The sequence below is a fragment of the Puntigrus tetrazona genome, chromosome 18, assembly GCF_018831695.1.
Source record: "Puntigrus tetrazona isolate hp1 chromosome 18, ASM1883169v1, whole genome shotgun sequence".
In the NCBI taxonomy this organism is placed as follows: Eukaryota; Metazoa; Chordata; class Actinopteri; order Cypriniformes; family Cyprinidae; genus Puntigrus; species Puntigrus tetrazona.
Window position 1 is genome coordinate 21,116,585 of NC_056716.1, and position 144,179 is coordinate 21,260,763.

Genomic DNA, 144,179 nt, shown 5'->3' on the forward strand with positions numbered 1-144,179 from the left:
TTGTCACACACCCTGGGATATCCTCTCAGCATTAGCAAAGGAGACAAATATTACAAATAAAATTCAAGTTACACCTTTTTAGTTTTATTAAGTAATTAACAACTAACTTCCAGTAACATCTGAATGAAAATGAACTTGAAATTACACTTAAAGGAATAGTTCACCTGTAAATGGAAATTCTGTCATCATTTACTCATCGTGAAGTGCTTCCAAATCCGTATGAATTTTTTGGTTCTGCCGAACACGAAGGAAGATATTTTGAAGGAAGTTTGTAACCAGGCTGTTTTGGGTCACCGCTGACGTCCGTAGTATTTTTTTTTCCCACTATGGAAGTCAATAAGGAAGTCAACTATTGCTATTTGGGATTTTAAAATATGTTTTAAAAATATGTTTCTTTGTACTGTATTATTTAAAAAATAAACTAATTGTTTAAACCTTGAATGAAAATTGCTTTTAGCTAATATTATATTATATATAAACATACAAATATGTTATTAGTGGCTTGCTGATAGTGTAAATGAAACGGTGTTCCTAAGGCCTTTGGTCCAGAAATGGTGTAACGTCAGATTTAAATAAAATTGGCACAGGGTGAAAATCCACAGAGAGGAGCCTTTGCCTTATTTCAGAAATCCACACACACACACACACACACACACTTCCATTGATGTTGTTCCTTCTGCTGCTTCTATTCAGAGCTGTTTGCTATTGAAAAGAGTCTGTCTGAATGCTCCACTAACCTGTGCCCCTTTGCACCAAGCGTTCGGATTTTTCTATACGTTTGTTGGCTTTCATAACTTAAAAGAGCAAAGCACCAGGAAAGAGTCCAGAGTTCTTCCAACTGCAGAGCTATGAACTTTAAATCCGAACTGCTTCTATGCTTAACCATGTGTTAAATACGCATCTGGTTTGAAAGACACACAATCTGCTACACGCAAATATGCATAAACACATACAGTCTGCTCCTGCACTTCTCCAGGATCAAAAGGAAAGCCCAGTTTAAGGTTCTGATCCGGCAGGCTGAGGTGAGATGGATCCACACTGTAGGACGAAAAACCAGTGCTGTGTTGTTGCTTTTTTGCACAGTTGGTGTGAACGCTCAAAGAGCTCACCGGCAGATGGGATTTATAATTATCTGAGGCGCTCAAACGTTCGGGGGTCCAGGAATTTTACAAACACTGATGGATGCAGATACACTCTGGCACATGTGAATATACACACAACACGCATATACAAAATACAACGAGTGTGGTGTGAGGAAACAGTGGAATAGTGTCTACACGACCTAATCCACATTTACACGGCAGCAAAATCATCCACATTTTTAGGAAGCATCTGAATAAAACATGCAGCGTGTTGAGGAGAGATATGCTATTGCTTTTCTAAGTGACTGGATTTAGGATTTTTCAACCGGAGAACAAAAAAATCCCAGAGGTTTCACTGAAAGAGGGAATTGAGGCATAGTAGAGACTAGAACATTATATACTGGGATTGCATCCAATTATTTTTCTGCAAATTGTGAATTTTTGCATGGAAACTGCTAGCTGTGTGCATTAAAATGCATGCAGTTGGCTGAGGTGAGTTTTCTGGAGTTATGCAATGAATAAAATTGTGCTGAAGGCAATTTTTCACTAGTGAAAGACATTTCACATTTAATTTTTTGGCATAAAAATGTCAGGGGTTAAACATTTGGGCACTGACAAGAAGTTGACGGCTTTTTTTACTTAATCCAAATAAAAATAAATAAATAAATAAATAAAGGTAGAAGTGATAAACCCACAGCGGCTTGCATTTTCTCAATCTGCCAGAACAATTTTGAGCACTGGCAGCATTCGTTATGTGAATCTACTGGCAGTATTTAACAACACTATATATAAATGCTTCAGTATGGCACTTTTAACTGTCTAAATGCAATATTTAGCATTGGCCTTTGGAAAATTGGAATTTTCATAAATGTTCTGAAAAATGCACAACATTTGGATGGACATCCCACAATTGAAAATTCGAGCTTTGAGCAACTATCTAAAGATTTATCTTTTCTGAGCACTTAACAGTATTGACAATAAAAAAAAATTAATACAAAAAAATTGAAATGTAAAATAAATACATACATAATTGTTATACACACACAACACTATTGTTAATAAAAAACATATCGAGTTAGATTTCCATATTCTATAATTTGAATATAAAATAAAAATACAAAAATATACTCAAATTGCTTTTCTTTCCATGGTAGGTCACTTTTCTAACATATAAAATCCTTCATTATTGTAATAAATACATGTATATTTTTACAATTTCATATATATATATATATATATATATATATATATATATATATATATAATTTAATTAATTTAATTTTCACATTTTTTCATTTTCACATTTTTCATTACTAAATAATCCCTGTGGAATAAAATATATTCAGTTTGCTTTCTGTGTACATTAGACAAATAAATGAATATTTCATATATTCCAGCAACATACAGCAGACACCCTCATTCTTCTTCTTTTCTTTCTTTGTCACATTAACTCACCCTCTCCCCTCCTGCACACAAACACAGCAAGACAGGACAAAGAGCCGCATGAGGTGAGAGGTTGAGCTCCGCAGTGCAGGGAGGAAATCTATAAGGTGTATAAATAGAGAGTCAGAGGAAACAGCACCCCATTGATCATCTCAATTACGGACAGTGATATTTAATCCACAGTCTCTGCTGCTTCATACGCACAGATTAATATTGATCACGGCTCAGAGATCAACACGCACGCCGACGGCCGCTAGTGATCCTGCAGCAATATCATAACTCTTATTGTTGCACATCCTGAATGAATGCTCGTGGGATGTGAGCTGACGACTCAATAGTGAGACTGGCAGTTTTATTACAGGGGAGAATTTATTAATTATATTCAGACTTTATACATTTTAATAAGGAGGAAGTTTTATTTGGTTCACAGCAGCATGGGGTCTCGCAGCAGTCTTGCAGCTATGTGTGTGTGTGTGTGTGTGTGTGTGTGTGTAAAGGGAGGTATACTTCTCAAAACAAGTATAAATCATGCTCTCTCTCTCTCTCTCTCTCTCTCTCTCTCTTTCCTTCCACTTAGACCTTTTACTATATGATGTCATTCTGCAGAATATCAAGTAATACACACACACCCACAGGACCAGGACTCTCAGACTACACCGTAAGCATGGAGTTGCTGGCTTAAGGATATTTTTCCACTAAAAAAAAAAATTGGCTTTCGTGTTTGTTAAACTTCCAGTATTTTTTTGGGTTTTCAAATGCTAAATGTTTTGTTCCAATTATTCCAATTCAATCAATTAAAATTATTTAGATAGTAATGCAATCTTCTTAAACAATCAGGAGTAATGTGCGATGATTCTGTCGTGTTTCAAAGGATAGTTCACCTAAAAATATCTCATTATTTTCCCATGATTTATTGTGTTTTCCACAAAAAAAGTTATTTTACAGAGTCTTTGGGCTTCTAATCTTTACAATGAAAACAAACGGTAACAACAACAACAAAAAAAAAAGATACGAAAGGGGTCCATATGACTTACATTGTTATTTTAAGATGTAATGTTGTATATATTGATATTGTGATACGTATTAGCTTTTATGTATGTTTTACGTATTAGCTTTTAGTATATATATATATATATATATATATATATATATATATATATATATTATATATATATATATAATAATAATATGTATATTTTATTTCAGCTAATGATTTGTGAATTTTGCTCCAAGACTTTTAAAGACATAATAGCTTTGTCTAAGCTAATTATAACATAATACATCTCTCTCTCTCTCTCTCTCTCTCTCTCATCTCTCACATTAGCGTATATCAACATTTAATGCCATCGATGCCAAAACTGTGCGACAGGCCATTTTTCAACATACGCGAATGAGATTTGAGAGCAACGGCAATGCACTTGTTTGCATGCATGAATCAGCAAGAATTAAACATTTACATTATTGCAAAAAGATATTTAAATTTCATTTCAATGAACCTGAATTAAACGGGTTACTTGACAGAGCTTTTTAGGGTATAGATAGAGCAAATCTCTGCCATCCGATCAACAGGATTGTACATGCTACACTCTCCCTCTCCTCTCTTGGTGAAGTGCAAAGTGATGGATGTCCTGTTGGAGAGGTGCTGCGCTCCACTGACCTCAATATATCAGATATGTGTGAACACACACACACACACACACACACACATATATACACACATACGCACAGGGCTGACATCATCGATAAAGCCAAACAACGGAAGGCCAGCGCCGTAATAAGCTCTAACGTGATTAAAAGTGAATGTGGCAGAGACATCTGGTGTGTATGTGCAGCTCGGAACTGGCATGTGTGCATCTCAAACCTAATTTTTCCATTCATGTCCCGTATGCAGGCGGTTTAATGAGGTTAGTGCGGATTCGAGGGCTGTTCTGTAAGAGTGAGGGAGAGATGATCCATTCCTCTCCATTAGCTCAGTGTGTGAACAGACTGCCTACTGCTAAAATGAAGACGCAGCGTTCTGTGCCGCTTTAATCAAGGGCAGATTACGTTTAATGTACTGCGTGTAATGTACAACAGAGCTAGGGTGCAGGTGACATCATCGGGCAGATTTAAGTAAAAGCAAATTAATGTTAAAATGTAACGTATTATATTAAAGTGAACACGTATTTTTAAAACAGGATGTTCAATGAGAAAAAAAAACGGACAGGGACTTGATTTAATCTAGAGTGAAAATTAGATGGATTGATGATGTCAGCCAAAAAGCTAATGTATTTGAAGAAGAGGTTAAGAAGCGTATTACATTTCAGTGACAAATATTTCTCTCAAGGTAATTTTGAGCAACGGTGATTTGTTCTTATAAGATGAGAATCGCGCATTAAAAAGTAAAAGGTTTCTTTTAATTATGATGCCACAATACTGGGGGAAAAATAACCTGACATTTTGTTTCTCTGCAATGCTTTAAAAACTACAATACAGGAATTTTCAGCAGATGACTTGAATAGCTCTATTGGGAAATAATTAATATTCCCAAATAGACAGATAGATAGATAAATTAAATATATACTTATATTTGGACTAAACTATATTTTAATGTTTAATTAATGGTTTTGGAAACCTTGAAAAATTTCTCTTCACACTTACAAGAACCTCTTCTAATACGAATATTTACCTGTTAATTTAAGTATTTTTTTACCTATTTTAAATGACTATAAAATTGATAGTGATTTTTATTCAATAAAAACATAAATGATATATATATATAATATTTTACAATTTTATATATACTTATTATTATTTATTTATTATTATTTTAATATTTAAATATTTAAATTTGTGTTTCAATAAAAATGTTAATATATAATTTAATTTAAAAAATGCAGTTAAATTATAAAATTCTAATATTTACACACTTTTTCATTTTTAAATATTAAACCATCCAGCTTTTATTTTGTCAGATTGTCAGCTAATAAATACGTACGCAGCCTGTTTCAGACTGAAATGCAGGTCTATGTTCAGTTGCAGATCTTGATATGGTGTTTTAGCATCTCAGAATCACTTCATTGAAATAAATGAACCAAGTGACTCTGAGACACTGAAAGACTGTATCTTCATTAGCTGCACGTGTGTAAATGAACACAGTACCACACTTAACTGTGAAACCTGCAGTGCATATATTTCATTAAAGCACCGTACGCAATCGCATTAATGGCATATTTATTAACATTTATTTTATTTCAATATATCGTGCAGCCCTGATTTTGTTTTAATGTTGATTTTTCTCCCTAATTAAATGGTGTGTAATTATATACATTTACAAAAAAGACATGAACATCTGCCTCTCGGTTACAAAAGCAGCAACACTTTGGAAAGTGGACTTTGGTAAGACATCGAATATATTGCACTCTTGCTCTAAATATCATTTTTTTATAGAATAACTCCAAACAAATCAGAACATGAAGTTTTGCCCAAGCATATTTAATTTACTTGCTACTAAGTGTCTCGGTTAGTGACTATAGATATTCCTCAAAGTGCAACTTTTTTTGCAGCCTGGTAGTTTCCAGGTAGACTGATACAAAACCTTTGGATAGTCAACCAGTCAGAATCGGAGCCGGTGAGTTCATCCAGCTCTGGGCATTGTTTTCTGTGAACGGGGCTGTAGGCGGTCTGTGGGTGTGCTGTCTGAGACTAGCTTTACACTTTTAGAAAACGATAAAGTCAGAACGTCTCCAAAGCAAAGGTGTCCTTCACACTTGCAGAGACTCTTTGAGCGAGTGCAATGTTATAAAGAAGCTGACACACTTTCCCCAGCATCAGTGGTTCTTTTATAAGTGAGCCTCTTGTAGAAATCTTTCGGTGAAGGATGGTATCTCTCCAGTGCCGCATTAAAGCCGACAAGACAGAAAAGAGGTTATAAAATGATGAACACAGAAGATAAAAAATAAATGCTCACTCATCCTAACAGCTCCCTACGGACTAAATAATTGCTTCTCTCAGAAGAGTCTCTCGACAGACAGCTCTCAAACCCTCAGTGTCCACAGCCTGAGTATTTACTACAGACACTATACTGTAGCTTCTGGCAAAGAATTACAGTTAGTGTACAAAAATAACATTAAAGGAAGATAACCAGGCTGTTTTGGGTCACCATTGACTTCCATAGTAGGAAAAAAAATACTATGGAAGTCAATGGTCACCAACTTTCTTCAAAATATCTTCCTTTGTGTTCAGTAGAGCAAAGAAATTCATAACTACTTGACCGTAAGAAAGGATGACAGAATTTTCATTTTTGGGTGAAAATTTTTAAAAAAATTATATATTTATTATTTCAATAGTAAATGAAAGAAACACATTTCATATTAAGCAATGTCTTAAATTGATGATAAAAATAAAATTCTAGAGCACCAAATCAGTATATTAGAATGATATCTGAAAAATTTTGAATATGACACTGGAGTAATGATGCTGTAAATTAACATGCAAAATAACACTGTTGCATTTAAGCTTCAAAACCATGTTCAAATTCAAATAATATTTCAATGTCAAAAGTTTGTTTTACGCTGGTGTGTTTTTCCCTATGCATATGAAATGTTTTCACTGGCAGGATTTGCTTATCTCATCACCTTTGCCACTGCACTCCTGGGCCAAATATGCAAAATGCTACTCAGGGCCAAGAAACTGTCTAGTTTCATGCAAAAAAAAAAAAAGAAGTCCTTTCAAAGGGTGAAATACACCCGGCATTCTCCACTGGGCAGCAACAATCTCTTTGCTGTAATCTGGTATGCAGCTGATCTTTAAGGACAGGCGGCTAGAGGAAACGAAAGAATGAGATTTTTTTTATTATTATTATTCTGAGAGTTCCCCACTACGTTTGACTCTAATCTCCTTAGCCTTTGTGTACTGTTCTGCAGCGACTGTCAGAGCCAATACAATAACCCTATATGCAACTGCACTAAGAACTTCTGTTCACCATGAAACAGTTGCAAAATTAGCATATTGTAAAAGGCAAGATTCAGTTAATCTTATGAATAATTCATAAAATAAAACTAGTTTTAGCTAAAATGTGTGCCAGGCATTTTAGACAAAACCAAAAAAAAACAGTTTACTCAAAAATGTAAATGTTCTGTAACTAACAACAAACAAAATCATCCAAATAATGATAATAAAACCATCATATTTGGTCAAAATACAAGTCCATGATCCATAACATAGCTTTCTCCAAAGAAAAAGTACACCCCCTATTGTTCTCCACCAACATACTTGTTCAGGATGATTTTGGGCTGTGTTAATTTGCAAACAGAGATTGATCTGTGCATATTCATTGATCTGTCCTGATTCATGCATTTAAAAACATCCGTGTTTTTTGGTTTAATGCAAAGCTTTTCACTTCGTGTTAATTGATGGACTGCAGTCATGTTGAGAACTTGTGAACTATTGTGACGTTTTTAATCATCTGTTCGGACTCTCATTCTGACGGCACCCATTCACTGCAAAAGATCCATTGCTGAGCAAGTGATGCAATGCCAAATTTCTCCAAATCTGTTTTGAGGAACAAGCAAACTAATCTTCAGTTCTGATGTCCCTCGGGTGAGTACATTCAGCAAATTTCCTTTTTGAGTGAACTTTTCCTTTTATGCGTTTGAGACGTTCACATTTTAACCCATACTATTAGTTATTTTACCAGCACTCCAATTATCCGAAATGTCCCTAATCATGCCAGTTTGTTACTACTTTTATTCAAATCACATTTACACTCTGCTGTGCTTTTATCAAGAATGATTCGAAGTTCAAGCTATGCATTTTATCAGTTCGTCCATGCATCGGACTCAAACCCATGACCTTGGAGTTGCTAAAACCACTCGCTAATGTTTAAGCTTCAAGAGCGCTAGACAAACGACACAAACAGAAATACCAGCCAATACCAGAACGCATTTAAAAGCCACTATCTGCAGTCGTAATGAGATTCTGATGGTCGCAGAGCTGTACTGCACGTCCCAGAGGATCTCAGACAGATAAGGCTATTGATCTAGACGCAAATAGTACGGAGCAAGAGATACGGGTTGATGATGGAGCACAGTGCACACAGATGCCACTTCTGTGCATATGCAGTTCCCATAAGGACCAGAATTTCCCAGAATGAAAGCTTGCATTGATGAGCTAATACCCCGCGCTGGTAATAGAATGATATGACAGCAGGATGCTGAAACTAATAAAGTATTCATTGTAAAAAAAAGATATTGATCATTGTGAGGATTGTGATGAGTGATTGTAAACTGTAAAAGTGTGTTTACAATAAATAAAATATTTTGACAAAGCAGATCTGAGACCGTTAAGCTAACATCGTCAGTCACAGACAGTTTGCGTAAAATTATTTAGTTTGATCCTGGCAAGATGGCTGAGGAGGAGCTGATAGGTGGAGTCGTATACAGTTATTGTTACCATGGCAGTGGAACAGATGGGTCAGGACAGGAACCGCGTGCGGTGTGGGGCGGGGCGGGAGGGCGTGTCTTAGACTGGGAGTCATCAGACACGGTGTCATAAGTCCATAAATTCTGCATTATTACATGCAGGTGAAGAGTTAAGTGCTATTAATATATTGATATTCAGTTGTTAAATACAAACAGATGCTAATTACACGCTAATGTCTTCCAAAAACACAGTATTACAGAAATAATATATAAAACACTTTTAGTAATACAGTACTTTCAACATGGATGCATTAAATTAACTGTAAATTGTCAAAAGTGACAGCAAGGATGCTTATAATGTTACAAAATATTTATATTTCAAAATTGATTTCAAAAATATTAAAGTGGAAAAACTGATTTTCTGAAAATGCTAGTATGTTATTGCGCTGAACTAAAACTGAGACAAAAATGCACACAAAAATACTTTTTTTTTCTTCAATCTTGATATACTTGTGGTGTTACGAGTACAAAAATGTCTAACACAGTTTGTATAGATTACAGCTGATCCACTGCATCTCAATCAATCAATCAATCAATTCTAAACTGCATAGAAAAACTTTACTAAGTGAAAGAAAACATAACAACAAAAAAAAATTAAATAATGAAGCATAATGAGAGATTTACAAGCAATTCTTAAAAGGGTGTATATTTTTGACCAGGAATTAGATAAAGGATTTTTAGCACAACACAACTATTAAATTCCGTGATAAAAAAAAAAAAATCTGTTTACTCTGATCACTGTCCCACCAGATCTGCTGAGGAAAACAGCTAAAGATGTTCAGTTTTACTTTCCTTTTTGTGTATGAATACTACGATATGACTAGTCCCCTGATACATGCAAATCATAAACAGCCAGTTTTCTGCTCGTACCGTGCGCATAATTTTCAGCATCCCCCCAGATCGACAGATAACTTTGATCATATTTCACCGTCTAGGTTTTTGTGCTTCAAAGGAAAACGCTGTGTGTTGTGATGTCACCGTGACATTGAACCATGTCTGAGCGTCTCAGAGAAATGCGGGAGATGAATGAAAATATGAAGTGCTCACTGCTTTTATTGGAAGACTAATGAGAGCGAGAGGAAAGAGGGCCCTTCATCAGCTAGGCTGGCAGCCATTTACCCGCAGATGTCCCCCTCAGAGAGACGGAGAATGAGAATGACACAGCCACAGTGTTTCCCATGGATTCCTGCTTGTGTTTTATTGTGGTTTGTTGCTTCTTACAAATGTCAAGCATCTTAATTAACGTCCTGGCTGAAATATTAATGCTCGCTGCAGATACATCATTAATATTCATCTGAAGGAAGCCCAAATTCATGTTAATATTTGACGTGTTACCACAGATTTAACACGATAAAGTGTGTACTTGAGTGTGCACTCTGGTGTTATAAAAACATACAGCCGCTGTGGATGTTTAATGAATACATTATACAGAGGAAATGCAATCATCGCTGCCTAAAAACAAGGGAAGATGAAGTGCCCTTAGGAATACTCAACATGTTCAGCTGTCTATTTTTGGAATGGGACTTATATGTGAACGCATGTGTGAATCATTTATCCGTCCTGGCAACATTTCTGAATGATAATAAACAGATAGAAAGAGAACGTGACAAGCACAGGGAGAACTGGAAGTATACATTTGTGCAGTTTATCCATCTCAATCTATCTAAAGATTGATAAATGAACAACAAATGATGGAGAAACAATAACAGATAGAATAATAGAACAATAGAAAAACAGAACAATTAGATAGATAGATAGATAGATAGATAGATAGATAGATAGATAGATAGATAGATAGACACAGAACGAAAGATGGACAGAACAAGAGAATGATAGACCTATAGATAGATAAAAGAAAGAAAGAATGTGCATAATATACAGTCAATATTTATTGAAATTATTGGATTCAAATTTATTTACTTTGTTTGCAGCGACTGATATGGATATATCATTGAATTTTTTTTTAACTGAAACCGAAAGCTTCACACACCAGCATACAAATATTACACCTGGTACCCGTTTCTCCTTTTTAAGTGCACGTTTTTAAGATTTATGCTTCCCGTATCGGTATCAGCCTAAATTCATACTCCACTGCATCCCCGGCCAGATCTTCCAAAGCAATTGTGGGATTTGGATTTGATTCTGAGGTATTCTGAACTCCAGTGTCAGAGGTGATAGAAGGGGATAAAAGAAAATGAGAAATAGGAGATGAAAGCTTATTTGCAGAGCACTTTGCTCCTCTCTCTCTCTCTCTCTCTCTCTCTCCCTGTCGGTCTCACCGCCTTCCCCTCAACCTGTCAGAAAGAGCCGTGGCCTATCACCATGGAGACAGACAGCTGTTACAGGTAGGGCAGAGGGGTGGGGCAGTGACATGCTTTCTCCTCGTCTTTCCAGAGGTGATCTCACACCACACCGCCTCCCTCTTTCAGCTTCAGGACCTCTCTCAACACCTCTCAAAAGCGCAATACACCGACTAGATCATGCTGAAACAGGTGCGCAGAATCAATAATCATCACGCAATTCACAGGCTGAATCCACCTTATTCAGCTCAAAGCAGAGAGTGCGCACGCATACAAAGTCAGCGAAACAAAAATCAGCACTATTAAAAAGAAGCCCATCGTGCAGTAATGAAACCCCACTGTTCGAAAAGCACTCTCTCTGCAAATGTGCGTCCGGCGAACTCTGGCTTTCTCTCAAAACTGAAGCAGTAGTACTAGAGATGACACGCTGGTGCTGATGTCAGGATACCTGTCAGGGGTTTTTCTCTGCAATGTTAGTGTGCTGTGCTGCAATTCGGTCAGCGTTTGGTAGCGGTGCTGCAGAGAGCATGTGCTTCAGCTTTTGTGTGTGTGTGCGTAAAGTAAAAAGAAAAATTGAGCTGCAGTCAAATCCATCAGGTCAGATGTGACAGATAGTTCATAACTCAATCCCGAGGGTGTTTTTAAGTGGATGTGTGATGTTCAGAGTTGTCTTTGTACTCACCATAAGCAGGCAGACGGCGGATTCTGGCATCAGCTGCACAGCCATGATGTCTTTACCGCAAATAAATGTTTAGGTAACGTTAAAGTAGTGTGTCGAAAGCTTAAAGGCAACCGTTGTGCTCTACAACACCTCCGAAATTGTCCAGGCAACGCTCAGTTAACGCTTAAGTAACGTATCATCTACTCTTTCACAGGACACTGTATGATAGTTTCCCACTCCCGTATTCTCTCCCCTTCCGTTCGGAAATCCCAAAGCACTGTTCAAGCTCCGTCCTTGATCCAAATGAAATGTCTCTTCTTTGATCTCCAACAGCCTGTTAGACTCCCTCCTCCCTGAGGACGGAGCGCTGGGACGGACACACACATGCACGCGCTCGCACACACATACGGACCGAGAGGAGGCAGAGACTGCCGTTTCAAATGACCAAGCGGCACTGCAGACACACACGCGCTCTCACGTTCACAAATCCAACTGATACAACCAAACACGGTGCTTGGAGAGAGAGAGAGAGAGGCGGGGGGGAGAGAGAGAGAGAGAGAGAGAGAAAGAGAGAGACAACGCGTGCACACACACCCATCAATGAACACAGAAATCATATCAAGGACCACGAGGCCACTTAGGATATGAGCAAACACACACACTTTACTCTAAATGACCTGATTTGCATGTGCCACAGACAGAGAGCTACTGGCATCAGTTTGTCTAAATGAGAAGAGAACTGAATAATGCAGTATTACTACAGGTCATACTTCATTTAAAGGATTAGAACAAACCTTTAACCATGCATACTTCAAATCGGTGTGGAATCATTTTGTACTTCAGACATGAGTTGTGTCAAATAATAGTGTAGCACTTTTCTAAAGTGATCTGATTTTTCAATTATTTATTTTAACTTACCATTTTTAATTAGATTTAATTATTATTAGCTTTTAACAACCCCATTTTTGGAAACCTTGTCATAATATAATGTTTAATGCACTTAATTTTGTTGATAGCAACAAATGGGATATACTTTCTTACTTATTTACTTGTATTTTTATGTCAATATGTTACAACATTATCCTATTTAAATCAATGCAAAAAAGAAGATAGGCTAAAAGTATTCTGATTACCTAAAATGTGTAATGTAATGGATTACATTACTAAACACAATTTTTCCATGCAATTTGAGATCAGTAATGAATTGCAGTGTGTAAGTAAGTAAGTACCCAGCTCTTTATATTCTGCTGTGAGGAACTACCTACCTAGCACCCACAACACCAAAGCAAATGCAACATGCTTGAAAAGCCATGGAGAACACCTAGTGTAAATGAATATCAACACCTTGGTACAGTAACCACTCAATATAACCACTCACACCACACCATACTGTAGCCCTATGGCAGTACCTTTTAAACAGGAAAGAATAACTTGTGTATTCTTCTTTAATATATAAATGCATACCCATGTTGGTATTTACGTGTATATCTAATATAAATTATATGAATATAAATACACACATTTTCAATAAAAAAAAAAAAAAATAAAAAAATATATATATATATATATATATATATATATATATATATATATATATATATATATATATATATATATATATATATATAAACAATAAATACATAGTACACAAATTAATTCATTAATTTTACTTTATAGACATCTATCTTTGCAACCATTACTCATACACATTAGAAAACACAAAGATCCTAATCAGTTCTAATCTGTGCTTTTGTTCTTGGTGCAAAGAGTGAATGAATGTGTAAGGGATTAAAAAAGGAAAGAGGAAGCAATAGTGAGAGGAGCCTCAGGGGACCTAACATACTTTCCCCAAACATATGATTAGATACAGCGACTCTCCCTCTCTTTTTTCACACATACACAGAATCCACAAGGTGAGAAGGCTGCACTTCGCTCTTTACGTCTACGTCTCTAAGATCTCGTCCCATGCGACACTACCTCAGTGAGGGTTAAAAGCACTATCCTTTTGAAAAGATTTGCTTTCTGTAGTTTTACTGAAGCTCACACACCTGGGTCTCTCTCTCTCTCCACGCACACACACACACTGTTTCTCCTTGGCTGGTTCTTTCAAACCACACAGGACTAATTAGCCCTTCAGAGCAGCAGTGGACTAACAAAGATAAATGAAGTCACACTCACGGTCTGACTGACTGACTCGAGTCGGTGGGGCGGGGGGTGACTAGGGTGTGGCAGAGGGTCTGTGTTGCCATGACTGAACCAAAACACTATCCCTTTTCCTATAGCTCTGCCAACCAAAAACTGTCAGCCCAAACAATACATGCTGAGGTTTAATCCGTGAAGGTGGTCAAGACACGCTTTGGTTTTTATCTGCTCCGGTTAATAAGAACAGACTGTGAAGAATACATTTTGCTTTGATCGTTTTAAATAAAACCACTTAATGCATTACCTAGAACCAATATAGTCCAAAGTATATTCCAAGATATTTCTAAGACATAGTTCTGAAATATTTATGCCACCCCACTTTTAGAAATTTATAAGCTCGTCCTTCTATTTTGTGCCGTAAGCAATGTATTACAAGACTTTTTTTGTGAAGTCCATGCTGTATTGTCTATAAAATCATATTTTAAAAAAGAGCCATGTAAACTACCATTGCATTTTGGGGTCAGTGAAATGTTTGATTTTTTTTAAAAAGCCACTTTTGCTTACCAAGTCTGCATTTGCTTACGAATACAGTAAAGCATTATCTTATATATATATATATATATATATATATATATATATATATATATATAAATTGTCTTTACTGTCATTTTTTTATCAATTTCATGCATCCTAGCTAAATAAAAGTTCTTTCTGACCCTAAAAATTTAAACAATAATTTATATGCATCTCCTTTTAATAAAGTTTGCATATTTAAAAATGATCATGAGCTAAACGGCCACTTACTAGGGCTGTTCAGGTAAGAGCTATCAAACTGAAGACCTCTGGGAATGTTTCGTTCTTTTACCTCCATCCCTCCTCTCAGTGGGGGTTTTAAATGTCAGAAGAAAAAAGATCTAAAAATCACAACTGGAAGAGGGCAAAGGCCAATCCTGATACGCTTGAAGTCAAATCCTGTAGCAGTTTTAACCTGTCTGGAAAATAAACAAAATGTGTCACATACAGGAGTGAAAAAGGTCTCATTTACATAAATGATTCAGCTCCTATAAATGAGCTTTGGCATCCCCGTTTAGAGTCACCAAAAAGACCTCAGACCTCTGTTTTTAATTATTTAAAGTGAATAAATAAACAATATAGCATAATGCATATCGGCTGTTAGTAAAATAATTTGCACATTTAAAAATATTCTGTGACACATTGGACAAATGCAACAAATCTCACCTCAAAGCCAATAAATAACACCCGACTATATACTTAAATTAAATTAAATCAAGTGAAACCTGCTGAGAATATAAAGCATCTTTTGGGATCTGTGAAGACTACAAGTGGGAAGAAAATCAATACTGTCTAGAACTGCAATAAGATTTTATCACGATACCGGATCAATACTCAGACGCCAGGTATTGATTTTAATTATTATTTTTGCTTTTACTTCTTCTATATTTGTACTTTTATTTATTCGTGTCATTAACATAATGCAAAGCTGTTAGATATGCCAATTAGATAAGTGAACTGTCTCGAACCAGGCCAAATGCGTCAAAAATCAAAAGAGCTATTAACGGAAATGCACTGTAATGAAGTGTTGCTATAGAATACATTCTATTCATCATAATGTTCTCACAAGCTATTGAGTGTCAGCTGTGAGAAAAGAGCATTTAGAGGTCTATCATGCAGCCATTCGTAGCCAGATCTGTATTGATCTTGTCACTGGACAAATAAATCATCCACACCTGGCCACATTACACCAGAGGCTGATACAGGATTTACATGCATGAATTGCTATATATGTTACTTATTGAGGTAGGCGTAATAATTTGCAGACCAATCCATCATCAACTGATGAATGAATTATTAATGCGTCACCACCTAAGAAACAGCTCGATACTTTTTTTTCTGGTTTTCTAGACACAAACTGTGGAATGCTAATGTAAAACGTTACATGCTTTCACATTTTCTGTGCCTTGAGAAAGTCCTAAAATCACTTTTAATACAGCAGTAGAGCTTTAGAGGAGAGAAAGAACCCTGTGTTACAGTGATTTGCTTTCTGCGCCCTATTGATTTAATAAAGCATGCAGCGCCCGACAAAGAATTCAATAATAATATCGCACAATAAAGCTGAATTGCATCTCAAAGTGCCTGCATTCTGAGTGGCCGCTGAAGGACACGCTTTTCAAAACTCTTATCCGTGCAAAGCGAAGTGCAGAAATGTTCTTGCATTCAATAAAGCTCACCTTTCAAACAGCAAACGCAAGGCCTTATCCTCAAAAATACAGACTTTTTAAATAATGATTAACTGCAGCATTCGATCTCAAATGAAAAAAGCGCGCTTCGAGAGTGCATTTTGATATCTTGATTTATTAATTCTCCGGAGCAGCGGTTGTCAAACCTGTCCTGGAGGCACCTGATTCCACTCATCAGCTCTTTATATAGAGACTTCAAGACCTGAACTGGGTGTATCTGGTGTAAGGCTGGAAGCAATGTTTTAAAACAAATCTACATTGCCCTCTGCTGGAGCACGATAAATTCATTCTCAGCATAACTGCGCGTGTGCGGTAAATTGAGCGATAAAGAAAACGATTACTTGCTTATACCGGCCACCAAGCAGTAAAAAGGGTTCTGGAGAAGAGTTGGATGTACTATGAAAAAATACAGTCCTATAATTTCCCGAATTCCATTCTTTCTGTTCCTGTCATTGAAGAATACTGAATAAATAAGGATGCATTGGCACCTGAAGTTAGCAACCCTGATTAGCACATGTTAAAAATGATGCCTATTAGCTCCAATAACCAAATGTCGGTTTGCACAATCCAGTTGGATAGCCCTAGATTTATAGATTCAGCATCCGCAGCAAAACCCCCTCTAACAAACTACACTAGTTTGATAAACCACTGTACAGAAAGATTACTTTATCCACGTATTAGACACTTACATTTAAATTAGACACCTATAAAAATGCAAATACGTAAATTAATAAACAACACCTTAACCTTTCCTGAATTGAAGGATGTTTTTTTTTTTACCTGAGGTAAAGATTCGTTCTCAAGTTGCACGTGCGGTCGCTGTCGATAAAAAAGACTTAAAGGTTTTGTTTCAGTGGACCGCAGGTAAATATCTTTATAACTAAATAACTTCAGTTCAGCGCCATTTTTGTATCATACGCTATTTTTATACGCGTCTATCGCGTGAAATTCGTGAAAAGAAGTGAAAGGGTTCGTGAGGCGTCTTGGTTCGGGAGCGTTTGATTCAGAGCCATAAGCCCGAATCATTCAAAAGAGTTCAGATTCACAGACACAGCTACACGAACGGGGACCGGTCATTTCAGTGGAAAATAACGTTTTGGTGTCTGGGAACGAAATTAGAGCGACACCGATGCTCTAAATCGAGTACGCAGGCCTAAATCGTAGTCGCTTTCAAAGTCACTTTCACGTAGACGTCAGTGACCACGCTAAACTGGATTAGATCGTCATCTCATCAGGTGAGCGTCTGAATCACGCTGTATTTTTAACCGGAATATTTAGTCAAATTTACATTTCCACGGGCACAGAGAGATAAGAGTTAATAAGGCAGATGATTCTGTAACAAAAAGAAAATGTAAAAGATGACAAGCTTGGGTTGAGAGAGGTGCATGAATATATATATATATATATATATATATATATATATATATATATATATATATATATATATATATATATATATATATATATGATAGATTTACACTTAAGCGTGACTTTAGATACAAAGCTTTCCAGTTGATTTATTCATTCATAAACTTTAAGCTGATTTGCATGCAGTGGGCTGTATTGTATGTGTGTGTGTGTGTGTGTGTGTGTGTGTGTGTGTGTGTGTGTGTGTGTGTGTGTAGTAGTAGTAGTAGTAGTAAAGTAAACCAGTCTCTCAGCAGCATTGGGAAGCTGCAGTCAATGCCTATAAGAGGCTTTCCAACCGCAATCCCCTGCAACTGTCACAAGCACTCTGTCACTTACAGATGAGACTTCTCATCAGACCCTTAGCAACTCCGTCTCCTTGTTCATGTTAATGAGGTTGTTTGGTTTAGCTAGTGCCAAACATCCCCATTAATATAATTAACTAATATAATTATCATAAGAACCAACTTGTGAGGACATTTTACTCGCATTTAAAAATGCTTATAAATTGCCCAGTGTTAATTTTTTTTTTGTCAAATTATGTGTACAGGTAAGGTAGACATTTCTTGGTTTTCGAGTGAAAATGTTTACCTATGAGGTAATAAAAAGTAATTTATTTTAAGCAGTTGACCTTTTTTTCACCATCGTGTCATTCCAAACCTGTGTGATTTTTCTTTTTTTGTATGAGAATATTCTCTGGATAGTTTAAAAATATATCCTAAGGACATGTCTGTCAAGCTCCATCGTGACTAAAAACACCATAAATGTGTCGTGAAGTACATGATGAGAATTCAAATTTGAGTCTGTTCTTCATATAAAACTACTATATAATTAAATAAGACTTATATTATAGCACAAGTCAGTTTAAGAACACATTTATGGTGCTTTTTTGTCATTTTTCACTCTCAGTTTCAGTTTTTTTTATGAAAACTCTTCAAGAATGAGACACAGAGAGGCTCAAAATAATACGCATAAATATTAACAATGATAATGAAAGCAAAAATTATACGCACACATAAATTGTGTAATATACACCAACAATATTTTTTTCCCCTAGTGTGCATAACAATTGTAATTATGTTTATTTGTTTTTAAAATGACAAAATGTACAGTATGTGTGCAATTACACGCCCCGACAGGGTGTATGCTGAATACACAGTTCATCAAATTCCACAAATACACACCCCATCCTGTTCAGTTGGAGGTTTGCCAGACGGTGGCAGTGTAGGAGCAATTGCCTTCCTTACATAAGTCCGTTAATTCTTCCTGCTTAGTGATGGGGAGACTCAAACATACGTCAAGGGTATTCGAATACCTTGCTGATCTGTCTACAACGTAAAATCCTATGACACAAACACCTATTTGTATACTCGTAACCCCTTTCTCCTCTCCCAAAAAAACATACACAAACCACACACCTTCAATCAAAGCTAATTGCCTTTTCCTCAAAATAAATGGGTCCACTCAAGTGTCTGATGTAAGGAAGGACACTCGTTTACCTGTGCACACAAACAAGGGAGCGTGTTTGTTCAAGCCACGGTTTTGCCAGAGCACTTCTAGCAGAGCGTCTGCATGTAATTAGCCCGTCAAGAGCCGTTTTCTGTTGCTCCAACCTGAAACCTCTCCAGGGTTGAGCACACTCCATCAGTGCACCCTGGGATTTGACTTTGTTTGTGAGAAAGCCGTCTCCAGGCTGTGCGCACACATAGTGACAGAGGCGTATGCGCGCACGCACAGTCAAAAGAGTCAAAATGACGCCCCGAATAAACTGTCGACACTTATTTTAATTGTCACAAATGCATGCTTTCACAGCCGCGTAGCTTTCAAAATCTCACACGTGCACTGCAATGCTACAGTACCTTTGGAGAAATAAGAGGTGGGGCATATAGCTTGTCTATTAGTGAACACAGTGCACCACTAGTTCCTCCCCCCTGTTAAAGCACACACACAAACACACATGCACACTTAATGCTGCAATCCTCTTTGTGAAAGTGACGCGCTTCTGTCAGAAACAGAGCTTAGCTGAAGTGAAACAGGGAGAGAGAGAGAACCAGGCTCATTCAATTTCTGCCTGTCTGCCGTCCTGTGAACTGCTGTCTGAGGTTCTGTTATCTGGTTTTTCTTGCAGGTCGGGACCACGAAAAAAGAGCTTAGAAGATTCTCATTTCGAAGTTTGGGATTGTTGGTTGCTGATCAAATTCTCAACTTCGTCTACAGGTAACCTGCTTTGCACTCGCGCAGCTCCACAACTTCGGCCTGTGGTTTGGAAGATGCTAATAGCTTATGCAAATTGGATACAAATCTAACTGAGGACTCCTAAACCCATCTCTTACCGATTTTGTATTCTTTTGAAGTTTGTGGAAGAGTTTGAATCCGGCGTATCACCTGGTGTGCGAGCAATCGGCTGTGACTGTGGGGTGGTCGCAGGTGGGGGGCGGGGTGGGCTGAGACAACTGTCAGGTGTTTTTTGGAAGGGTCGGTCAGGCTCAAACAGAGCCACGGTGGAGGACGACCCGCTGGATTTCGCTGATATGGATGGGCATGGGTATGACCGCTATGCGGATGTGGACAGAGACAGCTACCAAATTGATTACCGGCGTATCGTGGGAGACATGGAGCCGGCCAGGCCTCGGATGTCTTTACGAGACTCGGATCATCACTTTCATGGCCCGTTTACCCATAATACACTACACGGGCATGGGCACGGGCACGAGACGGCTGCCCAGCGTTACAGTGCTACCCGAATACAGGCGGGATATGAACCAGAAAGGTGAGAACGTACTGTAGTATAGGTCTATTGATAAGAATGAATCTCTTCAGGTCTTGGTTTCTTTTTCTCAAGTGCCTGATTTAACCATTCTGTCATACAGTACCTGATCACAATTAATAAGGATGGACTTATAAACACACAAATATAAATTATGCATGCTTATCATGTATCAATAGTGTGCATATTAACTCAAACTTTTATCTCTACCCATTATGTTCACACACACACACACACACACACACACACACACACACACACACACATACATATATATATATATATATATATATATATATATATATATATATATATATATATATATATATATATATATATATATATATATATATGGTGCTATCAAATTAATCAAATTAATCACAAAATACAAATTTGCATATATGTGTGTGCTATTTTCATATTTGATATGTATGAATACACATACAGTATGTATTTACAAAAATATATATTCAAATAATAATGATATGAATATATTTTACATTATAATACATTAATATATAAAATGTTATATATTTTCTAAAATATATACATGTGCATGTCTGTATATTTATGTATACTTATTAAATATACACAGTACACATACATATATAAACAAAAACTTTTATGTTGGATGTGATTGCAGGCAGGAAAATATAAACATGGTATATTCTTTCATTAATTTATATATTTGTACAATATACATTTGATATATGAAGATTAAAACTGATGACCTGATGCCCGACTAAATAATTATGATTAATAATATATTTTGACCCATTAATATTTAATGCTGTTTTGGGTATAACTCTTGTTGATTGGTCCCCTTTTGTGTATGTATGAGTAATGTATTTACATATTAAACTTGTGTTGAAAATGCAGATGGAATAATAGAAAAATAACAGCTGTAAGTGAATAGGAGTAAAAAAGAGGGGTCTATGTTGTGTCTGTGTTGATCTCTATTTTGTCCAGTCAAAACAAGTGAAGACCGTAATGTGTTATAGATCAGATGTAAATACAGAGTCAGCATAATGATGTATTTTTAAACAAATACGCGTTTTAAGCATTTATTCATCATTGAACAATGAATGAATTCATAACAATGAATTAACAGACTGATGTTAGTTATGAAAAAGTGTTATAACGGTTGTTTCAGCCTCTTAGCTTGAGAATTATTGCATTGGATTTTTTCGTTTTATCATATCAGACGTGTGTTTTCGTTGTCTTCATTTAAAGTAAAAGCGATTTATATAATATTTTGTTGCTGAACATGGGGAAATTCTGGTGCTAAATATTTTTCTCATTCCTAAATAACAGTCGGGAATGTCCACGGCAACGGCCTGTGATGTTGTTTTGACTCTCAGGATACGAGACACCTTTTTAGAAACCCCATGAGACTTCAGCTGGATCTGGCATCACAGCTTATTACCTCATCCCAGCTTGGACACAGACACCTGGGGCTCAGGTCCTTTTCTAAGGGTCAAGCGTGAGCCTTCTACGCCCCCTCAGAGGTTAACTAATATATTTTCTGCCTCAGAACTGCAGATCTTTAGCTTAGTTCAAGGACTCTGTGAATGTAAGACACGACCCATCAGTCTGTAGTGTGTCTGCATGCTCTTCAAAGCTCTTTACACATCTTATGTGTTGTGCAGCATCTGAAATAAGCTCTGCTAACTCTGCCGTGATTCGTGAAGCTTGTTGCGCTAAAACTAAAATCTAAAGGGACTTTGTCATTTTTCCACCGCTTCTTTTCTCTTTCCCATTAGTGTCGGCTCTCTCGACAGATGAGAAGAGAACGTTAACGAAGGATTACATTGATAGAGCACTCTTTAGGTCTAATCTGCAGTTTACAGTATAATTCCCACTAGGAAAAAAACAGCATGTCTGTGTATGTTGAGAGAGTAAGATTAAATGTCCATCAGGAATAGATTCAGTTGACAGCATAAAAACTTAAGAGTCATCTGGGTGCTAGATGCTGCCTGTACTTTAATGGTTAAAGTGATTTTATGGAATGTTTGTGCAGTTAAATGTGGTGCAATTCTAGTGCAACATGCTCTACAAGTCCCGTGTTATAATTAAGGCTTTATTTATCAATAAATAATTCAGCAATTTGCAATGAATTATACAAACCACTGAAGTCCACTGTGTTGTGAAATACAAAAATGCAACACCTTCAGTGAATTAGGATTTGTATAATAATCTAAGCGCCTTGAAATTTAGGTTTTTACGCTCAGAAAAAAATAACCACCTGAAGATCTGGTATTAAAAACAAACAAACTGTCATTTTGACCAAATGTTGTTTTATCCATTATTTTTGTCTTACATATCAGTTTGTTTGTTCTTTTTAATTTAAAAATAAATAGACAAATAAATAGGCATGCAAAAGTACTAATTAAGTAAATAACTGAAAATTACCTAAATAGATGAAATTAAAATAAAAAATAAAGCATAATAATAATAATAATACAATAACATTTGCGTGTCAACAAAATACTCCGCATCTTAAAACTAAATAAATTAAAAGATTTAAATAACAGGTTCTAAATAAATAAAAATTGCTTGGTTCCTGACATCCTGCCATGGGCTGATTAAATACAGGTTTTAGTTTTAAAAAAAAGTATAATATTTTTATAATAATTAATAATATTTGTCCAAGTTCAGCGCATTGCATTCTAAAGATTGCTATAAAAATAAATACATAATCGGCGTATTGCAGGCACGATTCAGTTTATATAAAAAAAGGCCTACCAATTAAACAATTAAAAAACATGTTCTGTCCAATGAGTCTCGAGAACCGCTCGAAAATTAGTTTGATTCGTTTGATTTTGTTCATCGGTTCAGTCGAATCATCGGAGGATTCGACTCGAAAGAACTTTTAGTTTAACGTAACGATTAGTTTATCCTATAATGTATTTTTTTTTCTGGATACGACTGCATGCGTTAAATTGCTAAGATAAGAGTGGCGTATGTAAATCCAGAGATCCAAAAATGATGATTATAAGACGTATAAAAACAGGTTTGGGGAGTGTTTGGCTCAGCCTTTCCTGTTCCCTTTCGAGCGTTGAACTGAGCGGGCACCATGTGATCAGGTTCACACGGTAGACGGTCTCTGGACACACGGCTGCGCGTCTCACCATGAGACCCTTCATCCAGAGCAGCCTCAGCCTCCTCAGAAAGCTGCTGATCCCCGCGTTCATCTCTAAGGCACTTTAGTGCGTCCGTCATCATGTGAGATACTGTACGTGAGGGAGAATATTCAGCAGAAGGAAGTCTGTTCATTGCACTGTTCCGAAAGAGAAAGTAACTAGAATCTGTAAGTTGATTCCTCTTTGTTTTTCTATTTAACTCGCTTATAAACGTTTGGAAATGAGCAGCTAGTTAGCTGCACAGAAAATTGTCGTTTTTAAATTATTCTCATTTTTAATTTATGTGTATTTTTGGGACATTTATGTCGCCTAATTATCAGTAGGCGTTGTTCCTGTGTTTAGCAGACGCCTGTGTGTGTGTGTGTGTGTGTGTGTGTGTGTGTGTTTATTAAACTCCAGAACTTTTTTTTTTTAGCAGGTCATATCGTTATAACATGCAACATCAAATCAATCCTCCTCTGAAAAGGTGTTTTAAAGTTGTTACATTAGTTTCTAGGTACAACACTGTTTGCACGCGCTGTCATACAGTTCATTTTGTCTGCGGGCGGATGAAATTTCACGTTAAAAACTCTCTTTTGTATGTTTGTAGCATGGCGGATTACCTTATCAGTGGTGGAACTGGGTACGTTCCAGAGGATGGACTCACTGCCCAGCAGCTCTTTGCCATCGGCGATGGTCTCACATACAAGTAAGTCTAGGATCATTTGCACGAAAACCTTTTCTGTAATCACTGATATGTGTAGCACAGGTGTATAGCTTATAGATATGTATAGCTTCACCCTGGCACACACACACACATGCACTCTAGGTAGGCATCTTTCTGGACATCTGTCAGTGAGATGGCTCTCAGCTCCATGGCAACCCGCTCTGCATCGCCATAGCAACGCGGAGCTCAAGTGCTCGGTCCCAGCACATGCAACCCGTGTTTATGGGACAAAGCAAAACCACAAGTGCGTGTGTGGTCCCTTTTGTCCCTGCTCGCTTTAGTATCAAATAGAAATTCAAAACGTACATCATATTTCAAACCAGTTCATTAAACCAGCTCGCGCCTGTGCGTGAATATGAAAGTGTTTATGCTTTCCCAGCTTTATGAAAACTTGTTAGCAGAGCAGTGGTTTCTGCGTCTATTTTTGTCTCGGTGGCTGGAGTGTTTAATCTGGTCTAATGGAGGTTTTATGAGCGTTAGGCCACATGGGACGGGACACTCAATAGTGGCTTCTCAAACATCCTCCGGAGATAGACAAATCCTCTCCTGTTTTTTCCTGTATCAAAACATTATCGCGCTTTAAAGCGATGCATATCATTTAACACTTTCTATTTGTAGCCCTGAAACAATAAAAGTGCTTTTAAGTGAAGTTAGATTCTAACAACACTGATAACATGCTTTTGTATATTGAGTTTTGAGTAGCATTTTGAGTTCGGGGGCAAGTGGCAAAACATAAAACATGTCTTTTTTTTTTTTATCTGCACACACTTTGTAGTATAGTACTGCTGCATTAGAAGGAGGCTACGTGTTTGTGCGTGTGACATTGGTGACATGCTTAAGAACATTAACTGGACGTCTCAGTATGCCACGTCTTAAGTAGATTATATAACTCCTCTTGACAGGACCAGAGACTCACTGTACATGTGCGAGTTTATCATTTGCGGCTCCTTAAAGTAATAATTCACAATGAAGCACGTTCATTCACTCTTAATGCTTACCAAGGCTGTATTTATTTTAAAATAACAAAACTGAATTATTATGTTATTTAATATCACCGCTTTCTGTTTTACTTGATTTTAAAATGTAATTTATTCCTGTGATGCAATGCTGAATTTTCAGCATTATTATTTCTGTCTTCAGTGTCACGTGATCCTTCAGAAATCATTTCAATACGCTTTTTTCACGCCGTTGAAAGAACGTTCAAAATAACAGAATTAATTCGAAAAAAGAAACCTCTTGTGATATTAAAAATGTAATCATGCTTACTAAATAAAAGTTAAGAAAGAAAAAAACGTTCAAATGGTAGTCGCATACATCACTGTCATATCTGCGTAAACTAGCCATAATAATACCCGAAATTCAGAATCAAATGGTTTTCCTGTTTTTGACACTGATTTGAGTGTGTTTAAGCATTTTGCAATTTTGATAATGTTCTGTTTCATAAATTGTTGATCTAAAAGGTCATTGTTGCCTAACTCTGCCATCTGTCCTTCCTCATTCAGTGATTTCCTCATACTGCCTGGCTTTATTGACTTCACATCTGATGAAGTGGTGAGTACCGACATTTATCAGAGAGGTCATCAGCAAATGGGTGGAACAGACCTCAAATCGGTTTTAGCGCGGAGGACCGTTTTTGATCACATGAATCTAGTCAGATGCTAAGTTGATGGAAAAGGAACCCTTTAACTCTCATTGAGGCGGAAGATCTGCTAAGAACAGTGTTTGTGTGGATGAGAGGTTAACATGGCTGTCTTAGCATCCACGCAGTCCCTGGTGTTCTGGGCATGTAGTCACAAGCAGCGAAGCTCAGGTGTGTGTGTGTGTGTGTGTGTGTGTGTGTGTGTGTGTTTGCATGTGCGTGAGAGAGACAGAGAGAGACCAGGATGACACAAATATCAGTCCCTCTGGAACCGCAACTTTAAACACATTTTTAATTAAAGATGGAGCAAATTCTCTTTCCTGGGATAGATTATAAGCTAATTATTTAGTTAAACAGGAAACCTGTTGAACTTGATTGCTACTATTTCGACTCGGTTTGTTAAAAATCTTATATATGTTTTGGTTTAGGGCAGTCTGTGAGTCAGTTTAAAATGTTTTTGTGGCAGGTAGGTTAGCTTCCTGCTGATGCAAACGCAGATACACAACACTCGGTTTTCTTTGAACACTTCTGAGATTACACTGAGCTGCGGATAATGATGGGACACAGGTGTTAGAGAAAAAGAAGAAAAATAAGATGTCACGGTGTCTACAATTTGATGAAGCCAACTTGTGTGACAGTGTTAGTTCATTTGTTATTTGTAATTAATTGTAGTATTTGTTATAGTGCTGTCAAACAAAGTAATCCAACATGATCCAAAGTAAAAGTTTTTGTTTACATATGTGTGTGAACTTTTTTATATTATATATTTTATATATTAAGAAAAATATGTTCTAATTTTAAATAAAATCTGTATATATGTATATATAAATTTTAAATAAATAATATATATATATATATATATATATATATATATATATATATATATATATATATATATATATATAATTTTACAGCAGGCATTCATTAATATATTTAGTCATTTTGTTATTTGTGATTTAGTTGTTTTGCTTTTATTTTAATATTTTTATTTTGCTATATTTTACTATTTAATGTTTTTAATTAAAAGAATAAGAAATGGAATATTGTTTACACTTTATTTTGATAATCCATTCTACTAACTATAAGTATCTTATACTACATGCCAATTTCAAGTCAACTAAGTCTAATAACATGTCTAGTAGACTGTTTGGGTAAGTTTAGAGTTAGTAGAATAAGTTGGCGCATACTTGCAATGCTTCTCAGAGTCAGTATGTTGTGTTAAAAGATATGCAACAGATAGTCTACTAATACTCTAATGACTGCTAGCTGGCATGTGGTTACTTACTGTTAGCAAAATGTTGTGCAAAATAAAGTGTTACCAGAATCTGTTTTTAACTTTTGAATGTTTTTATTGTCACTTTTGATCATTGTATTGCAACATATATTATACAAATATTCATTAATATTTTAAATTAGCGCTTTTTTTAATTTACTTTTTAAGTTTTATATTCTGAAAGCATATAACTATTTAAACTATTTAAAAAATCTGGAATTTGATGGTGCTTAACAATGCATATTTATTCTATTAAAAAATTTAGTTTCAAAATATTCACATTAGGAAAATATGCAAAATATCTTCATAGAATCTGGTCTTTATTATCCTAATGATTTTTTTATTGCTACAAATATGCCCATGCACCTTTACACTGATTTACACTATAATAAAAACAGCACTGTTACGTAAAAGTTTTCTCTAAAGAATTCTTTTTAAAGAAAACATTTTTTAAAATTATTTCTAATCCTGTATGTGCAAAATGTTGTTTTACTTGCATTTGGCAGAAGCTCCTAAAATGACCAAAGGTTATAAATTAGCTTTGCTTAGACGAACATGTTTAATTACACAGACAATTTATTCTCCAATGACATTTTTGTAACGGTCATGTGTTGTCATAGGATTTGACATCTGCCCTGACCCGCAAGATAACCCTGAAGACTCCACTCATTTCCTCTCCCATGGACACAGTCACAGAGTCCTCCATGGCCATCGCTATGGCTGTAAGTAACAGTCGCGGAAATGTTACATATCAGTACTTATACTGAATCGTAATTGCTTTTCCATTTGACCCACTGGTTTTGATCCGCAGCTCATGGGTGGAATAGGAATTATTCATCACAACTGCACACCTGAGTTCCAGGCCAATGAGGTCCGGAAAGTCAAGGTCAGTCACATGAGTGTTTTGACGTTTTGGAATCTATTCAGCCAATATCCAGATATGGTGATAGCGCTTTTAGCATAGCTTAGCAAAAATCATTGAATCCAATTAGACCAATAGCATTGGGTACAAAAATGACCAAAGATTTTAGATATGTTTCCTATTTAAAACTTGGGTACACAAGATTTCAGAAGATGAAATGCCACAAACATGAAGACATATAGTGTGTGGTGTGCCGCAAGGTGACAAGGCAGCACACCACACATGTACAGATCTTCATGCAGAGTCTCTTGAGACTTGAGAAGAAATATGTTTTCCAGGACATGTTGTATAAACACTCTGTTGCCACAAAACGACAAGTTGCTCCTGACTCTTTGCGGTCCCAATCCTTTTGTGCTGTGCCGTGACTAAATCAGCCCGATTATTTTGTGGTGTGTACCCAGTCTAAGCTATGCTAAAAGTATTATCGCCAGACCCAGAGATCAGCTGAATAGACTGAAAAATGGTAAAACTCAGGGGGAAAAGTTGTATTTTGTAAGTCTGATGAACTGTAGATTCCTGATATAGGTTACAGATAAAATGATAACTATCTGTAATTAACGTGTTCTGTGTATCTGTTATATTGGCAGAAATTTGAGCAGGGCTTCATTACAGACCCTGTAGTGATGAGTCCGCGGCACACGGTTGGCGATGTGTTCGAAGCAAAGGTACGCCACGGTTTCTCTGGCATCCCAGTTACAGAAACTGGCAAGATGGGCAGCAAGCTGGTGGGCATCGTTACGTCACGAGACATTGACTTCCTGTCAGAGAAAGACTACGACAGGCCACTGGAGGAGGTTTGTGTTTATTTGAAGTTTCTGAATGCTAATTTATTTTGTAATAATTTAAGTGTTTAATTCTAATTTAAGTGATGTTTCGTAATCTAAGTAGTCACTTAACTTCCATAAAGTGTCATTTTGAGTGAAACTAAATGTTCGACACAAATAATAATAGTTTTTTTGAGTACCAAATCAGCTTATTAGAATGATTTCTGAAGAATTATGTTGACACTGAAGACTAATGACTGCTGAAAATCTTGCTATGCCTTCACAGAAAAATATACAATTTAAAATATATCAAAATAGTTTTTATTGTAAATAAATAAATATAATATAAAATATAAAATAAAATATTTTAAATTGTAATCATAGTTTATAATATTAAGAATTTCAGTGTGGTTGTGATAAATGAAATGCAGCCTTGGTGAGCATATGAGGTTTCTTTCAAAACATTTTGACCCCAGACATTTAAACAATGTATATAAAAGAATATCAAAATCATTTATTTTAAATATTTTTGAATAACAAAAAAAAATTCTCATTGATATATTATTCATAATAAAACCAGTTTCTTTTTTTTAAAATGAATTAAACACTCATTATAATACTAATATGCATGAATGATTTTCTTAAATTCTTCAGGCAATGACAAAACGAGAGGATTTAGTGGTTGCTCCAGCAGGTGTAACATTAAAAGAGGCAAACGACATCTTACAACGCAGTAAAAAAGGTATGAGCCTTAACTTAACTCCTGTATATGTTTTGATGTTTAGCACACGCTTGCTGATCACATTCCTGTTTTTCTCTCTCAGGTAAACTGCCTATAGTGAACGACAGTGATGAGCTTGTAGCTATAATAGCTCGAACTGATTTGAAGAAGAACAGAGACTATCCTTTAGCCTCCAAAGACTCTCGCAAACAGCTGCTGTGTGGCGCTGCCATTGGCACCCGAGAGGACGACAAGTACCGGCTAGACCTGCTCATGCAGGCCGGGGTGGACGTGATAGTTCTGGTGGGTCCTAAAGAGAATAGAATGACATTAAACTTGAGCAGAACACAGTTTCTGGAGATCTAGCTTTTTCCATGGCCTTTTCTGCATTCCATTGAAATTTAGGCCATTTAAGATGAGTTTGTTTCTTCATCATAACAGAAATGTAAAATTACATACTCGCCATTGGATACTCTGCGGTGAATGGGTGCCGCCAGTCTAAACAGCTGATAAAAACATCACAATAATCTACGGGTAATCCCTACGACACCAGTTTGGGTGACTTTTTCACTTGAGGAAGCAATACTATTAGTAGACAACTTGCAGTTTTTTGAATGCCGGAAATAATGGCTTAAGGTTAAAAACAACTTGATGGTTTCGTTTCTAACAAACATGCAGCTTTTCACTTTACACATTAACTGATGGACTGATGGACTTCATTTGTGTGGATTATTGCGATGTTTTTATTAGCTGTTTGGACTCTCATTCAGCCGGCACCCATTCACTGCAGAAGATCCACTGGTGAGCGAATGATTTAATGCTAAGTTTCTTAAAAACTGTTCTGATAAAGAAACAACTCATCTGCATCATGGAAGGCCTGAGGGTGAGTACACTGTGTGCAAATTTTAATTTTGGGGTGTGCCATCCCTTTAAGCCAAAAATGAATCGGCGAGTCAAATTTCCAACATGACAGAAGAATATCTTTAGCAACAAACCTGTTTAGCTGACAGAGACAAATGTGTCAAACACGCCAAATGACCCTCAATAATTCTATAGCATTCTATAATCGTACACTTGCAGAAAACATGGGGTGAAGACCTTGTTTACAGTCAAACACCTGCAAAGCTAAAAATAGCGTTTCCATTTTATTTCTTTTGTTCCTTGGGTCAGGTAGTGGAATACAGCACTGGCATGTTTTCACGCTTGAGATTTTCAGTGGTAAACTGTATTTGGCCAAAGGTAGTTTGAATTACACACACAAGAAAATAAAAGTGAGCCGGTGTTTTGCACGTACAGTGCTTGTTATGAGTAAACCATATTCTGATATTTTTCTGAGATTGTTAGGGTTTCATTTGCTATACGGAGGCCAGATTTGGAGAGTTTGTGTTAAAAAAAAAAAAAAAAAAAGAAGGCCTGTAACGAAGCAAGTGTCAAATGTCCTTGAGGTGTGAACCTGAAAATCAAGATGTTTGACTTTTCTTGGAAAATATTGGCAGGTGTTTTGAGGGAAGGGTGGTAATAAAAAGCTGGAATGCAAAATAATAATAAATTAAAAACGAACCAAAAAAAATATGTCGGCCTGTAGGCATCAGAAATGCAGTATAAACAGTGAAATTAAGAAATAATATTGCAATCTAAAATATTACTATTATATAGACTATACAGTTTATTAATGCGATGCAAAGCTGAATTTACAGCAGCCATTATTCCAGTCTTCTGTGTCGGTGTCATTCTAATATGCACATTTGCTGCTTAAGAAATATTTCTTAGTATCGTCAGAATCTAAAAACTAGTGGCTGACTGATGTATTGGTTTTGCTGATTAACCGCACCGAGTGCGTGATACCGGTGAGTTCCCGACTTAGCACTGCACTTTTATTTTGATCGGATAATCATCAAGTGTGGAAGAATAGAAGCGGTTAAAGTGTAAGACTATACGTACAGTATCCATATGTATGTCATTTTAATGCTATAGCATAGACTTTGTGTATATATTCATAGATGTACATCTTTAAGCATGACTGTTGAAACGAATTGTTAACACTTTAAAATAAGACTCCTTTTGTAACATTAAGAGTAACGAAAGCTGAATAAGTATTGTTCCTTGTTAGAGTGTGTTATTATTATTATTACTACTATTAGTATAGTATTTAAATAGTATTTAGAATGTTATGTAACAATAAATAACATAATAATTCTTGCTGAATAAAGTGTCCAACCTATGTTTAGATTCTGTGTCGGTCAAATAATTTTGTAGGTTAGACCTAATATGCAGGAACAGGTGTTTGTTGTTGTAGTTGTCAAATATTGACAGCTTTGTCTGAACAAAGGATGATATCATATTGTGTCATGATGTGCAAAGATGTAATCAAAATGTACTGTTACACCTTTTGGCTACATCTTTAATCAGACACACCTGAACCAGCCAGTCAAGTTCTTCGATTTGACAGGGAATGAATGGATTAGGGCAGGGTACAACCTCAGTTCTACAGGACTGCAGGGTAGAATTGCATCAAGCATTCATTCATCATCTCAGACCGGCAAAACTTGAGCCAAAATCACATTAATCACACAGTGTTGTTCCTTTAAGCTCTTAAGCCTGCATGATATGTAATGGTTTTTCTGTCGTTCTGTCTCAGGACTCCTCTCAGGGAAACTCAGTGTTTCAGATCAGTATGATCAACTACATTAAACAGAAATACCCAGAACTACAAGTGGTGGGAGGAAACGGTGAGTCTTTTTTGCCCCCTTGTGCAGTACTTTTTTGTATAACGGAGTGATATTAGATATATTTAAGATGCGTGGACTTTTAATACGTAAATCGAGTAATAGCATATTCTTTGTGTGTTCTCTTTCTCTTGTATACAGTGGTGACTGCTGCTCAAGCAAAGAATCTTATAGATGCCGGTGTTGACGCTTTAAGAGTGGGCATGGGCTGTGGATCAATCTGCATCACACAGGAAGGTATGTGAGCTTTTGGCTGAATTTTGGAGGACAAACTTGCTCTGGAAATTTCCTAAAAATTATCTAAATGTGAGACAACTTTGAGGACACACTTTAAAGGAAGCATTGTCTTTATTAACTTCTGGAAACAACAAAAGTATTTTTTGGGATTAGTAGTCACCAATTATTATCAATTATCACTTAAAAAAAATTTCCAAAAAAAAAGATATTATCGTTAATGATTTTTCCTAAAATTAAAACTTTCATTTTAATTTTCAAGAAAAAAATATATAAATTACCTATTTATATAGCAATGTAAATGGTATGTAATCATACTCCACAAAAAAGGAAAATTATTCTTAGAATCATGTATTAAAATGGATAAAAAAAGATTTTATTTTACCTTATTTTATGAAAAAACAAAAAATAGGAACTACTTATTTATATAGCAATTAGGGCTGCATGATTATGACAAAAATATAATTGTATAGTTTTGTCGATGATTCCCTTGAAAGTGTAATTGCAATTATTAACACCGAATGATGTTTATACCATTGTTCGAAGCAAATGCATGCAATATTTTTACAAGAACATAAACAAACAGAAAAACCTTTATTGCTTTTTAGTATTAAGCCTCAAATGTCAATTACACATTGGATGGGTTTATTCTGTAAATTAAAAAAAAGCTAAACTATGAATGGTATTATAATGTTATACTAAAACTAAAATTAAAACAATGGAAAAAAAAAAACGAGGAATAACTCAAGTGGGCTTTTATTTGCCACTTGGAAGGATTGCATAATTTTGGCATCCTTAGTTTTAAGTAGATTAGATTAAAAAGCCCTAATAGCAATGTAAAGGTGTATAAATTGTAAAAGGAAATGCTACTTATTTTTTTTAACATTTAATTAGATGTTTTATATCAATGTAAATAAGCGTTGCGTGTATGGTACAGTGATGGCGTGTGGGAGACCGCAGGGCACGTCTGTGTATAAAGTGGCTGAATACGCCCGGCGTTTTGGGGTCCCGGTCATTGCAGACGGTGGCATCCAGACTGTCGGGCATGTTGTCAAAGCCCTTGCGCTGGGAGCTTCCACAGGTGTGTGTTTTTTTTTTTCTGGATCATTTGCCTGAACGATCATTGTTATTAATGGCTGGGATTCGTTTGCCTACATTTTACTGTCTGTGTCAGACCATGCCCTTCCCTTCTGCCTGTTTTGTTTCAGTGATGATGGGGTCGTTGTTAGCGGCAACCACAGAAGCGCCCGGTGAGTATTTTTTCTCCGATGGCGTACGACTGAAGAAGTACCGCGGCATGGGCTCTTTGGACGCCATGGAGAAAAATAACAGCAGTCAGAAACGTTATTTTAGGTAAACACTCCTAAAACTCAGGTGGCCTCACACACATAAAGACAAGACTGGGTGTATTAATGCTCTTCGCTAATTTTATAGCAACAATTACAATTTAATATTTTTAAAGTATAGGAGTAAAACAAGGTTGAAGCGATTATTTATAAATACATAAATGGCATTAAAAAAGTCCAGATAATTGATGAAAAATCAAGGTGTTTTTTTATGCAGGACATAATCTGTGTGTGTATGTGTGTGTGTGTGTGTGTGTGTGTGTTTTTCAGTGAAGGTGATAAAGTGAAAGTGGCTCAGGGAGTCTCTGGCTCAGTTCAGGATAAAGGCTCGATACACAAATTTGTACCGTACCTCATCGCCGGAATTCAACATGGCTGCCAGGATATTGGCGCAAAGAGCTTGTCCATTTTGCGGTAAGTGCGTCATCTGAAAAGACTTCATGAAATCAAAATTGCTATTTTGTGACTTTGAATTCATGTCATTTCGATTTGAAACCGTGCCATAGTGCTGTATTGCAGTCGCTTTTAGAAATAAACTAGCAGCTACTAAATGAGCTTTTAGAAATTACACTCTTCCTTTCAGGACCGAATTTAGACATGCATATACACTGCTGGTGAAAAATGTGGATTTTAGTTGTTTTTAAAAGATATCACCAACTCAACAAGGCTGTATTTATGTGATGAAAGCAAAGTAAAAACAGTATTGTTGTGAAATGTTTTTGAAAAATGTATAATCGGATTTTTAATAAACGTTTTAATAAATTTAAGGTCATTTAATGCCTTATCTGCCCATTTCTGTGTATGCTGATTATTTTAAAAGACCCAGTAAATAATGTAATAATGATGACAATAATAAGAGCTAATATAAATAATTGCGCTCCAACAAAAATTGTGAAAATTTAGCTTTGCCATCACAGGAATAGTTAAATTTATTAAAACACGTTTCTTTTAAAGATTGTGATAATATTTCACAATATTAATGTTCTTACTCTTGTTGAGAACATGCTTATTTCAAAAACATTTAAAAAGTCTTAATTATTCCGAACTGTTAGCCATTATTTTTTTTCTGGGAAAAAACCTAAATATAATGTACTCATTCTTCTTTTAAACTAATTTTTGTTTAATAATTCTCTTTAGAAAAAGAATACTACTTTTACTTCAACAAGATAGTAGTGAATCATGGTTATATGTGTCTATAGTTGTACTAATGCTTCAGAAATATTTTGTTTCATCAAAGGGAATTGAATCATTCTTGAACTCTTCATTGCTTATATCCATGAAAAAAGCGGTCACATTTGTATTCACCAGGCTATAATGTAAACCAAAGGCTATTGGCCATATAAAATAGATAACAAGCTCTCATTTACATCACATTTACATTATTTTTTTGCCAGATGCTTTTACTTACCGGCAGCGAGGGAAACAAGCGATTCATCATAAGATTGCAATAAATACAAGAAGTGCTTGTTATACAAATTTTAAGTCATCATTCCAAAAAAAACTAAGACAGGAAGATAGTAAAGAAAAATAAGAGCATAGAAAAAATGAAGGAAATATTTTTTTCGACTCGAAAAATTTAGTTTGTTTTTACCTACACCTGTGTAAGTCTCACCTGCGTTACATATAGATCAATGATGTACTCTGGAGAGCTGAAGTTTGAGAAGAGGACCATGTCTGCTCAGGTTGAGGGCGGAGTTCACGGACTGCATTCGTAAGTCTCCGCCCACTCATTTAACTCCACCCTCTTGTCCGACCATCGTGTTTCTTTCCTCAAAGCACATACCCTCAAAAAATAGCTGTGAACAGATTTCAAGTCATTAGAGTTCTTGTGGTTGAAATAAAGCTAAAAGTTTAGCAATCCCCTCTCTGTTTTTTTGAAGTTCCTCTCAGAGACCCTCAGTCCATCCTTTCTTACGTTGTCATGGAAAAGTAGAGTTTACATGTGAAAATGTCTTCTCTTCCTTTCTCTTATGCTGTCAACATAGATATTCTTTTGTGCCATGTAAGTATAATAGCGTCTCATGTCTTTTAAATTCTGGTGGAGGGGATTGTGTTGTAAACAGTGGTAAGGTCTGGGCTCTTTAGTGGGCATTGAGACTTTTTTAGTTTCCTCTTACGTATAATGTAGACAAACCTAGTGTCCACTATCCCAGCTGTGGTTGTGTACTCATAATATTATCAGAGACTTGTCTTTAAAAAGGGAGATGGTCTTGAAAGAAACTTACTCCTACATTTAAAAGGATAGTTTATCTTTAATCATAAGTTCATCTTTTATCACCTAAAAATTTCAGAGCAATTTTTTCCAAAGGAAAAAAGGACAGAAAAAGGCCATGCACTAACATTCAAAAGTTGTTGTCAGTAGAATTTTTTTGGTTTTAAAAAGTATGTTATGTTCACAAAGACTGCATTTCTTGATCAATAACAATTTTTTTATTATTATTATTATGTTAAAACAGCTTTGTTTAAATATTTAGTAAAATGTATTGCACTGTTTTGTTTAGATCACTTTTTATGCATTCTTGCTCAATAAAAGTATAATCTTTCTATTATATAAAATTATATATAATCTTATACATATACATACATATATATATATATATGCACACACTTACACACATATAATACTGATCTCAAACTTTTGAACGTTAGTCTATCATAAAAATCATCCATATGACCTGGTGCTATATTTCATATCTTTAGAAGCTATATAATAGCTCTGTGTGAAGAACAGACTAGAATTTGTATCATTATTTAAACATGACACTAGAGTTGACTTTTTTTTTAAAGCCATTGATTCTCATGCATCTCATAACCAATGACAATAAGCAAGTTTCAATATTTGGATGGTCAAATTATATTTCATACTGAGAAACATCTTAAATTGTAGTCTGTTCTTGCTGAAAGACACTTTTCTGATACTTCCATGCTGCTTTTTTGTTTTCATTTTTGGGCGGACTGTTCCTTTAATTGGTTAGGCTGATATGTTTGTAAAAATCTTTCATTTGGACCAATCAATGTACCTGTACTTATTAAGGCTGTGTTGCTTTGCCTTCCTCGGCAGTTACGAGAAGCGGTTATATTGAGCCAGGCAGCAGGGGGCATCCGAGAGCTGGACCGAATGTCCCCTCACCAGCCGTCACTAAACACAGCAGCTGAAAGTGATTTATGCTGTCCTCGACCCTTTATCATTCTTCCTGGTGGCTCTTGACTTTAGATAAACATTAAAGTGAAATAAATTGATTGTAATAAAAGCCAGCAACAGTACTGAATGTACTATGGACTTTCTTGGTTCGATTTTTTTCTTATTATGTTCGGGCTTCCCTGTAAGAAATTAGACTTGGCACTAGAGATATTGTTTTCAAAATCCTATGAATGTACAGCATCTTCTGAAATATCAGGATGCTTACTTGTGCTTATGTAAAGAAAGAGTATGAACATTTATGATCTATGTGGGTTTTTCCAGACTGTCTTGCTGGTTCACTGTAATTCATATTGTCTGTTATTTTAATAGTAACAATATTTTTGTGACCATCGTGGTTTAAGACAAAATCATACCACATTGCCATTAGAGTGTTATGAGTTCAGTTTTAATGTAATAAGAAATGCATTTGTTTTCTGTATTTTTGCTCTAGGACAGTTTTGCAGACTGCTTGTCACGATGCTTTTCAGATTATTTCAGATAGAATTATGCCATTTTATGGACCAGATTATGAGTATCAGCCTTAAAATCAGGTATTCTGTACTGTTACTCGCCTTACACTAGTCAATAATGTACACCGACATTAGAGACGCTCATTTCAAGTTTATTTAACAGTTTCACACACTTGCATCATTTAACTTAGAAGCATTTACATATATAAACATTTTACAGTATGAAAAAGGTCTGAATTGAAGGACAGTCAAAAGCATTTGCTGTAAAAGTGACACTTTCAACTTTGGGCACCGTTTGATAGTTTGTGTTGTCATTCTGAATATTATACAGTTTATAGAATAAAGAATTTTATAGATTGTGTTTCTTATTTTGTTCCTGTAGTGTCCATTTCTATATACTTTGCTTAAATATTTTAGATTTTAATATACTTTTTAAACACTGTAGCGTAATGAGCAATGCAATTGAGAGCATTAAATTGACATTTACAAGCGTAGGCGTTGGAGCATTTACTAGTCACAGAGAAAATGCACATCTCAATAAAAGGGTGAACCATGTTATTACATCTATATGGCCAACAGAGGGCAGTATTTGTGCTGCATAATGGCTGTGAGGGATTATGGGTACAGGATAGAATAGATTTTTACTATCACTAAATGTAATGAAATTAATGAAAAGTAGTATTAAAGTCATGTTTTCCATACATACAACATCTAATTAGCTTGGTTTTTATGGTTATTTTCAGGTCTCATTTCAGAACAATATCTTACAGTATCAAGTAACAGTGCAACCACAAATAAACTGGTTAACACTATTGATAGTGCTGCATTAATATGCAAAATGGTTCTAGAGAATATTTCTCTGTACTGTAGATTTGGAACTATGCTCTCATTTGTTGCCAAATGAGTATTTAGGTGATCTGTGCTGTAAGAGCAAAACCAAAAGACATATCATCATAAAACATGTTCATAAGTGCTAGCTTTATTGCTGAAAGGTACACAAAAGCCTCATGTACAGTAGTTTATTTTTTTTATTAAGTATTTTGATCAAACCAAGCATTTTCAACAAGATTTGTCAAATATGAGAGATGGATTCCATAGGATTTTTCATCGTTGATAGAGAACATTAGTCACTCAGAGGTTGTAGGTTGCTGTTTTCTCAATGTCATGTCTGCTTCTAAAATAATAAAAAATATTCTTTCCATTCGAGCAGAATGCATCAACAGCAAATCCTCTCCACGTGTCTGCCAAGCAAGGTTCTGTTTTTGGAGTTGTTAGGGTTGAAATTACTTAAAGGTGTTATAGTTCAGGTCTGGGCAAGGGCTTCTGGAGGGTCACCTTCCAGCAGAGTTTAGGCCTAGCCCTAATTGAATACACCTAATCTAGATAATCGAGGTCTTCAGGATTAGTAGAACATTCCAAGCAGGTATTTCAGAGGTAAACTGCTGGAAGGTGGACCTTCAAAGAGCACAACTTGACAACCCTGGGTTAAATATTAAATTGGAAGGTATTAAAGGACCACTTTACTGTTTTTGTTAATTTTCCAACTCCCCTAGAGTTCAAAAGTTTTACTTCTTTTGAGATCATTTAGGCGGATAGAATTTTTCTCCTCAGCTTAGCATAGATCAGGGGTGTCAAACTCAGTTCCAGGAGGGTCTGGAACTGAGTTTTAGATGCAGAGTTTAGATGCAACCCTAATAAAGCGCACCTGATCCAGCTAATCAAGTCACTGAGTTTGACATCCCTGGTAAAGATCAATGAATCTGATTAGACCATTAGCGTCTTTCTCAAAAATGATCAAAGAGTTTTACTTTTTAAAACTTTACTCTTCTGTATTTACATTGTGTACTAAGACCGACAGAAAATGAAGTTGCAATTTTCTAGGCCGATGTGGTTAGGAACTCTAGTCTCATTCCAGAGTAATAATCAAGGAACTTGATTTTATGCAGCGCCTGGATTTTCAGGCACTGTGTAAAATCATTGCACCTGCTCCCTGTTTAACTGAAGGTAATTCGATAAATGAGCCTATTTTTTTTTTTTAAATGGCCTGTTCCTTTAAGGTTAATTGTGCAAGTAAGTATGGCACATGCTCTACTTCAGGGGTTCTCAATGACTTTCCTGCAGAGTTTGTCTCCAGCCTTCATCAAACTCTCCTGCCAGGAACTTTTAATCCTGAAGATTTTGATTAGCTTGTTCAGGTGTGTTTGATTTGGTGTCGAGCTATACTCTGCAGGAAAGTGGACCTCAAAGGCAGGCCTTCTGATTTGAGGACCCCTGCTCTACAGCAATCTGTAGGTGAAAAAAGATTTCTCTCCCTATAGGTCAATTGTATCACTACTGATACTGAGCGCATCTATCTGCCTGCAGACATTGATGAATTCAGCCTGAACGGCAAGCTCATCAACATGAGACGTTGTCTCTACATCCACGCTCCCTCTGGAGGACGTAGAACCCAGGGTTGTGTAGCGTCTGTGGAGTTGTTGCCCGGACTGAGCGACCCTGTGTAGGCTGCTCTCGGACTGTTGTGTTGAGTTTAACCCACTGCAATGGACTGAGACGTGAGCTGGTCTCCCAGATATAGTGCTCCATTGCCTGGGGCAGCTTGGGACTGTAGCAGGGTCCACATCCCCACAGGAGGCAGTGCGGTATAGGCTGGGTTCAGTGGAGTTTACCCGACAGGGTTGTCCATCTGGGGGTCCGCGTGTGCTGAGAGAGAGCCTGGAGGACCCAAATAAACTGTGCTGGAACAGAGCCTCACTGTTCAAAGCTTCGTCAATGCTTCGCCTCAGGTCAATTGGTGAAGGGGGTCGCAGATCTGCAGTGGAGTCCGCATCAAAACTTGCAATGGAGGACGCATGGGATACTTTGCTCTTCTTTGTGGTTTGGGTGAGCTGTGTGCAAGATTCGTGCTGAGGGCTGCTGGGATAGTGGAGGTCCAAGCCATCAGATTCGCTGTGCGGAAGCTCCACCAGGGTATAGAGCGGCACGCTTTCGCTTTCCCGTCGTGCTATTCCCTCACACAACCCCAGCTTCTCGGCGGGCCGGATTGACCAGCCACACCGGCTCGAGAGAATGGTGGGTTTGGACAATGTTGTGCCTTCTGTGGGTGGTTTTTTGAAGAGCCAGCTGCAGCCTCCTGGTTTGGAAAGGGGCACTCCGCAACACAGGAGAGGATGAGTGATAACAAGAGCAAGGGTGAGACATACTCCTGTTTCACAGACTCGGCAGCTGAGTTGGAATCCCCACCAGGGCCAGGGCATCAGGCCAACCATGACTCCACCGGTCAACCCTCCTGCATTGAGCATAGCGTAAAGTCGTAGGCTGCCACATGCTAGAAGAAACAGGGCAGAAAATACCCCTGTCTTGACCGCTCTTTCCCACATCCGTGCTTCTGTGAATGGACACCTGCTAGCATGACACGATGGCCGCTCAGGAGAGCTCTCACTTAGCCGGTAAATGTGCTTGACATCGGCACGGGCACAGCAGTAAAGAAGCAGGTATGTAAATGACAAGAGAGAGGACATCAACACGAATGCTGCAGGTGGTAATAGAGGCACGACTTGCAGGGTGGGAAAGAGTTGCAGTATTGCAATGGATGCCATTACTACAGCTATGTGCAGCAGCACTAGGGCGGCCAACAAGCAGGTGCTGCGCTGCAAGGTGTTTTGAGAAAGAAGCTGGGTACAAGAACGAGCAGTTAGCAGTAGAAGCAGGAGACCAAAAGATGCTGTGATACAGGGATAGGCAGCTTCATGCAGCAGTCTTGCCCAGGCTATAGGTAAGCGTTCTTTTTGGCCGTATGGATCGTAGAGGAGCCACAGAGCTCTGCTGGAACCTGTTAGTAGTTGGAGAAGGTGGAGAAGGCTGAAGTGGGCACAGCCAGAGGGCCAGCGCAAAGGCAAACACATCAGGCTGAGCACAGATAGCACAGCCACCAGCGAGAACACACAGCCAAGCCCATATACCTGCAACTCCCATGCTAGGCCCCATGTCGCCATTGCAGCATTCCAATCAGTCAATAGAGGGACCAGTAGAGGTGGGGTAAGGGCTTCAAGGGGTGGGGTTATTACTCCGGAGGGTGTGGTTTCATACACAGGAGGTGGAGTGGACAGAGTGTTGTTAGTTGCAACATTATTCTTTGAGTCAGTTGACTGACAGATCCTGGTCCCAACCAGGCTGCAATCCGGTTGTGTGGAGGATTTGCGCCAGTCATCACCTGGAGATGCTGAAATACAATATAGCTCAGTTTAATATGAATTCTTTTTCTTATGCACTCTCAGAAAAAAAATACAAATGCTGTCACCAGGGTGCTGGAACTTAGGTTCGCTTAGTAACACAATGGTGTGCATTACTACCTTAAAGTTCATGGTTTCTTTTATTTTTATCAGTTTTAAACCTCAGTTTCTGTGAGCTCTTGAAGAGAGTTTGAATGTAGCAATCGAATGCAACATGCATTGTGAATTCTCAACGAAGAATGACAAACAGCTGCAGTGGAGAGAAAAGTTTACCTGAACCTAAACCTAACCTCATTGATGAGTAGTCCCTAAAATCAGATGCAATGATAGATGAATCATACTGATCTACAAGCACCAAACACTTGTATCCCTAAGCTTTACAAAAACTATTGACTGTTGTTGCAGGTTTAGGTTCTGAAAACTATTTTAAAAACTATTTTATGAACCATTTCAGAGTTTTTACTCTTATATTTTAACCGTTAGTTATAGAATGCAGCCTTTTTAAATGCTGGAAGATACTGCAATGCAGATTTTGTCTGTTTATGCACTCATGAGGTTATATTCACAAAACACTAAGCTAATATTCTTTACAAGCTTAGGAAGTTTTTTTAGACAAATATGATAAAGGTATACTTGATACAACACAAGAGGAATTTAAAGAGCTAAGAAAACGTATAACAAACCACACACTGATGTTTCACAGAACAATCCTGTATTTAGAAGTATACACATGATCTAAAAGAAGATTTAAGTTAGGGTGACCACATATGCCATTTTTCCTGGACGTGACCCAGGATTTCTGTATTGCGCCAAAATCTAGATATTTAAGGCAATATAGAAATCCTTGCCAGGACACGTTCGGGAAAAATGGCATGCATTGTCACCTTATTTAAGTAGATTGCTGTGCCTTGCCCCAGTATGTAAGCAAAGGTCGTGTATTTCGGCATTAATAAAAGAAGATACACCTTCAGTCGTAAATATGTAAAACAAGGACTGTGTTTTTCTATAGTGAGATGTGGAACTAGGCTGTTGTAAATGGGTCGCACACTTCAGCTCTGACACACATTCACATACGGCACAGTTAAGAGGGCATTGACACTGTTGCTGTTCTCAAGAGTGTGACTATTTAAAAACTAGTAAGTGACACACTTTCATGACATTACGTCACTTAAAGACCTGTGCGTTGACGTGGGGAGGTGGGGCTTTACGTAGCAAGCTTGTGTTCCTGAATACAGACTAATTTTTTACCATTATTTTGCTCTAATTGTGGATCAAAAGGCACTTCATTGCTTATTGAGTGATTGATGTGTGTTTCCACTTGAGTAACTATCCAGAATGCACTGGTGCTGAATCTCTGAGTCAGCATTAGTCTTTCTCGTGTGTTAATTAAGGTCAGAGAATCTGGCTTGACTTTTCCTCTCCTAAGATGGAATAATTGACCTTTGTGCATAGGAAGAGATTTTAGTATCATTACCCTTAAAATGTCTCAGTAATCAAAAATAACAGCTTTACAGGGAATGGGGTGTTAATGTGTATATATATATATATATGTATGTATATGTATATTAGCTGCACTTCTAAGGCCCTAAGATCCATCAGTAATCTTCATAGCTACAGTTTCATCTTATTACAGGAACAAAAAAGACACGAGTATGACTTTTTTTATTTTCCCCTATTTTTTGTAAATAAAGGCTACATGTACTGTGCATTTTAAAATATTAAAACTAGTCATTTAAAATTTTAATTTTAAACTTTAAAGTATTCTGCAACAAACACAGCCTTTCTGAGCACAAGAGACTCAAGTTCTTTTTGATTCACTAAAAAGAATTGGCTCATATATAGTAATTTGCATTTGAATCAGACTGCTAGCACCAGGTTGTGTGTTTGTTTTTGCATGATTGCCAAAGGACATAACTGGTTACATACTGTATGCAAAACCCTAAGTTTAACTATTGCAAACCTTCAAAAAAGAACAGGTAAGATTTTGTGAATGAATGCTTCAGTACCTGCTTCCGGAAAGGTTTCAGTGACCTTGATCACAGGGTTGATCAATTGGCCATTTTGTTCTTTTTTCACTTGGTCAACATCCTTACGTTCCTCTCTTTCAGGGTCAGGATTTGTCATATCGAGAGTCGACTCTGTCAGACTATCTGAGAGAGAGAGAAAATAGGATTGTAAACCTGTTCTCAAGCAAGCAGAACCGAGAGCTAATGCTAGCTCAAAGACAAACAGTATCATTTGTTTTTGTTCTTGATTCATACCCATAATCCTCAGCCAAACCTTAATTCCGAAAGATTCATATAAAAGAAGCTGTAAATTGCATTAGGTTTCACAATGAGTCGCTAGGGGGCTTGTATCCCACTCACATCTGCAGTGATGAACGGTTTGTTCGCTGCTGGAATACTGATGTTTTCACTGCAGCTTGAGGAAAAGCAAGCTAAGAGCACAATGAGCATGTACTATACTGACGCAGGCATTAGGCAGACGCTATTATGCCAAAACAGCATTACCGAATAGTGCAGTGATACCAATATAATTTTATCACACATCTCTGATGTGTACATTTATACATTTTGTTTAATTTAAAACGTCTTCAGTGTTTCAAATAGTAAACAACAAAACAAATTATTTTCTACTGAGTTGTCCTTGGAGTCTGCACGCAAAAACTAACAACGTGGCACTTTAAATGTCTCTGAGCCAAATCATAAGTGAATCAGAAACATACAGTGCGACCAGAGAAGGATTCACAAACAGATTACTTTCCTGAGCTGATTCTTTTTAGTGAATCAAAAACATACAGCGCACTTGTAGTCCAATTCATGTACAAATGACTCGTATGGATTGATTCTAAGTGGATCAGAAACATACAAGGCAATTAGAAGAACTGGTTTTTAGTTCATCAAAAACATACAGTGCACGTACAGTCAGATTCATGCACAGATTACTCTTTTGGGTAATTTTTTTTATTGAAATCAAAATATACATATATATATATATATATATATATATATATATATAAAGTACTCTTCTGAGTCGATTTTTTTAGTAAATCAAAAGCATACTGTGCCACGAGTAGTCCGATTCATGAACAAATGACTCACGTCAGCTAAAAATGTTTAATGAATAAAAAAAAAAAAACAGTGATTCTTTTTAGAGAATCAAAAACATACTGCATGACCAGAGTCAGATTCACAAACAAATTACTCTTATTATCCAAGTAACTGGTTTGAATCAGTCTGACAAATGAACATAATTCATCAGAATGTTTACAACAAATGACTCATTGTGATTATAGTGTCACTATTTTCAGTGATGTCTGTATTAAACTTAAATGTACTTTAATGCATGTATTTCGTGCATAGATGTACATTCACACACTATCATTTTCAGAGTTTGCTCTGGTGTATCATTAATTTGATTACCTGTAGGAGCATCTGTCAAATCCTTTGTTTCCTCAGATGGCTGCAGATTGTCTGTCAGGCCTCTTGGCAATGTGGTACCATCTAAAGTTCCTCTGGCATATGGTGTCTGAGTAGCACCAGAGGACTTCCACAGTGACCGGTAGGTGCTAAATCTAGTCTCAGCAGGAGTCTGAGATGTATATGTCTCTGTATTCCAAGCAATAGGTGTCTTGGATTTGGTACTCCGGGCCTGAGAAGAAAAAGGCTGAAGTGTTGCCAGTGAAGATGATTTAAAAGATTGTTTCATATTGCCTTGCTTACTAAAATTTGGCCAATCAGATGCCTCTGTTTGAGGTCCCTCTTCATCGTTCTGGATATCTGAAGGAGGTTCAGTCTTAGCGAAGGGCAAAGTTTGGATCCATGGTGTTCCTGAGGCTGGAAGTCTTGACAAACCACGATTCTTCATTGTGACATAGGGGTTTTGATCAAGTGAAGGGTCCACCTCAAGGTGTCTGCTAGTCACTTCTGAGTATAGGACATCGGTTGGACTTATGGCCATTTCTGTTGATCGGGACATCCATGGTGAACTGGTAGCTGGCTCTGGGTCCGTGCTGGCCTGAAAGCGGGCTCTTTCATTTCTATTTAAAGATACAGCACAGAGACTACCACACACTGAGAAACTGAAGACCAGCAGTAGAGCTTCAGTGTGAGGGGTCATGCTGACACTCCTCTGAAGATGTTACTCCTCACAATATCACCAAGTTGTCTCGATTTGACTCACACATTCTGCACTGGCACTGACGAGATAAGAACAGATAAGATAAGCTGGTACCTGTTAACCGAATTTCAAATACACACGCACCGATATTGTTCCAAGTTTTTTTTAATGTTAAACAGCCAATAAGAATAAATTACTTATTTGCTAAAAGAAAAAAAAAATAACATTCACAATTATAAATTAGTATAAATTTATACTTATAAAAATTAAATATTACAAAATAAAATATTATAATATATATATAATTTAATATATTTTAATAAATATTAGAACAATAAAATCCAAAAAAAATAAATTATACAAATTAGAATATATTTATACTTAAAATTTAAATCTCAAAAAATAAATTATGTATGTATATCTATCTATATATCTATCTATCTATCTATATATATATATATATATATATATATATATATATATATATATATATATATATATATATATATATATATATATATATACATTTCCTGCTAAATAACAAGATAAAATCTTATCAAAAATAATACATGCAAATCTACACTTGATGTATATTATATATATATATATATATATATATATATATATATATATATATATATATATATATATATATATATATATATATATATATATTATACACACACACACATATATTTAAAAAAATAATTCAATAAATCTTATAATACTGAAATTGGGGATGCATAATATAATAGTATAATATTTTATTTAATGTATTGTATGTATATATATATATATATATATTTATTTATTTATTTATTTATATATATCTCTAATGTCAAATATATGTATCTTTACATAGAACTGGACTCCAACAGTGGCACTAAGGGTAAAGATTGAGTGTTGAGTGGCATATTGCAGCCAGAGCTTTAAATCTACACACCATCAGTCTTATTCGATCCCCTCGAGTCATGTGACCCAATTCAGAAAAAAAAGGTACCTCACAACAGGACAGCCACCAAACACACAGAGAAATACTTCACAGTGCATACTTTTACACAGATGAACGCTATATATTTTGCTTGCTTATCAATCCTTGTTAACAGCATAACTGCAGATAAATCATGACTGTATCAGTTTGCGATTCCATTAGACTGCTGAGATTTATGTCAAACGATCTGACAGCTGCTGCAGTGCAAGCATCGCTTATGACCTTTTCTTTTCTCGCCTTTTTGCATTTCTCAACACTCTTTCCTCTTATTTCTGCCCCCCCCCGAAGTGGATGCAGCATCTATCATTTATATTTCAGCAAAAGAGTGGGGGATGCTGGTCCACATCACCAACCAGTGCAGCATCCAGTGACACATTTTCAGACAGAAGCGGCTGAACTCACACACACATATTACATGCACAGACACAAAGTTTGATTGTGCCAGAAGAGATGTGCTCACCCCAGGACGCATGGATGAAGAGTCTAAAATAGGAGTAATCCTTCTGCCTCCCGTCCTGCAGCGGAAAGGATTTGATTCTGTCTGTGACTGCGCAAGCATGTGTGTTTTAGTGCTCTCTCTTCCCCTCTCTCTCTCTTTCTCTCTCTCTCTCTCACACACACACACACACATACCCACCTCCGCTTTTTCACAGGGACACACACACATGCTGTCTGACACACCCCCTTTTAATATCCCTATCTCCATTCTCGCTCTCTCTTCAGGTGTCCGATCGCTCTCTTCTGATTTGTATAAGCTGTGCCTCTTATTTTCAGAGCTGGATTAGCCATGTTAGGCGCTCCTTTCTCTTACATCATTGAGAAACAGAGGCATTTACTGCAGTGATGCTCCTAAAAATGGGGGAAAAATACACGTTTACAGATCTATTTTAAGATCTGAATGGAAGAGGATGAGACTGTCATCCCAATTTAGTATAGCAAATCAATGCACAATATTGAACGTCATTTTCTGAATTCCTCAGAGAGAGTCAGAGATCAATATGCAGCAATAAATCACATCTCTAAAGACCACAAGAGTTACTGCTGCTGGATTTTTCCTTACAATGGATTGAGATAAAGCATTTCTCTCTCTCTCTCTCTCTCTCTCTCTCTCTCTCTCTCTCTCTCTCTCTCTATATATATATATATATATATATATATATATATATATATATATATATATTTCATAAATCTATACTTTGCAAAATAAAATAGCATAATTTTTTTTTGAAATTGACAATGGTCCTTTAAGTACAGTTTTTTATTATTTAAAAAATTTATTTGGCATACATTGAAATGATAAAAAATGTAGTGAACACATTTAAAGTTTGCAAAAGAATTTTTATTTCTCAATATTTTTATTAGACATAAAATTATATTATTTAATTGTATTAATAATTAATATTAATACATAATATAATTAAATAATATAATAATAATTAAATAATATTATAAAATTATTATTATAAATTATATATATATAAAAAAATCTTTTTACTTTACCCTGAAAAACAATACATCATCGTTTTCACAAAGTTATTAAGGAGCAACATGTTTTCAACAATGATAATCTGAAATGTTTATTGAGCTCCAAAGTTGCTGATAGTTCAACTTTTCCATCGAAGGAATACATTTAATTTTTTTTTTTATATTTTAGTAATAATTATTTTACTGCAATAATGTCACAATATCAGTGGTTTGTCCGATTTTTAATTGAATTAGTGAAGCTTTGGGAAGCAAAAAAGAAAAAGAAAAGAACAACTCAACAATTCCTCAGTCAGGCTTTCAAACATAATTTGAGCTTTTATGAATTATGGCGACACATTTTATTAGTTGTTCCCATTGGCATGTAAATCTAAGTGGGTAAATGAGAGAGCGGCAATAGCTGGGCAAACACTCCACTTCCATATTCAGAGCATATAAACACTCAATACATATTTAAAGCCATTCCCCATCAGTGAATCCAGGATGGATGGTCTGCTGGGACGCACCAGTGTGTGTGGTCAGACAGAATGAGCAGGATGTAGATCAATCCTTATTAAAACAGACCCCGAGAGAACACAAACTGGGACAGGCCCATAAAAAGCTAGTTGTGAGAGGACTAGTTAGGGATCTAAGCATATAAACAGATTATAATATTTGCTAAAACAGTTAAAGCAATCACCGTATGCCATATTCATCAAGCTGAGACTGATGACTACTAAATGAATCCCGCAGGGAATACAAAGGGTTATTTTAATTTGTTTTCACAGATTGACGTGCACTTTGAATGCATTGCACATTGCATTCTCTTATAGTGTGTGTACAGGAAGGCACCAAATGAGCTGGAACTAAAGGGGGGTTTGGTTTAGAACAATGACCCAGATGAGCTGATCAAACATATGACATCAGCACGGTCCGCAGCCGGATCCCCCCGGGCTAGGGCTGCTTTTACGGCCCCACCGATCATCTGCATCACTGCTGCTGAGAAGAGGGCTTGTTGGGTCGGACCCAGCAATGCTGACTTCTGCAAACAAGACAGCAGCAGTAATTCACAGCATACGTTATGCAGAAACAGTTCATGTACATGGCTGCGCAGCGGGAAGAATGATGAGACAAAATCCGTCGTTTTAAAGGGGAAACAGGTTTTTAATGCAAACAAATTGAAGTCAAGATCAGATTAAGACCTAACCCCAAGACACAGACCATGTATTAATAAATAAATGAGTGCTGTCAAACGGTTAATAGTGATTAATCACATCCAAAATAAAACTTTTTTGTCAACATAATATGTGTGTGTGTGTGTGTATTGTGTATATTTATTATGTAATACACACATACACAGTATATATGTACATACATATACAGTAAAAATATGTATTGACATATATATACATTATATTTTTATTTAAATTATAAATATATTTAAAATATATAGTGCTGTGAAACGAAAAGAAAACTTTTGTTTACATAATACATATGTGTATTCTGTGTATTTATGTATATATTAATACACACACACACACACACACACAAAATATATATATATATATATATATATATATATATATATATATATAAAATAAAAATATTAATTTATTTAGAAACAAAATGTAGAAACATAGTAAATATTAATTTATTATATATATATTATATTTATATATATATTATATTATAAAATTAAATAAATGAAAAATGAATATTTTTTGTACAAGTAAAAAAAAAGTATATATATATATATATATATATATATATATATATATATATATATATATATATATATATATTTTACTTACTTGTACAAAAAAATATTCATTTTTCATTTATTTAATTTTCATTCATTTTCATTTTTCATTACTCATTTTTCATATAAAAAGAACATGTGTAGGTAAGAAAGGTGTACTACTATTTAAAAAAGTTTGTCTTCTTTTCTTTCTTTTTTTTTTTGAATATTAGATGTTATATAGAAATTCTAGAATTAATACCAAAACACAACCATTTCTGTCCTATTAATACTTTATATTTATGCACGTCAGTAGAGTAGTGGTCATGTAGAATAATGATGATTTAACTCATGTAGTTCATTACTAATTGTCTGACATGCAATGTAAGATGAAATGTAATCCAATGAAATGTAAGGATTTGTCTTCGAATGTTTTGGGCACATTACATTCAGCTTGCAGGAGAGTCATTAAATAGGCTACAATTCTGGTCACAATTTTATCATATTATAGAAAATATGCAAACATAGATGTTATGTGTTTGAACGTACTTTTTTACAGTCTTTTACGTGATGACGTTTCAGTTTTAAACCTTTCACAGCTGGATTGAATGCATTTGCAAAATGTGTGTCGACAAAACATTGTTCACCTGCGCCACCTGTTGGTGATAAAGAGCATTCGCACTCAAGGTGTGCTGTGTTTTCACTAATATGTAATACATTATCACTTACTGCACAAACGATTAAAGCGCACTGGTTTTATCGGCCATATGTAATTGCATTATTTATTCTATTAATTAATGTATTCATTCAAGTCATTTATTTGTTTGCACGCGCCTGCTGCGAACTGTCACGCGCTGGTCTGCTCGTGCACGCCAGTATCTGCCTCAGCTCGCGAGTCGCCTCAGCAGCAGGTAATAAACTCATACCGGTTTTTTTGCGTATTTAAACGTATTGTCTGTTCACACATAGGCTTACCAGTAGAGACCCGATACAGTTTATGCAAGTCAAAAAATAAACAAAAATGCTGAGTTTTGGGGATTTTATCTTTTGGTTTTTTCGTAACAGCTAGTCGTGTCAACAAGTAACAGTTAACGTTAATCTTTCCTAAACTACGAAAGGATGATAAATATAATAATGTATCACGAAGAAGCGCAGCCTCATCTTCCAAACGTTTTCTTTGCGGTAGCTTATATTTTGACAGGCGTTTCATTAAGCGCCAATGCGGCTAATTCTGTTAGCATATTTGAATGAACATGATTTTATGTGATTTTCCGCGGCGCCAAAAACATAATAATCGACATAATTCACACAGCAGTGGACGACCAGGGAGACTAGTCCTCAATGATCGAGGGTTATTTTGATCCTGGGTTTTGTTTTTGGATCAAAATATGACTGTAATCATCGACATGTTGACACTGACCTTGAAACACCTGCATAGTTTACATACTGTACGGCTCATTTCCATCGTCAGTACAGTACAATACGAGACGGAACAACTTTGATCCAAGATCTACTGAGCTATGGACAGTAAGACCATAACCATGTCCAGACTTTGCGACCTTCTGCCCAATTCCGCAAACGTGTTAAGGGTGACAATAGTCATACAGAGCGAAAATACTTGTTTTGAACATTTTGTACTCAACTGGTTTCGCTTAATAGACTCATGGACTGGACGCATCATACAGATGAATGAATTTAAACTTTCATCCTAGAGATTTTCTTGATTTCATTAACTTGCTTTTGCTGTTTTTTAAAGAATATGTCAGGGTTGTGAGATTACACGTGATGCTATATGAAAATAGTTTTACTGCAGTCATTTTTCATAAGTTAAGTTCAAAAATATATGACATTTTGACAGAGAATCAGCATTGTATAGACGCGGTGTTATAGATACCGTCATGTTAATGAAGCATCACACCGAATGGAAAGTATGAGTAAGTCAAGCAGGTAGGTTTAGCCTTGTGAGAGCGTGTGTGAGGTTTATACGTACTATGTGTTTTGCTGAAAAGTCAATGTCAACTTGATAGTGGTTCGAGAATCATGCCACTGATGTTTTGACCCACGTCAAATCCACGTGTGTGATTGTTCTTTGACCTTTGATCATTGATCACACACATTCCTCTTTATTTGCCAATGTTGCTGTTCGAGGCCCACCGTAATGCTACTTTTTTGATGTCTACATTATATAAAAAAAAAGGAAGATATGCACCTAAAAGGGCACTTTATGACTTTTATGAAAGTCAGATTTTATAATGACTTCTTTCTGTTGTTCTAATGCTCCATTGATGTCCATTCAGGCAGGACAGCCTCTGGACTTCTTACTAAAGTGACCTTCATATGGTCTTTAAAAATCGGAGCATGTCTGGAAAGGGTTAATATCTTGTTGTACTAATTAACCAGCCCCTCTAGTTTGGATATTAAAAAAGCTAGAAGGTTTTAAGTTATAGCTATACATATCTGCATATGGTAGACCTTTCTTGGATGTAAAAAAAGGAGCCTTTAAACATGTAAACAAGTGTTGACAAACTGTACATTTAACTTTATATTGTTCACGAGGGATGTTTCAAATGAGTTTCACATCAAAACTCATCAGAATGATGAAATAATATAATCAAAAACTTTATATATATATATATATATATATATATATATATATATATATATAATGTATATATATATGTATATATATATATATATATATATATATATATATATATATATATATATATATATATATATATATATATATATATATATATATATATATATATATATATATATACATATATATATATATATATATATATATATATGTATATATATATATATATATATATATATATATATATATATATATATATATATATATATATATATATATATATATATATATATATATATATATATATATATATATATATATATATATATATATATATATATATATATATATATATATACATATATATATATATATATATATACATATATATATATATATATATATATATATTATATATATATATATATATATATATATATATATATATATATATATATATATATATATATATATATATATATATATATATATATATATATATATATATATATATATATATATATATATATATATATATATATATATATATATATATATATATATATATATATATATATATATATATATATATATATATATATATATATATATATATATATATATATATATATATACATATATATATATATATATATATATATATATATATATATATATATATATATATATATATATATATATATATATATATATATATATATATATATATATATATATATATATATATATATATATATATATATATATATATATATATATATATATATATATATATATATATATATATATATATATATATATATATATATATATATATATATATATATATATATATATATATATATATATATATATATATATATATATATATATATATATATATGTATATATATATATGTGTATGTATATGTGTGTGTTCACAAACATGTGGACTTATTGTGTGTGTGTCACGGGGCTCATCTAGGGGTGTTCTGGTCATCTCTTGGTGCTGATACACCATCTGATCTGGATATGAACTGAGAAACAGAATAAGAAAGAATACTTACATTAGCGTAGATGCTGTTCTTTTTACGGCGTAATGAGTACATTGTGTGTTATGGGGAGCGTTCCCAGTTCCGGCTGATCTAATTAATTCAACCTAACAATCCTTCAACGGATTTGAATAGTAGAAGTGTGTTATGTGTAAGCCAGGTTAAAGAGATGGGTCTTTAATCTAGATTTAAACTGACAGAGTGTGTCTGCTTCCCGAACAGTGTTAGGGAGATTGTTCCAGAGTTTGGGTGCTAAATAAGAAAAGGATCTGCCGCCCGCAGTCGATTTTGATTATCAAGCGGCCAGAGTTTTGAGAACGCAGCGGACGTGCAGGGCTATAACGTGATAAGAGCTCACTCAAGTATTCAGGGCTTTATAAGTAATTAACAAGATTTTGAATTCTATCTGACATACTTCCTGGTTCTAGTAAGGACTGCTGCATGCATTTTGGACCAGCGTTTATTTATCAAGCATGCAGAACAACCACCCAATAAAGCATCGGGTCATAAACGCATTAACATTTCTGCATTCGATGTTGAGAGCATAGGTCGCAATTTAGATATGTTTTTAAAATGGAAAAACACAGTTTTACAGATGCTAGAAACACGGTTGACGTCAAACAGCACACCTAGATTCCTAACTGTTGAAGAAGATTTAACAGAGCGACCATCAAGTGTTAGACAGCCTTCTAGGTTATTACACATGGGGATAATCAGCACCTCAGTTTTTTCAGAAATTAACATTAAAAAATTTGTCGTCAACCTGTTTTTTTGCCCGCCCCCTCTTATCACTCCTGGTCAGAGGTATTATTTTACACGCGGTGTTACATTTCAGGGTTTAGTGGTTCAACATGTGAAATATTTAGTGTGAAACCGTTGCTCTCTCCCAGGGGGGAGGTTTCTTCACCATGCTCTGTCTGATGCGTATGAACACACCGAAGTGGTCATTGTCTGAGGAGCAGGGCTGACAAACACACTCTTTTAATTGATTCAGACTTTACTAAAACAATTTGCGAGAATCAAGGCAGTTGATCATGTCTTTCATTCAGAAGATTAGGTATTTCTTTAAAAGGCAGATCTCTAGAATTCAGATGGCATTTAGCAGATTTCTTTGGCGCCGACGGACACGTGAGTAAGTTGGAGTCAGCCGTGCCTGTTATAAAAACGTTTTTTTCCATTGTGTCTTTTCTTTAGCTCACCTGCTGTCATGCTTTCCAGAGTGGCTACAATGGCAGGGGTCACTGCTCACAAGATCAGCAAACACATCACGTTCTTAGCCAGTGACTTGACTGGGACTCCAGCGACTGGCGTTTCACCCGCCAAACCGATTCTGCTGTTGCTGCCGTGGCTCGGCTCCAGACCACAAGCCATCGCCAAATATTGTGAGATTTACTTTCGCACAGGCTTTGATGTTCTCATAGTGGAAAGCGAGGTGAGCCAGTTCTTGTGGCCCCGCTGGGGGCTGGAGTATGGTGGCCGTCTGCTGGAATTATTAGAGAGCGAGCGCTTCTCACAGCGCCCCCTGCTGGTCCATGCTTTCTCCATAGGTGGATATACATTTGCTCAGGTGCTTGTTCATGTGGCCAAAGACACCCAGCGGTACCAAGGCCTCACACACAGGATCAGGGGACACATCTATGACAGCCTTGTCATGGGATCGCTGGAGCATATGGCCAACGGTATGTAAAGTGTTTATTTATATACATCTCAGTATGGCTGTATACTATTATTATATATACCCTAATAGTGACACCAACACATGTAAAATATACAAATATAGCAAGATAACTCCAACAGTGTTTTTTTTTTTTTTTTTTTGCAAAAGCAGATAACTCCACATTCCATTTAGAGTAAGGAATTAAATCTTTTAATATTAACATTTGAAATATATTTATTATTTATATATGATTCCTTAAAAAAAAGAAAGCTTAATAGCAAACAAATACAGCGTATATACTACAATATAGCACCGAAGGGGATGTTAACTTGCACTTGCACTTCCACTTTTCCTTTTTCCATGTAAACCAACTAGAAAGACATGTTTGTTCAATACGCTCACATCTTTTGCAGCATCTCGCATGTGACATGGCAGATTTTTCCCCATCCCGCTGCTCTCGTCTTATGTTTTTTGAGGGCAAAAGCATGTTTTTTTGTAAACTGACACCATCGTGTTTTGAAGTGTACTGAATGTGTCGTTTCCTACCTCTCTTTTTTTGTAATTGAATAGGCCTGCGTAGGAGTGTGGAGTGTGAGCTAATCACATAACAGATGCTTAGCACATACTGGAAAATTAAATATACTACAGCCAAACAATGAGTCACAGACCATATAAATCAGTCAGCTTTTTTTTTTTATCCAGGCTTGATTTGGAATTTGACATTTCTCCAAAATAAACTTAATAGTACTTATTAGATATAAATATAAAGGTATATTTAATTGTTGTTCAAACAGTAAAAAAACATTTAACAGTAACAGTAAAAAAAACCCCAGCATTTATTTTAAATAGAAATCTTCTTGTAGGTTTAAAACATACTATTAATCTTCGAGTAGCTTAAGTAATAAAATAAAAAAAAAACTTTCACATATTTCAGAGCTGAAATCTCTTGCTTATTTATTTTGGGTTTGTTGTCTGTCGTCCAGGTCTGGGTAAAACCATATTCCCCCGGATGGAAGGCATCGTGAAGTCGGCTAGCCTTCTGTACTTCCGTATCTTTAAACACCAGACGGTTGACTACTTCAACTCATCGATCGGTGTTTTCTGGAACACTCCTGTGACTGCTCCGGCTCTTTTCTTCTACTCCGAGAACGATGCTCTGTGCGATTACAAGAGCTTGGAGGAGATGGTGGAGCTCTGGAGGAGCCGCGGTCAAACCGTCGAGAGCAAGAAGTGGAAGGAGTCTGTTCACGCAGGTCACCTCCGCGTACACCCTCAGGATTATCTGTCCACGTTGGAGTCCTTCGTGCAGTCTCTCAACATGGTGCCTCTGAAGGCCAAAATGTGAATTTTGAAGGCAGCTACCGTCTCGTTAAACATCCAAGTTGCCTGAAGTGCCTGATTATATTGTTACATTGACATTCTCACGCTCTGCTCAAATGGTCTTGCAAATAACAATTTCTCAAACTGCTTCAGTCTGTTGAAATATTTATGCAACTACATGAAATCCTTTTCAGCCAAAAAATTCGTACCCTGTCCAGAAAAAGAATCCGAGCTCTTTTTAAAGACTGTAGCACTGGCACATCGGGGATGTGTAACGCTTCTCAATCTGCTGATGTGCGACCATTTAGGTTTATTGCACTACAATATGAAACTCTGGTACTTTATTCAACATCTGTTCAGACCTCAAAACGTTGTAATACTGAACCGTGTATCATTATTTTGTTGTACAAATATTTTTTCTAAACCGTAAACACTTGAATAACACTTGTTTTCAACCTTTTTGTTAATAGTGAATTATAGTTTATGTGATTTAACGTATATAACATAATATGACTTCATAATTTTGAACTTGACTTAACATTTAAATCTGTGGTATGTTCATTTGAATATACTTTCCTTTTGATCATTTATGTTATTTGTCAGCGACAAAAGAAGTTAATAAAAACATGATATAATTACATATAATACGCTGTTTGGCACAATCCAGGTAAACCTCTTTTTTCAGGTACCTATGCATACAATATTGTAAAGACAGTTAAAGTGGGACATTTTTGTATTACATGTTTTTATATTTTTATTTTGTATAGTGTAATGGAAATCTTTAGCCTATGCCAACTTGCATATTTCAAAACAATATTTATGGAAAATTATCCAAGTGTCCTGCTGTACATTGCATCAGTGCAATAATGTATGTTTTTACGTTCTTTTAGCAAAAGTCAAATAAATAATTCAGATTCTTGATGTGTTGTTTGTTTATATAAAATGAAACTAAGACTTAAAAGAAAAGTAACCCAAAAATGAAAATTCTGTCATCATTTTCTCATGTTCGAGTGGTTCCACACCTGTACGAATTTATCTGTTCCGACGAAACACAAGATATTTTGAAGTTTCTAACCAGGCTGTTTTGGGTCACCATTGACTTCCACGGTATTTTTTCCTTTTTTCCTAACCTTCTTCAAAATATCTTCCTTTGTGTTCTGCAGAATAAAGAAATGCATACAGATGTGGAACTGCTCGGGGGTGAGCAAATGATTTTTGGGTGAACCATTCCTTTAAGTTTGGCTAAATTTGACTTGAGTTGTTTTCCTTTAGAGGGCGCTTTTCGACTCTATAATAGCGTAAATGCAGTAATATTATCCAAATAATGTTAAGGGTCACAGTGATTATTACTAATCAAAAGGTGAAACGTAACACACAACGACCTCGTTCTTATAAGTAACTTCAGCAAAGGAATTCAGAGTAGTTTTAATCTGAATAACACAGAATATTTATAGACATTTCAAGGGAACGGAGAACGGCTAAACATAAAAATTACAATTTACCTGGGCCGCTAAGCCCCGCCCACTTTATTAGATTGAATGTGATGTGAATTGAATTCTTCCAATTCTTCCAAAATCTTCTCCAGAGCCAAGTATAGCATCACGACCATTGCTCCGAGCAGTGTTTCTCCGCGCTCCATGAAGACGTAAAACGGCTCTCTTTGTGTTTCCGCTTGGACCAGAGGCATGCAGTGAGCGTCACGCATCTGAAGGAATGAGAAAGCGCTTTCAGGCCTGGTCATGAGCTCAGAAAGCTGAGGCAGGGTTCAGAGATGATCCGCTTCTCATGACCACAAGCCCCCTCGGTCCCAGCAGCGATGGATGGTTTCAGGACGCGCTCCAGTGGCGCAGAAAGCACGCTGTTTGGAGAGACTTTGACGCGGGTGAGAGAAACAAACACTGCTTTTCAAGCGTTTAGCGGTATGCAGAAACGCTGGTTTTAAGATTGTCGAATTGTTTACTGATCGAGGCAAAACTTTTGCGCAGGCGTCACAGGACTTTTTTTTTACAGGGAGATTATGAAGCAGGATTTAAACGGCATAAATTAGCGCGATATGAACTTGGATACGTGGGAAAAATTCGCACTGGTAAACTGGTTAAATTTAGCCAGTGTGTTTGTTCATTTCAACCTTTGTTTTCATCCAGCACACAGCTGCTAATCTGGCTATTGGTGGACTCACATCTCTGTTTGTCTTGGTGAGTATTAGCGACACACACACACACACACACACACACACACACACACACACACACACACACACACACGTGTGTTTAGTCAGCTATCCGCAGTGCACAGACTTGCATTGTTTTATATAAAGCTACTTATAAATACTAGCCTGTAACCAAATCAACGCTCTGCATTTGTTCAGTTTAAACAATTACTGATCACATCCATCCAAATGCAACATGCTAGTTGTAGCTGGAAATTTAACACACATTTTTTTTAACCCCCCTCCTTACTTTTTCAGGTAACCGTCATCAGCTCATTCGTCTTCCCTACACCTCCTCCAACAGCATTAAATATTTTTTTTGTGGTCTGCATCATCATGATCTGTTCTTCTGTATTGGTGCTGGTTAGTTCTGTATATATATATAACTCCTATATATATATATATAACCTTTTGTGGTTTAAGTTTAACATCTCTTGTATAATTTAAATCTTATATAAAAATAAGTTTCTCTGTTTTTTGTAGATATTCTGGTATCGTCAAGGCGATCTGGATACAAAGTTTCTTGGTCTAATTTATTATTCTATAGTCCTGGTTATCCTCCTCTGTCTGTGTGCTAATCTGTACTTCCATGATGTCGGAAGATGACGTGAAAAACAACTTAACCTTTGTAATTCTGTCAAGTACAATAAAAAGCGATTTACTTGTCAGAACTGAGCCGGTTTTCATTGTGTGTGCATAGGCGATAAGATCTATCAAATCTATTAGTTTTCAGATATGTAATATTTGTATTTCTTTTTTGGTCATTTATATATTTTTGCCAAAGCTGAATATTTTTGTGCATTATTTTCTGTTGCTGTCAAGAGTCTAATAAATGAGCATTTCAGTTGCATTAAACATTGTGATTTTTCTTTTTTAATTCTTTTTTTCTGTGGACCATTGTTGACTATTGCAGTCTGGATTCTTTCTTCATGGAGAAAATAGAATTTTGCTTTAGACGAAGTTGACAGATGACATGGTCGTTTTGTCAATATAAAGATTAATAACTTGAATGTTAAAAAAATATATGTTGGTGAGTTTAAATACAGCATAGCGTTTCTTTAAAACGTCTGCCATCTTGTGGTGTGCCTATAAAGGACAAGCACAAACGCGTTGCATTATTTAATTAGTAAATGTAATAGCAGTGTACCGAATGTTGTTCAATGTCCTTATTCGAGCGCATCGCATATATTATTATTATATTCATGACCTTACGTTGAGTAATTATGCAAATAATCTGATCGACACCATCAAACTTTAAAACGTTAAAACACCTAAATAGATTTAAGACACTCGTCTCGGCCTAATTTGGGTAACTCCTTTGTGACGTAATTTCTAAGACTTCAAACCGGCTCCGTCGGATGACGTTCTGCGTTGACGTCGCTCGCCGATATGACGGGACGGTCCCGTTATTCCTCTCCGCGAGCGATGGAGCGCACGAGGAAGACCGCGGTCCTCCACCGAAGCCGTTTAGCGCCGGAACACGCGGCGTGGATGTGTTTTGTTTTCATCCTGAACGCGTCCGCGGCGTGCGCCGTTCACCTGCGCCCGTGTAAAGAGGTGAGAGACGTTTCTGCGTTCGTAATTGCGTTTCACACGCGTTCATAAATCCGTTCTCGCGCACGCTGGCTTGTTTTTCAAGCCCCCGTGGTTTTCCGTACGTTTGTTTGTACTTTTGGGATCGGTCTCTTCGCTGACGCGCGCGGCAAGACGGTGTAGGCTGCTTTACCTTAAGATAACTAAAGTAACAGGTCCTTCAGAGACTCTGCAGCGATTGAAAACCCTTAACCAATGAGAAGCAGGCTGTCTGAATCGGGCAAGTGACTGGTTTAGATGCTCAAAAGATATTATGTATGGCTTTCTTTGCTTTAACATGTAAGAATCAGACTCTTGCACTCAAATGCCGTTGGTGAACATCTAATAATGCTTTTACAAAAAAATGAGTTCTGCAAAAGGCTTCTCGAGGAGCCTTAAATAACATCTCTAGAAGCTTAGAATTGCCTAATGTGACTTCTTAATGTTCTTACAAGAAACTCTGAGTGCTTCTTTCAATGTGGGAAATGGCTTTTGAGGTTTTGATGTTTTAGTCTTACACTATTGCAGTTTGTTTGTATTTTTAGCAATTTATTTTTTAAAAGGTGTTCAGTTTAAAAGTTTGTTCTCAAACCGTTTGGGTATTTCATTACGACGTGCTTGGGTACTGTATCTTGAGCTTTTCAGACGCGTATTGATCGAGAAACCGATATGCTTTTTGTCTCAGTATATTGATTTGGTGTCTGATTTAGTGTTTGGGATGGGCATCTCATTTTTAATACGTATTTGTCATCCAGCCAGCGTTTTTTATGTGTGACGTTATGGCTGAATAAGGTTCAAGTGGAGTGCTAAGCGGAGCTTTTCACAAAGATGGTCAGCCCCGCATGCCCATCTCGAGAGCCTGGTGATATGATGCTAAGAATAGCCTCACTGAAACCGCTTTCACCGAGAGCTCAGTACCTCCTCCGGCCTTTGTGCATGGAAAAAACTGTGCCTGTTAAAATCCGCGCGTGTCCCATAAAGTAAACGACTCACTGCAGTGCTTATGTCTAAGGAACAGTATTGCAGAATTGAAACTATTTTGCTCGCTTATTCACAAAAATCGTATGGTAAATGTATACAGTACATCATCCGGTAAAGCCTGGCATATGAAATAATTGTTTTCTTTTTGTTAATAGAGAATAATGAAGGTTGTCATTTTTTTTTATTTAGAGGCAATTTGATATATATGCAATTAAAGAGATATTGCATTTAAAAACATGGAAACAAGTCGAGTTATTTATATAATTCCTTAATGTACTTAATTGCTTTTAGGGAATTACATGCATTGAGAAGTTCTCAAGACAAAATTCAATAACTGAAATATGAATCTACTAGTAATAAATGTTATTCACTGTACTAGTGGCTGCAAAGAAAGCATCGATTTTGCTAAATTATTATAAGCGAGCTGTGCGTAATTGTGTAATTCGGTGGCACATTAATACAGTGGTAATGGACTAGGCTTTTGTTTGGTAATATCTGAGACTGTTTCCTGTTTTGAGCTGTCTCTCAGTCTGCCCTCCCGTATGTTGACCCTGCAGGGCATTCTGGGTTTTATCAGCTTCCTCCTGATAGCTGCCTTTCCTTCCCAGTCACTCAATAAGCGTTTGAGGATCTGCTGGCATGTGATGTTGAAGAAATGATTAAGAGGTTTTCTGTTGCATGAATCTGTAAATCTGTTCTGTGCAGATTAATGATGGGCATCCCATGACTCATTTTAAATCTGTTTACCAAGAGTTGCTCAGATATATATATATATATATATATATATATATATATATATATATATATATATATATATATATATATATATATATATATATATATATATATATATATATATATATATATATATATATATATATATATATATATATATAAAAAAATTCCCCTCAGATTTGGTCTTTGGTCAGTTGGGAATTTATATGGCACGTGTCTGAGGAAAAAAATTAAAAAATGAATGAAAAAAGAATGAATATGTTTCAGTTTGTTGTACAAGTTGCGGAGAAGAAGCTGCAGTTTGTTTAGTTTCTTTCACAAACATGTCCAGTTTATTCCGTTTCAAAAAAGATGTTGCCCCTTCTTTCAATTCATTGTCGGAGTTTGTTCAATTTCTTCAAGGAACAAGACGTGTCTCAGATGGAGTTCCAGTTTCTTCAATCTGGTTAAGTATAACTCGGACTTGAAGCGCTGGCCCGTTGAGTGAAGGGGAGAAGGTTAAAGGTCAGTCAGTACAAAACGAAAGAAGGTTTAAAAACTCAACTAATGCTAATGTCTGAAGAGGAAAGGACTTAGGACGTGACTCATGGGTTTATTAAGGCATGTTGCAACCTGTTTTAATGCTGTCTGCGTTAAATCCACACAATACTCAAGCGTCCGTGTGCTTTTCTCTCTTACAGTCAAACTTCACACATCCGCACCCACAAAACACAAGTATCATGTTAAATTTAGACGTGTTGCTTGTTTTTGCAGGCGGACTACTACTTTCAGTACACGGAGTGTGACAGCACCGGGTCCAGATGGAGGGTGGCCATTCCTCTGAATCCAGGAGAGTGTACTGAACTACCAGAACCTGTGCAGGGCGCCGACTGCAGTAGGTTTGCACAGTGTCTTAGACAGACTTTGTTAGATGGACAGTGAGTGTTTATTTGCATGTTCATGCACGAATGTGTACACTAACGTGATTCCATGCATTTTGAATGTCAAGTGTGTGAATCTGAACAGCATATCTGTCGCACCTTATCAGCACTGAGGAATTTCCTCTTGGACAGAATATGTGTCCCTTGGCCCATGTATTTTATTTGTATTCGTGCATAATGTGAACAGAGGTTTGTAATTTGAAAAATGACAATCATTATTTTATCAAGTTTTATTGTGCACATTATTAATATCTTCATGAAAATTAATCGAATTAAACATTCTCTGCCCCTGAATTTTTTTTTTGATTTATTCAGACATAACCAAGACCACAGAGGTGGGAAAAAATGTAACCAAATAAAAAATGGTTTATGATTTTGTGAGACCCCTGAGCATAAAATAGCATAACGCAGGTCCCACTCATTACTTGCATTTCTTGCTAATTATTAATTTCATTATTTAAAAAATGTGTTGCATCGTGAAAATGAAAAGCTTGGAATTCTGTCAATGTTGGCTGTAATATGTATATGTTAATATGTACTACCTCATGATATTAGTTTTTTGTTTTTTTATAGAAGAATGTAATAATTTTTTTTATTTTAGTGCTTAATCATGATTAATTGCATCAAAAAAAAATTAAATATGTGTGCTGTGTATATTTATTGTGTATATATTTAGTTAAAATACTTACATTTATATATAATCTATTTAATATACGACTATGACATCTCTTAAATATAAACACTCGTGTGTGTATCCCTTTATCATTTATAATATATATATGTATGTATGTATGTATGTATGTAAACAAAAACTTTAATTTTGGATGCACTTATTTGTTTGACAGCACAAAATTAAAAACAAACTTTATTTGTTTAAAATATTGATTAAATACTCAAAGGTATAGTGTTTTAAAAAACAAACCAAAAAATATTTATTAATTCATTAATTAACCAAAAAAGCTAAATAGGAAACATTCAGTGGACTGCATGTAATGGCTTAACCGATTTAAAATCAATAATAATAATTTTGCTTCACTCGACCCATCTAGTATTTGCATTAGTGATTGATCTGGTCAGTATGTTTTTCTCTTTGGCATAAAATGTATTGTACATTTTGTCACCTCAGCATTCTCGTGCAAAGCGGGGGAGTTTCTGGAGATGTCTGCTCAGGAGTGCACTCAGTGTGCGGCTGGCACTTACTCGCTGGGCAGCGGCCTGCGTTTGGATGAGTGGGACGACATCCCTCCTGGATTCAGCAGCCTGGCGACCAGCCCTGATAACACACGCAGCGGACAGAATGTGTCCACCTGCAGCAGGTCAGTTCCTCCGGAGCAGTCAATCACGTATAAAAGATTGACCACAGAACACCACGTGAATTTAAAATGATGGATTGTGTGTTCTGGTTGGTCGTCCAACACTAAACGCTAAAAAGACAACACGCATATGAGATACGGTTTTACTTGCAGCCTTGTTTTCAATCCAAGTTCTCATTCGTTTGTTCGCATCAACGTATTTGTAATAAAACACTGTATTTTGCCCCTTCCTTTTACTTATTTAATATTAAAAATCCAGATTAAAGCATACACAGACTTATTTATGCAGACTCGCTCATTTCACGGACATGAAACAAAAGTATTAAACCAATCGTTTATTTTTATCCTGTTATATAACTTGAGAATGTAGTCACCGCAGTGTGTGTGTGTGTGTTGTGTATTTGTGTGTGTTTAGCGCAAAGTGGGTCGCTCAGGGCACGTATCTGGAGTCTAGCAGAGATGAGTGTACTGTGTCTCTGATCTACACTGTACACTTGAAGAAGCCGGGGTCAGCGTCCTTTGAGTACCAGTATGTGGATAACAGCATCTTCTTTGAGTTCTTTGTAAGTTTGGATCCCATTTTGGCTGTTTGTGTGCAGGATATTTTAAGACATCAAAAGCAGCCATTCTGTATTGTGCAAATCTTTTTTTTTTTTTTTTTTTTTTTTTTTTGACAGATTCAGAACGACCAGTGTCAAGAGATGGACCAGGATTCAAATAAAAAATGGATCAAATTAACGACTCACGGAGAGTGGGGAACACACAGTGTAAGTTAAAGAACGCTACATATTACTTATACTGCTACTATTGTTTTATTTGCATATACACTTTGCATATAAACTACCATTTGAAAGTTTAGCGATTTAATTTTTTAAAAATTGCAATATTATCTGTATTTTATTATATTTTAAATTGTAATCTATTACTGTAAAGCAAATCTAAATTACAACCTTTACTCCAGTTTTCAGTGTCACGCGAACCTTCAGAAATCATTCAATACGTTGATTTATAGTTCAAGAAACATTTCTTATGTTATCAGTATTAAAAACAGTTAAAAGCATTTCCCAGGATTCTTTAATGAATAGAAACAATGAATTTATTTGAAAATATATTTTTGGCGTAAGTCTTTGTCACTTTCGATGTAATGCATCCCTGGCAAATAAAGGTGATAATTAGGAATAGGTCACGCGAACATCTCGGATTTCATTAAAAATATCTTAATTTGGGTCCTGAAGATGAATGAAGGTCCTATGTGCTTGAAATCATATGAGGGAGAGTAATTAATGTTTCGGCCTAAAAACTTCAGGTTAAAAAAGTACTGTACATACAGTAGTTATTTTCTTTTTGCAATTGTTTCTTAATTCTCAAAAACATTTAATGCACAAGTAAGTCATCCTAAGAGTGAGGTGTATATACACTGTCTTCTTCAAATGAACAGGTGAATCTGAATTCTGGCACTAATATTCTGTATTGGAGAACCACTAGAGTCACACTCGGCTCTAAAGCAGTCAAGCCTGTGCTCCTGAAGAACATACGAATTGAAGGTGAGGACGTGCTGTGAGTGTGTTCTCCATTTTAATCTGGAAAAAAAAGCCGCTCCCCCTCTTTGAAAGATCATATGACACATGTTCTCTCCTTCAGGTGTGGCGTATACATCGGAGTGTTTTCCATGTAAGCCTGGGACGTTCAGTCGCACCCCAGGCTCGTCCTCCTGTGAGCCCTGTCCACGGGACACGTACTCCGGCCGAGGGGCCAGCTCCTGCACACCTTGTAACACAAAAACACACTACGCCTGTAAGTGCATGTGTGTGTGTGTGTGTGTGTGTGTGTATTGAAAGGCATACATCACCAAAAACATCATTTACTCACCATCACCTCATTTTGCTTTAGCTCATTTTTTAGCCTTTTTGAATAGTTTTGCTTTTGTTAGGATTGTCCTCCAGTTCCAAACTATTCACGTCTATATTTTTTTTTGCATCTTTAATAGCAGAAGGCTCTGCCATGTGCAAAAGTAGACCTCCATGCTCAGAAAAAGACTACATCCAGACGTACACCACCTGTGATAAAGATGGAAAGGTAAAATATATATTAACTATTATCACTGTATTTTAGATGAAATAAATAGCATTTTTATGCTTTAACACATGACCCTGTGACCCTGGACTACAAAACCAATCATAAATCAAAATTGAAAAATAAGCCATCCATTGATGTATGGTTTGTTAGGATTGGACAATATTTAGTTGAGATACAACTATTTCAATATCTGGAATCTGAGGGTGCACAAAAACATCTAAATATTGAGAAAATCACCTTTAAAATTGTCCAAATGAAGTTCTTAGCAATTAATATTACTAATAAAAAAATAAGTTTTAATATAATCACAGTAGGAAATTTATAGAATATCTTCATGAAACATGATCTTTACTTAATGTCCTAATGATTTTTGCCATAAAAGAAAAATGTATCATTTTGACATATACCATAGTGTTGGCTGTTGGTACAAATATAAGTGACTGGTTTTGTGGTTCAGGGTGAAATATGTCTTTTTATTTTTTAATTTTTAAAGCATGAGTTTTATTTTTATGTACACACTTTCATACACACACACAAACACAAGCTTTAAAAAATACCAAATCCTTCCACTGGCTTTATAAAACTAATACATAATAGTTATGAGTTATAATATGAGTAATGGAGTAAAATAGAAATATTTTGTATTTGTCCATTTAAAATATAAAAGTACATAAATGCTGCTGTCTCTGTCATACAGACTCAGGTCATATATAAGTGGGTAGAACCTCAGATTTGTTTGGCATCTGCTGCTGGCGCAGTAACACTGCCCCCTTCCGGTCAGCGCCAGCCTTGTCCGCCCTGTAATCCTGGTTTCTATAACAACGACACTGCCACCTGTTCTCCCTGTCCACCCGGGACGTACTCCGATGGGGTCAAAGGTGAGAAACCATCCTGACATCTTAATAAGGACGTATGAATTACGATTATTTCAAAAGCACGAGCATCATTTCAAACAAACAGCCAAAAGATATTAAACGTGGATTGTGTGGCGTCTGTAGCATGCCGGCCCTGTCCAGCTGGCACAGAGCCTGTCCTCGGCTATGAGTACAAGTGGTGGAACATGCTGCCTGCCAACGTGAAGACATCCTGCTTCAACGTGGCCAACAACAATTGTGATGGATTGAATGGTGAGAGATTACACGAGTATGGCGCGGTATTATATTACGGCATATGGCTGTAATGCTTGTTTTTACTGCTAGGGGGCGCAGTTGCGTCGCTGATGAATTTAAATGGAATTTTCTACGTTTTTGTGTGTGTGTGTGTGTGTGTACATTGCGTGCATAACACCTTCATATCTTGAACATTTTGTGTGCTTTAGGTTGGGCGGTGGCGGGTGATCACGTACAATCAGGAGCAGGTCGATCAGATAACGATTATCTCATATTAACTCTCACTGTGCCTGGATTCAAGTGAGTCTTCAAGCACTTGTCCACCTCCACACAACTACACTGTTCAAGTGCCACCCACTGCAAATTACGTTCATTAAAGCTCATTAAGGTCTTGTTTGATTAGCATGGGTAAAATGCAGCGCATGAGCGTTTCTGCTGCGTGAGTGGGTATTACAAGAACAATGTCCTTTGGTGCTCGGTGTGTGTGTGTGAAGTGTTTGTCCTTGCGTAACGCATGCTGTCTGTTTAAAAATGAGTCTCGTATCAGGTTGCCTGTGTCAGTTCGAGGAGCATCCGGCGGTGAGTACGGCCGGATCACTTTTGAGTTTGAAACCAGCTGCTCGGCTGACTGTGAGTTCTACTTCATGACGGTGAGCGTTGCTTGCAATTCTATTATTTTTATTTATTTATTTTTCAAATGAAACACTTTTATCTGATTTTAAATGTGCACTTGAAATATTTAATGTTTACTTTTTAATTGTTAAATGTTTTATGAACACTTTAAAACATTAACCCTTTCTGTCTACAGAAATATGTAAAATATAAAATATATATATATATATATATATATATATATATATATATATATATATATATATATATATTTTTTTTTTTTTTTAAATTTATTTATTTTAAGTTTTACACCTTATTACAGTCACTTAAATTTAGGGTTGGGTTTTGGTTGATTTATTGCAATTTTTCTGTAAGGGTAGAATATGTTTAAAATCATGCACATACACATGAGATGAACATTCACAGCATTTTCAATTTTTTTTTTTTTTTTTTTTTAAAGTGTTCTTTTTAAAGACATTGTCCACCCCATTGTTCATAACCCTTAATTTTATTTTAAAGTGCCATTGATTTTGTTTGTTGGTTCAGGATGTAAACAAAAGGAGCACAAATGTCATTGAATCGTGGGAGGGGAGTAAAAGCAAACAGAGTTACACACACATCATGGCTGAAGACTCTCCTGTTGCGTTCACCTGGGCTTTTCAACGCACCAGTCAGGCTAGTGACGTCAGTACAAATACATGCACACTCACACAGATAGAAATGAATGACAAAGTCGTAATGGTCTTTCCCGCTGTCCGTCAGGTGCGTCGGTATGTAAACGACCTGGTGAAGATTTACTCTGTGACTGTCACTAATGCCATGGACGGGGTGGCATCAGCGTGTCGGCCGTGTGCCCTGCAGTCTCAGCAGGCCGGCTCCTCCTGTGTGCCCTGTCCGGCTGGACACTACATTGATAAAGACACCAACCGGTGCCAGGAGTGCCCTCCTAACACCATCCTGTCAGGGCATCGCATCTACGGCAAAGAAGCGTGCCAGCCGTGTGGGCCAGGCAGCAAAAGCAACAAGGTATTTCAGCTGTTTCTGTTTAAATAAATCTGAATTACTGAAAAGTGCTTCAGGAGCAATGATAACTAATATGTGTGCGACTGTTCTTTCCTGAATGTTTCAATCATAGGAGCACAGCGTGTGTTTTAGTGACTGTTTGTTCACATACACTGACCAGAATCGGACACTTCGGTATGACTTCAGTGCTCTGAACTCCGCTGGCTCTATCATGAACGGGCCCAGCTTCACTGCAAAAGGCACAAAGTATTACCACCTCTTCAATATCAGCCTGTGTGGAGCTGAGGTACAACACCAACACTTGAAATAAGAAGAAATGACATCAAAATAATGTTATTTTTTTCCTTCGTCTTTTGTCAGGGTCACAAGGCTGCGGTCTGCAGAGATAATGTCACAAACCTGCCCAATGAGGACGCTGAAGGCGGTCAGCTGGGCAGTTCAGTGGAGGCTTTTCTCTGTCAATCAACAATTATTCCATCTGATGGGCGGGGCTTAAGAACAGCTCTTTCCTCTCAGTCTATTAGCCTGGCTGACACTTTTCAGGGTAAGATCATTTCAGAATTAAAAAAACTGAAAATTTATTCTGACTTCTCGATAGTGTAGCGTTTGTGATGTGCGTGTCCATATTTCGTTCATTTGAATTGCTTACTAATAAGGCTGCTAAAATTAATATTGTAAGTTATGACGTTAATTAAATGTTTAACAGACTTTCCATTATCTGTAAATAATGGAGGAAAGCATCCTTAACAGCTTATTTAATTCTAAATTAAATCCCGTTGGGACTTCTAACTGAAGTAAAGTCATTTGCAGTTTAATCATTAAAGCTCAGTAAGTATGAAATATCACCTATGAGTAAACATTGCCAGGGTTGCTGTTGTTAATGAGAAGACCACTTGGGGACTGTGGCAACTATAAAACATGTTCATGAAGTGTTTTTAAAATTATTATTATTATTATTTTTATTTTTTTACTATCTGAACTTATTATATATGAGTATATATTGAATGGAATATTATGCTATATATGTGTGTATATTTAGAATATATTTTTAGAATTTTATATATATATATATATATATATATATATTTTTTTATATTCCATATACATTTGATGCTTATGTCTGTATGTTATATCAGAACTTATTAATTATTATTAAAATAAAATATCATATAATGTTTCTTTTTATAATAATGAATAAAAAAAACATGCATCAGTTAATTTCCAATTTTTTAATTAAGCATTATCGGGACCTAGTTGAAACAACAAAATCCAAAATTTTCATGTGAATATTGTATGTCGTTTGTACAAAGGTGAACTCATGTTTTCCTAAAAAGATAATAATATTCTGACATTTTATAATATTTACTGGTCAGAGTTGTTATATCAGACAAGTTCCAGCCATTAAAAATGTGCTGTAGTTTTCTGTTGCTTTAATTCTAAACAGCGCCTGTCATCTGTGTTCTCGGGTCTAAAACTCAGCATATATAAAACGGGCTTCTTGTTTAGTGATAAATACTATTAATTACTTGGATCCACGGGTGGTCCTGCTTACTAAGCACTTCCTGCTTTGCTGCCTGTCACCCCCATGTGTCCTCTAAGACAGGTTGTTTGTGTGTTTATGCCACAGGAGCCACAGTAGAGAAAACTCAACTTAACGGAATAACCACCAGACCAGAACTATTTCCATCTGCATCCGAGAGAATCCCAGATGTCCACTTCTTCTATCGGTACTGGCGTTTACATCATCAAACCTAAAGTGCCTCTTAAATTTCCTCTCATATATGGTTATCTGGGGTTTTAGTTGTAGGGCTTTTTAATAAAGTGTGATGTTTGTTCTTTTCCCTCTATCATCCATTATGTGTTTAATGGTGTCTTTTATTTGTAAAGATCTTCGCAGGTCACAACCTCGTGTCCGAGAGGCAGGAATGCAGTGGTTTCACTGCGCTGTAACCCAGAGAAAACAATGAGAGGAGACATATCTGTGCCCAGGTACACACACACACACACACACACACACACACACACACACACACACATAAACAAGCGCACCGAGGTTAATGCAGTCTAAATTTGGTACAGGGCATCTCCCATCATGCCGTATCAAATCACCTCACAGCAGGGCCACTGCCTTGATGTATTTGTTTTATTTTACCAAATGTGTAGTCATTTATTTTGGTTGCATTTATATTACGTGAATTTAATTATTGGAGATCTTTTCATCATGGCTTAACACATCTGAATAAATTAACTTGATTCAAGTGCTATATATATATATATATATATATATATATATATATATATATATATATATATATATATATATATATATATATATATATATAGAAGTCAAGTTGAATTATTCAGATGTGTTAAGCCATGATGAAGAGTGGGATTTGACTCGTTTAGGCTGTATAGAGTCGAGTCGTTATTTTCAGAGACAAAAACTTTATTTATCATGCACTTTCAGATTTACAACTTTTAGGTCATCTACTTTTCAATACTGTACACACTGCATAAAGGGCAATATTGGAATAGGGGCACTTTAAAAAATGTTTCATATGATTTTGCTTTCGTATCCTTTCTCGTTGCATTTGCGGAGAGATTGCTAGAACCTACGGCCAAAAAAAAACCAAGCAGCGACACAACTAGTGTAAAGGTAGTTCACTTCGGTTAAGTTTGACTTCCTCCGTCTTGTGTCAGCGAGTGTCCTGCAGGGACCTGCGACGGCTGTACGTTCCACTTCCTGTGGGAGAGCTCTAGTTCCTGCCCGCGCTGCACCGCTGTCGACTACCACGCCATTGAAGGAGCCTGTAAGGCAGGAGTGCAGGTACTCCGTCATCAGTTCCGTTGATGAACGGCTGTGTATATATTATTGACTGAGAAATTTGTTATAATGATTGTGTATCAAGCGCAGTTAAAATTGGCTAACTGCAAGTTAACACGTCCTTGAAATCGCATAATAGTCTGGTCCTCGCTGATGTAAGTGATAAAATCAGTCTACTAAAGAAAAGCGTCTGTTGTGACTTGCGTGTATTCTACTGAATTTATCATCAGAAGTTTAGTGTTTTTTCATGTGGTGACACGTATGCGGAATATTCCTCGCGTTAAGCCGCCAAAACAAAAATGATGAAGAAAAGCACAGTGGGTGTTCACGTGTTTGTGACAGGTGCAGCTTGAAAGATGATGATGATGACTGGCTTAAATAAGATGCTTGAGTGACACAAATAAGTTTCTCTTATTGTAACAACTATAAAAGGGAAAAACTTAGTACACTTGCTGTTCTGGTGTTAATACCTTTTTATTTTATTGTTATAATTTTTTTAAATTAATACTTTTATTCAGCAAGGGTGCATTAAATCAAAAGTGGCAGTAAAGACATTTACAAAAGATTCCCATTTCAAATCAATTTTGTGCTGTACAACCAGCACAACTTGTTTTATCATTAAAAATATTATTAGAAAATACAGCTTTGCATCACAAAAATAAACAGAATTTTAAAATAGATTTATATGTATTTGTATTTCTTTTTTATTTAATTTTATTAAGCTTAAAATTTAGCTAAACATCCTTGCATATAAAATTAGTTTTTTAACTGATAAACACTTTTTAATGATAACGAGATGTACTTTTATATGTGGAATCTGACAGAAAATACTGTCAATGAAATATGGGTATAAATGGAATGGATAACAATAAAAGAGAATAAATATGTAATACTCAAGTATGCCAGCAACAATATGAATATAATGTGGAGTAATAATGTAAGAATCATAAAGAATAACTTGTATATAATATACTATAAATGAATACGAAAAATAAGACCAATGTAACAACATTGGAAGTTTGCATTCACCAAACCACCGAACATATCGTAGCTAAATAATTACATTTGCATCCAGACAAAAAACAATGTAATGATGCAAATTTTGATTCTAAGGACACAGTGTTTGTGTGGACTGAACCTCGGCTGTGTACTGGAGGGCTGACTCTCCCGCTCACGAGAACGTCCTCATGTGAGGCGATTGATTTCTGGCTGAAGGTGGGCGCTGGGCTTGGAGCGTTCTCTGCTGCTCTGCTCGTCTCTCTGACCTGCTACTTCTGGAAGAAGAACAAAAAGTATGATTCTTGTTTTTGGAGATATACCACCTTCTTTCTTCGTTTGTGCTAATAATTCTCTGTATTCGCGTTCTGATAGGCTGGAGTATAAGTATTCCAAACTCGTGATGTCGGCCAATAAAGAGTGCGAGTTACCTGTGGCAGACAGCTGCGCCATAATGGAAGGAGAAGGAGAGGAGAATGAGGAGGAAGAAGTGGTTTATGCCAACAGGTCTTCTCTTCTGGCTAAGCTAAAGGCTATTGCTACTAAGGTTAGCTACACGACAACAGATTTCGATGTTTTCCTTTAAAGCTTAAATGATGCCGTAGCCAAAAGAGTGAGCAAATATGATTAGTAATCTCTTCCAACATTCTACTGTCACTCTTTGCTATTTTTGTGCATTAAAGAGGCATAAAGCCCAGAAAAACAAGACAATAAGCTGATTTAGGACATTAGACATTAACACCACTGAACTTCATTGCTATGCTACTTTTTTAAATGTTGCACCAAACGGAACAGCAAGAATAACTCTTCATTTACATTTACATTTGCACATTCAGCCAATGCTTTTATCCAAAGTGCTTCAAGTAAGAGGAACAAAAGCAATTAGTCAAGGAGCCAACAAGAGTTGTAATATTAAAATATATTTACTTGACAACTAAATGCTAGAGAAAAGTAGAAATGCAAAGATTTTTTATATATATATATATATATATATATATATATATATATATATATATATATATATATATATATATATATATATATATATATATATATATATATATATATATATATATATATATATATATATTACATTTTAAAATATATTAAAATAGATTTTAAGATGTAATAATATTTAGTATAAATAGAATCTTTTATTTTATCTTTTTATTTTATTATTTATTTATTTATTTTGGACAAAAACTGCAGCTTTTTAAAAAAACTTTCTTCTTTTTAAAAAAATATTTAAAATATCTTAATTATTCAAGTTTTTTGACCACAGCAGGGTATTTTTAGTGACCTCTAATGGACATTCACGGAAGTGTTTCTAAAAATATGCTTCAATTTCTTAATGATTTTCACATCCACACCCTGCAGTTTCTTCACAGCATTTCTGCTGAAGTGACCTCAGTTCAACCCTCCCTGTACTCTTTTCCCTGCCTCGCTTTTTCTTTGTTTTTCCCTCCTTCACCCTGCGCTAGCAGCCACTGCAGTCGGAAAGTGAGCTGCGAGTGTGTGTGAGGGTGGGTGTGTATATGCCTTGATGTTTAACTCAGGGCAGCTGAAGGAGCCGCTGAGGGACTTCTAGAAACATCTGTAAGATTAAAGACTGTTGAGCTGCATTGGCATATGCGGCGTGTCACACTGTGTTCACGGCCAATTAGAAGAGAGTTTGAGAGGGAGAGAGTTGTATTCAAGCGTCACTCTTCAGAACTTCCATTGTCGCTTAAAAACTCAAGCGTTCAGTCCTGAAAAATGCCGTACGACCCCCCTCGGGAACGTGCTCCGATTTCCTGCGCTATATGGAGTCAGTTTTTGTCCTGTAATTATCGAGGAAGTTAATTAGGAGAATAATCTGTCCAAAACGAGAGGAATTAATCAATCATGTTCCTGGTGACTGGTTCGCCTTAGATAAACCCTGATGAACGGGGAAAATATGTTTTAGCTGGTCTCCCATCCTGGTTTTAGGTGGGTTTGGGCAATTTTCAACAGGCAAACCTGCTAAAAACACCAGCTGGGTCAGGCCGGGAGACCTGGACTGGTTTTTAACCCTCTGGGATCCAGCGTAAAACCCAAATAATCCCTCACTTTTGCTAAACATGGGTTAAAACCTACACATAAAAATGTGCAAAAACAGCTGACAAAAATCACATATTAAAATAATTCTGAAACAAATTTATCTAAGTAAGTATTTGACATACAATATTTTAAAAACAGTGGAATGTGTGAAAAAAAAAATTATACTTTTTCAGCTGTTATCTGAGAGGTATAAACATATTAATAAAATATAGAATTTTATTTAATGCAAATTATTACAATTATTTATTACATTTGTATTATGCATATTAAACCACTGTTATATGAGTATTAATAGCAATATTCTTACTGGTTTAAATATTTTAATAGTTTTTCATCTGCGTTTGTGTATTAGCGTTATAAATTTAATATCGTGTTGACTCGCACCACGCAAGATAGCACTAATTGTGAGGAATTAGGCAAGAAATCATATTGAGCTAATAAGCTTTTAAGAAATAAACGACACACAAACAGTGCAATTAAAAGTTTTATTTTTGCGTGCAACATGTACGTTTTTAGTCAGCGTTTCTCTCAGCTCAAGGGATCTGCCATCTTGAATGGATTTTTCGGCGCGCTTGCCAAAAAGAGTTTTTAAGATGCAGGATATTATTGTTGGCTACCTTTTTTGAACAGGCTTTGCGTAGGGAGCGTGCCGGTGATGCATTAAAACACTGTCCATGTAGGAAACTAGGTTTCATAACCGAACTTATGTGCGACTAACAGCGTTCCAGAAATCCGTGTCATACAGAGGCAGTTGCGGGTCATTTGTCTTTCTGTTTAACAGACCTAGCTGTTTGATTTGCACGCTGGTTGTCCTGGTAACGCGCGGTGTCCGCGGACAGTCCTTGGCCTTCGCGGGGCAGGCTTTTCAAAGGGAGGCGACCTTGACGAAGAGGCCGATTCCGCACTCTGTTTGTGTACATTTGTCGCGCCCGCGTTCAGCGATTTGTTCCCGCTTCGCCCTGCGTTTTCAAAACCGTGTTCCTGTTTCTAGGGCAACAAGACGAGCGGAGAAGCTGTCCAACTGCAATTCTCCAATACAGAAAAGTCTGTGTGGGGATAGAAGAGGGATGCGGAAAAGAAAGGGATGAATGGAAGTCCCATATCACACGTAGTGGCCTTAAGAAAACAAGGGTACGGGTGCCCGAGGAAGGAAGATTGGTTAAACAAACGAGCCTGCGACGCCTCAGGAACCCGGATGGACTTGTTTTTACGAATATTCCTGTCGAGATTTGTCACTATGCAGTTGTGTATGTGTATCGTAAATGCGTGAAAATTCCCTCCCTCTCCAGTGCCTGGGCTTCTCTAGAAGCTTTTTGGAGCGACAGGCGCGACTTTACACGAGTCCTAGCTTGTCAGAGCGAATGTAGCCAAGGGTCACACAAATACACTCAGACGTTAAGCTTTACTGACAGACGCTTCCAATCCCGGCTAAACAGCACTGGAAAGCCATGTAAAGTGTTGTGTTCGAGTGCAGCCAAAATAGACTGTTTTTCTTTCTTTCTTTTTTTTTTTTTAGTTAAGTAACCTATTTGACTGTGACGGTGACATTCCAAATGAAATACGACATGAATAAAGTCTATGAATAAAGAGATTACAGCAAAGCAGGAGTCATTTCTGTACAGCTATTTTTATGATTTTTCGACATACCTCTGTGTTAATCTGGCTTACAGTATCAAGACAAACACGGGAGATTTCAGGAGAAAAGGATTCCTTCAGAACTGTGACTGCAGACTGAGGTGATGAAACATTTGCAGTCTAATTAAGGAACTTAATGAACTGCCGGTGGGCTTTTTGTTCATAAAATTTTAAGAGCCATCGACATGAAATCTGGGGAAATGATCTGCAGAGACCCGTATTGATTCTGGATTGAGGTGTAAACCTGTGGTTTACTGTGCCGTTGGGATGTAGTTGTTTTGTTCGGTCCACTACTACTCTGAAGTGTTAGATATACTGTAGGCAATATTATTCACATGAGTAATTCAGTGATTTTTCTCATTCTGTGTGTGTGTGTGTGTGTGTGTTTGTGAAATTAACTTGTAACTGTGTTCAACTGATGTCAGTTCTTGATAAAATTTGTTTTGATATTGTGTATAATAAATTATCGTTTGCACTCTCAAATGTGTCGAATTGAACCAATATGCATGGATAATTCATGTAAACTGTTTTTGCCATCTGTCTGATGTTTTGAGATGTTTTCATAATCTTTAAATGTTTTTATGCACTATTATACATATTTATAATGTTTTTAACATATATAAAATGTATATGTAAACATTTAAATATTTGTATTTAGATTGAATTATTATTATTGCTGAAAATGTAAAATTCTTTTTATATATAGATATATTATTTTTATTTAGATATATTTTTATTTTAAAGCAACATTTTTTTATATAATTCAGGTATTTCCATCTAACATTAATTTATTTCAGATTAATTTTTACAAAATATTGAATATTTTATAATGTTATGCTGTTCTTAAAAGAATTATGCTTATTTCATTGCTTGATAATCTGCAGCAGCCACAACAACAAACCATAAAAGTAGTCCTTTATTTCTTTGATCGAAATATACAGACGACTTTAGAAGACAGATTAATATTTACCGCATCATCTTTGTACTGTGCAAAAATGATCTTTGTACCTCACCTTGTGCTACGCTATTTGTTTTTGTTTTGCTCAATATAAAGGTTCTTTTTGTAACGGCGCAGGTTTAAATCAACGTGACTGTGAGTAGATGATCACAGAGTTGTCATATTTGGGTGAACTATGGCTTTAAATCTGCAGCGGTGTAGCAAAAGCCTTGTACGTTTAGCTGTCCTCATTAGTTCTCTCACTCGTTCTGAATGTCACAGCTCACTATCTTTTATTCCGACTCTCACTCATTCCTGTGCCTCCTCGTCTCTCGGGGCTTCAGAAATATTGTGGTTGTTGTAGGTGGAGGAGGTCGTGTCTAACCTGGAAAAGTGCAGCGGTTCTGATATCTCCCAGAAAAAGCCTCGACTCGGTGCCACAGCCATTAGAATTCCACCGAGTGCGAAGAAAGTGTGATGTGCACAATTCACCAAAAAACTCCCTCACTATCTCTATCCCTCAGCCATCACTTTAACTCTCCCATTCATGCCGTTCTCTCTCGCTTTCTCTCACCTGTCCTCTCTCTCTCTCCTCAGACGAACTCGTGTGGCTGATAAAAGGAAGAGTTTTCAAAGGCTTCAGCACTTCAGCACTTCCGATGTATTATTCTGGCCAGAAAATCCCTGGCAAAAATTGCATTCCATTTTCCTCGCTCATAATCTCTGCTGCTTCGTCCTCTTTAGAAAGCCAGAAGCCAGCTGATTGGATGTCAGCAGAATAATTTAGTGGAAGAGAGAACACCCGGAGAAGTTTTTTTTTTTTTTTTTTTTTTTAATTTTTATTTCAGCGGGGAACCTGACTCGTCTTTGTGAGACATCTGAATCCATCATGGTCCCAATGACAGAAAGGTTGAGCGTTGAGAAGGTACGTCAATGTCAATGTTTGTGTATGATATAACGATCACCGTTACCCCACAACCTCCACACGAGGAATAAAACAGACAATTCATCATTTAGTTTGTTTATTATGATGTCATAATGTCCTTTTTTTATTGCACACTGCACCATGGGTACTGTTCTATTGCTTTGTGTTCAAACCGAAAAGTTCAGTGTCTTCCCGAAAGTACACGTCCCAAACATTTCACCTCCTTTACAGATCTAAAGGAGGGTATTTAGTCTATTTAAGCCTTACATACAAATTTGAAATCATCCCAAATTGTTCTTGGTACATCCAACGAACATGCCATTCAGAAAAACAGACAGAGAAAGTGTGTCCAGTCACACATTCAAAATTTAGGGTTCGACAACTGTACTGTATTTACTAACAGATGTGACACTAAATTATCCTGTACATACAACAGAAAACAAAGTAATCTTTTTTTAAAACTTGCAGGCCAGCACAGAATCAGTTTAATAGATTTTTTAACAATACTGGAACCTAAGTATTTATGACCTATATTTAAGTATTTTAGTTATAATCTCAGCTGCGTTTAACAGATTTTTCTCCGTTCAGGAAAAAGATAGGCCTGGTCTTGGGTCATGTCTTTAACCATAAGTGATGGTTAACCACAATAAACATCAATAATTTGTATTTTTTTTATTTAATTTGATTAATTTAAAGCCTTTGGCAACTCCTTCTGCCTTTACTGTAGGTATAGAGTTCTTGTTTTTCTCAATTACTTTGTCTGCCAAGACGCTTAGTAGTTCACCCAAAAATGAAAATTTGCTGACAATCTCCTTACCCTCAGGCCATTTAAGATGTAGATGACTTTGTTTCTTAATTAGAACAAATGTAGCATTGCGTCACTTCATTACCAGTGGATAGCCTGCATTCAATGGGTGCCATCGGTTTGAACGAGTTTTTAAACGGGTGATAAAAACATCACAATAAGCCGCAAGATTCCAGTCCATCAATTAAAGCCTTAAAAAGCAAAAGGCTGTGTGTTTGTAAGAAAAAAACAAACAAAAAAACATCATGTCTGAAATTAAAAAATACCACAATGATTGGTTTGTTGCATGTTTGCAAGAAACCTTCCACAAGATGTTAACTGATGGACTGAAGTGGCATGGATTAAGTGTCATGTTTTTATCAGACTCATCCATTTACTGCAGAGCATTCATCGTTGAGCATATAACGTAATGCTACATTTCTCCAAATCTGTCTCTATGAAGGTGGCCTGAGAAATGATTTTAAAATAAGTAAAATTAGCTAATTTTCTTTTTTGGGTGAACCGTTCCTTTAACAGGATTTATATCTCGCTCTCTGCCTACACAGTACACACTCCTCGGTTTACCGTCTGTAGTTCTGCTCACACATCAACCAAACTTGATGTTGAATTCGGAGGGGGAAACCTGTAAGTGTGAAGCAGCCACTAAGGTTATACGATACGGACACTTTCAAAGCCGAGCTGTGTATGAACCTAACCGTATTTAGCACTCCAAATAGGGCTGACATCCGTGTTCTGTTGTGGTGTGGAGATTTATGTCAAACACGAACAGATCTCTGAAAGTTTGCCTTAAACTTTCCCACGCAGTGACGCGTTTAGACACAGCCCGCTGCTTTTGCAGTAAGACCCTCGATCCCCACTCTGAAATGAAATTGCTGCAGTGGGTGAGGGAGGCTCGCTCTCCATTTGTGTCTCTGTGCAGACTGCAGTCTCGGCTCGGCTCCTAAACCGTTTCTAAGCCACTCAGACGAAACCGCCACATTTGACTTTTTCTTCTCTCAAAAACATTCTTAAAGAGGCTAAGGCTGGAACGAGGACCCCTAGCAACTTAACGTGCAGAAAGAGGATGTGTGCAGATTTTGGGGAGGGTGTTGTACTGTAAGCCTCACCACAAAAGCACTGAGTTGCTGAGTATGGGGCAGTGAAATACATTACATAAACCATACTGTTTATCTCTCCACACTCGCTGACAAGTATTTTTTGTAGTTCCTTCATTGGTAATTTATACCAAGAGCAAAATTTCTATTTATTGATCTTGTCTGTGCAAAAGTGACCACCACAGTACTGGATTCCAGCGTCCTATGCATTTGTGAAGCTATTGTGGGCGTTTTTTAGAATGTTACTGTGCTGTTAGGGTGTGGTTGGTTACCAGGGTGTTGCCATGGAGCTGCAAATATGTTTTGGGTGGTATTTAGAATGTTACTGTGCTGTTGTTAGGGTGTGGTTGGTTACCAGGGTGTTGCCATGGAGCTGCAAAGATGTTTTGGGTGGTATTTAGAATGTTACTGTGCTGTTGTTAGGGTGTGGTTGGTTACCAGGGTGTTGCCATGGAGTTGCAAAGATGTTTTGGGTGGTATTTAGAATGTTACTGTGCTGTTGTTTGGGTGTGGTTGGTTTCCAGGGTTGCTATGGAGTTTGGAAGAAGTGATGTTTAGAATCTTACTGTGCTGCTTCTAGGATGTGGTTGGTTTCCAGGGTGTTGCTATGCAGTTGCTAAAGTGTTTTTTTAGTATGTTTCTATGTTGGTTTTTCAGAGCATTTTATGCACTGGCTAAAGTGCTCTGAGTGTTTTCTTTTGTGTTACTGTGTAGTTACTTGGATGTTTTGGATGGTTGCCAGGGTGTAGCTATGCAGTTCCTAAGGCAGTGTGAAACTCAGTTCCTGCAGGGCTTTCAACCCTAATTAAACACACCTGATTCAGCTAATAATTCCTTCAGGCTTATTTGAACAGTAACAGAAAACTACATGGTATTTTTATTGGAGCAGGGTTGCAGCCCTTCAAGAACTGAGTTTGACTCCTCTGTCCTAAGGTGTTTCTAAGTATTAGTCAGCATGTTTTTAAGGTGTTTCCACAGTGTTGCTATGCAGTTGCTCAGATTTTTTAAGTGGGTTTTAGCAAGTTGGTACTGTGGATGTTCAAATAGTTTTTTAAATATTGCTGTGCAGGGGGTACTGAGTTTTGAATTAGGCTACCTATTGATATTTACTTAAGGTTAGGGGTTTGTTGGAATTATTGTATTGTCCTATTTATTCTAGTTATCCTATTGCTCACCAGTAGTAATCAAAAAGGGAAAAAAACTGAGGAAGTGTATAGTTTATGTGGGCTCAGCTGCATACTGATTTTACATATTTGTGTAGTTGCACTACATCTCGTGTTCCTGTGAGTAAGTTTGTCCCCATTGGAAGACTAAATCTGTCATTTATTGGTTACGATTTTCTGTCATCTGATTTTCTCATTCGTGCTGTGTATGCTCATATCCTGGTACTGTTAACTGACACACAAATGATTTGCTTTGCTGCCATGCTGTTGAATTATGAATGTTTAGAGCTTAGCATTTCTAGGTTACTATAACATGTTTGTTTACTATGTCTCTTCATGACGAGCCAAGAATGGATGATCCTACAATGACATGATACAGTTTGACACTTGCATTAGGTAGCGTGATATTGTACAGAATCCCTTGGGGCCATGTGATGGCCGCAAGCTAAAAACAAGCAAACTTTTAACATTTTAGCTCTCCTCAATCTTCAGCTTGTCAAAGAACCCGAGCATCCCACTCTCTTTCAAACGAACCAACAGAAAAACATAGAAATGTATAAAACTTTTGAAATGTAAAAAAAGACGTCTGTAAAAAATGGCCTGGTCCCCTTCCGCCCAAAGGCTCTGAGGAACCTCTCATATTAAAACTATAGGACAAATGATAAGGCACAACAAGCCGATATCGAACAACAGAATACATTTTACATTCACTGCATCACAAAGCATTTCACACATCAGAAACGCAACTGATTATCACCAGTTTTCCACTGAAATGGCACCGGTGCCAGTGTTGGGGTAGACAGAAATATTAAGCAGCACAACTGTTTGTAACACTGAGAATAAGAATTGTTCCTCAAGCAGCAAATCAGCATATTAAAATGATTTATGAATTATCAAGTGACACTGAAGACTGGAGTAATGATGATAAAAATTCAGCTTTGCTAGTTAATAAAAAATCACATTTTAAAATCTATTAATATAGAAAACAGTTATTTTAAATTGTAATAATGTTTCACAATGTTACTGTATTTTTTTATTAAATGCAGCCTTTGTGAGCAGAAGATGATAGAAATATATTTTTCACATTACTTCCTATTTCCAATTATGTTGGAACTTGTAATATTACAATATTTTTACAATTATGTAAATTTTATGTTTAAAAAGGGTATTTGGTGACAATACCGTTGCCCCCTGACAATACTGCTTCATGCTCTGTCCCAAACAGCCTTTCTTATTTTCTTCTGGTGAATCACCATTTATCCAGTCGACAAGTGTGGGGACGGCACCATGATGGTGGAAAAGAGGTATATGTCAACTTTGTGAAGTACCTCACGTGCTCATCTTCCAGAGTTTCCGTTCCCGGAGGCTTCTCGTCACAGGCAATGTAAACATATATAACGTTTTGTAGCACTGCGCATCTGTGCTGCAACATAAACATGCATCACAGCCAATCCAAACGCAACGCTTATGAGATGCAGTTAATGTAATATGCTTCCAGATGTCATGACAGTGTACTAAAATGGTGTTGTAACCTCTGGCATCAAGCCACTGCCTGTGATAAGACGACGTGAAGTTTGAGGCGCGAGAGCTCACTCGATGGTTTTCCTGCTCTGGACCTCATGACCAGCGTAGACTCTAATACTGTCGACTTGTGCTGTTAAAACCATCGGTTAAAGATTCTGTACAAAATGTACAACATAGAAATACACACGTTTTAGGTTATTACAATGAGGCCTACAAAAGAAAACGACCACAAATTCCAGTGTCCAGTATTGCAGGCGGAGCCGTTTCTGTCAGTCTCTACTTTGGCCCAATCAAAAACTGGTTTGAGTTTTACATCATCACATCATGGCCGTTTACAACATACATAATAAAGCTATCAAAACAAAAGTTTTCAAAATCTCTCTATAAAGGATTTTTTTGTTCTTTTGTTTCTCTACAACAATGTAAGTTAATATTTACAACAAGCCCTAAAAATAATTTAATAATCATTGTATTCATACACACTTTCTACACACTGTAGGCAGACCTAGTTCTTGGGCGGAGCACAATGTGTGCTGATTGGCTAACAGTCGCTAAGGAGCAGGAGTCTGGAGGAAGGGGCGAGGTCACAGAGAGGAAGTGGTGGAGTCGACGATCTCTCTGCCGTTGCACACCGTCGGAACGTAGTGGGCGCTGACGGATGCTTAAGAGAGAGAGCAAAAGGAGAATTAGAGGAATGAAACGGACTCGGGTATGGGAATGTAAAAGAGGTGAGGCCTAAGAAGTCGTTTTTACATATTCGAAAGGTTTTCAGAATCTGCTATGTTAATTACCAAAATAAGAGGATCATGCAAAATGCATGTTATTTAGCACTGACCTGAATAGGATATTTCACAAATAAGATAATTAAAATAAGTTAAATAAATAGTCCACATGACTTTTTTTTTTTACATTTATGAAAACTGTTTACCTCCCACTGAATTTTTAATAATTAATACTCCATAGTTGTTTTTTGATTTAGTGATAGTTGTTTAGTTGTTCTTGTTTGTCCTGAAGAGTTCAATTGCCCGATGTTCTTAATAAAAACACTTCAGGTCACACAAATACTTTTCCATAATTGTTTTTGTATTTCCAACAATATGTGATTTTTGAGATCCTTCTTTTCACATTGAGGACAACTGAAGGACTATCATAGAGGACGAAAAACGTATAACGAAAAACAATGCATTAAGAGACAGGGGGTGAAAACATTTGCAATTTGAAAGTCAGGGTACATTGAACCTTCTTTTGGGAAACATAGCTATTTTCTGTAGCCTCCGAAGGCAAGTACCAAAAGAATGTGATATTTAGGCAAAATAAGAAAAATCTTCACATCTCCATTCTGTTCAAAAGTCTCCAATGCATGTTCTCAAAATGACAAATTTCATACTGTGTTTACAAGCTTCGCCGTGAACTGCAGCAATAGGGATGTATGTTAAAATGCAATTCCAAACACAGCCAGGCCAACTTTGCATAAAAGGCACCACAAACTTTTTTTACCAAGTTCACCGACATGCTTTTCCCCTGATTTGATTCTCCTCTCATCACCTCCCTCCCCCTCCTTTTTCCTCATAGCGGGTGACTGTATGTGATCTCTTCTCTGCAGTGTCTTCTCTTCTTTGCAGTGCCTGTCATGTTATTTATTAGACGGATGAAATGTAAATAAAGATGAAACTGTTTACCTGATCTGTTTTTGTGCTTGTGAATAATGCATTAGAGCAGAAGCTGTTGTCTGCGCACACATGTGCTTATTACCCAGCATCAGGCGGCAGAACGGCCGCTCAGCCGCACCTTTCCTCGGGGCTCTTACACAACTGCTCTGTGTGACAATGCTGACATTAAAATCCTCAGTGTAAATTGGCATATCAAAGGGCTGTAATAACTACAAACCGTCTGCGTAAGCACTGCGGAAAGTTCAACACTGGCAACCGGTTGGCCTTGTGCGTCACTTGTATTGTATGTATATAGAGCACAAATGAATTGCTTTGCAGCATTTTCTAATTTTGTGCTATTTTTTGTGGGTGAGCCTGTTTGCAGGTTTGCATAATTGTGTAAGTATATAATATATGTTCACATTAGACCCATCATGCCACAACCATGGCAATAAATTCAACAATAACAAAATTGTTATTGCATTATTATGGCGTTCTAAATTTGTTTAAGCCTGTGTCGGAATTAAATTAATAATATATGCTCTCTAAACATAATTCAACTGATCGATTGAGGCAATTTATTTTAAATATTGAGTTTATACTGTCTCTTGACCCTAGTTGTCCTGGGTAGTTGCCAGTCTGCTAAGTGGAAATTGTATGTCTGATTGCTTATGTAGGTATACGTTTTATTTTTCATTTATTGCAATAACAATTTTATTATCCAGTTTTTTGTGTGTGTGTTTGTCCAAGGCCCTGCTCTTGACCCTGGTTTAAACATGATGGGTGACCTTGGTAGTTGCCTGATAATCTGCTACGTCTGTAGTCTGCTTGCTTAGAAATGTAAAAAACATAAAAAGAAACACTTTACTATAGGTACCAGTTCTCATTATTAACTAGTTGTTTATTAGCGTGCCTCTTATTAACATATTGGCTGTTTATTAGCACTAAAAGTAAATGTAGTACAGTATTCTGCATTGCCATGTTCTATATTCTTAATCTTACCCAATACCTAAATTTAACAACTACCTTACTAACTGTTAATAAGAAGCAAATTAATGAGTTTGAGGCAAAGGTTGTAGTTTAATTGGTTCTTAATAGCGAGCTTAACTGAAGCTTACAATAAAGCGATACTTAAACTTCAAATACTGCAATATATATTTTTGTTATGTGTTTAGATCTCACCGTGGGACGCGTAGCTAGTGGCCGGCCCGCTCACACTGAACCGGTTCATGTTTAACCGGTGACTGGTGACGTTCTTCTGAGGCTGGAACATGATGATGTGGACTTTGGGGGCAAACATGCAGCCCAGCACCACAAATCCACTCAGACTGACAGATATACACATGGTTGTGGTTTGGACCTGAGAGAGAGAGAGAGAGAGAGAGAGAGAGAGAGAGAAGGGATAACCACAATTCATTTCTCACCCTCATTGTCTCTATGGTGACTTCCATTCATTCCTATAATCAGAAGCTATTAGTTGTAACTATCAAGAACCCCCTTGGCTAATAAAGAGGTAGAGCACGGGGGTATAATAACAGTGACATTTAGCAAAGTGCTGCGTAAATAGCATTTGATTAGAAGTAGTTCAACGTCTCCCATTAGCAACGTAATTTTCCTCCCTCCAGTTTTAGATCTTCTTCTTGTTCCCCGCGGTCCCCCGTCAAGGCGTACCGCTGTTAGTGAACGAATAGGAGGACGAATATAACGCTAAAGTGAACAGGAATTTCTCAGCCCCGGGGGAATGTAGACCTTCACTTACAATCCAACGCTGTTCCGCTTAAGGAACGATTTCACAGAGAGCTAAATGAACGGTATGATCCGTTTCAGTTAGGCTTTTATCTCATTATGACTTATCAGCGGGTTCCCCATGCGCGTATGTTCATGTCCTGCTAAAAATATGCGAACCGATAAGCTGTTCTGTTAGTCTTGCTCGTATTGGCTGCAGTGTAATCAGCGTGAGGCATCTTACAAAGCCGTCCTTATTCTGTTGTGTTTTACTCTGTCGGTTCGTAGCTCTGCATGCGTTTGCACTCAGGGTTTCTGTATCTTTCAACTATCCTGTGCTTCTACGGGCATCAGCATTCTGCGCGAACAGTCTCTGAGGGCCGCGTCTCTTGAGCAAAGAGCCTCTCTTTGCACTTCATTGACTGCGGCCTAGTAAGATACGTTTTCGTCCTGCTCACTGCAAGAAATCCTCTTTGCGTCAGCAGGCTGTCTACATGGTCCAGTTTCTCTCTTGAGTGGCAATGCTGTTTGGGTACTTCAAGCTGGTTTGGTGAATGACAAGCTCAGTTATAGAGACTGAATCGCTCTATGTGATATATTTATTGCATCAACGAGCTATTGAGAAGTTTCTGTTGAGGCTAGTGTTTGCTGAAGATTTAAATTTGTCAACAGATTTCTATCTGACAGTTCTGCTTACTTGGTGTAATTCCTAATACACGTAACAGCTATCCGAACAGCAGGCGTCTTGCGGTCCCACAAGCGCGGATACAAGACAACGTTGTCTGTTTTGCATGTTAATGGATTTTTTTCTGGTTCCGCTTTTCAGCTCAGATCAGTTTGCTTCATTCTCACTAAAGCTGATTAAATCTAGCTGTGTTCAGTTAGCTTCAGGTACTTTCATTTGATTTGGGCAGTATTTCTGCTTATGTCAGACAGGACTGGGTATAATTCAGTTATGTTAAGAATCGTTTACCTTTAAATTCATGAGCTGGAAATGTAATCGATTTGGGCCCAAAGAAAGCTAGATTCCTTTCAGTTTGTACAATAACAAATATTGCTTTGTTTAAAGTAAAAAGATAAGTACGATATCCCCCACCATTAGGATTGAGGTAGAAGGCTCACAGTTGCATGTTGATGTTGTTAATAATTATTAATATTAATTAGTTCTCTGATAATTCAAGTTATTCAATAAGGATGTATTATTTTTTTATATATATAATTGCAAACATATTCATTATTCATCGCATCATATGCCAATTCTGGGAATCATTAAATCTGAATTTATAGACTATATGTGACCCTGGACTACAAAACCATCATAAATACAGTAGCGCTATTATATTTGTAGCAATAGCCATATAGCCAATAGTGCATTGTATGGATTAAAATGATAGATTTTTCTTTTATGCCAAAAATCATTGGGATATTAAGGCAGCGATAATGCTTCATGAAGACATTTTGTAAATGTTTAACCATAATTATATAAAAATGTATTTTTTTGATTTATAATATGCATTGCTAAGGAATTGATTTGCGATTTTCTCAGTATTTATACTTTATTTATTCAGCCAATTATGACTGGTTTTGTGGTCCTGGGTCACTTGAATTTTTTTATTCAGATTTTGTTATTTGATTTATCTGCTAGTGCGAGAATTTTTACACTTTTGCAAAAATAAATTAATATAATGAGCAACTACAAATGTAAAATTCTATAGATCTGTCTGTGCACAAGGCCTTTGAAACATCTTTAAACTTTCAGACGAGGCTTAATGAATACATCATTCAAGATTTGCATCGACAAACCTTGCTTTTCTACTTAAAGAGATGTTCACACAAAAATTTAATTTTTGTCATTATTTCATAGCAGAACAAAAAAAGATACTGGCAACTAAACAACTTTGGAGACCAATGACTTTCATTGTATGGAGAAAGAATATCTTGTTATTTTGTGCCTCACAGAAGAAATCATAATGACATAAACGGTGACAGAATTAAATATTTAGGAGATTTCGCCCTTTTAAAGTTACACTATGAATTTCAGTTTAATTTAATTTTACAGAATTACTTGTTACTGTCAGACGTACCCTGTAGTCACTGGAGGTGACGTAGAAGATGGGCAGGAAGGCCAGCCAGATGATACAGGTGGTGTACATGGTGAAGCCAATGAACTTGGCCTCATTGAAGTTCTCTGGACACTTGCGGGTCTTGAAGGCGTAGACCGTGCAGAGGACCACCAGAACCACGTCGTAGCTGAGCGACAGCAGCATGCTAGAGTCCCGTACGTTACATTTCAGGATGACAGTCTGACGTTTCTCCGGCGTTGTGAACCGTCGTGTTCCAGGCACCTCCACGAGTAGCCAGACGGACACCAACAAAAGCTGCACGGAGATCAACGACAGACAGATAAACACCTGTGAGCTGGGACTGATGAAGCGTGGCCGCTGAGCCCCGCCCTCTTTAACGCCGCTGAAGATGCGAGCGATGCGATTGGTCTTCGTGAGCAGGGCTGAGTAGCATACCGCGAACGAGGTACCGAGGCCTAACCGCCTCAGCGTGCACACGACAGGCGAAGGTTTTGCGATGAATATGAAAGTCATGACGTAGGACATGAAGACGCCCAGCAGCAGGATATAGCACAGCTCACGACCGGACGCTTTGACCAGCGGCGTGTCATTGTGTCGAATGAAAACGACGAAGACCATTAAAGTACATATGAAGCCAACGCATGCAATCGAGATGGGTCCAATGGCCCAAGCATCCTCCCACATGATGTAGTCCTCAGGAAGGTCATAGCATCCAGTCAGGTCGGGACGGGGCCATTGGCCGGGTGCACAGGGCATGCACGTGAACTCATCCGGCAGGTATTCGTAGGGCTCACAAGGAGTACAAATCCAGCAACAGTATTCGCCTGCTTGCATCTTCTTCATCTCGTTGGGAGCGCAAGGGTCGCTGCATTGAGACGTGGGTACATCTGCTCCCCTCGGCCAACCGATCAAACCCTCGTTTAGGGAAAGACTCTCTGCCCACTCTCCAACCTGGATATAAGTGAACTTGTCGCTGCCTGGCACACGCTGATAGTTGAAGATGTTGTATCGGCCCATTCCGTCGCCATAAGCGTCAAACTTTACTTGATTCTCTGAGCCGGCAGGGGAGAACGGAGCTTGAGAGAGTACAAGAAAGAGGGGAGAAGTTAATTTACACATATCAAGCGGAACGAAACACATTATTAACTCAAGAACAGATAGTTCCCTTTATGACTGTCTTTGGTTATTATCAGTAAGTATGTAAACGGCTTCAGGCTCATGAAGCAATTATAGTAGGCAAAGAAAAGTATCATCAAATCTCTAAACAAAATGACTCTGCAACGCCATTCTACTTTGAACGAAGAATGTATCGAGGGTTTGATAAGGAATCGGGCTGCTTACTGTCAGGGTTTATGTGCTAGGTATTGGTTTTATCGTTCATATGAAGTCTCCCACACACCTCTGTACCGTAGCTTGGGGCTCTGGGAGTAAGTGTCCTTGGTCAGCACATTGCAAAATAAGACACGGGCAAATGAGCACAGAGGAGCTGATGCTTCTGTCTTTCGTTTTGGCCTCAGGGAGAATGATATATTGTGAACCAGGAGAAAAGACGAGAAAGAAAATGCCCCTCAAGGGATGATGGTGAAACTGTCACTACTGTTTGTACAAGTGATTATTTTTCTATATAGGGGCAAGAGAAAGAGTGAGAAGTGGAGTTGTAGAGATGTTGACAGAAGTTTTTACACTCTGGCTCTGGTTCTATCTATCTGTCTATCTGTCTGTCTGTCTAACGTATTAATATAATTGTTATTATTCGTTTTATAAATACACACACACACATTAGGCTTTGTTGGGGATCTGAATATGTATATTATGCATTTATAATAGTGGCATGATATTTATATGCTTATTTTAATATGTAGACACACAAATAGTAGGCTACATCCAAACTCGGTGCAGTGCATTTTCTCTGCATGGTGTAATTGCTCAGAGGTCTCTGAAAGCTCGCTGCTGGATGATGATTCATCAGATAAGGAAAACAGGTTAGAAGTTATGAACCCCATCATTCACAAAGATAACGTCAATGTCAACACCCATGCACTCACGCTCCCACTTATACACACACACACACACACACACACATACACACATGCGGCTGAGATGCAATGAAATCCACACACGTCTTGCTGTATTCGAGAACTTCATTGTGTGCTGGATCAAATTAACCTTCTGTGGCCCATAGTTCATTTCTTCATAGCTCATCTGTTCGTTCCAGAATTTGATGGCATGCGACCCTCGATAATGTGTAATCATCCCTCATTGGCAGCAGATGTTGAGCACACCCCTATATTAAATAATCAGCATCTGGTAACAGGATAATTAACTGTAATATAATTACCCGTTACAAACACTAATTGCAGTTAATTAGCTTGCGCTGAGCCTCCAAGGATATGGACATACCTATTGTGGGATAAATGCTTTACATATAGGATTTACAGCGACAATCTGATATCTATCTATCTATTGATGGATGTATAGATATTGGGGTTATGGTTAAGGGTAAAATACATCTATCAGTGATAGGTTGATGGATAGATTATTATAAACAAAATGCATAGATTATATCATGTGTGTATAGATAGAAATGGGATTATGATTAAAATATATTTTGAATTGGTCATAATTTGATTTGATCAATCAATCAATCTCTTGAGTTCTTTTTAAAAATAATTACTTTGCTGTACATTTTTACACTTTTATTTCATGATCTTTTGTTGCCTTGTGTCATTCAAATGGCAAAGTTATATCGCGGACAAAAACCACAAACCAACTGCTGGGATGCTTTTGACACAGATACAGTAAATCAACAAATCAGGCTTGTAGTCTGACGGTGTCTTAGAATAGCTTTATTGATCTGAACAGATCCGGCAAGAGCAGTTTAACCTGTGTGAGAGGAGCAATTCTGTCTATTACTGCTCAACACACATCACTCAGACTGCTTGTGGAGCCGAGAGACATAAACACTCACAGACCGACAGAGGATGAAAATGAATTTATAATTCACCTCTCTTTCATTGTAGGGGTTTCACAAAGTTGTTTACAGATTTTGACACATTAAGGAATTAACTATAGCAAAAAAAATAAAATAAACCCAGCTAAAACCAGCCTAAGATGGTTAAGAGGGATGGCCAGGCTTGGAGACCAGCTGGAATTGACCAGCTACTTTCAGCCTAAGACCAGCCAACCAGCCTAGGCTGCTTTTTTCCCAACAGAGTGTGCATCATATCGAGTTTATAAACACAGTCAGGTGTGTTATGCACTTAGAAACCTCACTTTTACTACCTTAATAGTCCTGTATGTAAGACATTATATTTGTCGTTTTGCTGCTATCTTCCATATGAACTATCGGCGCAATGGTGAGGATTATTCCATTATTATCAGTTCTGCAGGTTACATCTTTACACCTGTAGGTGGAGACAAGTGACTCTTCATGAGCAAGTCATTGATTAATTTGGCCAATTTATTCCAAAACACTGATTATTTCAGCACATAAATCAGTAATGTGTTGAATAAGGCACTCAGTCAATGCAGCTGCAACCGAACCAAAGTTTTTAAGATAAACTAGATAAATTGTTACTTCATACAATAAAGTGTATGTTTATCGATAAATAAATCCATTAACCTAAAGGTTGCACTGAAATTTCGGCTGCCAAAAAATAGCATTTTTGGTTTTTTAGGTGAAAAAGAAGAACAGATGAAAATACAAGCCGGAAATATATATAATATTTATGGTGTGTATATATTATACTGTGCTGCAGCGTGTTCTTTCTTAGTTCATGTTAACTAATGTTAATTTATGAACCCTATTTTAAAGTGTTACAATTATTAAAATAAATTCAGTTTTGTTACTTTCAGTAAAAGTGTGGTTATTTTATAGACTTTTTTTTTTTTAATTCAGTATCATTAAAAATTGTGTTAAAAAAAGGACCGATAAAATTACTTTGTATTATTTAATAAAATAATAAATAATCATTACAAAGCATTTTCGTTTTTAGTTTTCGACCAACTGCATCCAGAATTTTCGGTTTCGGCCTAGAATTTTCATTTCTGTGCACCCCTACATAAAACGCTATTTTCAACCGAAAATGCTCGTTTTTTTGTAGCAACTTGTGCAGTCTCACTTTCTGTCTCTCTCAGGTAATATACACTTGTCAGTTACTCTTTAAGCTCCGTGGTAACACTATTTTCCGTTTTGACAGAGACACATAGAGTTGGCGATGTGACATCACTGCTGAGCATGATCCGCTTGACTCTGAGGTACCACAACATGTCAATCTCGCACCCGAGACATTTCCAAAATTCAGGGCTTAAAAACAACATATCTCTACTGTGCACACCTATGCAACTGACAGTCGCCATTCAGATACAGCTTTCCTGTCAAAGACCCCCCCAACTCACCCCGCCACACACACACACACACACACACACACACACACACACACACACACACGTTCACAGACATACGCACAGCTGAATTTGACAGTTGTGTTTTGAAGAGCTTCTTCACAGAGAAAGGAGAGCAGAAAGAAATGATAAAGAGGTGTGTCATGAGTAGATAGCAGAGGTGGAGGACTACTGTTACATGATTTGACTCGAGTTGCACATTTAAGGATTTGTGACTTGCTTGGCTAAATGAAATGACTCAGGAGTCTGCTTGGACTTGTGGAAAATGATGCAACAATGTTATAACAATGAATTATTTTGCAAAATGAACATCTAAAACCTCTCAGTCTACATTTACACAGTGCACAGTCATACAAAAGCATGCCATTTACATTGCTTACGAGAGACACTTAGGACTGAATTATTATTATTTTTTATTTATTTAACTGATTGTATCTTTTCTGTATATATTGATTAAACTGCTGGAGTTAAATTGATTCGTTTTATGTTTTAGGTCCTTTTTTGAAATTTTGAACACTTTTAATTTTCACTCTGTACAAAATAAAATACTGAAACATTTTTCAAAATGTGTAAAAATAGTTTAGCAGATGAAAACAATTTTGGAACAGTGCGTGGGTGAGCAAGTATAAGTAAAATAGTAATATGAATAAGTAGTTTAAACTAAAAAAATGTCTCAAATATAATTATCATATTTCACTAAGCCCGCATTAATTGCTTAATGCATATTTTATTTTATTTTTGTGGAAACTGTGGATCAATTTAGTACAATTTAGTTAAAGTTTTTGTGATCTATTTACTATATTTTTGTTCTTCTTGTAACAGAATTTAGCTACAGCTGACAGAATCAGCTTTTAGATGTAGACAAAACAACAGTATGTTTCTCAACAGTTTCTTTTCCGATATTTATAATTCATAAAGTTCATTTCCTGTCGGGAAATAAATAAGTAATATAAGGCACTTTTTGTTCTGTGTCATTACTTGATTCTTAGCAGGACAGCTTGCATGAGGTGACTCACTGACTTGACATTTTTTCCTTACAGTCTTGCCTGTGGTTTACCACCTCTGCTAGATAGCTGTGGATGTGTTTATGGCTCTTTCCAGCTATATAAATGCGCAGCAGTTTGGATACGGTATTGTGAGATTGTGTCGTATGAGCGCAGAGATGCTATCCATGCCTGACTTTCCCACATCGCTGTTTACATGACAATAAATCTTCCACAGAGCAACAAATACATAAGCTCTTTTTTCTGCGGTGCCACTTCAGTGTGCGTGTGTGTGTGCGTGTGTGTTAATGGTGGGTGGATGAGCGATTGCTTTGTTTCATAGTGTATTATGATGTTGCTCTCTGTGTGTGTGTGTGTGTGTGTGTGTGTGTGTGTGTGTGTGTTTAGAATGTAAGCAAGGTGAAAACTCTTCTGTAGCTGCTCGGTGTCAAACGCTTCTGCTGCTCCGAAAATATACCATCGCGAAAATAATAATCTATTGTTGTGAGGCATGATAAATATTTACTCCAGATCTGTGAATTTGAGAGGCGGCTAATTAGTTGTAAGTGATCTAGTGGCTGCAGATGGAGGTGATGCTTAAATCCCAGCTTTCAGTGTGTGTGTGTGTGTGTGTGTGTGTGTTTGTGTGGCGATGGTGGGTGGACGAGCAATTGTTTTGTTTCGTGGTGTGTGGGTTGAAAGTGTCTGAGAAAAGAAAAAAACACAAATATCCTATTGTGTGTGTGTGTGTGTGTATCTTGATAGCTCATTTCCAGATTCCACCTAGACATTATTTTGAAGCATCACAGGTGTTTCCGACACAAAGGAGACTGTTTCAAAAGGTTAGTGGTTGAATTATACTGCCCTCTAGATACCTGTATATATCTATATATAAATTGTGTGTGTGTGTGTATTCTGTACTGTTTGTTTCTGTATTTCTGTATTTTAATTTGATTAAAAATTTACATTTTATTACAAAGTAATGTAGATTGCAATTTTAATTGCATGCATTCTTCATGGAGAAATATATAGAGAAATATATATTTTTGTAATTAACTGATGCATTTTTACACAAATTTCTTAACTAACATGAACAAATAACGATCAATATATTTCTTACAGTATTATTAATCTTTGTTACACAGTTAATAAAAATTATTCGCTCATTGTTAGTTCATGTTAGTGCATTAACTAATGTTAACAAGCGCAACTTGTGATGATAATAATGCCTTAGCAAATGCTGAAATTGACATTAACCAATATTAATAAATGCTGTAGAAGTTTCGTCCATTCTTAGTTCATGTTAGCTAATAATATTAACTAATGTTGACTAATTAATCCTTATTTTAAAAAGTTTTTGGTTGCATGACATTGTGTGTGTGCGTGCGCTGTGTATATTTATTATACATTTAAGGAAAATATGTTCACATATTCAGTATATTTATATTTAATATAAATTCATGTATTTTATATGCATGTAAATATTTAAAAAAATGTTACGTATGCGAGTGTATGTATATATACATAATAAATATACACAGTACACACGTAAATTATTTGATGTGGGATTAATTGTTTGACAGTACTGATATTCATAATGCATTTATGCATTTGTCATTTAAAATGTATAAAGCCCTACAACTGCAACAAAAATGGCTTACAGTTATAATTTTAGCAATATCTGTTTTTTAATTTGGCCGGCAAAAGAGCACTTTGCCAGTTTTTCACGACAAAAAAAAAGAGCACAAGCTAAAACCAAGTTTAAATAGTACAGTTGCTCCCGTGTAAAGCATTTCAGATATACAGTATCACGTATGACTTTAATTTTAAGATGTTGTCTTAGCAGGTAATAGAAAGCAATAAAGATTGTGCGGTGTTTGTGTTTAGTGTCTAAAGGAGCGGGACTCAATGGAAGTACTGTATTTCTCTCTGTCTTGCTTTCTTCTTCTCTTTGTTGACAGAACTCCCCTCTGTAACCCTACTGGATTACCTCACCACTTGATGCCATGTGGCGACCTAATTGCTATAGCAACGGCATGTTGCCACAGTGTGTTAGGGTATTCGAGGAGTCAGGCTCTTGGAGATGTGACAGGCTCCTCACAGCACAGAAACGCTCTGACGGAGGGTAAGGTTTTTACACAACACCACTGACAAGAGGAGCTGCCTGCGAATAGCACTTTGTGACATCCAGCTAACCTCTTCTAACACTTTTAACATGCAATAAGCCATAAACAAGTCCTGCTGGAGGAATGTTCTCTATAAGGAGGACGAATATTCTTCAGGGTTGTGGAGTAGATGGTACACTTGGTGTTTGTGTTTGTCCATCTTTGGGTGATTCAGTCACAGAAGATCAGTTGAGATGTTCGCAATTAACTATATATCAGATATTAGTATGTTAAAATGTGTATGCAGTGGATTTAATCAAAGGAATAGTTTGGCCAAAAATTTACATTCTGTCATCATTAATTCACTCTCATGTTTTTTCAGACCCGTTTGAGTTACAGTTATTAGTAAAATAAAGCTAAAACGGTTTATTACTTGAAGCTGCAGTCTTTTGTGTGCAGTATTTACAAAATGTATATAATAACCGATTACGCCATGAATCAATTTTCCAAACCGTGTTTTTGGCTTGTCCTGAATCACTGTGGTAACGGACTGCAGCTTAAAATATGAACTAAAATAGACTTTAACTGAAATAAAGTATTTTAAAAATAGTTGCGAAATTTGCTAAAAAAATGTAGAACAAATAAAATTATTAAAAAAAGTAAACAAAATGAACTTTAAAATGAAAACAAAAATATATATAAAAATAAATATATATATATATATATATATATATATATATATATATATAAAAAAATCTAAATACTTTAAAAAAATAGTATCTCATCAATAATAATAAATGTTACAAACAACAAAAAAACACTTTTACTTATTACTAATGTTAAATAGTTAATTTATTTATTTGTTTTATAATGGATCATTTTACGCTCTTCATATTAATTATTATTAGAATACTGTACAGTTTTATATATATATCACTTACTTTTTGTAACAGAATGTGCTTTTTTTTTTTTTTGATCAACTATCGCGTTAGGGAAGACATCCGATTCCAAGCTCTAGGTTTTGGAACAGAGCAAATGTTAATATCAAGTGTAAATGGGCTGCAGCTGGTCATACAAAAAGCCAAAAAGGTGTGCATCCGAGTCTGAAAACCAGTCAAACGAATGACAAACAGACTCGAAAAATGTGAAAGCACCTTTAGTAATAATAGTCTTCCCACAGACTGAAAGAGAGCTAGAGAAGGGGCAGCTGTGTGAACTTTGTGAGTCAGAATGCTGGGAATCGCAGAGGGACTTAATTCTTCACTGTAGGGAGGAGAATGTGAACTGTAAATCCTTCTGGGCTTCTTTTCTCATCTCTACCATCTTTCCTCCGCTTCTCTCTTTCTCCATGGCAGATCATCTATACCAGCAGCCTTGTTTTCGATTCCAAGCACATCTACGATCATTCTCACTCCACAAGCTCCTCCATTCTGTCTTTTCTGTGTGTCTCTCTCTCTACCTCCATCTCCTCTGTCTGCATGATGATGACGTTTTTTTTTCCCCCTCCTGTTCTCCTGCATGGCTTGCCTCCTGCCTCCCTCTCAATCGCCCCAGACAGCAAACCCCACACGTCTTTGATTCTGCGCTTGAAAAATGAAGATGGTGAACTTCAAAGAGAATGTTCTTCTGCTGATGCGTACCAGCCCACTCAACCTCTCTCCCGTCATTTTATCTGCCCGATCTTTCTCTCTTTCTCTCTCTTACTCTTTCCATCTGTCTTTGTGTCTGTTTCTCTCTTTTCTGTGTGTGAAACTAGCGTTACCTCCCTCTGCCGCTCTGTCTTTTATACATGCACACATATGCACTGTACAAAAAGTACTGTGGCAGTACAGTGATAGTATCATAGGGAAAAAGCATGTATTTTATTGTAGTTTTATCTATCTATCTATCTATCTATCTATCTATCTCTCTATCTCTCTATCTATCTATCTATCTATCTATCTATCTATCTATCTATCTATCTATCTATCTATCTATCTATCTATCTGTCTGTCAGTATATAAATACTGTATATGAATCAAAAGCAACAGTAAAAACATTTAAAATGCTACAAACTATTTCTATTTCAAATATCGCTCTATTCTATTTCTAACTTTTTTCTTGGTTTTACAAAAAAGGTAACATGTTCCATTAAAAACGGGACTACTGTTTTCAACAATAATAATATTCCAAAATGTTACTTGGACACCAAATCAGAATAAAATTATTTCTTAGGGATCATGTGACTGCTGAAAGTTCTATGCCATCGTAGGAATAAATAAAATGCAAAAAATAAATATGTTAAGAAAGAAAACAGTTGTTTTAAACTGTAATAATATTTCACAAAATTACTGTAAAATTACAAAATTACTGTATTTTTGATCAAATAAATGTATTCTTGAAAGATAAAGAGAATGCATAAAAGATTTCTATTAAACATTTATATATATATATGCATTCTGATGCATTGTACACCACTTGTACTAACACCAAAATGTACTAACCATGGTATTTTGGGATTTTATTATGGTACCACTATGGTACATCAGATAAGGTACCATGAACTTCAGTTGTACGGTATATTTCCAAATCACACAGTATTACCATCTAATACTCCCACTGTACTATAGTACCATCACAGTACTTTTGTAAGCATAAGCTGTGCTATAGATTAAGGTATTTATTTACATCACTCTGCAGCCTATTTCTTCTCACATTAAGAAATTTCAGCTCAAATCAATATTTAATGTGCATTTATTTATTTATTTGGTGAGTAGTCTTGTAATCAACTAAATTATGCACAGTCTGCTGGTCATTATTGCAAAATAATCCCCTTAGAATGATATAAGACCACTCTGTTTCAAGTGAGGCTCCTGATTACCCTGTCGAGGTTTATTTTGCATCTCTGCATTATCCCTTATGTATTCATTATGCGCTGCTTATGTATAATGTAATTGTGCTGCTGTTCCCATCATCTCTGTTTGACGTAGTCAGAATTCTCTGCATCCTTTCCTCCTCTAAACTTCTAGCTATCGTTTGCTCTCTCCCTCTGTGAGTTTGCCTTTGAATGTGTTTGTGCATAGTCACAGATAAGTGTGGCATAATCCCATCTACTTGCCACGCCAACCTGAGCATGCTGAGCACTTTTACATAGTTTATTTTTACCTGCCTCTCTCTCCTTCAGCTGTCAGTCAACGCCGAGCTCTCAGCGGCGCTGACAGAAGACGCTCAACTCCTGCCTCATTCTCCCAGTCACAATCAAGACACACAGTGCCTCTAATTACAGAACCTGTCGTTTCGGAACCACGGAGTGACACAGATACGCCGCGAACAACGTAAACTCGCAGACTGCGAGGAGAAACACAAAGCAGGTTACCTCTAAAGTTGACGTGAAGTAGAAAGTCCCGGTAGAGTTTCCTGCCGTCAAGACTCCGCATGGCGTCGCACAAGCGTGTGGTGTTGGCGCAAAGAGTCCGTTGCATTCGATGCAAGGCATGCGCCATGGCGTACACAGCGTTTACGACAAACATGATCTTTGATTCAGGCTCAAAATTTGACTTGTCGACGACCAGTTCCGGGTCACAAGGTGGCTTCGGGGTTCCCGCCCCTGCTGTCGAAGCTCCGCCCAACGAACACTGAAACTTTTGTTCCCAGAAGTCTTTGAACCAAGGGTTGCGGTGATTGTTAAGAGGCGTGAGGCTCTGGAAGTAACTGTTAAACTCTGGTATAGGATGAGCCGCAAGCTCCAAAGTGATCGCACCATCCGCCGTGAACTCGTTCCCTTTTACGATGCTCTCTTGCGCCCCCCATCCGTCACTCGCCACCCAGAGGAAAGACGCGTTGAGGCGGGCGGCGGCCGCGATGAGTTCTCGTGCGTCGTCGCTACGCAAAAACAGCACTGCCACGCGGGCCGTGGGCTTTTGCAGAAGCTGGCGAACCACCGCCTCGTACGAAGAGCGTTTCGCGCTCGACCGTCCTACTTTTTCCGAAGTAGCTATGCAGATGTTTCTCAAACGGGCTTGTTGCTCGAAGGCTTCGATTCCCGTTTCTCCGTAGTCACCTTCTGAGGCGACGGTAGAAACATAGGTCCAGTTGAAGGCACGCAGGATTTCCGCCATGGCCTTGGCCTGGTAGAAATCTGGTGGGACGGTGCGTGCGAAGTAGTCGTAGCGGGATTTGTCGCTGAGTTTGGCACTGGTACTGGCGTAGCTGATCTGAGGGATCTGAAATAGTCGCAGCAGGTTGGCAACCTGGGAGAAACACACACAAACATATACTGCATTACGATACCCTGTTTCGATCAATAAGTCAGCACCTTATGAATTAATTATCCAAAGTCTATGATACATAAAATATTCTTTTTTTAGTTATTTGATTGGATCAAGCCACATTAGCCCAATTAAGAGGACGCAGGCAGCCTCAGCAGGGCGGAAATGTTTCTCTTTGGTGAGATGCTGCTTGGCTCTTCCCTATCTCACATCCCACGCACAGAAATGTACGGGATAACGTCTCTTTTCCTGCATAACACTGACACTGGCATGCACAAAGACAGCTCGCAGCTCTTTACGTCAAAGATAGGAGAGAGCCTGCAATTCGATCCTGTTGTATGCAATGTTTATTTCGTGTTTTGGGATGCTCACAGATATGTTCTGCATAGGTTTGCAAAATGCTCCAAATAAGTGTTGCTGACACTTTGTTGATGTTTAGATGAAAAAAATCAGCTTAGACTCAAAATTGATTTTTCTTCATGAAAAATCCTGGTCTTACTGCGATTGATCAGAGCATGTTATTCCAAAGAGGAACAAAGAAATTAAATCATTCCCATTCTACTTTTCTATTTTGCTGACATCACTATGGCCATGCATATTATTGGCTCTTTTAACCGGATTAGGCATTGTTTTAGCCAACCTGAATTTCTTCATTCTGGTATGTAGCATCCATTTCTCAACATAAGAATAAGTTAATCAATGAGAAAAAAATTAGAGTGGGACTTGATTCTGTTGCTCTCTGAAATGCGAAACCGTTTACAAGTTTGAGTTCTTTTTCCCTTCAAGGCCGAATTTATTTGATTAAAAATTCAGTAAAAAGACAATATTATAAAGCATTTTTGCAATTTAAAATAGCTGTTTTCCTTTGGAATATATTTTAAAACATAATTAATTCCTCTGGTGACAAAGCTGATTTTTTTCAGCGGCGTGATCTCTCAGAATTCATTCTAATATGCAGATAAAAAAGAAAACAATGTAAAGGCCTGTCCCTTTTGATCAATTTAATGCATTCTTGCTGATTAAAAGTATTAATTTCTTTTACAAAAAAACTTTTAAACTGCAGACTTTACGAAGATGACAATAGGATGTAAAGCAAAAGCGCCGTCTAAAGACGAGTCCCACAAAACCAAAATTTATTCTTTTTTTTCAGTTTGACGTAAGGTAAACCTGTATTACTTTATCCCTTTGAAAGCTGAGATATGATGTAAAAAAATGGAGGAATGAGGGACAGAAGTGTACACAGTCTCTCAGGAGAGAGTCTGCCAGAGGGAGGGAGGCGGGATTGTCAAACAACAGCCGGTGTCGTGAGAGAAAAACAATGCCCAGTCGTTGGCGATGAAAGGAGAGCGATGGATAACAATGGTTATCTAACGAGAGACCACCGTGAGGTCACAATTCTCTCAGCTCTTTGCCAGAAACAGGGCAATATCGCTAAATAAAACTGCAGGAAGATGGGGGGAAAAGAGTGACAAGGAACAAGAAGAAGACAGAGAGAGGGAACAAGAAGAAAGGAGGGTTAGACAGATTATGGATTTCGGAACTGATAGAGGAAGTCAGCTTTTGCTGAGCCATAAATGGGGAGAGGGTTATGCAAAATTATGCAAATTCCCATGGCTCTGTCACCAGTGGTACTAGAAAGCAACAACGCACAACACACACAATGGTATAGCTGCAGTGCTAATCTGTGCACGTACAAGAGGAAAGGAAAGAGCAAACTGGATTTACAAGAGCAAAGAATGGAAAAGGGGGGTGGCACAGAGTTTTATTTGAGGGCGGCCCTCTAAATAATGGATTGAGTTCTTCATAGTTGGTCAGGAGAAAGAGCTGTGTTGTTTTTTCGCCAAGTAGATTTCTAGAGGGTAAAGAACAAATTTGTGATTCACAAAGCCGAACTTGCAAATAATTCAGTAATTCTGATGAATTCCTCCGAACTCTACACAAATAAAAGAGGCTTATTTAGGTGACCGTGGAATATCTCAAGGGAGGTTATGCTACAGAGACTGGATTTTCTGCTGCTTGTTTAATTTTAGTGAATTAAATGAGCTAATTACACTCAGATCTTGAACATGTTGTTGCAACTAATTTGTGAAACCAAACTGCGTTTAATCCATTTGTTCGGGACAATATGAAACGCTATAAATATTTTAGAAAAAAAATGAAATGGGTTTTTTAATTATTACGCCCTGTATGTTTATTTAGCTTGATTATATTTATTTAAAATTATATTTATTTGAAATTTAGCTTTTTTTCCTGTAGTGTTCCATAATTTATTTATTCCATATATAATGTATTAATGTATTATAATGTACAAACTTGGAAATTACTTGCACTTAAAAAATTTAAGTTGCACATACACCAATGATTATGCTTTATAAGAAAATGTGAGTTCCAAAATATCATTAATAGAAAATACTATTTCAGTCTTTAAATTTTTTTACTTGCCGTTTTTTTCGTAATTTATTTACTTTGTAATTTTCAAGCAATTTTGAATGAAAATAGTTTTAAAGGCATTTTTCACTTTTCTAACAATAACCGATTTGTTCCATAAGCAAACAAACATAATAAATTTAATAATGAATAACTTAACTCATTAATTGTTTTACTATTTTGTGTATTTAGATTAAATTGACTGGTTCTGACCTGTATGGAGACACTGCTAAAAGATCCCCCAATGACACCGGCAATGGCCAGAGGACTGTCTTCCTGAAGAGCGTAGGATCCATCAGGACAGATGAACTCGGTATCATCCACTTTTGTAAGCGAAGCCCTAACAAACTCCAGCGCCTGTTCCAGAGCGTAGGTGTCCCTTGAGCAGGTGTCCAGGATGTGGACCCCCAAAGCCACACCCGGAAGCAGACCTACGTCCTGGTTGATCTGATCTATGGCGTAGAGCATTGCCTCAAGCCGCTGGATGCCTCGGTCTTCATTGATCCGGCCACATTCGTCCATGCCCATGCCCTTTTCGTGGATGGGGAAGAGGCCTCCCAGAACCAGGTCCCCATCGATCTTAATTTCTTTGCGAGGAGAGTCACCGCTGGAGAGCAGGACCCTGGTACCCAAAAGCACCAGGAGCAGAGCACGGACAGCAGACCACATCATTTAAGGGAAGAAGACTGAGGAGGTGTAACTATCAGGTGGGGAGAGAGAGGGTGAAAGGTGGGCGTCAAGGAAATGACAGAGGCATGAAGGGGAAGCAGGGAGCTCTGTCTGGTTACTCATGGAGATCCACAGCACTGGGTTCAGCCTTTGAACTGCACGGAAACAGAAAGAGAGAAAGACACACTATAAGGCAAAGAGGCAGACTAAGTGTTGAAATATAAATGTGAGAAATTTTAATGGTCAATATATGGCGGCTGTAGGACTTTCGGTAAAAAAAGTTTGTTTTCTTTATAAAAGTCTGAAAATTACGCTTTGTTCAAATTCATATGAAATCTTGACAAACAGTTTTGGTGATTGTAAAACTTTTACCAATCAAATAGTTACTCAGACCATTTACCTCTTCCATGATCAGCAGTGATGTATTCAGTTATTATTTAAAAAAACAAACATAAGTTGCTTACAAATTACTGTAGAAGGATTGCAGTTCATTTTTTCATTATTTCTTCTGCTTAACATAAAAGAATGACAAGAGCCAAGAGAAGAACCAAACAGTTGCTTATCTACATTAACTTCCATAATATGGAAATAAATACTATGGAAGTCAAAGACTTCAAAATATCTTTTTGTTCAGCAGAAAAAGAAAATACTGTACGTACAGTTGTGCGACACTGGAGAATGAATACATTATTTGATGTGAGTGATCAGTCTTTAATGTAAGGATGTTGAATAGTTCTCTGATTCTTAAAGCATTTTGTTATTTGGTATTTGAAAATACATTTTTGTATTATTTAATACATGTTTGGTATCTAAAATAGACTTAAAACTGTGTTGTATCTTCTAGTAACGCTTACCACAGACCTTATTTTACTCATGAATCCAAAATTGTCACTATAAAAGCCCAAAGGAAAATCCAGAGGGAACCTGTAGGTCAAAAATGCTAATTCTCTTCTGGGTTTTTGGACTACTACCTGAACAGCTCTATTACTTGCATAGGAAATATCTACCCAGAGGCGTTACAAAGACGGCCGCCGCTTGAACTGAATTAAATAGACTTTTGCTAGTCAGATGAAGAGAGCCAGACTGAAGCATTAGACATTTCAGGGCTTTCCTGTGTTTTTCAGGGTCAGTTTGTTCTCTGTAATCACAGTGTTCTGTTTAGAGTTGAAAGAAGATCGTCTGCGAAAGACATACAGCAGACACGCGCAGACAATCGAATCTCAACAAATTCACCAAACACCAACTCCTCCGCGCCTTCAGTACCCTTACCAACAGATTTGTCAAAACAGATTCTCAACGATGGAAAACACATGAGAAACATAAATTAATCAGCACAGAAGCTCAGACAGATGATGCAACTGTTTAGCTCATTGAGAGACAGAGAGAGAGAGAGAGAGAGAGAAACTAACTTTGTAGCTATTGATAGTGCTATTTTATTAATTTTAGGGTTTTTTTAACCCTTGGTTCACTAAATGAAATATAAAAATCGGGTAATTATCAAGAAACATAGTTATTGTGATTATTACTTCTCGTATGATCAATAGAAAATGTAATGTAATGGTTTATGGGTGAACTATTCCTGTAATGGTTTAAAGTGAAGCATTCCACTGAAAAAGAATAGACATAATGAAATGAAGTTGCGACAAAAAGTCACTTATGTCATTTAGTTCGTTGTTTTTGAATAAAAAAATAGTCCGATACAGTTTAATGGTTTGATCTATAGCAAGATCATTTTTTCGCCTTAGTTTGCCCAAATTAAAGACCTGTTCACACCAAAGATAACTAAAACATAACGATAGTTATAAAAATCATCCTCAAAATAAAGAATAGTCCACACCACAGCTATAACGATAAAGCCACAGAAAAATGATATGGTTGGAATCACTTTCAAGTGATTTTTTCCATCTTTTCCTGAACGATAAAACATTGACAGCCAATCAGAATCCATCCTGCTACAAAGAAAATTTTAAGCGGCAGATCGTTATACGCTCGTGATAAACAGTCAATATCACTATCTAGTGTAAATGCTAACGTCGTTATCTTTAAAGTAGGGCTGTAAAACGATTCATTTGCGATTATCTTATGTATATATTACGTTAGTTATCTTTGTGTTCAGCTTATCTTGGTGTTCAGCTGTGTGGAGAAGTCATTAAGTTTGAGCTCTAAATTCGTCAGTGGATGATGAAGGTTTTTGCACTGAAATGTGCAAAAGCGAAGCAACAGTTTGTGAATTTGCCTGCGAAAATCATGTCTGCGGAGAGTATGAGAACTTATTGTAAAGCTAAATCCATTATGTCCTGTTATGTAACATCTTTTCCTTTCCCTTCCTCAAATGAGCATTAATGTTTCTTCCTTGTTAGTATGGAGTTGATTTCCCTCTTGTTAATGGAGCTCAGATGACAGAAGTATGAAATACTAATTAAATCCTGAACCTACGACTTTTAGAAAACGCTACAAATTTAGCTGCCTGATAAATAGCTTCTCAGAGAGCTAAGCGAAAGGCACTAATTGTTAAATCTGATGTGCGTCTCTCCATTTGTGCTGAAACCGTGCAAAAGGCAGCCTTGATATCTAAGCCTGGTTTTTGATCTCAGGGCTTGGGAAAAAAACGTCCCTAATCTGATTTCCTCTTCCACTTTTCCTTGCAGAAGGGTGGGCGAGCGCAGGCGGTGGCGGCGGCGATGGGGGGCGGATTTATGAGGTGTGCGAGATGGCTTGCCGGGTTTCCACGGCTCTGGCAGCTACACAAAGGCTCACAGCCTGGCCCGGAGATGGCTCCAAGGCTGGATAACACTCAACCGCGGTGATGCTATCTCCACCGTGCAATGCAACACAAAGCTCAACACGCGGGCCTCTGGCAGCTTCGCACTAACGGCAGCTTTCCTCATTATCTTCTTCCGTAAATCAGTCTGCCAGCCGAACAGTAACAATGGTGCTCTCGCTGGGCAAAAGCTACGCGGCCGCCGCCGGTTTAAAGTGCCTCCACTTGCTCGCACTCTTCTCTCTCTCCTGAGAGGTCAGCGGGAGATCTGGAGGGCCGGAGGAGAGAGGGAGGGAGAGCGCTTTTTGCTTTGATGACAGACTCTTGGACTCCTCAGAAGTGGACTGGTGTTGTTTTAGCACACTGAGTCTCTGTGGCCACACTGGGCGAGAGGAAATTCATGCCCGCTTCCCCCCTCACACCCTGACGCTGAGCAGAGCTGAGTGAGAATGCAAGGAGAACGCATGAGCGGTCCTGTCAGACATCATCCGCTAGTTGAAATGTGCTGAACTGCGTGAACAGGGTTGTACTTTGAATTTATGAATTAGAATTTGAATTGAACTGGCCACACAAGCCCAAATTAAACTGGAATCTATCTATCTATCTATCTATCTATCTATCTATCTATCTATCTATCTATCTATCTATCTATCTATCTATCTATCTATCTATCTATCTATCTATCTATCTATCTATCTATCTGTGAAGCCTATAAATCGTCCAACGTAATGGTTTTAACTTTAATCCAGGTTTCAAACAAGGCTTTATCATGTCTATGTATAAAGTTTGCCAAACTGGATTTTAACTTTTTTTTTTTTTTTTTTTTTTTTTTCTAGTTCAATATTACAGTGAAACATTTCAGCTGTTTGAAAATGAAATACTAATACTAAATACACAACATAAATATATATGTATATTTTGAAGAATGTGGTCCCATTCACCTCCATTGTATGGAAAAAATACCATTCTTTACTAAATACTAATTACTCAGAATATCTTATTTTGTTTTCAGCAGACGAAGGAAATTTATACAGGTTTGGCATAACTTGGGGGGGTAAGTAAATGATGACAGAATTTAATTCACGGCACAACCGTGCTGTATATTATAGTGGATGGAAAAATGCATATATATTTTGGTGATATTTTTATATTTATTTTTAAAATTAGTCAGTGCACATTATTTCATAGAAAAACATGAAATGTAATGACTTGCTCTGCCTCTGAAAAGACTTGTTTGACGTCACTCTTTTTTTTCCCCCCAGCCTCTTTCCTCTGACCACCTGTCATATAGAAAGCAGTTTTCACAATCCATTCAATTCCCGACGGATAAAAGTCCAGCACTGTTTTCTTGCTGAGTATCCTGCTTCTCTCAGAAATGCATCTGATTACAGAGGTAAAATGGGTCGGAAACCTTGTTTTGTGGCGCTTTTAAATATGACACGCATTCAAAATAAGGTTTAACCGTTATTATATATTTCTCTGTAAACACGTCTGTCTTATATCAGTGAAAATGTAATAACCAGCTGCATGTTATTGTACACAAAGGGAGCCCCTGTGCACAATTTGTGCTAATGAATTATTTACATTCTCCACCAAGCTGGAATCTAATTTTAAGAACAGGTGTTACATGTGAAAAAAGTTCTCGGAGTGGGCTAATTAATCACATTTCGTAACCATATGAATTTATTAAGTTAAACACTTTGAAATGAGAGTTTTGCAACATCAAATTCTAATTCGGAAAGAAATAGTGGCACAAATCATTCTCTCATGAGCGCTATGAATCAATACAGAGGCAGAATGAACTACAACAAAATCCGAGGTCACAATAATCCCTGAACATCTTTAAATTGGTTATGATATTCATCAAGATGCTCATTATCAAATCAATCAATTCCCCAGATTGCATTAATTTCTCGGTGGTGGGAAGTCGCAGGCATTTTCGTTCCTTCCCTCAAACACCTACTGTAGCCTATCTTTAAGCAGTTCCTCATGGCTAATCATGTTAATTAGTTAAGAGGGGTAGGACAGAAGAGCGGTACGGGGCGTTTTTTGGGTACAGAAAGGCTCAGGAATTAATTGGATTTTGCTCGCAGGCAGTTCCTTAACAGCATGCTTAAATCAAACAGTCAGCTCGAAAAAATCAATTCTAAATTCCCGTGCCAAAAAAAGGACTTAAAAAAATTTAAACTATCCTTTCTTCCAAGCAACAATGCTCTTCATCCTTTTAAAACTATGAAATTTGTTTTGCTTGCTTCAAGGGCCACAAAGAATACAGTGAGTTGTTGCAAAATGTAAAAGAAGAATTCTTTTGTCATGGTGCAATTATTTGGAAAAATTCTTTATTGGAGAGAGTCTGGATCCTCCTGGGACAGAATACTTTCTATTAAATTGCATACTTGTGCTTTTACAAGAGCACAGGAATAATAGCTGGGGTTCGACAGTAAGGATGGCCCCGGGGCCAGTGTGAGAGCATTTCAGACCAGTTGACAGAACTGTCACTTGCAAGTGTTGCATTGTTGCCGCTTTTCATGTTTGTTGATCATGTGCATATGTTTTTATGCCTTTCGAATTTTACCATTTGTTTTTCTGTGATACATTATAGCATTGTTCCTGCAAATTAAATATGTCACCAAGGTAACATTATGTAGCTAGCTTACACAGATGAGACTTTGCTGAAATTGTGAAAATGATTTATGGGACTATGGATAGTGCAGGCATCGGGTAGAATGGGCTGAAAATGATGAAGAATGGTAAGCCAATTATTATATTTTTATAACTTTTTTTGTTTTTGCGATTTTACTTTTAGAAATGCTCTTCAAATGTGTTTTATTATTACCTAATATTAAAAATATATAACATTGGTCTGGTAATAGCATGAAATAAATATCATATTTAAAATGAAAGATTTTTTATATATATGTGACCATGGAACACAAAACCAGTCATGTGGGTCAATATTTCCATCGACGTGTGGTTTGATAGGACAATATTTGTCTGAGATGCTATTTGAAAATGTGGAATCTAAGGGTGCAAAAAATAAATAAAATAAATAATAATAAAATCACCTATCAAGTTGTCCAAATCAAGTTTTTATCAATGCACATTACTAATCAAAAATTACATTTAGATATATTTACGATATAGGTTATTTACAAAATATTTTTATGGAACATGATCTTTACTGTAATAATTTTTGGCATACATTTTTGGCTATTGATACAAATACGCCCATGCTACTTACAGCTGGTTTTGTGCTCCAGGGTCACATGGTCAGATCAGTAATACAGATTTGTACTGTGCCTGCATGCAACATTTTCACTAGAAAAAGAGACAACTTATAGGACATGCAATATTGTATGTCATCAAATCTGAATATACAAAGCAAAACAACTGAGAAGACTACCCCATTTACACATTCACTTAAGCTTGTAGTGCACGCAAAACCATTTTACTGCAGCAAAATGAGAGCTTGTGATTGGCTGAGACATTTGACATCATCCAATCATCCGTCAGAACTTGCATTTGCAAAGTTGTAATGTGCACTGGAGCCTTTGATGACTCGTTCCTCTTTGTGAGTAACTCCTCTGATGATGAAACGCACCAAAAGAGGCGCCGGAGAGTCTTAACCAGCATGCCAATCGATTCATCTGCCAATCAGCGAGGCAGATCAATGGAGGACATTACCACAGCGCACTACATTAAGCTAGCGCATGGTTTTAGAAATGGAGTTGAAGACAAATTACGCACAGAGGACGTATCGCTCACTGCTGCGTCTGATACCAGATACAGCTCATTAAGAACCTCTGTTGTCATCTAAATAAAGTCACTGTGTGGTAGGTCATACACTGGAAAAAAAAATCTTTTTAAAAGGACAAATTTTTTTATATCAATTTTTACATCAAGATGAATTTTATTTTATTTTTTTTAAGAGGATCTGAACTTATTTGTCACAGTTATTGCTAACCCTCGACTTCAGGTTCACCTTTGACCTTTAATGAGGCGAGTCGTCTCATGTGGCTATGATACATCAACAGTCTTAAGATATTCAGGTGTCTATAAATTGTCGCTCCTTTTTTATACGTTTATTTTATTTTATACTCTCTACGCTTATTGTATAATTCTAACAGTAAACAGGGTGGCGTGAGAGGTTTAATAATTAAGGTCGGGTTCAAATTGGGTTTATTTCTGAAACATGTGTTTGTGTTTGTGTTCTCTGTCTCTGCGTGTGTTATGAGAGTGTCTGTAGGAACGTTTTCCCACTATTGAAGTGATTCTTTAAGAAGGACTAAAAGATCCACTTGAGTTTTTCATAGAGGGGGTGGTACTAAGCTTGAAACCTTCCAGTACAACACACACACACACACTCACACACATGCCCGATGGACCATCAACCCCCGCTAAAGGAAGTAGCTATTCAGAGACGGAGAGCTCTTCATTTGTTTCCCATGCTCTAACAAAATCTCTGTTGTGGTTAAGATGTTTGTAGCTTAATGGTTCTGTCCTGCTTATTAAAAGACAGCAGGCTTCATTTCAGATCACTCGAAGAAGCTAGCGCTAAAGGAATCTTAGGCTGATGATACATGGGCCAATTTTTTTTTACCCATTCTCAGTGGAAAAGTGCCCTAGTAACATTGCAAAAAAAAAAAAAAAAAAAAAAAAAAAAAAAGTGCCCTGTGTCAGTAGTTTACGATCTGTTCAAATCCTTAACTGTAACTATGATCGATTGTAGCTAATAGTAATGCCTGCTTTAGCAAAATATAGCTTGTACAGTTTAAATCATATTTGTTCATGCTATGTACGGACACTAATAATGGTGTGGCTTGGTGTTAAGCAGTGCTGTGGTACTTTTCTAAGTGGACATACAGTGTGCTTTCACCTAGTGGACAATAAAACAGGTAAAAAATATCCCAGACTAAAGAAGAGGAGTGGATTCTTGTGGATTTTTGTCTTTCTTATAGCTTAATGATATTCTGAAAATCTGCAAAGGCATATTTTATTTGCTACGTTGACTTTTATTTGATTTTAAGAACAGAGGCATATTACACAACAATACACCAGCACCTAGGACTGGGTTGGACGTATTGTTTCCTGAATTGAATAATGAATCATTGTTTTAAGGAAACAACATCAATTCTTAAATGCTAACAATATGCTAGGTCTTTGCAGCGGATGCAGGTAAGCCTCACAACACATTATTAGCGTCTTTCCTGTCGAGTAATTAAACTGAGCTTTGTATTTTGTTACTTTTGATATGAAACTGCATTTAATTCTGACAATTATACCACAAAATTCAAAGGATAAATGGGGCTTTACCGCGTGAAGGAAGCGGCTGCTCGAAGGCCTGTGAACCGATCCATCTCTTCCGCTTTACGTTACAATGATCATCAGATTCAGAAGGTATGTTGAAAGACACACAAAGCAAGGCCGTGAAATGTATCTTCATTCATGTTATCGCGTTTCATCTGCGGAGAGACGTCAATAAAACAGTCTGTGAGCAACATAAGACCCCTGTAAAGCTATTATGTTTGTAGCTTAGCTGGAGCTAGCTACAAAAGTAACTTTTTGTAAATAGGCCTATACATATATCATTATATATGTATATTTTTTTTACCTATTAAAGTAATATGCTTTTGATTAGTTTTTAATAGCCACTATTTAAAGGTTTATGAATTGGAGTTAAACAGAAAGTGGTTATTTTGCCTTATTGTACCACAAAAATTTTGATAAATAGCAATTTCATATATTTGGGGCTAATTTTAACCTTTAATATTATAATAATGCACCAAGAAAGTTCCCAGTGTGCAGCATTAGTTGAGAGATTTTAAAAAAATTTTTTTATTTAAGATAAGTGCATAAAATATTCCTATAAGAATCAATATTGAAACAAGATCAGTATCAAATCGAATTGAAAGCTTTAAGTTGTGCAACGACATAGCAAAACAGCTAAGTGTGACTTTTGACGCACAGTATTAAATGCGCTATATATTGTCCAATCCCTTTTTTTAGACGCATGGGAAGACTGTTTGACGATAATAAATGTGTTGCAGATTAGAAAAAAGACCTTTGAGCAGCAATAGTGGAGGGGACACAATTAAATATTAAAAATGCTTCTGTAACAGCTGTAAGGCCACTGATCCATAAACACGACACCGAGCATAGCCGGGAAAAAACTCCAAGCGCAGCAAATCCAGAAAGCTGAGCGCGAGGACGAGTCCTGCAAGACAGAGTGACCTACAACGTGTTTTATTAGGACTTTTGTGTGACTCGAAAGCAAGCCCCATTTCCTGAGATATAAAACGGAGTTGAGTGAGTTCGCCATTAATCGCATTCTATGGATTAAGATATTCAGAGAAGCCGGAGAGAGAGAGAGAGCAGAGAGATAAAGTGTATGTCAGGATGCTGCGACTCAGCGGGGGAAGTGGCCCTGCAGTGGCGACTTAGAGAAGCACTGTCAGGAGCCATAGACTGAAGCTGATAAAACACATCATTTATTTAGTCACATACACACACACACACACAACATAGACAAACCTTCTGACACAATCAGCAGTGCACTCCTAAAAGACAAAGTAGTTGGTTTCATTTTGGGCTACATGCCCAAACTTTTCTAGTCAAACTGTGATCCCTCCTGCCAAGCCGTCGCTGTCAGTAATTACTATCATTAGAAAGTCTTCATTCCAGTCTAGAAGAGATGTACATTACGCTATGTTTAACATCTCAGTCGTTTCAGATGTAGTCGGCTTCAGTCACTCAACATGCGCTGAAAGGGAATTTTAAGGCAGATATCGAATCCCTCGTTCATCGCTACCCCAAAACGAAACTATATGCTGTATATACAAGGGTTTTCCTAGTAAATAAGTTAACGTGACCTAGTGGGTGAATCAAAACGAATCCGAATTTATGACCAAAAAAAAAAAAAAAAAAAAGCCTGACTGAAGCCTGTGAATAACATTTACAGATTTTTGCTTCATGGCCAGAATTTTTTGCAGTGAAACTAAATTTTAAATAGTTTTATTGTTAGTTTTTTTTTTTTGTAAAACCTTATGGCAAAAATCTAGATTATATATGTAGAAACTGATATCTCTTTTTGTGTTTTCACAGACGATACATCATACAGAATTCATTTATATTTTGGGTGAAATGTAAGTTTTTTTTCCTATTGTCTTTTGGGTAAAATATGATACATTTTATAATATTTTCATTGCATTTGTCTGTTTATGTCGTCATAGGAAAGTGACTGCATGTGCAATTCAGAAAGTCCACATAAGTCATGGCACAGCGCATCAAAAGAGTGAGTACATTTATTAAATCCAGAACTTGAACAATATATCGTCATATACCATACCATATATCATGCGATGACCATGAATACAAACTGGTTTTATGCCTTTTACACCAAGAACTGTGTGTAGTGTTTTTATTTATTGTAGCCTTCTAGAAAAAATGATTATTAGATATTTTTGTTATTTTTGTTAATGCTTTTTTTATGCCACTACAACAGAAAGGTATTATTTATATATAAAGTTATACATATTGTTATATTGTGTATATATATATTGATATTGTTCTAATATTATTTATCAAAGAATCAGATCTGATGCTATGCAAAAGCATTTTTTCTTAATTTCCATTTAAGCTTTGCCGTTAATGGACAAACGGCGGTCAGTGAGTTATCTTGAGAGCTGGATCAGTCTAACTAATATTCTTTATAAATATGCTCTCTGTGTTCTACAGAAGAAAGAAAGAAAAGATACAATATGAAAGAAAGCGAATTATAACAGGATATTTATATTTATATTACATTTCTCACACAAAAGGATACCTTCTTCACTGTATTGTCCTTGTATCTGTTTTTCCAGCAAAATAATCTGTGGCTGGATTAAAGCCTAAAACTAATTGACATAATTGACACCCCCTACTGCTGGGCTGCACTGGGAAAAAACATTGTGTGCTTGTATATTTTTATCGTAATAATGTGTTAGCATCTGGTTTGAGATTCGGTTTGCTTTGTAAATGTGAGATTGTAGAGCTCTGTGGAGTGTAGAAGTGCTCTGCAGCAACAACGCTGCTCCTCCAAAACAGAAAAAAAAAAAAAAAAAAAAAAAAAACTACAAAGCTGTTCTTTTTGCTCAGAAATGGATTTACTTGGCAGCGAGTGGGACTGCCAGACTGCTGAAATCTCTGCATATCACTTTCTCTTTCTCTCTGCATGCGCACAGACAGACACACTAAAACATCTCTTTATTGATTTGATGCATGACTTATGCAACAGAATTGCTGTTTTGAAGGAGTCTGAAGAGGCTAGCCTACTTTATGAAATCATTTTCAGCGGGAACGCCACACTCTGGCAGCCACCGCGTGATGCATTTGACGTGCTCATTCTTTTCATTATGATCTAACGCTGCTCTTTTACTCTTACGCAGTGACGCCGTTCAATGCAAATGCCATATTTTAGCAAGCCGAGAAGAGGGGAACACTTTGCATGCGTATGCGACCGTGCGGCATACCTGTGCTGCGCATGTAAGAATATTACAGCGCATTGATGGCATCCTTAGTGTTCAGCCTCATATACTCTTTCCATATTAATGAATATGAAGGCAAGGCTTTTGAAAGCTTGATGGGGCCTTGGAGTCTCTTACTAAAGCAGAATTTCTAACAGAGCTCTGCACCCATGGGCTTCGTCGCAGGGAAAAAGCAGTCTAACAAAGGTAGACTTCCTAAGCGGAGAGAGAACACATGCGTAGGAGGAAGAAAAATATAAGCACTCAGGATGCTTTAACGCTTATGGAGATAAACAGCATTCGCATCAGTGAGCTCACAAATACTTCAGCTGTGTGCACAGTGGTTTACATGCTTCCTGTTTTTGGGTTGAACTTGTAATGCTGTTTGTGGCAAGTTTTTGGTTTTTCGAAAATAACCTGCGTGTGGTGACAAGGTCCAGAATGCAAAAAATTCCATAACTGCTTTACATCGATTCTGTGTAACGAGAACGGTGGTGACGATTATAGGGGCCCGCGGCTGAGGGGGGTTCCCCGGCGATCTCAACTCTGCACAGGGCGCACGCAGAGAGACGCGTCTCAAAGCACCCGATTTTGCTTCTTCTTGCTTTTGTACTGACATATCAATTCATGTCAAAATACCCGTCTCGGAGAGCACCTTCAAATAAACTGTCGGTTACGTCTTAAGTGAAAGTAATCTGTGGAGAAAGAAATCACACGTGCAGCATAACATTGGATGCATTGTCTCTTAAAGTGACCGCGCCTAATTTACTAGTTGCCGTCCTTAACGTGAATCCAAGAAAATGAAAGAAAGAAAATCGCTCACTTCTCTTAACTGAATTGCTTTGCAGTTTTAACAAGATTTAATCCACGGTGTTTTTTCTTTAGTTGCTAATGCAATGTTTTAACAGACTGAACGAAATTAAGCATTCTTTGATAATTGTTCAACAGAGTATTGATAGTTGTTTATGTTATCTTAACAGTTGTCTGAATTTTTAGTTGTTTGTAATCTATTGCATGCAGGATGAATTTGTTCTAACGCGGTTTAAGTAAATTAAAGCGAATAAACTGTAATGATGTGAAAAAAATACTGATATTTTGGTTTGACTGTGTATTTAATTTTGGCAGTGCTATTTTAGATTTAATCATTCAATAAATAGCGCAAATTAATAAATAGAACAAACAATTTCAAACAGACCAACCCCAGCTACGGCCCTGTGTGTAATCGTCAAGAAGTTATTTCTAATGTGTTTGTAATAGAGTGAGATCTCACTCTCATTTAACGCTCGTCTGACTGACAGATAGCCAGCATATGTGCAAGTCTAGTTATAGCGGGCTGGGCTGTGGAAGAACTTATTTACATGCGCTGAGCGGACCACACTGTTGAAAGGCTAATTATTACTGCACAGCACTTTACTGCATCATATTCAGTAAATATAGAGCCGTCCGGTCTTATACAAGGCCATTCTGCATCTTACTAATTCAAACTCCCACACAAGCACACATGTGTACAAAAACGGCCCATTGCACAAACATGCATGCTGATGGAGAGAGGCACGCTTGTGCACACATGCATAAAATCTTGCAAATCCCAGCAGACAGTTTGAATAACAACTTTGACGCATGCTAATTAGCAAACGCTATTGTGTGCATGGACATGTGCGGTTCTATTAGAAGTAAATTTCATGCACATATGCATAGGCGTAGAACGCGTACACGGCTTTAAACACAACGCACTCTCAGGCATTTCAACAGGGTGGTCTGGCGTATTCAAGGCCAACTCCTCCAGTCCAATAACAATGATTTCTGTAACGCACCCACATCCACACACAATCCACACATCAGCGACTGATTTTCAGCCAGCATTTTGAAACAAAATATGTTGCAACTATTATGTTGTAAATTCCTTGGTGACTATAGATTTTATATATATATATATATATATATATATATATATATATATATATAAATACCATACATTTAATGTGTGCTTTGGATCTAGGAGACACTAAAAAATATAAATAAAATATTACAATTAAAAAAACAAACAACTACAGAAACAACTGTATTATCTTTTTTAAAAAATGCATATATATTCATTGTGTGTTCTACCTATATTTACCTATATTAGATTAACTATTAAAAATTGTATTTATATATTTTTGTACATATATATATATATATATATATATATATATATATATATATATATATATATGTGTTCGAACATTTATTCTTCTATATATTTTAAAAACAAGTGTACATCATTACATTTATAGACCTTTAATGACGCACACTCTCTAGTGCAACCCTGGACAACACAGACATCCTTTGCCTTTATCAGTGGCTGAGTTGAAGTGAAAGTCCTTTCACATGCGTGTACTCTATTCTGTAGTGTTCTCCAGCTTAAATACTTGTGCTAATTATCATTCCAAACGAGTTAAAGCCACACCTCTGTTGCATGCAGAATATCAGAACATCATCAGGCTTTACAACCTCACATCTCACTATAACATTCATTGCTCCAACCCAACGCAACAGAGATATTAAAATTCAGCGCAGACCCCCGACGCAATAAATTATGAATCATCCTCGTCTTTTCTCTGGTTATCTTACAGATCCAGGTGAAGTCTAAAGCACAGCTGCCACACCGCTGCCGAAACTGACTGTAAGGATGCAAAACGAGACTAATTACAAGCCAGTCTATTATTTAATGTTTATTATCTAAAGTGATTTAAATGTGTGAGAATAAGAGCGGTCCTCTTGGAGATATCAGAGATTATGTGTGTTGATCGAGGACAGAGACATTCACGTTCAAACCTGCAACCTTTCAGCCACCAGCAGCAACAAACTCTTAAGATGAGAAAACCCTTACGATGAAAGGGGATTAGCTGGCCACAGGTCTTTAACCACTAGGCAACACTACTGCTTTTTCCGGATTTCCTGAACAGGCATATGTAAATCAATATTTTTATCAAAATAAATACAAGAACCAAAGGTCATAGAAAACTTCTGGGCATTTTTTCCCAGGAGTATCCCTATGAGTTTCAAAGCACTGTTTTCTAGATCCATTCACACAAAACCCATTTTATGGGTAAGATAAATGCATAAGATACATAAAAACATTTTACCCAGTGAGTTTTGATTCACTTTGAAATTCCAAAATTTTTAAACGTCGCATCTTCATAAACCGAGACGCATCTCTAACGGACAAGGTGCGTATAGAAGCATGCAAAGTTTTCTCATGTGTTTTTAAACCCCACATACAAGTTTAAAACATCAGCAAATAGTGCTTTCCCTTCATTTTCATGCATTACCACATACTCGTAAAATGAACGGTGTCACATCAGCCCAGATTTCCGAAGCTCAACTCTTTGGCTTATCTACGGCATCAATTCTCTTTGCATTCATTTCCATTCCATTTCTCCAGTGTTATAAAACAGCAGCGGAGCTTATTAAGCATTCCGTGTGAAAAAAAAATGCATTACCTCTGTTTAACATTCCTTTTGTCGGCGGTCGTGCATTTTTCCTCTTCTTTGGCGTATTTCAAACTGTTCCTTAACTCCGTTTGTGTGGGTCTGCACGCGGGGAGCGCAGCAGAGAGGCTGACAACACTGCCCTCACTCATCAGAGAACGAGCGAGCGAGAGCTAGAGAGAGAGGGAGAGGGGGAGAGAAATAGTGCCGTTGCTGTAGTAGAAAACACACACGTCTGGCGTTTGGGATGCTGCCTCGCCTCAGGATGCTTCTGTCTCCTAGCAACAACAATCGATCTGGAGAGGATGCATTTTTTATTGGCCAAAGAGAGAAAACTCACCTTTAAACAATTAATACGAGTTGCACGCTCAAACGGATAAAGATCAGCTACCTGGATAATGCATTTGAATGGTTGGGAGGTATAGAGAGAGAGAGAGAGAGCAAGCAGCAAACATTACCTACAGGAGCACATGGTCAGGGTCCCAGGTGTGCTACGATTCTGCCCGTAGTCATAATTGGGTATTAGTTATATTAATGCATACAGTAGATCAACATTATGAATCGCATGCGTTATCTAAAATCATGTTTGAATGCAACAAAACATTGATCGGTTATGAGTGGGGGTATCAGCGGCTCTGCCCACCGACAGCAGTGCGCAGTGATGTTAGATACGCAGCCAGATCATTTTCATTCTGCATACAAACACATCTCTGAGAGTATTAATTATGCACAGAGAGACCATGGTCATTTCAATTTAAGGTAATTGTTTAGATAACCAATTTAACATCTGCAATCTGTCATCTTTATTGTGTGTGGCTACACTCCTGTCTCATTATGCTGACCCTATTGAGACGTCCGGACACTTGTAAACACTTGAGCGTGTTGTGCTTGACAGTGGAGGATGCGCAGTTAGATTTCTGTCCTTCAATGCTAATCCATTCTGTCTCCGACGTGATGTCAACGAGGTCTGTCGGGTGTCATTAAAATGCAAGTATTTAAGCCTGTGGTTCCCCTCGAATGGGCTGCAATTGGACGGAGCAAAAGCACATGCATGGTTGCGCTTGTGTGTGTGTGTGTGGCGCTCTGCATTGTCCACACTTTACCGCATGAGAAATACAAAATGTTCATTTGTGGAGGGAAAAATGTAATAATTGATCCGCTCTTAATTATTTATGGCTTTTTTTTTTTCAAGTCGGTGAAGTGTGGAGTGTAATTCGGAAATTTGAATGTTTGATTTCTGTATTGTAGGAAACCACGCACTGATTGTTTGTCAGTGAGTGTGTGTGTGTGTGTGTGTGTGTGTGTGATAAACTAGTTGGCATGCACGGTGTGGTGTTTAGCTAATGTTGTACAAGCACTGATGTGAAGCATTAATGCACAACGATCACACACAAACACACATTTACCTAGCTTCATCTGGACAATGACAAACTAAATAAATAAAAAAAGATAGTAGCGCATTCAATTAAACGTGCGTTGTTTTTCTTTTAACAGGACACCCATAATCATCATATCTACTTTTGAAGATTTTGTTGCCAACCTGTAGATAAGTATACACGTTGGCTTTATGGGGAAATTCCATAGATGTAATGGTTTTCATACTATACAAACTGCGTGTTCTATCCCCTTCCCTTCACATAAAACTTTCTGCTATTTTAGATTTTCTAAAAACTTCATTCTGTATGATTTATTAGCTTGATTCCTCATGTGGACCAAAATATGTCCCCACGAGGTCAAAATTGAATGGTATTACTACATTGCACACCCATTGCGTAGGTACTAGAAGGACACACACCACCTGTATTATTCTATCCACATGAGCTTAATATAAGCATATCTTTATGTTAAGGTGTTTTTTTTACATTGTCGACACGATTTATGTCTTTATATGCATTTATACATTATAATATTTTACATTAGAGTTAATATTATGCACTTTTACAATATATAAAAAAGGTAAGGAGGTAGAGTCCAATCTTGAAACAATGTTTATGCCATTTTAATGGTGACCTCAAATAGTGAGTAATGCATATCAAGGGGAAAGGAAATAGGCAGCATTTATTAATACCGCACCAGGTCTGCCTGCTAAACAAATGAGACTTGAGAGGAATTATTTGAGCAAGGACCCTGCGGGGTGTGCTGTTAGACCCCCTCCATTTCCCTCTCTCTCTCTCTCTCTCTCTCTCTCTATATATCCTTCTTTCTCACTTTCTCTCTCTCTCTCTCATTCTCTGGTTCTGTCCTCTAAAAGTGACAGATAATCTAGCGGGCCGTTTACAGCTACATATGAGACTTACAAATGTGCCAGTGTTATTGCATGGGGATGCATGTTGTTGGGAATGAATAGTGACTTCCAGATGGAAGACTTTTATGAGTCGCCTACCGATATGAATTATGTAACCTCTCTGTCATTGCTTAATATCTCTATTGAGGCATGTAATCGCCAATTTTGTAAGTCCTTGCTGGGTGTTCTGAGGTGGATTATGTTGTGTTTATACAAATGAATATGTGAATACAAGCATAATGATCTATAAATAGGTCTTCGGGCAAAGCATTACTAATAATACAGTGCGTATCACTGTGGCTAATGAGCATGTTTCATGTAAGACCCCATTATATCAAAACTGGAGTTTTGTATGTTTTTTGCTAATGTTTGTAATTTTATGTATTCTTTTTTTCCCCCCTCAAGTTACAAATGATCAATTTCCACTCACTGTATAGTAATGAATTGGATTAAAATGCATTTTATTTTAATTAATTTATTTATTTTACACAAATGATTGGAATCTGAAATTGTAAATGGTGTCTGAGGTAGCAGATCTCAACATCTGCACTATGCACAATAATCAGTGCCTAACCGGATTGCCCTTGACCTCTCTTCGATTCATCTGAAGAAGAGTGAGCGCTATGATCGGCCTGTCAATCAAAGCTGTTTCCCAGTGTAGTTTCTCAGAGTCCTGCTGCTGGTACCACAGCTTTGATGGATGCCTCTAAAGCAACAGTCTCCTCTCCACACTGGGCCTCTGAAGAATAGAGGCTTTGTACGTTTGCATGCATGTATGCTGGACAGAACTGCTTTGTTTGGTCAAACGCCTCTCTCTTTCTCTCTCTGTGTCTCACACACACACACACACATACACAAAAATGTACACACAAACACCCGTACACAGTAAAGCCAGATCTTTTGTGCCGGGTGCCTCTCCATATTGTCCAGCTGAGTTGTTGGTAAAAAGAGAGGAGGGGAGAGGAAGTAAAAAGTAATGTGTGGGATTGGAAACCGAGGGAGTAGTGAAATAGAGAAAAGGAGTTTAAAAAAAAAAGGAAGTTGCAAAGCAAAAGTGGAATTTTGGTAGGAAAAAGGACTCTAAAGGAATAAAAAAAAATCAAGAAAAAAAAGGTAAACTGAGGAAAGGCAGAAAAAAGGAAAGAACAAAATATCGAAAGAAGAAGCAAACAAGAGGATGATAAAACAAACGAAGGAATGAAAAAGGAAGATGATGGAAAGTTATGTAAAAAGTTACGTAAAAAGCAATATGGATGGAGCAAAAGAAAGGATGTAAGGAAAAAAAGCAATGAAGGCGAATGAAGGAAGAAAGAAACAAATGGAGCAAGGAATTGAAAATGGGAAAATGAAGGAGAGCAAAGTTACATAAAATGAACGTATGTAAAACAGAAAGATGGGAGGAGGAAAAAAGTAAGGACTCATAGAAATGGAAAGATAAGAAACAAAGGTAAAGGCAAAGTAAAATGGGGAAAGAATGAATTTAAGGAATCATTGAGAAGGAAGGGTAGAAGAAACAAATACGAAGAAAAAAGAAATGAGTAAGCTAAAGGAAAGGAAGTGGGAGGAAAAAGGAGAAGCCCACCCTCTCACACGTCCCCCCACAGACGTTTTCATGTGCAGAATTAGAGTCAATGTGAGAGAGTGAGAAATAGAGAGAGCAAGACAGTGAAAGAGAGAGTTTAACACTTCCCCCACATAGGGTGAGTCCATCTGTTCCCCCTCTGTAGACATCCATGGCCTTAATGTTCAGCGCGGTCCACGTATTAATACGATTATCAATGGCTCATTTATCAACTGCACAATGGCAGACATGCTCCACTGATTGATTTTTGTTCAGTGTGTGCACACGCATACTCAGTCACTGAGGCCTTCCTGTGCATTAGATCCACCATAACTAACCTATCAGTCCCATAAAAAACGAACTAAAAGCTTTTGAACGTGTTGATGAAAGACTAAGCAACATGATGCCACCACCGACTGAAGAGACAAGATCAAGAGTCACCTTGACTTGACAAGATCTGTGAAGTACTGTTTCTGGGAATTCAGTACAAATTGTGATGTGCCTATAAGGTTCACTCATCTAATGTGTCTTTATAGTCACAAAGGACCATCTTAACATTTTTAACTGAGTGTAGAAGATCACTATATACGCATTAAACATACACCTGTTGCGGGCTGTGTTTCACTGCCAGGGTGTGTGAGGGTGAGACGCTGTGTGTCTGTTAATTTGGGTACTTTTTATGGCAATGACTGCGGGGTTGGACGATAATTAGTTTTGGTAACGGATGCATGGAGACAAGATTGAGGCTGTAAAACTCACCAGCTCTCAAAGTATGTCAGTGATCTTAAAGAACACTGTAGAATTTAAGATTGTTTCCTGTGTTATTTTCACTTTTTTATGGATGGATAGATGATGGATGAACGGATAGATAGATTGATAGACAGATTGACAGATAGATAGATAAATAGATAGATGGATAGATAGATAGATGGGTAAATAGATGGATGATAGATAGATAAATAGATAGATAGATGGGTAAATGGATGGATGATAGATAGATAGATAAATAGATAGATAGACAGATAGATAGATAGATGGTAAATGGACGGATGAAAAATAGATATATAGATGGATAGATAGATGGATAGATGGGTAAATGATAGATAGAGAGATAGATAGATGGGTAAATAGATGGATGATAGATAGATAGATAGATAGATAGATAGATAGATAGATAGATAGATAGATAGATAGATAGATGGGAAATGGACGGATGAAAAATAGATATATAGATGGATAGATAGATGGATAGATGGGTAAATGATAGATAGATAGATAGATAGATAGATGGATAGATGGATGGGTAAATAGATGGATAGATAGATGGATAGATGGGTAAATGATAGATAGATAGATAGATAGATAGATAGATAGATAGATGGATAGATGGATGGATGGGTAAATAGATGGATGATAGATAGATAAATAGATAGATAGATAGATAGATAGATCCATCGATCCTTCTTTCTCAGACTCAGCGCTTCTGAGGGTTGCCAGATTGACAACACACAAATGCATTTGACAATGGAAGCCTTACACTGAAAATTGATGAGATGATTTTATCTGTGCTAAATATATTGGTCATATGTGGTCTTTTATGCTTTATTTCATTAAAAAAAAAAACAATAAAACTTGTTGCATTTTCAAGACGTTATTTCTTATAGCAAACAGAAGCATCCCTCTTGTGTGTCTCTGGCTGGCCGTACAGCTGCATTTTAAGAACAACCAAAACCAGGGTCCCAAAATCCTTCAAAGTTGGATTAGGATTATTTAAAGAATGTTGTTCCCTTTTTAATGAAGGTGATTCCAGTGTTTCTCAAAATGGGGAAGTGGAGTGTGAAGGGCCTCATTTAAACAGAACCACCAGACACGCTTCAATGAGTGTTAATATGGTCTTTCATGCCGCAGCATCTCTCTCGGTCTTTCTCTCTCTCCGTAGAAAGCTAAGAAGATGTCAGCTTAACTCTGCTGTCTGAAACTCTCAGACATACACTGGCAGAAATGCATAGAATGCTTTCATATAATGTTATTTAAAACAACATGCTAAAAGGTGAAGTGTGTAATTGCATTGATGTTGAAGTACTTTCTGCTCTCACAGGTTAATGTAAAGAGACACCTACTGTATATGAAAACCATTTGTAGCTTGACAGGGAGGTGGAACGATGGTAAACTTTATTTTTTATTTTGTATGGTGCTGCTATGTACTTTTGTAGAACATAAAAGAAGGAGTTCTGAAGAATGTTTATAGAGGTTTTCCTTGTATAATAAAGGTAGACTTTAGGCCATCAAGCAGCAAACATAAAAAGATAAAAGCATAAAGGGATCATAAAAGTGGTTTGCTTACTATATTCCAAGTCTTTTAAAGTCATTAAACAGCTTTGTCTTAGCAAAAGGCTGAAATATGAATAATTATTATTTATTATAAAAAAAAAAAAAAAAATATATATATATATATATATATATATATATATATATATATATATATATATATATATATATCAACAATGTTAAAACTACTGCCATATTTTAATTGATTACTATGTGAATGAAATTTGACTGTTGTGGGGAAGATTTTAATTGCATTGATTTTATTTTTATTTGATTAAAACATTTAGTTTGTTCCTCACGCAGATCATTAAACTGCTTCATTGTTTGCATTAGAAACAGAAAGTATAAAAGTTTTGACAGAATATAAATTTTTACTGTGCCTTTTTAACAAACAATGATGGAGTGATACACTTGATTAATAGCAAAGCGCTTGCTTTCAGTTGTTGCGTTCGCTACTAAAAAGTGAAGTAACTACTTTTAATTAACTAACCAACTGTAAAAAAAAAAAAAAGCATATACACTGTTCAGATAATTACTTACAATAGCCATAAGGCTGGTACAGTGTTGGAGAACATCCTTTTGAAATGCTGTAAACAAGAGAAATAAATGATATTTTACTGTAAAAAAAAATAGGCCGAAGGAAAGCGCTTTATTCTACTTTTCAATAGCCGCTAGCGTCTCGCTGGAGAAAAGATGTAAATGTGCTACAGCCGTTCTGTGCACTTTATCTTTGTCGCACAAAGCGGGTTAGAGTGCACGTTTCAGGAGCGTGTCAGTTTGTGTTTCAGTCCATGTGCAGACGGCCTCTTTATCCCGATCGAAACAGTCGTTCCCAGCTAACCATCACGGCCACCATTCGTTATCGCTTGACCACAGGAGCTCTGCTCATCAAACATTAACTCTCTATACTGAATTATTGATTAATCAGCGGCTCTGATACAGCAGCTGTGCATCGCTACAATGAGAAGCATCGGGAAGATGATACACACAAAAAAAAATTTGATTTGTCGCCACCGCTTGGCTGCGAGTGTGTGATTTCTGTGGGGATGTGAGCGCGCTTACCTGTCTGGGAGAAAGAGTTCGAGATTTGGCGATCGGTGTAACATGAGCTGAGGGATGGTGGCTGAATTGGGGAGATTTGTCTAGCTGTCCAAGTTGTCAATGTTCTTTGCTCACACAGATCTGATAAATTTGTCCTCATGCTGTGAGGAGTTTACAGGCCACTTCTTTCGTGCCGCAGGGTTAATGTGCCACCTGTGGTGGACCGGTTCAGACCCAGAGAGGGTCATTAACTTCTGGAGGTGACCCACAGTGTGGAGGCCTGGGCTGGATGCTCAAGCCTGGAGAGAGTGTGCTGTGCTGGGCTTGCTCGGCTGCCTTCGTTCCTTGGATGCCTATGGAGGAGACATCTGCCACTCCGGCTGTTTCCTCTTTCCTGCCTTTATTACTTTACCTGAATTGTATCTATGTGTGTGTTAACTTCAACTTCATCTAATCTCAAAAGCGACAATAAAATATCTAAAATTACACAAACATTTCCTATTTCAAATGCCGTTTTTGTGAACTTTCTATTTATCAAATAATTCTAAGTTTTTCATAAAAAATATACAGCTGTTTTCAACAATAATATTACAAAAAATTTTAAAATATTACACTGAAAACTGGATTATCTATCTATATTCTGTAACATGAAAAATAAGTAAATATAATTACAAAAACGTATCATGGAATCTAACTTTTATTTTTTTTAATTGTATAATGGCAGTGTTATTTATTTTTTACGTAGTACTAGTGCAAAAATAAAAAAGCCAGCATTTTTTACCCTTAAAAACTACTGGTACCATAGTTTAGTGATTGTGTCAAATACTATTAGTATGATGCCTATAAAACAGTTTTAAATCATAGTCTACTCCTTCGTACATTTGTTTTACATTGTATTACAGAAATACCATGTTTTTGCTCACGTCCCGTGCATGGTTTACTTTGAATGATCTCTGAGTACTGTGTAAATGGCTAACTATATGAATATGGTAATCATTTAGTATTATGGTGCTATATATCATTTAATACCATCACTGTACAACGACACGCTACTTTTCTGTAAAGAATATATGAGCAGAAACATAAAGCTGTAGGGGTGCATTTACCTCAGTGTTATGAAACAGTGTTTGAGTGTGTGTGTGTGTGTGTTTGAGTGGGTGTAGTATGTGTCTGAGTTCTCCTGTAGGTCAGAAAGAGGAAGTTAATTCCCCAGGTTGGGCTCCTGACTGCCTCGTCTCTTTGATAGTGTCACTCTTTTCTCTTTCTGTGAGCGCTGCCTAAGATCTGTGCCACAGATACATCCTCAATAGAGCGCCACAGTCGCAGCTGTAATGGGGAAAATGTCACACAGGAGAAGAAGCTTCCAGACTCCTTTCAGCTCCTCTACCGAGCCTTTGTTAGCAACAAAAAGAGCTACTGACATATTTTATAATATAAGCTTAAAGCTCTGCCTGAAATAACTGAAACTTCTCATTCAACTTCGCAAACATGAAGATTTGTTGGAGTTTACTATTGGCGGTCCTCACAAGCGAAAAACATGAAGTAAGATAATGAAGGCTGACATAGTTAGGGAGATTTAGCAAATGGTTTGAAGCCAGGATTATTGCGGGCCGCTCTATTGTGTCACGGTGACTCGCTATCTGTCAGAAGTGTGGAAAAGTGTTCTGGACTGAGAACAGGGGATAGCGCAGTTCATTATCCATCTTTTTAATATTTAATTCTGCGATTTGATAAAAAATGATCTAACATTTATGATGCAATCTATCTCATTGTAACATAGACACATTCATTTCATCTGTGGTGGCTTCCCTGGGGTCAGAGAATTTTCCCTCATCCTCCATCCAATATATATATATATATATATATATATATATATATATATATATATATATATATATATATATATATATGCACAAACACGCATTTATAATGAAACAAAATATTCATTCTTTTACATTTTTGAAACATATAGAAAACGCTCATGTTAAATTGCAGCAATAATAATTGTAATAATATCTTGCAGTTTTTCCTGTACTTAGAATCAGATAGATTGAGCCTTGGTTGAAAAAAAAGAGAAATTAATATTTACAGATCCTTCATTAGTATAAATGCACCACATATAAAAACTAAATACCTTGCTTTGTTTTATAGTTTACTGTACGTATTATTTATGCTGTATAAAACTGAGCTATTTTATATGATTAAAAGGCATTGTACAGAGCATATTCTTAAAATGGAATAGCAATATAGTTTAAAATGTAATATTTAGTATTTAAAATAAAGGTTCACGTTATTTTAAGGGTCAGTTCAGACTTTTGCTTCAAAAAAATTTGCTGCTTATTAATAGTTAGTAGGTCAGAATATGTGGTTTTTAATTTTAAACAGCCAATATGGTAATAACTGGCATGCTAATGAGCAACTAGTTAATAAAGAGAACTAGCCCCCATACAAAAGTGTTATCTCAAATAAATAATTTCAATGACACACGCATTTGTAAATATCTGTTAATGTGTTTTGTGTGTGTGTGTGTGTGTGTGTGTGCTACAAATTGGAGTCATGACCAAAGAAGTGCTAAAGTGTGTGTGCTAAAGCATATGGCTACTCTGATGAGCTCTTTTTGGATGGCTCATTCTCAGCAAGCGTGTGTGTGTCCTTGTATGTGCGAGTCAGAAAGCGTGCTGTGCCGTTGTCAGGGTCTCAGATGTCCACTCTGCGGTCGTTTTGAACGTCAGTGCCGCTTACTGTCATTTGGGACAGTTGCACACAGTCCGACACAGACGGCTAATTAAACGGGCTAATTATTATACACCTCACCCTCCGATATTTATATGCCAGCCAGCATTTCATATCCTCTCCTTCCTATTCTTTATCTCCCCTTCAAGGGAAAAGGGGTCAGTCGATTCAGTCTTTAGCTAAAAGTTTCGACTTGTTCCCCTTTGAAAGCGCTCTCCACTGATCTGGGGCTGGCGATGAGAACGGAGTCCTTTTAGTATTCCTTATCTCTCTCCAACTTGGCTTGTTCTCTACTCTTTATGTCATTACGAGCCCTGCTGTTACGGATTCAGGTATTAGGAAATCTTCGGGCGTCTTTATCAGTCGGATGGCGTCCAAATTGAGACTTGCCAAGTTTTTCTGTAGTGTAAACATAATTTTGGCATTGTTCTCTCCAAAAGTTAGCAACGTACAGTTCAAGAGTGCAGCAGTTATGAAGTTAAACTTTCACATGAGATGTAACGTCATTATTTTGGTTGTCTGTGTTCTGATGTGGAGGTTTGTGTTTGGAAAAGGATTGTCTGTAAATAGCTCACTGTTCGCTCCATTGAGCCTTTCAGCATCTGTTTGTTGGTATGTGGTTATGAGGATGTTTGTGTGCCTTTTTATTTACTGAAACTGTGCAAATAACTCCACAGTCCTGCTGTGATCCAAAGAATAATTAAAAGAAATAGTTCATCCCTGAATAAAAAGTTGGTCATTATTTACTCAATCTTATGACGTTCAAAATGCTGCCATGTAGGAACCGATGACATTGGATGATTTTAATAATGCTGGACTTGCATATTATGTTGTAATATGCACAAATGCAATTTTGAAAGCTTAAATTTTAAGCATATATCTCACAAATGAGTTATCATTATTTTGTTTTGCAAAACTTAGCATCCTGGACTTGTCCTAAATATTTTTGAAGAATATATTTAGAAGAAAAATAAATGTCGTGAGGGGCTTTCAAACATTATGTTATATTTTTTTGCTATGTCACACCACAGGATACAGTACAGTACAGTACAGTATATATATATATATATATATATATATATATATATATATATATATATATAAATGCTTTTCCTTAGAACCTTCTATTCATCAGAGAAATAAAAAAAAAAAAATAAAAATAAAAAAAAAAAAAAACTTTTCAGTCAAATAAATTCAGCCTTGGACTTATTTCATAAAGAGACTTCTTACCAGAAAAATCTGACCAGCCCAGTAGTGTATCTTATCTTTTCCCTATCGTTTTTATGCATCTTCAGTTCTTCAAAACATTATGTTAAAATCTTTTGTGTTTTATAGAACAAAAACACTCTTATGCGTTTCAAACAGCCTGAGAGTGAGTAAATGTGAATTTTATTCTGAGGTGAACCATTGGTTCTAAAAGCAGAGACAGTGAACAAAAACATCTAGACATTTCTCACATTGTTAGTTGGCACTATTTTTCCCAACAAAGAAAGTTTTGCCCAAAGCCATGGCAGCCCTAACTTTTCTGTTTTCAGTAGAACACACACACACACACACACACACACACACTCAGACATCTATACACATATGCGCAGGCAGATTTCTCCTGGCTGAGCCGCTCTGGATGGACACACTGGCCTCTCATGTCTTTGTGAGGACTCAAGCTGCTCTCCATGAAAAGAGACTCTCCACGGCGGAAGAGAGGTGAAGAAAAAAGCTGATTCCCTCTTTCTCTCTCTGCCTCCCAAATTCAGAGTGCTGGACTCTTGCAGTGCCCTGCGGAGGTTCACAGAAGAGAAAGCAGTATTGTTTCTCGAGAGATGTCTCCTCTATGTTCCACTTACACTCTGCATGGTTGCGTTAAATTCACACAAATGCACACTCTGAGCCGTAATGGGTTTATAATGGTAAACGGACCCTCAAAAGTGGATAAAATCCTAAATGGATGATGGATTACAGCTAGTTCGCGTATTTGTTGACTTATTTATAATAATATGTGGTCCCACTCAAAAGCACAAGAGTTTAAAGCTGTGCACAGGCGTATGGTCAGAATTCCTTGGCACACAAACACACACACACACACACACACACACTGAGATCTTTCTGCTTATGTAAAGGATTCATTTCCAATTTGACAGTGATTGATTTCTAATAAAACTTAGCCAAGTCTCATTATCGGTTTAGCATGTGATATGAAAGCTTTCATTTCCTGTGAAGAGGGGAAGTTGATGCCAGCTCTGCTGCTGTTTTATGAATTCATATGAGGAGAAAAATCTGTGTTTAGAAAGTTTGTTTTAAGACTGGTTTTTAATTTGATGTTTAGGCCAAATATGGAAAAGAAGACTGACAGGGAATATAATATAGAATAAGAAAAAGTGTTATATGATTCTTAAGTGTTTGGGGTTCCTGTGATGTTGCTAGGTGATTGCTACTTTTGAAAATATACACTTTCTTCTTTTATTATTTTTTAGATAATTTACTTAATATATTTTGTGCCATTGCTGTTTGGTTGCTTCTTAGTTAAAATTTTATATATTCTATATATTCATATATTTTATTAGCTCTTAGCAGTTTTTACTTTATGAAATATATGTAATATTTTTTTCTTATGAATGTTTTTTTCATATAATTCAGTGACTTCAGTAGACATAGTTGGGTGGTTGCAACATTTGTAAAATTGTATATTATTTGTTGTATTACCAATATATCAAGGAACCCATAATAAAAAAAAAAAAAAAAAAATATATATATATATATATATATATATATATATATATATATATATATATATATATATATATATATATATATTTTTTTTTTTTTATTATTATGGGTTCCTTGATATATTCTGTGTCATTGCTTTTATGTTGTTGTATTGTTGTAATCTATATTTATTACATAATCTGTTTAATAATCTTTATACATTTCATTACATTTTTCTCCTTGTTTTTTTTCCAGTTATGTCTTTGATGTCTTCAGTTCTTCCATTGTTCACATGTTGCTAAGGTATTTTTTAATTCATAATTCATTGCTATATTTTTGCTGTTGTGTTCTGATTTAGTGCTTACTGGCCCAAGTGTCTGATATTCTGATCTCATATGGTTCAGGTTGATTCTCCAGTTTGAGTCTATTGGGTTTGTTTTGCCTTTATTGTCTGCCAGACAAAAACCATTTTAACAAGCGCTTAAAAAGTAATGATGTACCTCTTCTCAACAAGCTACATGATTCGGGCGATCATTCACTTAGTTTGCAATATTAAAAATACAGCGTACCTTATTAAAAACAGTATACTGACAACAACGTCTATAGATCAGTATTAAAACAGTTATGCAAAGTCTTTCAAGACTAAGAAAGGTGTAGGAAACGTTACTCTAAGAATAATTATTGTTTACCGCATTAAAACTTCCTGAAATCATAAGAAACAGAGACACAGATCACGATGCCGCTTCTGTTTTCCAAGTGCTCCGTGCTCATTTGAAACCGTGGGCTGTGTGTTCTGTGCTGGCAGATTGAGACGCCAAAGGCACACACTGTCTCCTTTGGCAGTCAGTTCAATAGCACTGACATAAAAGCATTTAATAACATTCTAATCACACGCTCTCGGCCTTGCCAGAAAAAACATTTCACAGCTGAAATTAGCGCAAAATAACAAGAGAGTCCTCAAGAATCTGTTTAGCAAATCTGTTGTGATGCGGTAGAAATCTTCATTAGCGCTATCTCATCTGAAGATATCCGAAAAATCATAAATAGGTCAGGTATTAAATGCGAGCGCTAGGGCAGATAAGCTTGATACGTGGGGCAAAAAAAACAGGTGAAACGTATCAAACGGAAGCTAAAAAGGCAGTGTAAGGTCAAAGTTATTACCCCAACCGAAAGCCGAAGCGTCTTAATTGTCGCAACAGCATTGTTTTAATCAGCCGGATTAGAGTGGCAATGCTGTTTCAGGCATGTATTGATCTACAGACGTAAGATAAGTAAACCGTACACTGGATTAGATGCACTGGACTGCGCATAAACATTCAGACGAGGCAGGAAAATCTCCGATAAAATGGGAGCGTTTGTTCTGTAATGACTTCAATTGTGATACGACCATACGCCAAGGGCAAAACAACAATTCATGTGCCTGTGTGAACAGAATGCGGTGCTCTTGAGTGCCTTTAAACGGCCTTCCTCTGGCTTATCGTCTTAGCAGTCTATCTAGTCGCTCTCTGAAATGGTTTCACCTTTAGGTTGTGTGGCGCACTACATGTATCGCATCTATCAAGCTGCATTTGTTCCTTTGTTTATCATGGTTTTGTCCTGGCTTAAAGTTGAATATGTTTGTGAATTAGACTATCAAAGCTTGCTGTCGTGTCCAATCAGCCCTGTGTTTCCCTGTCATCCTGGTTCATGTTTAATTCCTTTTCCGCTGCTGGCTATGCGAGGCACGCGGCGGGCCATAAGTCTCTCCGTGATGTTATCTGGGACGTCATACATTAATCATCTCAGCATTCAGCTGTGGAACGGCACATTTCCCTCATGAGCTGATCATTTACATAAATAAATGGAATGCACGGCCAATCAGATCAAAACTCAATGTCCCATTAATAAAGCCGGTTAATGTGATCATCGGGAGTGTTTATGACGGCTGTGCTTGGCCTGTGTTTTGGAGTTTATTGCAAATGCTTTCCTGATTAATGCGATAGCTTTAGATTTATGAGCATTTCACGCCATCGTTGTTTGGTAATCTTGGCTTGATGTGCAGCCCGTTCTCTAAAAACTTTAAGTCCATTTGCTCATCAGTTGTGTAAGTGGCATTCGTTTATGAATATACCCCTTGAAAAGATGAAGTGGGCGACTGAAAGCTGTTGTGAGTTGTGCGTTTTTAAGGATGTGTTCTTGGATCAGTTCCTGGTGATTCATTAGATGGATGGAAATAGATAGATAGATAGATAGATAGATAGATATTACTTATAAAGCACATATTCTGCAAGACCATATTCTACATCCCATTCGGACCCAATACCGAACTTAACAACTACCTCACTAACTATTAATAATCAGAAAATGTTTATTAAAGCAAAAGTTGCAGGTAGTTCTTTTTTAGTTAATTTAAATAGTTTATTTTATTTAATTCTTCTCTAAATATATTTATATGTACCAAAAATATACTTTTTTAATATTTTATCTTTGCAATGAGGTTCCCTAAAACTTTTTTTTTTAATACAAAGTTTTGCCATGAAATTCGAGATGTCTGCAGTTCTAACTCAATCTGACATATAATGACATCATTATTTACATTATTTACGAAGCTGATTGGCTTCTTTTCACATCGGCATCCAATGAGCTTGCTGCTCAACATTCAGATACTTGGCTAGTCTCGCTGTTTCAGCTGTAGAACTTCAGAAACCCTCCACCTTCCCCAGTTTCACCTGTCTGGATCTGCTATGGCCTAATGTCTTGTGTGTTATATATAGGGGTCATTTTATATATTTTTCCTACATACTCACAGCAGGGTGTATATTGCAGTAGCAGCGTAGTAGCAAATCTATTCCACCAAGACCAAATACATTAACATTATCATGTATAATATCTGTCACAACAAAACAATTTTTATCTTGCCTAATGTATGGTGCACTTCCTATGAGAGAATTCTCAACATCGTTATGGCTCTATTTTTTCCCACACTTTTCAGGCTCAGTTTAAAATATTTTTCTCTAATAATCGTTCATGCAGGTAGCCCCGATCTTAAACCTAATCCTGAAATCTGATCTGAACCAGGACCAGTAAGGATGCTGATCCAGGAACATGGTCCAGCTTCTCAAAACCTCTTTCACCACATGGTTGCGATTTTCTGTTTTGTTCCTGAATGAGTCAAATTCAGTGCAGCATCCAAGTTTTCGACAGTCACCCTGTGAAAAGACTTGACTCACGGTAGATGTGCGCTCCCTGATTCACAAGTCATTTCGACTTGAAATGAGTTGGAGTCTGAAAATACTGTTCTGCGCGGCCTTGAGTGAAATCAGTCATGCGTTTACACAAATAAAAAGGAGAATATGGGATAGAGGGAGGTGTGTGCATGCGTGTGTGTGTGTGTGGGTGTGTAACTAATCAATACACCGTGGGGGCTATTGCCAGGCTCGAGTGCATAAAACAACAAATCTCTTCATGGCCCTACACACTTCTAAGTCTCTATCTATTCATGTGCCCATGGAGGGTGCCTTGAAGCTTACTGAGACTCTGATAAGCAGACATGTGTGTGTTTGTGTAATCGCCCACAGGAGAGCCGGTCTAACAGCTCTTAAAGTCCGCAGTGGGCGGGAGTGAATAGTATGAAAATAAAGCATGAATGTGAACACTGACTCGCTGCATGTCACTTTCATGCACACCGTCACCTTTTAGAGTCAGCTCTCTGTCTCTTATCTTACTGTAAGCTGCTTTCTAGCCTCTTAATGCTATCGAGTACAGTGCATATCTTACTTTCATCCTCTCTCTCTCTCTCTCTCTCTCTCTCGATCGATTCATATTTTACTGTTTTTAATTCAGTTTTGTCTGCTTCATTAGTGTGACAAAAACAGCATTTTGCCAAAGGATTTGCAGCACAGATTAAGTACAATAATGGCAGGATACAGAGTAATCTTATTTAATATTAACAGTCATTTTTGGGGGTTTAATATAAAATGAAAGTAAATAAAGGAATAGTTTAGCTAAAATTGAAACTGTTCTGACCCCTAGGCCATCCAAGATGTAGATAAATTTGTTTCTTGATAAAAGATTTGGAGAAATTCAACATAGCATGCTTTTCTCGATTGTAAAACCTCTGCAGTGAATGGGTGCCGTCAAAAGCAGAGTACACGCAGCTGATAAAAAACATCAAGATAATAACTAAATAACCAACATGACTACATGAAACAAGTTTATAATTAAAATCAGTGGAGTGTAATCATATGTTTAAACCATTTGTTTAATGTTAAAATACTTTAATAAAGACACCAATGTAACACAGGATCCGCTGATGAGCAAGTGATTTAATACTAGATTTGTTCTGATGAAGACACAAACACATCCATATCTTGGATGGCTTGAGGGTGAGTACACGTTCAAAACATTTTCATTTTTGTGTGAACTATTTCTTTAAGATTTACTGCATCTGTGGCATAATGTAAATAATAGTCTTTTTTATTTTAGAAAGACACAATGGACATAGGAGCTCATAATATATTAAAAATGCACTCTCTTTGTATCAATATCTTAAGTTTTTGTATGGGATTAATGTGATAGAATCATTTGTTAAACTGTTTGTGAAAAGTTATGTAATATGACAATTTCAACATAAGGATGAATATGCTAAACACTGTCATTTTCATACAATACGTGCAAAGAAGAGAAAGAGACACGATGCAATTACGACAAACCACTGTTGTCACACTCGTGGTAATGACATCGGTAACACATAACCAGAAGTTCATCCATCTAGAAAAATATTCCCACCTTTAAAAGGGTGATTTACACAACTTTACAGCTCGAATAATAAACTGGTTTAGCTGAATAATTCATAGAAGTTCTTAACAAAAAAACTCACTTCACATTTCTGCTTTTAAACTCTTCAGAACACTTCAGTGCCACTGCAGCCATTTTTGATTTTTGATATTTATTTTGAAATTGAAATCATTTATTTTCTGTGGTTTCTGCAATGTGCCGCTACTCTTGTGGCTATCTGTTGCTTGAAAACCAACCCCTGTCTATATGCTGTAGGTTCTCTTATTTCCTGAGAATCCTTTTTTGCTCATCCTTCACTTTTATTGATGTTTTAAAAAGCGGCTTGGACCTTCTGATTTAAATAACTCATTTAATTTCAGAAGATAAGAGGGTGAGTAAATGATGACAGAATTCTCTTTTTTTTTTTTTTTTTTTTGCATGAAATATCCCTTGGACCCAAACATGAAAAATAAGCCAGAATGTGCCAATAACAGTTATAACCACCGTAAGTTTATCTCTCTGTTGCTCATGCAGTCCTGGCGACAGAACACGTCTAAATATTTGTTTATTCTTCCTCTGCTATTCTCACTGTGTGGAAGCAGTGTGGGAGTGACTGATAGCGGATGAGTGAGTCAGGAGAGAAACTCATACCCTGATTTTCATTCTCTCTCTGTGTGTTTTTGTCTTACGTGTTCGTATGAGAGAGAGAGACAGTGCTGGATTGTGCAAGATTGGGTGAATCGCTCTTCGTGCTTCTTATTTTGAGGAAAAGCACTCATACACACATATATAAACGCACACATACACTCTAGTGTATTTGATCTCCAGGGAATATATTCACACATCACTTGACATACAAAAACCAAAGTGGGCTTCAGCCTCAGAGGGACGTGGGTGAACCTGCTGAACTTGTGTGTGTGTGTGTGTGTGTGTGTGTGTGTGTGTGTGTTTGTATAGGTACGCTACACATATGTAATATCCCAAGGGAAAAGGCTGAGGTAGTGATTTAAGGGGGCCAGTGTTTTTGAATTTCGCACCTTTGTACTTTCATACAATTGAAGAAAAACTGCATGGATAAACGCTGTCTCTAACACACTGTGCCTGTGTCATATCTAGTGTCAGTAATTGCTCAAAATGTCACATGCACAAGTACAACATGGCTCATTTGAAGAGCTATGTTAAAAATTTGCTATTGCTTGATGTTAGCATGGTGCTAGCTAACATCTACTGAAATCTGTGTGAAACAGGGCACCGATCAGGCAGTCGGCCATTTTAAGGGCTCTCTCAATTGCAAAATCCTTGCAGTGAGCTGGAACGTTCACTCCCAGAAAAATCCCACAATGCACCGCAAAAAAGTAGGGAGCATCGACGCTTGCTATCCTCACTAATAATGTCACATTTCTACGCACCCACAGTTCGCACACAAAGTGATTGAAACATTCAGTTGTTAATATAAATAAAAAAAATTTAAATATAAAGAATGTAAAGTTGTAAAATACAGTTTTTCTACTTCAAAATGTAATTTTTAATTCAATGTTACTTACTGTTGCAATGTTAGTTACTCCTTGTGGTTTCATTACCAATTTCTGAGTGATTTTTTTTTTTTCAGAGTAAATCTTATTCTTATTCTTAATCTTTTTTTTTTTTTCAGTGCACTGTTTATTTCTTATCAATACTTTTAGGTACTGAGGTTTTCCAGTCCCACCCGTTACCCAGTATGCCTTGCAGCTAGGTCAGTTTCATGTTCAAATACTCACAAACACTTTGCATTTATGTAAAATTATGTTTATTTGTACACTTTCAAAAAAGTACAAAGCTGTCACTGGGGCGGTGCTTTTTCAAATGGTACATTTTTGTACCTTTTAGGTACTAATATGTACACTTTAGGTATTATTATGTACCTTTAAGATACTAATGCTCATCCTTTTGGTACAAAAGTGTACCTTTTGAAAAGTTAGTGCCCCAGTGACAACCTTTGTACCTTTATTTCTGAGAGTGTAGTTAGTTAAAGGCCCAGAATTTCTGACTTCAAGTACAAATGCACCTAATGTTTTCAAGTTGGAATTAAATGAAAATGAATCTTCTTTTCATATCTGCCCTGACAAATAAAATGGCTTATCGTGGAAGAAAGGCAAGACTTGATTTTGTCAAGTGAGATTGTTGTTGTTTGCAAATCCCATGGATTGCTAATGTATTTTTTATTAAAGATAATGAGGCCATATGAATTTTTTAAAAAATTACGATTGTCTCTTAATAATGTACAAGAAACACAAGCATCAAAAAAATTTGAATTGTCAGTTTTTATTGATTCGTGGTTTTCAGTTGACAAACTTTTGAAACACGTTGCACTGTGAATATACATGATGCATTAAAATGCTTTCTGTGTAGTTACTTGCAAAGTTTTCTCTGCAATTAATGCACAAATCAATGGCTTTAATTAAAGAATTAAATTCCCACTGAGCGCTTCAATAGCAGCCAATCTAACTTGTCGTCACAAGTACATTGTGTACAAGCATTTGAGATTGGCTTTGAAATAAAAGAATGAGGCACGAATCCCTGACCCAAGCGTTGCACAGGGCCTATAAATGATCGTTGCTTTAAGAAGAGCTTGAATGTTCCTGGAATCCGGCTTTCATTAAACCATGAGCAAAATTACAGCTGTATCTCCGCTGAAGTAATTGTCAGAGAAGCGGCCGGCAGTCTTTAAGGTCATCGTGAATAAATGAATTTCCTGTTACTGTTATAGGAAGTTGTCAAATGGATGAGGGCTTGTTCTAGCAAGTTTGATCAGGCTTCCTGTTGTCATCCCTCTTTACTGTCTTCTGTCTGACATTCTTGAATTTAGATGATTGTTCTGAGATCCTACTGTGACACGAACAGTTCTGGTGATTACAAAACTCATTTTTACTTTGTTTTCGACAAAGTATTTCTGTATAGCTTACACAAATTATGCTGTGTTTTTGCGTAACGTTTATGTATTCTGTGACTGTGTTGGTTACAGGCCGTACTCTCGTGTGTAATTTTGCATTGGGTTTGAGTTTTATGTGTTGTTGGTATCATCAGTGTGATGAGCAGTTTCATTATCATGTTCTCTTGTTCTGACGTCACGGTGACAGCAACGGGTGCTCATAATGGCACTTTTCTCCTCATATCTGCCCTCTATTAACTATTTAAACTCAGCTAATCATTAATCTGTCTAGCTGCTTATTAAGTCAAATATTTATTAGGCCCAATGAGGAAATTCATATTTCAGATAAGACTTCTTCTCATTTTTTCTGCCGTGAGTTAAATATTCATGCTATTACACATGACAAGCTGACTTGTGATGTGAAATCAGTGATAGCCTTTCTCGGAAGATTTTCTTTCAACTTTTGAAGAATCTCCCTGTACTGCTGGATCTCTGGTCTTCTGTTGCTTCCTTTTATTTTCTTCATTAGCTCTGTGGCTGAGAAGCGGCCCACAAGGGCAGTCCTCTGTCTCATATTTAGCTGTTGTTTTAATAATCTGGGTCATTCTACACTCTCAGAAATAAAGGTACAAAGCTGTCACTGGGGTGGTACTTTTTCAGAAGGTACATGTTTGTACCTAAAGGCTCCATTTTGGTACCTTAAAGATGCATGTTATTACTTAAAGTGCACATATTTTAACCTAATAGGTACCTTTTGAAAAGTTGCTGGCCCAGCGACAGCTTTTTTACCTTTATTTCTGAGAGTGTATAACATGACTTTTGTGCCCTTCATACAAAACCATACAAAAGTTTGGCGACAGTAATTTTTTTGAAAGTCTCATCCAAGAGAAATGCAGTTATGTGATCAAAAATATAGTAAAACCTTTAATACTGCAACATATTATTGCAATTTCAAATAACTTTCTATTTTAATACAATTTTAAATGGTATGCACAGTATTCCTATCTTGGCAAAGCTAATTTTTAACATTATTACTCAAGTCAAAAATCATTTTGATATGCTAATTTTGAGCTAATCCCCATCTAGCACTGGTTGTGCAAACAGATAGTCCCGCCCCTAAGGGCATGTCATTGGATGATTAAATGTTGATAATCTGGAAACTCAAATAGCAATTTTTTGATCAAATGGCTTAAATAATGCACTGTCAATCAAAAGGTTGAGATCGGAAGAAATACTTTTAAAAAGCAAGGATGCATTAAATTGCAAAAAAAGTGACATGTAATGTTACAAATTACTTTTCAAAGACTTTTTTTTCATCATGAACCAATTGTTATTATTAGTACTGATATACTGCTTAACATTTTTGTGAAATCGGACGAACATTTCGCACAAAGTGTATAATACTGTCTAATACGTTAACGTTAAATACGTTATATTTCAGAGGATAATTATATCTTAATATATATATATATTTTTTAGTGTTTGATCTTCTTTGATATGGCTCCAAATTTACTGAAAATGGCCCACCTTTCATAGAATGACCCTGCTTACCTTCAAAACATGAGAAGAAGCTCAGTTCTCATGCAGAAAATATTCCCACGTTCAGTCAAAAATAAACAAACCATTATTTGTGAATAATGCACTGCGCTAATGCAAAGAGGAAATATTCAGTCTGTGTAGTCAGTTGTATAATTGTGCGCTGACTAAATCCTTGACGTGTCAAAAGCTTCACACTTAAAATTGCATTCCGATGAGATACTGGTCGAATGAAACGGAGACGGACAAACAGAAGGGAATAGAGAATTGTGGGTAATTAAAGGTCTGGAGAGGCTTTATCGCTGGCCTGAAGTAGAGGCCTCACAATGCTGTGTTCCACAGAGCAATGGAGCATGGGAACTGCTTCGGTCTCTATAGTTCCTCAGAGGAGACCACTTCTCCAGCCTGGTATCCTCAACCCAACACAATACCCACAGCTTCTCACGGGCTCCGTCCCCTCCAGCCATTCCCAAATCCTACCACACAGACGGCACAAACAGCCGCGAATACCAATGCCCAGATTAGACGGATTCATTCACCGTACTCTCCATGCACACATTTGAAGTGCCCTGGGAGAAACTCTCACAAATGTATGAATGTGTGTCACATAGTGAGAAAACTTTCCTCTGTAGCATGTGTGTGTGTGTGTGTGTGTGTGTGTGTGTGTGTGTGTGTTTTAACAGATGGATGATTCATCACCGTCCTCTCTCAGCACGGAGAGGGTGCACTGAATTGATGCCTGAAAGGATAGTTTTTTTCCACGGTATACCGTAGCTTTCCGTTTTGTACAGCGTGGTAAAGAATATGTTTGAATGTAAAACTGAGATCTGAAATATGCAGCCTATTTTGGAGTTGCAAAAATAATGTTTTTAAAATTGGTCTCCCCACCTACCATTGGTCGAGCAAACAAATAGTCCCACCTGCAAGGTGACGCCATTAATGCTCAATAATTTTTAATTAGCTTTTAATTAGCTTTTTAATGAACTTATTAGCAAGGATGCATTAAATTGATCAAAAGTATCAAGTTTTCTTGTTTTGTGCTTTCTATTCATTACATAAATGTAAAAATATGTATCCTGGTTTCCATAAAAATCTAAGCAACGCAACTGTTTTTAACTTAAAAAGATAAATGTTTTTTTGAGCAGCAAATCAACATATTAGAATGATTTCTGATGCATGATGTGATGCTGAAAATTCAGCTTGCCATTACAGGAATAAATACATTCAAATATAAAACAGTTCATTAAAATAGTAGTATTATTTATTGTTTTTACCGATCAAAAAACTTTCAACACTGTTGAGCGTAAAATACCTTTTTCAAAAACATTAGTTTTACCTATGTGACTTGTATAAAATATTTAACCTTTCACCTTGTTTTTGTGAAGCCGCTAATGGCACATTCCACCTTTTGTGTGGCTCATATTTGTGGTTAGACACGGATTAAATGCGTCGTAATTGTTACTGTGAGTGTTTTATTTTTTCTTTCATCTCACAATACCAGGAGACATTAATACAGATTATTCATGGCAAATTGTGCATTGGCTCCGTTTGTAGAATTTGCTTGGATTGGTCCCAGTGTTATTTTGGCTCCGTCCCCTTTAAATAACAGCACGGCTGTCGTGGAATCTGCTCAAATGATATGATATGAGATCACGTCGCAATTTCTCTGACCACTGTTTGAAAACTGAACTCAATTAAAATGCCAATCTCCCATCCTTCAGAATATTAAAAAGAGATAAAAACCAGGCCTTACAAATAAAAGTGTTGAAGATGTGATTAATAAGACTGCACTCATTTTCACTGAATAAGACAAAGGCAAAGCATGCTGAGAAATTGAGTGATTTTATAATTATGAAATGTCTGCATGCATGACCTATAGTGATTATTTAATATTATTGATTTGATAATAATTTGAATGCACTACAAATGTACTTTGTAAATGAAAATTGTGTCCAGGCTTAAAATCACTGCTGATGCTGTCATTACTGTTTATCGGGACACAACAGTTCATCACCGTAATGAACTATTATCAAAAAATCGTTTGCTTTTGCTGTTTCGGTGTTGGAGAGATACAAAGAAAAAGAGAAAGATATATAAAACGTTTTTACAAACTGCATTAATTAAAAGGGATTGTTCGCTCAAAACTAATTTTATACTTACTATACATATTTGCATGTGTGTGTGTTCCACAAGGGAAAGAATGGCATACAGTTTTGGGATGACATGAGTGCAATGAAATTAAATGATGTCAGCATTTTCATTTTGCAGAGAAATATCCCTTTAATTTAAACCAGAAATGAATTCAATGGCATGCATCTTCATTTCTATCTGCTTTGCTCCTGCATTGAACACATTACAACTTGATCTATATGTAGTTAACAATTCTCCTCCAAAAAGAACCTCACGAAATGGCCTTGTGCTATGTTTCTTTATTGAGAAAGATCAATATGAAAATCAAAAGGCATCATAATTTACTGATTTACACTTATTCTCAGAATGTAGCAATTATTTATCATCCCTTGTGTTAAATCAATAAACCCTATTCCCCCGAACTTCATCAGAATTGATTTTTCACTCTGTAATCTAGTTCCACTTTGCATTCCCCTCTCTCTCTCTTTCTCTCTCTCTCTCTCTTTCTCTGTCTCTGTCTCACTCACACACACACACACACACACACACACACACACACATACACACAGCTGTTTAAAATCCACCTAGCACTGTCGAATATTAGTTGTCTTACCTGCTATTAGAGGCCTGCAATGTAAAAAAAAATGTTAATATCGGGTTGTAGATGTTATTACATTTACTTCCCTTTTTGTTTCTTTTCTGATAACAATTAGACGTCTTAATTAGAAGATTTTGTGGGAACATACTGCATCCACAGAAGAAAGAACAACCCAAGCTTTTGGCAACATTTTTGCAAAACATTTTATGGAATGACTTTTTGAACGTTGTGCGGCGATTTCAAAGTGAAATGTCTAGTGTGAGGTGCACACATGTTTCAAAGTGGAAAAAAAAGTCAAAGCCCCTATGCGTGTCCTTTAAAGGTTAATGTTTTATTGCATTTAAAAACAACGTAACACCTAAAACCTGACCTAAATCTAATCAATAGTGTTAAAGAAAAAAAACTAAAGCAAGAATGCAATTTAAACTTACCTTTACATGCATACGATTTCTCCTTTTGAGTTTTTTTAAGAGCATTCGCTCTGTATTGGAATTGCAATGCTGTACTGAGCAAGTTTACTACATTAAAAAAATTGTACATGTGGAGTTGATTGTGTGATTCAAACATCAAAAAGAATTAGTTTACAAATCATGCGCATTGGCGAAAGTGTTTTCAGGTTGAGAGCATAGTGTTGTTTAAGAAACCAAAATCTTAACCACAATTAGTAATCATAATTTATGTCGAAATGTTATGATGAAAAATATTGGCGCTTAACTTCCTCCAGTCTTCATTTCAAACTACAGTGAATTCAGTTGTATTTATAGGTGAGTTTTGGAGGAATGCTTTCCCAGTGTGCCTGGGTTTGAAACGAAAGAAAAGAAAACTTCTACGCAAATGTAATTTTCCTCCGAAAGCTTTACGATTCAGCACCCGTTATGATTTGATTGACTCATGCCCTTCAAAACCAAACGCAACACCCATAATTTGCATTTATTTACACACTTAACCTTTCACGGCACCAAAGGAGGCACTTCACATTATAGATCACAGAAGTGAGCGAGTGGCGAAAGAGGAAGATGCTAATATCGAGCGATCCTGTCTGATAGGGTCAAGCGCATACCCGAAACCTTACCCGACATCCTTTTTCATGTAAATAAAGGTTAAACAAAAAGCAACGCGTAAGAGAATAATCACAAGAAGGTCAGTCGCTTGTTTTTGCTTTATTTTGTTTGGCAAATAAACAATAAGAACCCGAAACATCGTATTAGTTAAAACAGCCTCAAG

General features: G+C 36.8%; 6 protein-coding genes across 13 annotated transcripts; 4 read left to right on the forward strand and 2 right to left on the reverse strand.

Moving 5' to 3' along the window:
- The first annotated feature begins 20,221 nt into the window (after nt 1-20,221).
- impdh1a (IMP (inosine 5'-monophosphate) dehydrogenase 1a) lies at nt 20,222-38,014 on the forward strand. 4 transcript variants are annotated; one of them, XM_043265023.1, is made up of 16 exons: nt 20,222-20,524; nt 24,254-24,352; nt 25,873-25,921; nt 27,903-28,004; nt 28,094-28,168; nt 28,792-28,998; nt 29,623-29,710; nt 29,793-29,992; nt 32,328-32,418; nt 32,557-32,652; nt 33,587-33,730; nt 33,858-34,002; nt 34,266-34,409; nt 35,623-35,706; nt 35,876-35,997; nt 37,057-38,014. In XM_043265023.1, the coding sequence occupies exons 1-16, from the start codon at nt 20,286-20,288 to the stop codon at nt 37,149-37,151; spliced, it is 1,980 nt and encodes a 659-aa protein (XP_043120958.1). In that variant the 5' UTR covers nt 20,222-20,285; the 3' UTR covers nt 37,152-38,014. The 4 variants fall into 4 exon arrangements, with proteins under 4 accessions (XP_043120958.1, XP_043120959.1, XP_043120960.1 ...); XM_043265024.1 differs by having other exon boundaries at nt 20,224-20,524; nt 35,981-35,997; XM_043265027.1 differs by lacking the exon at nt 20,222-20,524 and adding an exon at nt 23,568-23,831.
- prrt4a (proline rich transmembrane protein 4a) lies at nt 37,783-47,592 on the reverse strand. Of its 2 annotated transcripts, XM_043265021.1 has the most exons (4): nt 47,449-47,592; nt 45,301-46,076; nt 43,885-44,028; nt 37,783-41,868 (listed from the first exon to the last, which is right to left on the reverse strand). In XM_043265021.1, exons 2-4 carry the CDS (start codon nt 45,995-45,997, stop codon nt 39,959-39,961), a joined length of 2,751 nt encoding a protein of 916 aa, XP_043120956.1. In that variant the 5' UTR covers nt 45,998-46,076; nt 47,449-47,592; the 3' UTR covers nt 37,783-39,958. The 2 variants fall into 2 exon arrangements, with proteins under 2 accessions (XP_043120956.1, XP_043120957.1); XM_043265022.1 differs by lacking the exon at nt 43,885-44,028.
- Nucleotides 47,593-50,930: 3,338 nt separating this feature from the next.
- si:dkey-5i3.5 (uncharacterized protein LOC565091 homolog) lies at nt 50,931-57,737 on the forward strand. The gene is made up of 3 exons (XM_043264860.1): nt 50,931-51,098; nt 55,036-55,520; nt 56,482-57,737. The coding sequence occupies exons 2-3, from the start codon at nt 55,049-55,051 to the stop codon at nt 56,841-56,843; spliced, it is 834 nt and encodes a 277-aa protein (XP_043120795.1). The 5' UTR covers nt 50,931-51,098; nt 55,036-55,048; the 3' UTR covers nt 56,844-57,737.
- Nucleotides 57,738-58,006: 269 nt separating this feature from the next.
- Nucleotides 58,007-60,208, forward strand: tmem243a (transmembrane protein 243, mitochondrial a). The gene is made up of 4 exons (XM_043264861.1): nt 58,007-58,700; nt 58,963-59,013; nt 59,286-59,390; nt 59,511-60,208. The coding sequence occupies exons 1-4, from the start codon at nt 58,635-58,637 to the stop codon at nt 59,631-59,633; spliced, it is 345 nt and encodes a 114-aa protein (XP_043120796.1). The 5' UTR covers nt 58,007-58,634; the 3' UTR covers nt 59,634-60,208.
- A 124-nt stretch (nt 60,209-60,332) lies between these two features.
- elapor2a (endosome-lysosome associated apoptosis and autophagy regulator family member 2a) lies at nt 60,333-77,385 on the forward strand. Of its 2 annotated transcripts, none has more exons than XM_043264859.1 (22): nt 60,333-60,584; nt 63,069-63,189; nt 64,362-64,551; nt 64,964-65,111; nt 65,226-65,315; nt 65,987-66,092; nt 66,190-66,342; nt 66,536-66,624; nt 67,322-67,502; nt 67,623-67,751; nt 67,943-68,033; nt 68,281-68,383; nt 68,892-69,029; nt 69,108-69,371; nt 69,481-69,654; nt 69,729-69,912; nt 70,996-71,095; nt 71,256-71,357; nt 72,069-72,195; nt 73,306-73,484; nt 73,564-73,735; nt 76,938-77,385. In XM_043264859.1, exons 1-22 carry the CDS (start codon nt 60,417-60,419, stop codon nt 76,989-76,991), a joined length of 3,063 nt encoding a protein of 1,020 aa, XP_043120794.1. In that variant the 5' UTR covers nt 60,333-60,416; the 3' UTR covers nt 76,992-77,385. The 2 variants fall into 2 exon arrangements, with proteins under 2 accessions (XP_043120794.1, XP_043120791.1); XM_043264856.1 differs by having other exon boundaries at nt 60,338-60,584; nt 76,259-77,385.
- Nucleotides 77,386-78,844: 1,459 nt separating this feature from the next.
- Nucleotides 78,845-118,593, reverse strand: grm3 (glutamate receptor, metabotropic 3). 3 transcript variants are annotated; one of them, XM_043265090.1, is made up of 7 exons: nt 118,391-118,593; nt 111,718-111,866; nt 103,188-103,798; nt 99,656-100,529; nt 88,809-89,884; nt 86,182-86,359; nt 78,845-84,011 (listed from the first exon to the last, which is right to left on the reverse strand). In XM_043265090.1, exons 3-7 carry the CDS (start codon nt 103,644-103,646, stop codon nt 83,935-83,937), a joined length of 2,664 nt encoding a protein of 887 aa, XP_043121025.1. In that variant the 5' UTR covers nt 103,647-103,798; nt 111,718-111,866; nt 118,391-118,593; the 3' UTR covers nt 78,845-83,934. The 3 variants fall into 3 exon arrangements, with proteins under 3 accessions (XP_043121025.1, XP_043121024.1, XP_043121026.1); XM_043265089.1 differs by lacking the exon at nt 111,718-111,866; XM_043265091.1 differs by lacking the exons at nt 103,188-103,798; nt 111,718-111,866; nt 118,391-118,593 and adding an exon at nt 102,273-102,374.
- Nucleotides 118,594-144,179: the final 25,586 nt, after the last annotated feature.

Excerpts from the sequence above, each read along its gene's own strand:
- tmem243a (XM_043264861.1), top strand. The coding sequence starts at position 58,635 with ATGGATGGTTTCAGGACGCGCTCCAGTGGCGCAGAAAGCACGCTGTTT. Across the intron at positions 58,701-58,962 it reads TTGGAGAGACTTTGACGCGG|CACACAGCTGCTAATCTGGC; the intron begins GTGAGAGAAACA and ends GTTTTCATCCAG. Across the intron at positions 59,391-59,510 it reads GTTCTTCTGTATTGGTGCTG|ATATTCTGGTATCGTCAAGG; the intron begins GTTAGTTCTGTA and ends TGTTTTTTGTAG.
- grm3 (XM_043265089.1), bottom strand. The coding sequence starts at position 103,646 with ATGATGTGGTCTGCTGTCCGTGCTCTGCTCCTGGTGCTTTTGGGTACC. Across the intron at positions 100,530-103,187 it reads TTAGCAGTGTCTCCATACAG|GTTGCCAACCTGCTGCGACT; the intron begins GTCAGAACCAGT and ends TGTTTCTCCCAG. Across the intron at positions 86,360-88,808 it reads TCACCTCCAGTGACTACAGG|GTCCAAACCACAACCATGTG; the intron begins GTACGTCTGACA and ends TCTCTCTCTCAG.
- prrt4a (XM_043265021.1), bottom strand. The coding sequence starts at position 45,997 with ATGACCCCTCACACTGAAGCTCTACTGCTGGTCTTCAGTTTCTCAGTG. Across the intron at positions 44,029-45,300 it reads TTTGACAGATGCTCCTACAG|ATAGTCTGACAGAGTCGACT; the intron begins GTAATCAAATTA and ends TCTCTCTCTCAG. Across the intron at positions 41,869-43,884 it reads TGAAACCTTTCCGGAAGCAG|CATCTCCAGGTGATGACTGG; the intron begins GTACTGAAGCAT and ends ATTGTATTTCAG.
- si:dkey-5i3.5 (XM_043264860.1), top strand. The coding sequence starts at position 55,049 with ATGCTTTCCAGAGTGGCTACAATGGCAGGGGTCACTGCTCACAAGATC. Across the intron at positions 55,521-56,481 it reads GCTGGAGCATATGGCCAACG|GTCTGGGTAAAACCATATTC; the intron begins GTATGTAAAGTG and ends TCTGTCGTCCAG.
- elapor2a (XM_043264856.1), top strand. The coding sequence starts at position 60,417 with ATGACGGGACGGTCCCGTTATTCCTCTCCGCGAGCGATGGAGCGCACG. Across the intron at positions 67,752-67,942 it reads CAATTGTGATGGATTGAATG|GTTGGGCGGTGGCGGGTGAT; the intron begins GTGAGAGATTAC and ends TGTGTGCTTTAG. Across the intron at positions 68,034-68,280 it reads CTCACTGTGCCTGGATTCAA|GTTGCCTGTGTCAGTTCGAG; the intron begins GTGAGTCTTCAA and ends GTCTCGTATCAG.
- impdh1a (XM_043265023.1), top strand. The coding sequence starts at position 20,286 with ATGGATGGGCATGGGTATGACCGCTATGCGGATGTGGACAGAGACAGC. Across the intron at positions 32,419-32,556 it reads ACAAGTGGTGGGAGGAAACG|TGGTGACTGCTGCTCAAGCA; the intron begins GTGAGTCTTTTT and ends TCTTGTATACAG. Across the intron at positions 33,731-33,857 it reads TGCGCTGGGAGCTTCCACAG|TGATGATGGGGTCGTTGTTA; the intron begins GTGTGTGTTTTT and ends GTTTTGTTTCAG.